Genomic DNA, 115,491 nt, shown 5'->3' on the forward strand with positions numbered 1-115,491 from the left:
TTCATTTAAGTATGGGCAAAATTAAATATTTATTTTATTTATAGAAGAAGTTAATTTAACTAGCTGTGATTGCTAACGGTGAAATGGTTAGGTGTGCTCTATTATAATATGGATTGGATGGAGTATGTGCTTTATTTATATATTCCCATGAATTAAATAAAGAGTGAATAAGTTTTGGAAAAATAATAGAAAAATTTCTTTAAAATATGTAAATAACAATAAAGTTTTGAGAAATATCATAATTCTTTTAAAGTCTCAAAGAACCTGTCTGACATTAATAATTTTTAAGTTTAAATGAAAGTAGTAATTACTTGTTCCAATGTAATCTTTACTAAAAGAAAAATAGTCATTATTTAAACTAAATTAGTCATGAATATATATATACACACACAAAATAACAATAAGGTTTTGAGAAATGTCATAATTCTTTTAAAGTCTCAAAGAACCTTTTTGACATTAATAATTTTTAAGTTTAAATGAAAGTAGTAATTGCTTGTTCTGATGTAGTCCTTACTAGAAGAAAAATGATCATTATTTAAACTAAATTAATCATAAATATATATATATACACAACACTTGAAATTTTAGTGAATTAAAAATTTGCGCATGAGAAGTTGTAATTGCTTATTTCATTCTAGTTATTGCTAGAAGAAAGGCAATTGTTGTTTAAACCAAAGTATTCATGAACATTTGTAATACTTAGACTTTTGTGAATAAAAAATCTACATAGGAAAAATTATAAAGATATTTAGAGACTTAAAAAGAATTATAATATTTATAAAATCTCGTTATTATTCATACATTTTAAGAGAATTTTTATATCATTTTCTCGTAAGTTTTGTTTTTAGGAGGGGTTGAGGGGGGACAGGAATACAGCGAGGGAGGGAGGGAGAGATGATAAAGGAATGATGAAGAGTGGGTGTAAAAGAAGAAATGATTGGGGTGATTAAACCTGGCAAGGATAAAAAGTCAAGAAGGGTTTAATTAGTAATTAAAAATCTCATGTGACGAGGAGATATGAATCAAGAAATGGTACACATATGTGTGTTTGTAAGCACACATTGCTGTTTTTCATCATAATTTTGTTGCTGCCCCTGCATGCACCTTTTTACTACACACACATACATACTCATTATCCTCATTTTGCTCTATTTTCTTCTCAGGCGTGGGGGCTTCGTTATCATTTCCCCCACTTCCTCATTCCCTTCTTTTTTTACCATTCTACCCTTCCTTCACCCCTACATACAACCTCAGGGAAAGAAGGACTAATAATGCATGAGACAGGTAATTAGTTTGCAAAAAGAGTGAACATATATACTCAATGAATCAAACAGTAGTTGGATGGAATTAATGGAAAGAGTAAAGAGAGAACAACATGTACATATGGTTGTCAAGTGCACGCTTTTTGACAATATTAGTTAATTGTTGCTGTATGTCTCTGATCACTGATGAGGTCCGAGTCCAACCGCGTTGATTATGCTAATGCAATCCAGATTGCTACCAGCTCAAGTAACGTAGCTCCCTTTCATCATACTCTCCCCACCAACCATTTCTCTCTCTCTCTCTCTCTCTTCCCCTATCACTCCCCCATAATTTTCAACTCTTCCTTGTTAATTCCCTTATTTTCCCTCCGGAATTCCCAAAACACGGTATTCATGAATGATGGGAAAAATAGGATTTAATTACGTAAAAATGGGGGTTTGGTGTGTATGGTTTGACCGATCGAGGAACAAGGATGCGGAGTGATTCCAATAATGTAGTGTGCCCCAGATCCTCATCAATAACTCGTGAAAGCTACGTTCCAGTCTACGTGAAATCTGAATCCCTCTCACACTCCCTCGCATGCCCTGCTTTCCTCATTCTCTCCAATTTCTCACTTCTATTTCACTCTTCTTATTCATTCACATCTTTTCAATCCCTCCATCGTCTTCTTCCCAACATTCTCTATACTTTCCCATATCTTTCTTTGTTTTTTTTTTAATTCATTTTTGCCACATCTCTCTATCCTTTCATGTATTCATGCAATCATCCTTCTATTTTGGAATCATTTGTCTCCACATCCCCAACCCCTACTCGCACTTTTTTTTGGGGGGGGGGGTTTTCATTTTTCAATGTTCAATTCAAACCCAAATCTTCACTCACATGCATGCGATAGCATGTGTGTGTATATATAAATATGTTAATATCACGTTCATCATATGAAATCCTCATAAATTAATGTTCCCAGATTCCATCAATCGTCATCAGCTTAAGAGTGGATGCGAGCTTCTTTGAATTAAAACAGTCCCCTGAGTGGTCCTCCTCCGCAATAATTTTTGCATCCATAAACAAGTGGATCCCCCGAACAAAAGCTCCCTCTTCTTTTATTTCTTCAGTGCCTTCGTCCATTGATCTTCAGGATAAGCTATATGCACCCACCACCACCAATTCAATAAAGGCACCAAAAAAGAAATAAAAAAACAACTTCTTCTTCTTTTTCTCATGCACACGATACAACGCGGAGATTTGATTTATCACCACACCACATAAATATTAAAATTCAAAAATAAAAAAAATCAATTTTGCAAAAAGATCTTTGCAAAGTGTAGATGGAAAATAATATATGAAAATCTGTGGATCATAATTAAATAATGTATATATATTCCTTGTTGGGCTAACCTTGTAGATAACACTTTCTAATTTATATTCGTTTCAAAAGAAATATGAAGCAGGCTATACTGTAGCATTAATTGGGTTGAATCCTGCTGGACGGAATAGTAGTCTTCCAAGGCATGGTCCGTGATTATCGCCCGCGTCGAATGTTTCTGCAGAATCCATTTAATAATGTAAAAAAATATACATATTGAAACATTTTTTCTTTATCCGTTTGATTTGACTCCGTGATGTCTGTTTTTCCGTTTTATTCTTATCCCTCCTTCGTATCGTCCGACACCCAACTCTACGGGAGACCTCGATCCGTGACGGGGATCTGACGTGGCCCCGTTACCGAGCCGCACAGTGGTAACAAACCGTTTTTGTTAGTTGGGCAATGAATGAATCATACAGTAAAAAAAAAAAAAGGTTGGGGGGGAGAAATTAAAGAGACACAGCGACGGCACGTGAGTGGCCGACCCGTTCCACATGCAAGAGAGAAGAAGTTGGGGAAGGTAGTTAAAAGCAGGTTATGGTTAAAATGGAGAGTGTTGGTTGGGGTAAATCTAACCAGAAGGGGGTTAAGATAACGACTTGGTTATTTGACGGCGTGAAAGAAGGGGGTACGGTACGAATACCACGGAAAGAAACGGGCGATGAGGGTGCAAACGGGATAAACGACTAGTTGTTTAACGGCGTTAAAGTTTGGCGTTTTTGTTTTGTCTTCTCTCGATCTATAAATGGGCCGTTAAGTGAAAGCTGTTCTGCGAGTCCACTCTTCTCTATTCCTTCTTCTTTCCTCAGCCTCAGCCTTTTCATCTGCTAATTGTCTCTCCCTTTTGCTTTTTCATATTTTGTTCTTTTTCCTTCTCGCCTTCCACACTCCTAAAAGTACGATTGACTCGGAGAAGGCGAAGCTTGGAGCGGCAATGGAGGATGCTCGGAAATATGTCAATGTCTGCTTGCTGGTGCTAGTAATGTTGTTCATTGGAGCCACGGCCAGAGTACAGATCTCTGAGCCAAGGTATTCTCCGCGTCTCTGCTTCTCTTCCCCTCTGTTTCTGCTTGTAACAGACCTAGAGCCGAAACCATTTTACATTTCTGGGCCTTAAAGACTTAGTGAGATTTTCTCAGTTTTTGGAATCAAACTACCTTGTTTCGTATTTCAAGGAAATTTAGGTGCCAATTGCTTCGGTAATAGCTTGTTGTATTGAATTTCTGGTTTTACTCTTAGCTGCTAGTAATGTAGATTAGGATTCCTTGAAGCTGATATACTGTGACTACTCACATTTAAAGCCTTTTCCGCCCTGCCCTTACTGGTTTTATTTTGTTCATTCTCTGGATCACTTTGATTATTACTTCAAAAATAACTGAGAGACAGAGGAATTAAGCTCTCTGCGCCAATGCTATGGCATCATTTCATTTTATATTCAAAGACAGAGAAAGCGAAACAAATAGAGATCGTAACATTCTCTTTACGTCGTTTTGACTATGTTTCTCCTCTCCCTCGTCTTCCTGCAGGAATGTTGGAGCACAGAAAATGGAGAGCTTAACCAACACGTCAATGGCGGCCAGGTTAGTAGCGTAACAAAACGACATCTCTTCCTCCCCCCAACGTTTGAAGAAGGCAAAAACGCACCGTTCGTAATTTTACCGACCCATCTCAGACGTTCATTGTAACTGTAACAAACAGGCGTAGCTGTTGAGATCCACATCCTTGGATCCAGCTCGTTTATTCCGTTATGGTGATTCTTCGGATTCCTTCTCTCTCCCCACCCAAGTTCCCCTCGTAAACAGAGGGGATGGGTGTATTTTGGTCATTTCAGCCCGACAAGATAAAATCCTGCCTTCCGGGTCCTTACCTTTTCAGTTTTTGCCACCGACGAGTCGCCTCGCTGTCTTCTCTCTCTACCTCTAAGCGACGCTCTTAAGTAACGGTTTTCGGTTTTTACCGGGGACAGTGACTTTCATCCTCCGCCTTGAGCGTTGCGCCCCCCCGCCTCCCTTTACTACCTCTGTCTCCACAGTGTACTTCATGTTTCCTTGTTACCCTCGTAATTCTCTTCCTGCCCAACGTGATTTGGGACACGTGTCCTTATTTCTTTTTTCCTCTGTCAGTAAAATTTATTTGTTCTAGAATTAATAATTAAAATCACGCTCATGTTCGTGCCTCGCGGGCATTAAATTAAACAACAGTAGTTGAGTGGCATTTTTGTTTCTGCCTTAAACTTAGTAGATCGAGTGGATATCCCATAACGATCTTGGCGTTGTGACTATTAATTGCAGAGCCAAACAGGCTGAGGAATTGAATGACCGGGCTGTGGCTGCTGACCCGGAGGATGTTGCTTCCCATACAGTAATGTGGGTTTCTATCTCTCCTGTGTGTGTTGTGTGCGTATTATTTTCACTTTCGCAATTCTTGATCTACATAACTACCGAGCAGCAATTACTTGAAGCAAAAAGGAAACTACATGCATCTGTCTATGTTTAACATTTATGCAGTGTACGGACCAAAAATAGTAGTCTGATTATGATTTAACCACTTGGCTAGTTGAATTCATAATGTAAGAAGTGGGGTGCCCTGGACTTGTGGGCCGCATTTATGTGGCTTTGTGATGCTAAACCTAACATGCCAGTTCTTGTGCCACGTTGCTTGCCGGTTTTGCTCTGCCTGTATGAATTGGAATTTATAACGATATGCCCCCTTTTTATATTTCTTCAAATTCTCTGTTCTGCCCTCCTCTGTCTTTCTGTTAGTCTTCTCACTTCACAGGGGAAAACTGTGGATTGGAGCCTGTTTTCCTTTACCTGTTCTTCTGCTGCATCTTTGACTACCCCCCACTTGGCCTGCTTTAGTCACGTGCCCATTCTGAAATCCGTGTCTCACGCCCCTTTCTCTTTTGCATGTCTTTACCCCTTTATCCCACTGATACCTGATAAGCAAGTGTGGCCATGAAGAAGGGGCCTTATTTAAAAAAGTTGTACATGCAGGCACTTTATGCATGCATTATTATTATTATTATTATTATTATTTTGGTAGAAGCATGCATTAATTTATTCCACGAGTTTTACTTGTTCAAGTGAATCTGTTCTTAATCTTGTCCAAAGAAGAACAGTGTACGTATTCGATTCTGTAGATTGCGACTGCAATAGCAGCCTGGCAGCTTCGTTGTAAAAAAAATGACAAAAAAGGAATATTTAAGTTATCTGCTATCCCTGAATAAGGTCAAGACTTTTAGCCGTTACACCGGAGAAAATCCTTTTTGTCTTCTCTTGTCAGCAAGATGCCTGGTGTCTCGTCATTATTTGTCTGCACATGCACTCCGCATGAGAGTGACCCACGGCATTTCAGCCTGCAGTTTCTTAGGTGTTATACTTCTTCGTGTATGATTTAACTTGGAACCGTGTCGAATATGAGAACCGATGAGCTTGTAACCAAAGAGATTCAGTGAAACTGACGGAAATTGGAAAACGATGCGTTTGAAATGGCAGGACCATCCGGAACAGCACTGAAAGGAGAAAGTTGGGATTTTTCTCCTGTGGAACTGGTAATCCTATTGATGATTGTTGGCGTTGCGACCCCAACTGGCAACGCAACCGGAAGCGCCTCGCAGATTGCGGCATTGGATTTGGTAGGAACGCCATTGGTGGTCGTGACGGTCGCTTCTATGTAGTCACTGACTCAGGAGACGATGACCCGGTCAACCCAAAGCCCGGCACTCTGCGGCACGCCGTGATCCAAGACAGGCCGCTCTGGATTGTATTCAAGCGCGACATGGTGATTCAATTGAAGCAGGAGCTCATTGTGAACAGCTTCAAGACAATTGACGGGCGAGGAGCGAACGTCCACATTGCTAACGGAGGCTGCATCACCATCCAGTATGTTACAAATGTCATAATCCACGGTCTTCACATCCATGACTGCAAACCCACAGGCAATGCCATGGTAAGAAGCTCCCCAACCCACTACGGTTGGAGGACCATGGCGGACGGTGATGCCATTTCCATATTCGGGTCCAGTCACATCTGGGTCGACCACAATTCCCTCTCTCACTGCGCTGACGGCCTCGTAGACGCTGTCATGGGTTCTACCGCCATTACAATCTCCAACAACCACTTCACCCACCATAATGAGGTGCGTTCACTGCACTCTCTCCCCTTTCCTCTAACAATCGCTTTTAAATCCAAAATTTTAATCCTTTCTGCGTTCTTTCGTTGGAATTCAGGTGATTCTGCTGGGCCACAGTGACTCTTACACGAGGGACAAGCAAATGCAAGTGACCATCGCTTACAACCATTTTGGAGAGGGACTCATCCAGAGGATGCCGAGGTAACATTTAATGCCACTTCCATATTGAAGCTTCTCTGCTTTCCATTTCTCTCCAATTTTCAGTTCATAAGTAGTGATCATTTGAAGGCTTTTTTTTTTTCAAAGAAAAAAAAAAGCTGGAAAGGGCTTGCTCTGTTTCTTACACAGTCAGCTGTCAAGTATGTGAAAATACGGAGGTCGAGTACGAATTAACCTCACAAGTTATTGTGACGGGTAATGCAGGTGCAGGCACGGATATTTCCACGTAGTGAACAACGATTACACCCACTGGGAGATGTATGCGATCGGCGGGAGTGCAAACCCCACCATCAACAGCCAGGGAAATAGATACAATGCTCCGCTTAACCCCTTTGCCAAGGAGGTACATAATACATTAAATACATGTGTTTGTCATTCACAATAAAGGACATCTCACATATGAGGGTGGTGTTGGGCAGGTGACAAAGCGAGTGGAGACGGCAGCGAGCCAGTGGAAGGGTTGGAATTGGAGATCGGAGGGAGATCTGATGCTGAACGGTGCTTATTTCACCCCTTCCGGCGCCGGAGCTTCAGCCAGCTATGCCAGAGCCTCCAGCTTAGGAGCCAAGTCCTCCACCATGGTTGGCACCATGACTTCCAATGCTGGTGCACTCGGTTGCAAAAGAAGCCGTCAGTGCTAGCACCATCAATATTTCAAACCAAACATTAGGGGTCTTTTTATTTTCCTTTTGTGTCTTCTTCTCGGCATTTTTACGATATCATATTATAGCAGGGAGCAAGTTATGTGCATTGTTTTTGTAACCTCACAGGGTCTTGTGTTATTGACAAGTGTACATTTATTACACGCGTCAACTTCTTGTCCTTGGTTTCACATTGTGTGTGTATCTAGTATTGTCAACCTCAGCGGCTCATCCTGCTCCAGCCCAAACAAACAATGCCATTGAAGGAGCAGGAGCAGAAGCGTGGTCCACTGTTTTTTCCTCCATCCTCACCCGCCATTTCCATTGAAGCAGCGTCAGCTCAGGATCGTTATATACTGTTAAAGTCTTTTTCATTTCTATAGGATTTGGAATGAATTCAGATTTTTCACCCCCCCCGGCCTTTTATCTCTGTTTCTATTCAATTATATACAACAAGCAAAAGCACGATTGTCAAACTTTGAGTTATGGAAATAACTTTATCAAGGACGATGATGATGAATGATCGAATAGCAAAAGCGGTAGCCTTTTTATTCCCTTTTTCACCTTTTTAACTTTCTGCTGTTTTTATATATCTTCATTGTCAATGGAAGTAATCTTTGCCTTTTGGTTGTGCAATTGTGGCTGTATATCATTAACCTCATCTGCCATGTTCGTTTCTCCACCAACAAAGAGTGATTCTTTCATGTGCCCCCCTGGACCCTCCCCCCACATGCATGCACTGTCGTTATCTTTCTAATGAACATGATTACCCATTTTTACTCGAAACAAAAGGTGTCCCGCTGGCTGATTACTTTGAGATTTGCCCCTCATCATCTCCAGCAAGAGTAAGATTTTTAATTGAAGTACGCTAACCTTTCGTAAAAGAGCAAATTAGCTTGTCCCTTTAAAGGCAGGTTAGGTATGGGGTATAAACAGAGCTGGTCAAGACAGTGATAATTGCCACAGGCTATGCCTAGCAACAGACCTGGCAGTCGCACAGGTCAATAAGGAATGGATTCGTAAATGGAAACCAAAAGACTGGTTTATTTGCAGTAGGAGAGTGGAGAGATATTTCTTGAAATGCTGCAATTACCAGGAACATACACAGAAATTCTCAAATAAAAAAGGGTATAAATATGTGGACATTGAATTTAACTTAAAGAGTGCGAAGTGTTGAAAAGTGTTACTATGAATTGGGGGAAATGACGGGTGCTGGTTGCAGGAAGGAAGTAAATGGGTGTATGCAAATTGGAGAGAGGAAAGGCAAAGGCACATGTTAGATCGTGAACATTGCAGAGTTGAGGCATGTGAGACAGGTCCCATTTGGCATGTGAGGAGTTTCACTTTCACTTCAAAACTCGTGAGAGACAGGTCCCTACCTACAGTATCCTCTCTGCTACTCTCCGTTTTCTACATTTCACTTTCTCTTATTTTTCTCATATGAGCTCCTCATCCAAATCCCCTTCAATCCACAACCAACCTCACCTCAGAACACTATCACTTACATGAAAGACTGGATAGCTTCAGAGTATCAAATACGTCCAAAATTCAATTCACTGCACAAGTTGCTGTCACTGAGAACATGCAAAGTGCACAACATGCTTTTCATTTTATTATATACCTTGGAAAGCAAATAACACTGATCTTCCGCGACCCAAATGAATAGACACGTTTTGTTTTTTTTCCGGGAGGTATTATATTCCTACATAAAAAGAAAATATTTGGAACAAATAGAATAAATTTCATGCATCTTCTTACCCTGTGTGTCAATTAATTTTCCTCTTTTTGAGAGACGTTTTAGCTTAAAAAAATGGAAGTTAAAAAGAAACGAAAAGAACAAGTAGAAATGGTTGCGGGTGAATTAAATGGTTTTGGTAGGGTATTAGGTTACAAGTAGAAATATCAATTGTGAACCTCACCGACAAAAATTGTGGTATGGTTTAGCAGGTACATTCGGGTGACCAAATCAATCAGAGAGGCAAAGAAGGCATGTGGTTATGTGATGAGTTGGTTCCACTCATTCTTAATTACATTCCATGATAAGCAAAGTTGAGTGAGTGGCCAATCGCATCCTCTCTTCCCAAAAAGACACAAGAAGCACCGACTTTGCAGGATTTCATTCCGCATTTTCAAGATGCTTCATTCATTACCTTCATCATAAATGACATGCCCTAATCATTAATTATTAGTATTACCTCTAATCCTAATGTGGCCACCTTCCTTCCCTTCATATTTGCATGCAAAGCAGTTGTATTGTTTGCTTTTGAACATGGTGCCAATTTCATCATGATTTAATTTAACCCAGGATACCAGTTGTAGAATTTTTTTTTTCCCCTTACTAGTACCATTCTCAACAGAGAAATAAATGTTGGATATTATAAATTTAATCATCTGTCTCATATAGATTAATCAATTTTTGAAATAGATGCATGACCTATTTAATTATCTTAACATGAGTGTTCATTATTATAAATCATGATTTGTTTATGTGTGGTTCCATGAGATAAATAAAATATTCAAAAGTGTGAATTATAATTTTGAGTATAGTAAATTCCCATTGTATAATATACATAGGTGTTGATTGAATTGTAAATTCATGTGTGAAAATCTACTAAAGTTAATCTATTTTTAGTGGTGATGAAAACTAATACAATGATAGGAATATAATAGAGTAAGAGTGAACTATTCTAAAATTGAAAGTTAAGTTGTGAAAAATCTTTTTAGCAATTATTATTTTGTTGTAAAACCAACAATTAGGTCACGTTTCGTTAATGAAATGAATGGAATCAAGAGGAATAGAAAGGAATGGAATGGTCATCATTATAAATTTATTTGGTAGAATACTTAGGTAGGTAGGAATGAAGTTTATTTATATTATTTGTTTAAATATAAATTAAAATAAAAAGATCACAACTATATTATTTCTTGCATTAATGCATTTGCCTTATTTTCTTTTCGTTCAAAAGTTTTTCAAAGGCCTTTAGCTTAAATTCATACCCACACGCATGACGTTCTTAAAAAAATTAAACTTTTTTAAATTTTAATTTTAATTTATAAGAGAAAAATATTAAAAAAGATATATAAAATACCATACACAAGGAATCAAATTTAAAATTTGACTAAATTCGAAAAATTCTTTTAAAAAATATTTTTTATAAGATTAAAAATATTCTAAATAGAAAATAATAAATACAATTAAAACTAAAAATATTAATAAATTTAATTTAAAGAAAAATCAACTTAAAAAATTGGAAAATTGACTATTGGCAAAAATGAAAAAAAAAACAATAGAGGAAAATAGGCTAGATATGAAAGGTTAACAAGGGCATTTTGATAAAAATATATTAAATTCAACGTGGGTGACATGATCCCTTTCATCTTTTAAAGGCTTGTCCATTTCTAAAAATATAGTAATCCATATTTTTGGAAAAGGTCATTCCACTTCTCCTATAAGCAGCCAAAATAAAATTACCATTTTATAAGTCAAAATTTTTGTAACCAAAGGTGACCTTAGTGTCAACGAGCATTCCCATAATACTAGCATGGTTAAAAAATGAAAATGGGATGGTTTTAATGCTTAATTTATATATGCATGTACAAACTTTAGATTACTATATTGATTAATGTTAATTACATAATACAGTTATGTTACAATTGTATTAAAAAGAAAAGTTTCATGTTGCTCAAGTGAATGGAGGCCTTAATTTATAAATATTAAGATGTGAATTTGGACTAGTTAATAGGTTTAGAGAAGAAATAGACTATTGCATGCAATTGCACATGAGTTAGATGTGGTATTGGGCAATTTTTTTAAATTTTAGAAACTATTTTTAGAGATAAGCAATTATATGTATAAGATAGTTTTTAAAAAAAAGTTCCTTCCTTTTGAAATATGTGGGCAATTGTTAGATATTATAAATATTTTTAAGTATTGCAAAATAAATTATTATAAATTAATAATATTAATTATTATTTAAGTTTATTTATTATTTTGTAACATATAATTTAAACAACATTATTATTTGCAATTATTTTCTTAATTGTGATTAAGGTGATTTGATTGCTCAACATTATAAGATTTGCCTATAAAAGACAATATTTGCCACAAGTTTTAGAGAGGCTTGGTACTCTTTACCTTTCTTTCCTTTTTTATCATATTGATTCATTATGTGGTTACCTGAGTTCATTTTGTAAATTTTTGTTATTCTATGTCCCTACTTTTAATATTAAGAGTCTTTTAATTTTGGAGAGCTGCTGCTCAATCAATCCAGTGACAAAATAGCTCTTAAAATAATATCTTAAATATGATTTAGGCTATAATTTTACCTGCCGCTGCCGATAATAATTTTTTTTTATCAATTCCAGTTTGATTTCTACAGAGAATAGGTGCGTCATCACGTATTGAACAGAATTTTAAAAAGTCCGATTACCTTTACGTCTTATTTTTTTTTCCTATTAAAATTCCAGCGTTTTGGAGGATACACAGAACTACAAAAGTAGCAAAAATAATGAAGGAAGGAAAGATCCGATCAGAATCCAACTCCTTTAAAGTGATAAAAGAAAAAAAAATCAAGTGTCATATGTTCCTGATAATAACATATAGAGAAGAACACACACACACACACACACACACACATCTTGGAGAAGAATAATGTCTGGCACTTGCAAAACGTGTGAAATGATAGTCCGTACGTAAATGGAGGCTCCGCTTAATTTATAACGTGTTTCTGTAATTTTTTTTTTTATTTTGGATTTTTCAACGTGCATGCGTCTTTATCATGAGCAAGAAGAAAACAAAATAAATCCAAACAATAGATAATTTTAATACAAATATAAGAGAAAACATATATTTTGATTCTTATAGTTTCATTAAATTTTTCTTTTAATCTTTGTATTTTTTTCAATATTTTTAATCCCTGTAGAGACTAAATTAAAAAAATAAAAATTATAAGAACTCAAAAAACAAAAGCTACCCAATCTTTCTAAGAACACTTAAAAAATTATAGAAACTAAAATCAAAACCTGATAAAATTATAAAAACTAAATATTATGTTTTTCCTAAATATAATATCACAAACAGTACAGCAAGTGATTGTAAAACAGAGAAGACCTGAGCTCCACATGACTCATCCCATCAATGTGATGCCAGCTGAGTAGGAAGCAATTGGAAGGGCATGTCTCTGCATTTTATCAAGCTTGATGTATTCTCTTTTCATTCCCACTTACTTGCCTAAATGTGCCTTTAATCTTCAAATGTTCTGATTGATTTTGACCCATGATTTTCTCCAAGGAGTTGATTTCCTATTTATTCTTAACAAAACAATAATTACCAGGCATGTTAGGGACTTTGAGTCTCAAATATAATGATAAGGTCCCTGAACTCCTTTAATCATAGTTTACCCTAAATGTGAAGATACAAAGAAATTGGAATAGGATCTATTTTTGAATTAATGGTGGAAATAAAAATACACAACTGCATTAATTGTAACTTGAAATTGAAAATGATTCTAAGACTCATTTGGAAATACAAGGTAAAATTGGAAAGTAACAAAGGTTTTATTTGAAGAGTATTCTTGATGATTTTAATGATGATGCCTCGCGGTTCTCTAATCCTTTTATGAGCCTTCAACTGAGACCGTTATTCTCACAAGATTCGAAGCCCGCTTGCAAAATATTAAGGATCACTTAGCATAGCCCTGAGTTTTGTGACATGTAAGATGATCATATCATATCCACTCAATAGTCCCTAACTTCTAGTTGTCTCGAGTCTTGAGAGTTATGTTGAGCTGGGGCATACTTCTTTCCTGAAAATGCTTTGAGCTATGCATCTTGGGCATGCAATCTTTGTATTAGCTCACTTTTCCTAATTTTGGACCAACGTTCCAACTTTAGACCCAAACACTTGTTGTAAATTTAGAACCATATGATGTGAATTTGTTTGAGCAGTTGTTAAATATTGATGGTTTGGAAGTTAAGCCATTGTATTCATTAGTGGAGAAGAAAAATCTTTGGCATCTCATTGCCAAAATGTCTTGGATATGCATGTTATAAATTTTTTCATTTAGTTGGCACTATTAACTAATAAAACAGTAACTTAGATTTGTCCATAGTTATTATGCTGCCTGCATCATAATTTTTTAGTGTGTTTGATAAATTATAGGTGTACATTATTGACTATGACCTTATATAAAAGTATCGAGATCTCAAAACACATGAGCACATACCACACAGTATCATGTTTGAGATTGATTTGGTTTGTTTAACTTGTAAATGAGAAGGTGTTGGTGTCTCATTTCTTCATTGTCTTATGTCCTTAATTAATTAATTGATTAATTAATTAATTTTTATACCACTAGCCTTGCAATAATGGAGGGGATTATTTTTTTGTTTGATTTTTTAATTGATAGTAGTTAGTTTGAAGTTTATTCAATGCATTTTTTACGTGATTGATCATTGTCATACACATTCATATATTCATTCCATGAATGATCATACTATTTTTACAAGGAAAATAAGAATCTCAATGTTACAGCTCAGCATGCAAGTGTTAACACTCACCTTGGTGTTGGTGAGCAGCTAAGGCAATCTATTAGAAGTTCTAATCATCATGCTTTAGAAACTTAACTTTTTCTTATTGAAAATGTATTTCCGTAGTAAAAACATGTTATCTATTCTGAGTATTCTTGCAGACCAAAGTAGAAGAGATGATCTAGAACTATTTGGATAATCCTTAGTAAAAACATGCTCATGTACATCTGGGGAGTAGGGGTGGTTGAATTATTCTTGCCAGATGTAATAATTCTCCAAGTATTTTCAACACAAATTATCATTTTTCTTTTCAATCTCCCATAGCAAAGCTTAAAGCTAGCACTTAAAAAGAGAAATGACAAGATTGCTATGCATAAATAAATTGTTGAGTCAGGACTTTGTTAGAGAATAGATTCTGTTCTGAAAACAAATTCTGTTATTTATATTGTGATGTAGATTTGACTTCCTGTGTGTATGTATTGAAAACCATAATTTATTAAAATTAGAATATATTATATTAATCGACTCCTTTGATATTCAATTTTATCTAACAAATATCCAAAAATATTTATAACTATTGTAATAAATTAAATGACCATATTTTTCCCTAAATAAAATTATAAAGTAATTTATACCTGTGCATTGCAAAGGGAGTACATGCACTGGTTTTAATATAAATATAATATCACAAATAGTACGGCAAGTGACTAGAAAACAGGGGCATGTTTTGCCAGCTTTGACTTATTTTAAAGCTACGCCTTGAAGGTTTATGTACCTCCACTCAATTCTCCCTCGTTTTGCAGAAGAGCTTTAAATGAAAATACTATTTTGCCATTGAAATAGAATATTTTTAAGTGTTAATTAAGGTTTAAATTTGCCATTGAAATATCGTGCAAGGGTGCTTAATATCATAAACTAACAAAGATAGCAATATTGCCCCCAATCTTTTAAAAATAAGGCAATATTGTTCAATTTTAACAGCACTAATAGTTAATTTAGTTAATCATAAAAAAGACTATTTTAACTTGATAAAGCTTAGCTGGCCAGCACATCAGCTAACACAGCATTTTTTTTCCTTTGGTTAAAATATAGATTTATAACATTGGGGGAAAAAAACCCTTCTTTCTTCAAGTGTGGCCGAACCATTACCCGAACATTCGAACCATTCAAAATCTTCAAACATAGATGTATGCATTCAAATCGCCAGCATCATTCGAACCAGTCCCGAGCAAGGTGGGCTTTGAGAAGATGTGCTTATAGATTTGTCTAATCCATGCACCATGGCGCGCCCCCAAAAGCTTCAATTGCACCGAAAAACCCCTTTCATCAATCAAAAGAAATTATTCAAGTGAGAAAAAAAAAATGCTTCCAATCTAGAGTTGCTCATCAAATCAATGACAATAGTTGGAATTCCGCCGTCACAATTGGAAAGATCCTCGCTATAAAGCAATAAAAAATCAAGGGGGGAAAAATAGAAAAGAAAAGAAACGCTCAAATCAAGCAATTTTAGAAAAGATCCACACTCAGTCATGGTACTGTCTCCATTCTCAACAGATGCACGTGGCTATAAAATACCGCTAGTGAAGGTTTCTAAAGCCTCACTTGCCATGCGCAACAACTCATCTTTGGATGCTCAGTATTTTGTTCTCCATTCTTGAGGTTGATAGCTCGTGATGGCTCAACTACCGTGGCGGCAATGCTCCTTGCTATGGGATTTATGGGTTTGATTTGATGAGGCGCTTGTTCTATAGTCCAGCCAACTAGACTAGATCGACGACTACATCCCAGATCCACCACAATAAAAACCCAGATCTAAGCAGCCATCAAGAAAAGCAACAACGCAAATCAGAAAACTAATGGTGATGGGAAATACTTTGGGTCTCCGATGGACTTGCCGACGTAGAGGGAGACAAAGAGGAGAACGGAGAAGATGAAGAGACCCGGAAACGAAAATATTGTGAAGGTCAAAATGGTGAACGCTGATGAGGATTTCCATTTCTGGGTTTTGGTGTTTTCAGGCGATGAAAAAAAAGTGATGCGGATGCCAGACAACAAAGCTTTACTAAATTAAAACATGTCATCTAAGCATCGTTTTAATAAGAAAGGTGAGATGGATGCCAAGCGGCATGCCACACAAGCAGAGTTAGATCAACTAACAGGCAACTGTTAGTGTCTGACAAAATTGCATGACATCGCCCTGTTTTTAACCTGTTTTTAAGAAACTGGGAGCAACACTGTCCTTTTCGTTAGTTTAAGATACTAGGCGTGCTTTATCCAATACTTTTAGAATAAACACGCACTTTAACCCTATTTTTAAACTTAGAAGAGGGTCAAATTTTTCATAAGAAAATATAGAATTGAAGATCATATTCTACATTCATAATCACCTGTGTAAAGACGACAAAATACAGAAGTTACATGACCTAACATCTTCAGCAATGCAATGATAGATCCAGTGATAACACAAACTATTCCAAGAATGTTCCACACCTCAAACGTCAGATTGTCTGAGCAAAATGCAATAATAGATTTTCTTTTTTGGCCAACAATGAAATAAAAAAATTTTAAATATCAATTTGAGGTGAAAGATAGTAATAAATTAGGTTATGAAATTTTTAAAAATGAAAGTATCTGCCCATGATTGAAAACCGGGCTTCCCTCCCAATCTCCCATTATTCTCCAGGGCAAAAATCAGTATTATGAGAAGGATGAGATTGAAACAGTTAACCTCCTGTTTCATCCTCTTAATCTCTAGAATTTCCAAACAAAAGATGAAAGCCAATTCATCATTTCCCTTTTCATTCCACTGATTTCCATTCATCCAAACACACTAAGTACCATCAAACTGTCAAAAAAGAAGCAATTCTCCTTTCACTAGCAGAAAGCTACTTAACAATGGAACCAACCAAGCTCATGAAATGTTGTACCTATAGAATCTACTCCATAGCAACAACAAAGGAAGCTCTTATACATTGTCAATCTGACAAGTAAATCCAGCTTCAGCAAAATGTGACTTCACCAAATCAAGAGCTCTAAAACGGTGAGAAATTTTGTTCTTTTCTTCCTTTGTCATCTCTGCATAACTATGCATAGGACAAAGCCAATCAGATTCCATTGATAATTATGAACTCAAGCATAATATAGTAGCAAATGTTAAGAGTTACGTTTGCTCATAGCCATCAGGTTGAAAAACTGGATCCCATCCAAAATCATTTGGTCCCCTTGCAGGAACAATCTTCCCCTAGCATTCCAACCAGAACAATGAGATTTAGTCCGTCATTTACATTAGCACCTTTCAGTAGATGTAAAGAATATATAAAGAAATACCATAGTTCACCAAAAAACACACACACACCCCATAGTTTTTCCAATAAAAAAGCATATATGAATCATTGACTTAAAGAAATACCATAGTTTTTCCAATAAAAGTTACAGGTTCACAACTAGGCCCGACAGCAAAGGAAATTGCACACAATGCATAAGCTGATTTATCGTCATAAGCCATCAACAAGTTGTTGAGACCTGGAAAATGAATTGAAGGAATGGTAAACCAGAACTTTTGAGACAGCCTTGCAAACAAGTCATAGAACTTGTAAATAAATGTACACATCATGCACTCAAGGCAAGACCTTCGTGACCAATCTTCTGCAGGAACCATTTGCTGCAACATTCATTAAACCAACCAATTGATAATCATCAGCCATTATATAAAAAAGATGATGCATCCTATTAATAATGAATTTAAATTATATGTTGCGTATAATCAATGGAAGGAAAACTCCATAAGAAAAGAAACTTTATTGGGAGAGTTGTTTGACCCTGTGAATAGAACAATCACTTTAATTTTCTACAACACAAATAACAAGTGAACAATGCAGTGTATTACTCTCTGAACTCTTCAAGCTGCATCCTAGTTTAAAAACTATTCACTAGGCACTAGCTTCTCTAACAAGCATGTCAAAGACATGTGAAGAAGACTGCATACAAATGGAAGACAAACAACACATAAAGATACGTGTTTTATAAACTGCAAAAGAATTTGGAATACAATAAATCCAACCAAGGAGAATCATGTATTGCACTGTACATTTGAAAATTATCAATCATGCTAGAGGCAATATTTAATCATGATTCGAACTTCAAGCCAACACCAAAGTACCAAGATGGATTGTTTTCAGCTGAAAGGTTCAGCCACTTTACTGTATATCTTGAGAAGCTGTGTAATAAATATCAAGTTCAGTTCCAACTTGAAGAGTAAGATCACTTATACCTCTTCCTTGGCTCCACAACATGATAAACTAGGACCACACAAAATCTTGTTCAAAAGGAACAAAAACAATATAATAGCACAGTCTCCTGGCTACTGTGGAGATCTTTATAGTGCTTAAAGCTTGCATTGATACCAGTCAAACTTCAATGAGCTATAAATTGAGTACGGTAGCATTTAAGATTTCCCCCACCACAACTTAGCTTTGTGATGAACAAAGTCAAATATCAGTGAATTTTGACCAGGAACAAATTTCTATTAACTTGATTTAGCCCCGAAAGGAACATAAACTTGCTTGAATTCAGACATAAAACAGTGACATTGTATTTAGTCTTGCTTCATTTTCTATTCTCAATCATGGTATTGCATGATGCACCTCATAAACTAAAATTTTAAAGGACTCACATTTAGGCCAGCACTCAATAAGAGCTTGAATTTAGAAAGAAAATAGTGTTTACCTGAAGAGTCACATTGAAAATTGAAACAGAACTTACATGTAAGGTCCTGCAACAATTACAGACATGTAAAAAGACCCAGAGTCAAGTTTTATACATTCAGACTATAATACATAATATGAAGAATAAGAATATGACGTCTACCTGGGAGGCCTTTTAAAGCATTGAAACAGAGGCAAGTGTCTTCTACTAGTACAGGTCCATTAACCTTGCCATGCATTAAAAAATATAAAAATTAAAAAGGAGAAAAAAATTGAACGGAAAAAAAGAAAGAAATGAAGCTTAAAATAAAACAAGTTCATGTATGCACAAGAGAACGGAGTAACTAAATACCTGAGCAGCAGCCAATCGAGCCTTCTCTTTCGAGATTTCTTCAGGCTCACCTTGCAACTCTGGCACTGCAAAATTAACCCATCAGAAAAATCAGGCATGCAGGAGCACCGTAAGTAAAAATTTAAGCATCGTCACAAAAATAACTAGCAAAAAACATTCATCGCTGAGCGGCGATCAAAACTGAGAAAGGAGAAAATGTCCCAATGAAGGCCAGTAGGGAAACAATAAGAAGGGAGCAGTAATCTTACAGTCAAGCTTGAGGGACTTAAAAGGAATAGACTGGCCCAAGATTGTGCGTACTTCTTCAAGCTTTTTGGCATTGCCAGTGACAAAAGTAACTGGCTGTGACAGTATTCGCCCTGAAGCATTGGCTGTTGCAGCAGCTGCCATTCCTCCAGGTGTCTGCTTTTGTCTTCTCTGGAAGGAGGCAGAATAACTGGAAAATGATGAAATCAGGGATCCCTCATACAAAGTAGTCTATATATATCGTTTTTGTAGGAGGCTGCTGATGCTCCAAGCCCATATGCGAATGGGATTTGCTCTCATGTAATTGCATTTAGTTGTATCTTTACTTTTATTCAAATTTCAAAATTAGGACCAGATCTGAGCATATCAGATCTTAGAATTAATTAGTTTTAATCATCCTTATTTTGTAATATCAGATCTGATCATATCCTATTCTCTTAGGAGATCTGATCATATCTGATTATTTGCCTAGCCCTATTTTCCTATAAGTATCTGCGCATACCCTGAATAAAAAACTCTGAAGCTGAGTTATTAATTGCTCAGCTGACTTCTTCATTTTTAAAGATCATTCAGACAAAATACCTGATCTTCCGCAAAACCTTAAGTTCCTAAACACCTTGGTTAAAATCAAGTTAATATATCCCAATCCCAACGCGAAAAAGTTGACAGGGAGTTTGGTTTTAGTTCAAAACTCAGTTCTTATTGAGCATCTCCAATAGACACTTCCCCCATTTTCTATGCTTCAAAATCAGATCTAAATGTACTGGGAAAACATCATTGTGACAAAGACTATGAATTTAAGTCTACTTAAAATGAGAGCCTGGGACACCGGCAGGCCAAAATCCAAGTACCAACAGAGACAAGACAAGCAGTCTCTAAATCCTTAGAGTCGAGAGATTCCCCATGAAGAGCACTATTGTCAAAACTCAAAACAACGTCCTCCAAATTTGATTATGGATAATCAGAAATCCACAAGCATTACATTGATAAAATGCAAGGTGATTCTTTAGAGGTTTCGAAAAAAAGGATCCGAAGTATAATAGTAGTACAAAGAACTAAACACTGAAAATGCAATAAGTCAAAAGGCAAGGGGTACTTCATATAAACTCCAATTGGGCGCTCTTCTATCTTGACAATAATACTCGGGCATCCTTGAGGGTTCAAGAAGAAAAATTTGCAGCAGCCTACCAGCTCTAGGTGCTCGAAAACCTAAAAGAAAATGCGTTTGTACAAATGTGGAGAAATACATAAAGAAACCAATACCTTCAACTAAAGCCGAATCAACTCGGTAAGTAAACATGATAAATGATTTTGGCATAACAATCAAAACGGAGTTCACAGAATATTAACCGAATTTCAAATATTGACGGGAACAAGGCGTTTTTTTTTTTTTTTTTAATATCCTCAGTATCTCTTTACCTCCCAAAATAAAAAGAAAAGAAAAGAATGAAGATGAGCCACAAACCGCAAACGTAAAAGGCTCAAGACACAAGCAGTTGCTGCTACGGTGGCCAGTGGAGAGTGACGGCGACGGCGAAGGGGCGGCACGGTTCTATGTGAAGTGTGAACACTCTGTAGTCTGTTCAGTCACTGAGTCGGAGCACAAGGAAACATTTTTTGATTTCCGTTTATCATTGTTTTTTTGTCTAGAAGAACTCATTATCTGGCCCGTATGTTAGATTGATCTGGGTATCTCAGATGGGCTTAAAATTGAAAAGACAAAGTTTTTGGATTTTGGGTCAACAAGCAAAATCCATAATACCTTGAAAAAAGTGTAACTTGAATATAATGTTTAAATTAATATAACAACTATCTATTCTATAATTCTAATTCTAATTAAGGAACTATAAATAATTATATGTAAAAATAATATATTTTTCATACTCCATGGTTATTAAATTTTGATAAAAAATTGATTATATATATATATTAGCTATATAGTTCTTAAAAAATATATAATGATTTTTTAAAAAATTTCTTTAGCAAAGCAAGTAGTACTATTTACTGAGTCTCTTCTTAACCAAAAGAGATGTGGCTGATTCAATTTGAGCGGTTACAGAAATTGTGGCAGCGAGTAGCCTAGTGCTAGTAAACTCCAGTTACATTTGACTAATGCTCCAAACTTCAAAAACTCATTCAACTTCTTACTTTCATTTTATTCATTATATTTTAAAATAATACTATTATTATTATATAAATAAATTGTTGAAACATTAATAGCATGTTGGAATATTGCATTATTTCAAAAATAGGGTCACACATAAACGGGAAGTTACATCGATAATTGTGAGAAAGATGCCAAAACTGAAACAAACTTTGTGGGAGTTTTTTCATAGTTTAATATATACCCCTGAAGCTGGCCTCACTTCGCTACCCTCTTCTAATTCTACCCACTTTGTAAGCGTTTTTTCAAAATACAGGTCTTATTTATTTGCTTTCCTACACACATTCAATATTTCAATAAAAAGTATGTTTTTATACGTTCCTTTTTTTAAAATATATATATATATATATATATACACCATTTTCTGTATTCACGCTGTTAGCGGTAAATCTGTATGCGTATTGAGAAGTTTTTCTTCTTGGCCAAAATACTTCCCTTTGCAATGAAACTCAATACATACGCATTGGGAAGAGTTAATTAAACTGTAACTCAAGCGCATGGAACTTCGAACCACCGAGTAAAAGAATGGATGACATTCTAGAGGTCAAGAGACTCTCTCTCTCTCTCTCTGGGCTCGTACGTTTACATGATATATACAATTATACATAATAATATATATTACTTTTTTTCCGTATGTGATAGAAAACGATCATCTCTTGCACTCCTTGCCTGTTTTACTGGAAGGAAAATCTCAAGTTATCAATCACTTGTTCATGCAGCCATGGACCACTTGGCATTTTCATGAGTCATATCAGAGGAGATTTGATGACGATGAGGTGTCAGTTCATGGTTTGCTTTGGATTCAGTAGGAGAAGGCTGCTACAAGTATTTTAGTACAGATTCACAGAAAAAGAAGCATCAAAATCCAATGATACGCTAATCCCAGAAGACACGAGTTTGGAAAATGAGGCAAATCTTCATGTTTTCCTTCTCTATCTCCTCCCTATTCAGTGCCTTTCTTTTCGTCGTCACTACTCTCTTGCACCACCTTGCCTTCTCTTATAACCATGAAGCTTATCTGCTTTATTCATGGCTTCACAGCTCACCCTCACCACCTCCTTCATATTTTCTCTAAATGGAACATTCGTGTGCAAACGCAAACCCATGCAATTCAAGACCTCCATTAACTTGTCCTCAAGGTTGGCTTGTCACCAAAGATTAATGTCGTTTCTGTCCCTCTTGGCTTGCCTCTACCTTCCAATCTCTCGTCCTTTCGCTTCCTTAGAAAACTTGTCATGTCAGATGCAAACCTCACAGGAAATATCACTTCTGATATCGGTGCTTGTTCTGCCCTTGCTGTCATTGATCTTAGCCATAATAGTCTCGCTGGCTCTATTCCTGCAAGTGTTGGGAATTTACAAAATCTCAAAACTCTGGCCTTAAACTCCAACTTCTTCAGTGGAGAAATCCCACATGAGCTTGGTAATTGCAGGTGTCAGTTTCATGGTTTGCTTTGGATTCAGTAGGAGAAGGCTGCTACAAGTATTTTAGTACAGATTCACAGAAAAAGAAGCATCAAAATCCAATGATACGCTAATCCCAGAAGACACGAGTTTGGAAATGAGGCAAATCTTCATGTTTTCCTTCTCTATCTCCTCCCTATTCAGTGCCTTTCTTTTCGTCGTCACTACTCTCTTGCACCACCTTGCCTCTCTTATAACCATGAAGCTTATCTGCTTTATTCATGGCTTCACAGCTCACCCTCACCACCTCCTTCATATTTCTCTAACTGGAACATTCGTGACGCAAACCCATGCATTGGACCTCCATAACTTGTTCTCCTCAAGGTTTTGTCACAAAGATTAATGTCGTTTCTGTCCCTCTTGGCTTGCCTCTACCTTCCAATCTCTCGTCCTTTCGCTTCCTTAGAAACTTGTCATGTCAGATGCAAACCTCACAGGAAATATCACTTCTGATATCGGTGCTTGTTCTGCCCTTGCTGTCATTGATCTTAGCCATAATAGTCTCGCTGGCTCTATTCCTGCAAGTGTTGGAATTTACAAAATCTCAAAACTCTGGCCTTAAACTCCAACTTCTTCAGTGGAGAAATCCCACATGAGCTTGGTAATTGCATTGGCCTGAATCACTTCATTTCTCAAACAATCAGCTGGGTGGGACCATCCCACCTTTTCTGGGAAAATTGTCAAAACTTCAGGTTTTTAGAGCAGGAAGGAACAACGGCATTACTGGGAGTATACCACATGAGCTGGGAAATTGCATCAATTTGATTTCTCTGGGGTTGACTGAAACCAGCATATCAGGTTTCTTTGCCAGCTTCATTGGTAGGCTTAGAAAGCTTCAAAAGCTGTCCGTTTGTGAAACGGTACTTTCTGGCGAGATTCCATCAGAGATAGGTAATTGTTCGGAGCTTGTTGAGTTGAGGCTATGCAAAAAAATCTGTCAGGTTCTATTCCTTCTGATCTGGGAAAGCTTCAAAAGCTGCAGATTTTGAATTTATGGGATAATTTTATTGCTGGGCCTATTCCTGAAGAGATTGGTAACTGTACAAGCTTGAAAACGCTTGAGCTTTCTATGAATTCTCTATCTGGACTATCCCTTTCTCTGTAGGTGGTCTTGTGAAGCTTGACAAGTTTTGGTTGCTCAAAACAATATCTCTGTGTTATACCTTCAACTCTTGCAAATTGCCACAAGTCTGCAACGATTGGAACTTTACATGAATCAAATATCAGGTTCGATCCCACCAGAGCTTGGGAGGTTGCAAAAGCTCACTCAGTTCTATGCTTGGCGCAACCAGCTTGAAGGAACCATCCCATCTACTTTGTCCAACCTCAGTAACCTCCAAAAGTTAGATCTGTCTAGCAATGTTTTTGTTGGAAGCATTCCAAAGGCCTCTTTCTGCTTCAGAACCTCACAGAGTTGGAGTTAATTTCACTGACATATCGGGCGCAATTCCACCTGAGATAGGAAGTTTGCAGCTCTCTTGAAAGGCTGAATCTCAAAACAATCGAATTTATGTGGGATTCCAAGACAATTGGTGGTCTGAAAAACTTGAATTTTTTTGATATCTCTGACAACCACTTGTACGGGCCATTGCCGGATGAGATTGGTGGTTGCTCAAAACTGGAAATGATAAACCTTAGCAACAATGACTTAGAAGGTCCATTGCCCTGAGTCATTGACAACACTACCAAATCTTTCGGTTTTCAATGCGTCTAATAACAAATTTGAAGGTCAAGTACCTCCAAGCTTAGGTCTTCTTTCTTCCCTAATTAATCTGATACTAAGGGAAACAAATTCTCTGGACCATTCCTCAATCACTTGGTCTGTGTTCTAAACTCCAAACGCTTGATCTTAGTAGCAATGAACTCATGGGAAGCATACCAAAAGAGTTAGGAGATATCAAAACTCTTGCAGTTGTTCTTAACCTGAGTCAAAACTCTCTTAATGGATCAATTCCTTCTGAAATCTCTAAATTAACAATGCTTTCGGCGATGGACATTTCACATAATATGTTGAAGGAGATTTGCAGCCACTGTCTCACCTTGCAAGTCTTGTTTCTCTCAATATTTCTCACAATAACTTCACTGGCTATCTTCCTGATACAGATTTTTAGACACTTATCACCCGAAGAATTAACGGGAAACAGTGGTCTTTGTTCTAGGATTCAGGATTCATGCTTTTTTAAAGATTCCACAGGGAACAAATGACTAAAAAAACATGAACTCAACAATTCTTAAACTGGCCATCGGAGTGCTGTAGTCTTGATAGTGATATCTATTGTTATAGGATCATTACAGTTATAAGACAAAACTATCAGAGACAACTTCACAGAGAAGGGAAACTTATGGACATGGCAATTCACTCCATTTCAGAAGTTAAATTTCTCAGTTGAGCAGGTACTTGGAAGCTTAAATGATGGAAAATATAATAGGAAAAGGAAGCTCAGGAGTTGTGCTCGTGTTGATATTGGCAATAATGAAGTCATAGCCGTGAAGAAATTGAGGCAAACTACAATGGCGACAAGTGATGGACCCTATGAAGACAAGAGAGGAGGAGCATGCGACTCGTTTCTCAAGAGAGCTGAAATTCCTTGGTTTAATCCGACATAGGAACATTGTGAGATTCCTAGATACTGTTGGAGTCACACACAAGATTGCTTATGTATGACTATATGCCAAATGGGAACTTAGGCGGTCTGCTTCATGAGAGGGATGAAAACTCTTGTTTGGAATGGGGAGTAAGGCACCAAATCTTGTTAGGTACTGCTCAAGGCCTTGAATATCTTCACCATGATTGTGACCCTCCAATAGTCCACAGAGACATCAAACCCAGTAACATCCTCATTGGCCCTGATTTGAAGCTTGCATTGCTGACTTTGGCTTGGCTGAGTTTGTTGACGATTGGGGATTTGGCAAGTCCTCCAGTATAGTCGCTGGTTCTTGGGATATATTGCTCCCCGGTCAGTATGCTTCACACTGCAATGCATTAATGTTTTTCCTTATCTTTTACCTCCTGCATTGAACTAAACTTTGCTTTCATTCAGCATAGTTTAATAATTGTTATCTACCACTTGGATACATGTGTGATATATTACTGATTAAGAAGCATTACATAACACCATTCTGGGTCATAAATTGTAGAGGTTCTGTTTTTTGTTAACTTCTATGAAGTTTGATTTGCATGCTTTCCGAGGCAGTTTAATTATCATACCAAATATAACAATGTTGAATCTGACTGGTGTATTTGTTTCAGAGTACGGCTACATGATGAAGATCACAGAGAAGAGTGATGTTATAGTTTTTGGTGTAGTGATGCTGGAAGTTCTGACAGGTAAGAACCGATTGATCCAAGCATACCAGACGGCTTACACATTGCTGAGTGGGTGAGACAAAGAGAGGTCAAGAAGAAGTCCTGGACGCTGCTTAAAATCTGCACCAGAATCAGATATAGAAGAAATGAAGGAAGCATTAGGCATTGCCCTACTGTGCTTAAGTTCTGCCCCAAAACCAGAGACCTACAATGAGGATGTGGCAACAATGATCAGGGAAATTAAAGAAGAAAATGAGGAATATGCGGATTTTGATACGCTTATAAGGGCTCTCCTACACACTTACTACTGGGGCTGATGTTGTAGAGTCCTCACAAGCAGCAGCAAGACCAGCTCGGACCAGAAAACATGGACAACCTCCTCTCCGTCCTCACCAAGACGTTCATCTTTTTCTATTGTGGAAGTGGGCTAGGTAATGAATCTGGGTGTTCTGTTGGCTTTTTCATTTCTTGCTCCAAATTTGTAGAATGAGTAAATGAAGCAGAAATATATGTTTGCAAGTAAAAGTATGAATAACATGGAGTCAACTGTTGCAACTACTATGCCTTTTCTCTAAGAGGATCAATAAATTGTTGCATGTTCTAACTTTGTTTTCTTAATTTTCAGTTACGCACTAAAACGTATGAAACAGCTCGTTCATGTTTTGATCAAAAGGCACTGTTTAATACTTGGTTTGGAGACGGAGAAAAAGAGACGAGATATTATTAAGATGAAAATAATCAAAAATGGTAAAAAAATTAAAATGCAAATGAGTTGATGATATATAATTATGATGGTCTTTTAAGTAAGTACATAACTAGCAACTTACCATTTGATTAATTGATCTGAAAGACAATTGAAGCCGCAGATCGGAGTGAATAATTTTGCTATTGATCAGATAAACTTCATTTTCAGCAGATAAAATGATAAAAGTATCACTACCAACAACCACCATCATCATTATCATGATGGTGTACTCTCTTCTTTTTCCCCCCGATTGAAACTCAAGATCTTGTTATACATTTTTCTTTGGCCAAATAAAATTATAAAAAAAAATTAGTAAAAATGACCTTGTTAGAATCAAAATTGGTTTCAGGGACTAAATGTACTTGAAGGACCAAATCTATTATTATATTCATAAAACAATTTTAATGTTGATTGAAATGCCCCTATGTGAAATCCTCTCTTCGCACACCCAAATCGGAGAACCATCGGAATGCCTTTGAAGTTTGCTGAGCTTGGAGATGACTGGCAACAATCCTCTCATTGGCTTTGTCTCCGCTTTGCCTACTAGAGTGATTGGAAACTCCTCCTTGGATAGCCTCCATGTCTATCGCCTAATATCCCATTCTAAATCCCACTGTTTGTAATGTCTTCACCTGTAGAGAATGTTGGCGAAATGAGCTGCATCGCGGGACAAGGCTTGAATGTGGCGGGGCATGGCCTAGCTATAGATTAAGAAAAAAGACTGATGTTTGTAAATCTCATATCTCAAATTCATATCTTTGGTAAAGAAAAATTGTAAAGGTGACATCACTTAAGTTGAGGAATTCCCATAAAGAAGGGTGAGCTTTTGTTCATTGGACAAAAAAAAAAAAGAATGACCTCTCACTGTGTAAAATCAAGAAGATTGAATCTCTCAACTATAGTAGGACCTCGTGCTATATTTCTCTTTTTTGGAATTTTTTTCACATTAAATCTCTAGTATCAGCTTTTATTTTGTTCTTTTTTATTTTCACATATTGATATTAGACATTTGCAATATAGGGAAAAATATTTAGAGAATCACAAAGACAGCTATATATATTTATAGGTACAGAATGGAAGTCTGCTTCAATTTTTTGACTCTTATATTTGACAATCATATAATATTGTCTAAACTTGACCTGCATACTACTCCTTATCAACAAAAACTTCAGATCAATATAATATAAATGCTTCTAGTGTGTTCATATTCTTTAGATTGTGTGAATTGAATGATAAAGATGATGCTTGAACAACAGTCGTTTAGAAAGTATTATCATTCATTGTAATATTAGCAAAACAACTATTATATAAAGATAAGAATGACTCTTTATTGTCTTTGTAAATTAGCTTTTGTAGCTCTCAATTCTACTAACATTTGAGGACAAACTTGACATTCTCAAAATTAGAGTCAATTTCACACCGATTATGTACATTCAAATTTGATCAAATCTCATGTCTTCACATTTTATCGGCCAGCTCATGTATTTCTACATAAAAACAAGGCTTGATATGTAATTAGAGAGTGTTAATTAGTCAAATGAAATAATAAAAGAGCTCTAGTTTAAACACACAACCTATAATTTTACTCCCCCTTTTCTTTTAGATAAAAGCCTTTATGGTATAAATTAGGTTTATAATATTATAAACCAATTGAGAACTCTTTCATCCATGCGATTCTTCCACCAAATCAATTTTTTGGTCAATTTCTATTTATATTTACCTTTCTATTGTAACAGGATACAGGGTATCTTAATTGTATATATGCCTGTACTAGTTTGTATTTTGAAATTTGGTCAATCCATACATTGATTTGATAAAAACTGCCCTGCTTTGTTATTCATTTGCACAGCAGTTATCTAGCCTTAGAATATGTATTAGGCGATCTGCTAACCTTGAAGGCTGATATATATAACTTGGAGTTCGTGTACTAGAAATAATTAATGGTAAAAGTAGTTCAAGGGAAACTTGGGGAGGAATTGAGAAAGTCCTCTTAGAATGGGTAAATTATGTCTCTTGCTTTTACAAGGTACTATGCAATATAATACGCATACATATAATGATGCCTTAATGCTTTTTCATTTTCACAAATTCCCATGTTTTCTTTTATTAGTTCAGTCGTGACCATAATTTCTCACTTGCTGCTCGTAGAAAACATATGATTGACTAATTAAACGAGAAAATTCTCGTGATCATTTCATTTTGGATAAACATTTTATATCTGAATGTAGCATGGCATGAATAACCCACTTGTGATGGTTACTAATTTTCATTACAGGCATAATGTTTTAGATACACTAAAACATAAGATTTTGTTTAAAGAGATGAGAAAAAATAAAGTTCAAGTCAAAAAGCTTTTGCAATTTTAACTCATGCATATCATAAATCAAGTAAGCTATAAGAAAATGCTGATCAAGGGATTTTCCTAAAAGATTGAATGAAATTGTGATTGTACTTTAAAGTGTACTTATGATCATCCCCTTATTTGCTTTTTTGTATAAAGTATGATGGTAGTTTAACATGGGTATAATATTATTCTTAACCCCCTATGGTATATTTTTTTAATGTATGGTATCTTATGGTCTTTGTTTATGATTTTGATTGTACTTGACAGAAATATAAATCAAACCTAATGGAATTAATGTTCTTTTCACTGAAATATCATTGTTTATTCTTGTTCTTCACATTTACTTATTTTTTAGGGACAATTCAGTTATCCTCTATGTTACATTGTTGAATCCACATCTTTAACAGTTTAACATGGCTTACTATATAATGTATAATACTTAAAAAGAGAGAGCTTATTATGAGTGTTCCTTTATTTATTTTTTGTATAAGGTAGGATGTAGTTTTAATATGGGCATGATGTTGTTCTTACTTCCCATATATATTTTTTTAATTTGCCGCACCAAAACTAAAGGGTAGAAGGATTTTAGTTTAAGGTGCAAGGGTTTTGGCTGGTACAAAAGGGATGGCTTAGGTACAAGGCTTCTAACTTAAAGTGCTTATGTTATGGCTTAGGTTGTAAGGCTCTGGTTTGAGTGTAAGGGTTCTGACTTGAGTGCAAAGGGACGGCTTGGGTATAAGGCTTCTGGTTTAAGGTACATGTGTTATGGCTTAGGGTGTAAAGCTTTTGACTTAGTAATTTTCATGTAATTCATAATTATTTTCATGTAATTTAAGGGCACTGATATTTATGTACTCTCTATATGTTAAATTTACAAGTGATCGGTTAGATATTACATGTAAATCATTCCTTAGTCATACTTGCAAGTTTCCTCATATATATATATATATATATTGATTTACATGTAATCCATAATTATTTTCATGTAATTTTGGAGGATTGACAAGGGTGTAACTTTCTGTGTATTTGATTTATATGTAATTCACAAGATATTACATGTAATTGTCTAAGCCAAAAGTCTTGCACCTTAAGTCAAAACACTTGCACCGTAAGCCAAATCCCTTGCACCAAAGTCAAAACCCATGTACCCAAGCCAAAAGCCTTGTACCTTAAGTCAGAAGCCTTGTACCTAAGCTAGATTCCTTGCACCTTAAGTCAAAAGCTTTGTACCCAAGTTAGAAGCCTTACACCCAAGTTATAACCCTTATACCTCAAGCTAGAAGTCTTACACCTAGGCTAAATCCTTGCACCCTAAGTCAAAATCCTTGCACCCTCTAGCTGTTAAGTTTGCATGTAGTCCTTGATGATTTACATGTAATTAAAGGGTGTTGATTTTTTTTTATGACACTTTACTTGCTAGTTGGAGCTTCGACAAGCACAATGTCACCTGTTAAAGCATCAATAATGAGACCTCTGGTGGTCGAATTTTGTGCCTTTTGAAAAAAAAATTAATTAACACATAGGCATCATAACATCCTAGAAATCTAAGCATGATTAATTAAGTTTAATAAGGATAAGTAGTAAATTGATGAGGTGTATGGTTGGAGGGGTCTAATAAGTGTATTTGGTTGTAATTCCAACCCAAGATGTAGGTTTCAAAATGAAGCTAGGCCATCCAGGTAAGAAAAGAAGAGGAAAATTTGATGAAGAGTCTTCTGTGCCATATACTGTGATGTGTGAATGACCCTCTATGGTGCATAGAGGCAAAACAACATGGGAATGACCTCTCTATGTCATGAGCTATGACAGAGGGCTGCATAGGCCGCAACACACAGCTAAAATTTTTTTTAAATTGATTTGTGTCTGTGTGCAAGAAAATAGAGAAGAAGGAAAGGAGAAAACAAAGGCATGCCCATTACTCTACTAGGGGCGCAATATTGGGGATTATTGGTGGTAATTTAGATATTTCTAACACCTAGGTAATAGTTTATGATGCCTTTTTTTTCCTTTCTCTACCATATTTATGAGGAGTAAACCTAGGATTTGAATTAAGAGATTGATTTTCAGTCCATAAGATTTATGAGTATGAATCCATTAGTTAAAATGAATTTATATGGAGATGTTGAAGGTATTCAAACCCTACATTAATGATTTTGTAAGTGTTTGGTTGGTAGAGGCAATTGATATATAAATTTTGCAATTGATGAGGTGGTTAAGAGTATTTATGGATCATTAATGGTGGTTTAAATAATCCTTAATCAAAATATGGGTCAATGAAAACCTAGTAAACCCATTGGATATGATTGGGTGTGATTATATGATTTTGATGAAAAGGAAAATGTGGAGTTTAGTATTAGTAAATTCTCAAGAATAAGATAATGATGGTATCATTGTAATGTAATTGTAGACTATTAATTTTTAGCACCATTTAACCTTGGAAAAAAGCTTTGAAAGTGGTTATTGTGAGGTGTAAATCTTAACCTTTCAAAGGTTTAAGGAACATGGAGAAACCTAGTTTATATAGTTGTATGTTAATTAGGTACTTATTAAATTAATGATTTGAAACTTGTTTGATATTTAGAAAGTTATTGATGCAATTTTGGCAATGTAATGTATAATACATTAAATTGCTTTGGAAAATGAGGATTTTATGCATGATGCATAAATGTGTTTAATAATGATTATTGACAATGCAATATGATAAAAATGTACCATATGTGATATATATGATGTAGAGTTTAATGGAGGTGAGTAATTGATGTGAATATGACATGGGATTGTGAAATCGGTCATATTTGCATAAATATGTGATATACGTGCATAGCATGATCATTGAAGAGAATTCGCTTAGGGAGAGGAGTAGTTGAAAAATCCATGTGGTATTGGCGACAGCCGTTGGAATCAAGAGTTTGCCCTGGCATAAATTATTGGAATCAAGAAGTAGCCTTATCTCAAGGTTAATTCGAGACTGTCCAACTAGTTCTATAAGAGACTTGAACCTAACTAATCTTCACCGATTCATAAGAAGGCTAGATTAGGGGCACACACCCTATAGTTGTTTAGTATTGAAAGAAACCATAGTACACAATTGAGTAAGTTGACCCTAGCTTGGTAACTCTTTATAAGTAGAAGGCTGGGTTAGTCTATGAAGAACGTAGCCACTTAATATTCACCGATTTCATATCAAAAGTAACAAGAGGGTACAATGTTGATCTTGGATCATGCATCTAAATCCAACCATGTGGTTGTTATTATTATGGTTCGGTATGTGTTAAGCGCACATGGTTGGTATTATTACGACTTCATGTTGTACATTATTGCCATAAATGATTATATGTGTTTTAGGCCCACTCACATGGTTGTTATTGTTGTGAACCATGGCTATGATTGTCATACATGTGTTATTTATGAAGCTATTGCCATTTGCATCTATTTTAATTGATATGCAACTGTATAGATTAGGTGAAACTTGATTACTGAATAGTTTGTACTTACTCCTCATTCTTCAATATTTTCATGCCATAACTCATCAGATCCAAATGTGGAGAAACATGCTGAGGCAAAGGATTATAATGTAAATCCTACCGATGCCTCCTTATGTTAATTTATGTGTAATTAATGTTGTCAATTTTTCCAACTAGGGCTCATTTATCCATTTTGGTGCTCTTGCATTACTATTGTGTAATCTTGTGTATTTTGTGTCTTGAGTTAGTAAGTTTTAGTTATAAATCTTATAAGGGTCAAAATATTGGTGCAAGTAATGTTATATATATTTTGAAATGACTTGAAATGAAAATGATTTGTCGGTGCAAAGTTTTTCTTCCCCCTGTGTCATATAAAAATTAAGGTTGAGTGGTGAAACTTCATTATGTGTGCACAATTTGGGTGATGGTGTGTTGCACGAATCTTTTAAGGTTCATTAAGTGTGATTGAGTGGTTGGTGCAGACTTTTAATACTTATATGTGAGTTTGGACATCATTGTTGTGAGTTTTTGTAAAAAAAAAAAGAGTAAAAATGAGTTTGGGTGTCCAACTCTTTGTAAAAAATGAATTTGAGTGTGAAACTTGTGCCATTAGCTAGAATTAGGAAAAAGCTCCGTGCAGAAACTAAAATCACCTCAATCGAATGTCGGACGGCGATTTGAAACGTGTCAAAAGTTCGCTTTCAGTGTATCATATGACAGTAAAAGTTTGTTGTTAAATATCTTGCAATGCGTCGCTGCGCATGGCACAGAGACATGCGCGCCATGGTGTATATGCAGTTGTCAACATTGTTTTACTATTTTGAGATTTTATGCCTTGATTTTTCTTATTTTCTATGCTTTCGCAACATTTTAAAACTCTAATTTGAGTCCCTTGAAAGTGTTGAGAATATTTTAATGTTGAAAGATTTGGGGATTCTATTATAAATGGTTTGAAATTTTTATTTCTCCTAATTGTAGATTTGAAAACTTGGTAATTCTTAATGGTTTTAGACCGTTGATTACTTTGATTTTGAAGTCAATTGTGATTATATAATGAGATGATTACGAGGACATTTGATCATTTGCTCAAATTATTTAATAAAAAAAATATTTGCGTGGTCCTTGGGACTAATTTCTCTTTCAGCAAGATCATTTCATCAACACCAATTTTTCCTAAAATGTAAGCTTCGCCATCATTAGTTCTTACTAAAAATCTTGTAGTCCATTGCATTTTTGAACAACAGTTCATATTTTTTTCTATGATATAGTTTCTCTAAACAAATTAAGTATTTATGAATTGAAATATCTTTTAAATGTTCTCAATATTATTTAAATAGCCGTTATAATATGGCCTTAAAAGAGTTACTTATTTCCTAAATATACTTCTTTGTATCAATACCTATTCATTTAATTTTACACGCATATTAATTTTAAATTATTTAATAAAATGAAATTGGTTTGCGAAAGTAATTAAAATCCACCGGAGACAAGCATGTAAGTTTTAAATATATTATTTAATCTTATGAAACAATATAAATTTGTATATATCCTCCTTACGGTAAATTTAAAATGTAGAAGAGCTAATTAAGTGGTATAGTTCCCTATCATTAATATTCATTATAACAGGGAGCATTAATTTTTCCACCACTACTTTCACTATATCTCATCAACACAAACTATAAATTAAACACAGCTAACACACACCACACACACGGGCTGGGCACGATGAGATATCTAATAACCCGGGTTCTCATTTGTCTTTAAAAAAAATGATTTGATTTTATTTAAAATGCAAGACATTTTAATATCTTATAATCGAGACAAGATAGTTTGCATTAGCTGTTTACTATTTAAAAAAATCAAAAACTGCACAATTTTCATTTTTTAAAATAATAAAATATACATTAAAATTGGCTAACTGGTCTGTCACTGTAACGTAATAAAATGTCTCTCTTTTCATAACAACAACAAACAACTAACAAGCCTTTATCCTACTAGGTGAGGTCGGCTATATGGATTGCAAAACGCATTGTGCTTTATATTTATTAAGCTTTTAGGAATATTATTAATTAAGAGATCGCGTTCAATAACTTCCAAGAGTGTTTCTTAGGCCTTCCTCTACCCCTCTCTTAATCGGACTCAAAGTTATATTTTTAACCTCTCCACTGGTGCCTCCCTGAGTCTTCTTTGTACATGCCCAATCATCTCAATCGATTTTCTAACCATTTTTTCCTCAATAGGTGCCACCCCTCACTTTTTTGCGTACGGCTCATTTCGAATTTTATCTTTACGTGTATGTTCGTACATCCATCGTAACATTCTCATTTCTGCTACTCCAATTTTATACTCTGCTGTCCCGTTAGAGCCCACATTCACTACTATATAACATCGCCGGTCTGATAGCATGCGATAAAACTTCCTTTAAATTTATATTGGGGACCTTACGGTCGCAAATAACTCCTTTACCTTTTCTCCAATTAAACCATCCAGCTTGAATTTTATGTGAAATATCTCCACTGATTTCGCCATCATTTTGAATAATGGCTCCCAATATATACTTTTTCCACTTGAGGTAATTTGATCTCCCAATTTCACTTTCAAATTATTGTCAAATAGTACTTTACCAAATTTACAATATAAAAATTCCGTCTTACTTCTACTCAGACGAAAACCTTTCGACTCCAATGTCCTCCTCTATAACTCAACTTGCAATTAACCTCTTCTTTTTTGTCTTTGCTATAAGAACTATATCATCGGTGAAGAGCATACATTTCAGAATTTTCTCTTGAATATGTTCCGTCAAAACATTTAAGATCAAGTTGAATAAATAAGGACTCAGAGATGATCCCTGATATAGTCCAATCTTTATAGGAAAATTCTTTGTTTGACCACTAGGCATTCTTATACTAGTTTTTACCCCCTCATACATTCTTGTATGGCTTTAATATAAGCAATCCGTACTCCTCTTTTTTCTAACGATTTCCAAAACACTTCTCTTGGTATACGGTCATAAGCTTTTTCAAATCAATAAAAACCATGTGTAAATCTTATCTTTACAACGATACTTTTTCATTAATCCTCTTAGTAGATAAATCGCCTCTGTAGTTGATCTACCTGACATAAAACTAAACTGATAAAATGTCTCTCTTTTCATATATAGAATAAAATGTAACAAAATATTTGAGAGCCTGGGAAGTTATAGCAATAATATGCGCGGCCAAGAGTAACTCGAACTCTTAAGAATTCAAACAATTAATTATGTTGCCGGGGACCAAAAAAAGTTGAAGCAATTAATTAATTAATTAATTGAGAAAGTTGGTGCACAAACCAAATGAGAGGAGGAGCATCATGGACCTGGCTTCTTTTTATTTTTTTCTCTCTTTATTTTCTTTTCTTTTCAATTATTGAATTCATTTTTAAATGGGTGATATTTGATATTATATAAAATTATTATTATATTTATTTTTTATAAAATATCATATTTTAATAATGATTGTATGAAATATTAAATTTTAATTATTTAAAAATAAATTTTAATGATTGAGATGAAAAAAAAAAATAAAAAGTAAAAAAAAAAATGCAAAGAAGTCAAGTCCGGAGCATCATGACCATGGCGGCAAGCAATTTGTTGCCATTTTAATTTGGCGAAGCAAATATTGAAGGTCTCTGTAGGAGCGGTATCTACGTATGGTGATTGTTTCTCAAGCTTGTGTGTGAATATATACACGCTAATGTGTGCATTTTTGTGAATATTCTCCTTTTGACAATTTTCTTGAAGTCGTCCAGATTTTCCTAGATACGCAATTAAATCACAGATTTTTTGTGTGTCTCTTTTTGTTTCACCAATAATTAATTTTTATACCATATTAGTCTTCCGCTTTTTATGATATATACTACCTCCCGCATGATTAATTAATCACTACACACTCTTTCATTAGATTTATCCCTGATAAATTAGCTAACTGGTTTTTAAAGTAATTCAAGAGATAATGAAATTAAAGGCATGACATATAACTCAAATCATTACTTTACTATTATAATATAATATGTTGTGGTATTAAAATTCAAAACTGCTGCATGCTTCTTAGTTAACCATATACACTTGGATGGAGAGATGAATGCATAGTTTATTATTATTGATTATTATAGAAGTTCAGATCCATGAGGAGAGAGGATCGCGAGAAGGTAGGAAATGAAGTTGTACATTAAATCAATCAGCAGTAGGTTCTGCACAGCAACAGAAGTAATTCTGAGGTGGAACGCATTGGCCATTTTATAGCCCTTTATTTTGCCTTAATCATCACACCTGTTAAATTGTTTACACGTTCCTGGGCAATATGGTTTGCTCATACCTGCATTATTTTTCCAATTATTACATATATATGTGTGTGTGTGTGTGTATCATCAACAACAAATATATTATAAACAGTTGTGCACGTACCAGATGAGAGCAGGAGCATGATGACCATGGCTGCAAGCACCAATTTATTGGCAATGGTTGGACAAATAATCAGGGCATGCCATTCTAATTTGCCAAGCTTCTTGCCTTCCTCAGATATTCAAAGATTTCTCAAGCTTGTGTGAATATTCTCCTTAAATTTGACAATTTTATTAAAGTCTAAGAGATCTAGATCTTGCGGGATACGCAATATGTTAGGAGATTTTTGGCCTTCATTATTAATGTAATTTCTATATCAGCGCACATACATGGATCTTGTTCGCTTTATCAATACGTGATGATTATTGTATGATATTAAGATGGGTGGTTAATTTTGTTAAGGCGATATTTTGGTGTCTTCTATATTAATTTAATTAAGTAGAGGAGCCTTCATGCCTTATATTAACATATCCAAAAAAAAAATATTCTGATCTATAAATTGTTCAAGTAAAAGTGCTTTGAAAAGTTTCACATCATTTGATTAATACTCTCTGCGTCTCGATTAATAAAATATTTTTATATAAATTTAATATTTTAAAATATAAAACACTTAATAAAAATAAATTTTCTTAACATGTTTTTTTATTATATTCTTTTATTTTAATGCTCTTTTATAAATGAAGTATTAAATAAAAGGTATTTTTTAAAATTTTTTTTTTATTTTAAAAAAATAAGATTGTAAATATGCATGATTTGTCTCTCATATATAAACTAGGACGAAGACGGTCACTAATATATAATATTAAAAGATCCACGAACTTGAGTTAACAACAAATAGGATATAGCGTGTTCTTCCACTACTTGTTGCCTAGTTTATTTTCTTGTTTAATTTTCAGATAGCAGCTCCCATCCAACAATTAGGCTGTGCAGAAAAAAACTCAAACCCGGTCTGTTTGGTCCGACCCGGTGTGACCCGGTCCAACCCGGTCTTGAAAAATTCAACCCGAACAAAAGACTGGACTGAACGGGTCAGACTGCACATACGGGTCAGACCAACTAGAGACTGCTCTTTCGGACCAATCAGTCCGGCCCGGTCCAGGTTATTTTTTAATATTAAATATTAAAAATTATATTATTTACAAAAAAAAAAGATCTTACTTAGTTGAGCCCAGTAACAGTACCCTCACACCTCACGTGCATGCTTCAGACTCGGTCTCTGAACTCTGAAGTCTGATAGCCTCATTTGTCATTTCTCCATTCTCCATATCGCATGAAAATATGATTATAGGGTAATTTAGACAAAAATAAAATACAAGAGACAAAAAAAATGGAAATCTTACATTTATAATTAACACAAATCTCTAACTAGCTCTTTGACACTTGCAAGAATAAAAAAAAACAGTAGTAATATTTATAGGTATTGAATAGTATGACACCTTTTTTGTACTTCATATAATACGCGAGAAAGATGATTATTTATACTCTAAAAAACTGAAAGAAACATAATTAATCTCATAACAAGGATCATGTGCAATTAAATAGTGCTTGCTTTGAAACTCAACGGTAGTAAGCTTATGATATTGATAACAGTGAATAGGAAAGGGGATATGAGGACTTTTTTTTTTGAAGAGAGTTGGATTCAAGAAATGGACTGGTCCAGTAACCCGTGGGACCAAGTCCAACCCGGTCAGGTCCGGGTCCAACAAGACTAGGACCAGTCTTTGGACTAAAAATTCTAAACCGGTCTCCATTCAGACTAGACTTCGGGTTGACATCCAACCCGGCCAGTCCGGTTGTATTGTGCAGCCCATAAACAATGTGTGTATTTTGCAAATAATGAAAATAACATGGAGCTAGCTTGTACAACCATGGCTTGGGAATAAGATATAAGATGTACCCCCCCAGTCCCCAACCCCTAAAGATGGATTTTTTTTCTGTCATGATTATAAGACACTATAAGACATGTCACTATTTTTTAATAATAATTTTTCTTTTTACACTCATTTACCGGTGTACCTTATTAAAAATTCTCTCGAGCTTCTCACTCATTCTTTTTATTTCATAAAATTGAAAACTTAATACTTTTTTAGATGGAATCAATGAATTTTGAGTTTTTTAGTTTTAAAAACTAGTGGAAAGCGATTCCTAAATAGAATGAAATATACTATTCACCGGGTTTTAAATTCTCCAGTAGGATTAGTTACATATTATCGCATGTTCTTACTTCTCTTAATTTTCTACTAATTAAAATACACTAAAACAAAACAAGTATGATGCAGACAACCCAATATAATTATATGAATTTGGTAGTAAAGTAAATACACTAATCAGGTATAGACTCAAGAAACTAGACATCTATCAATGTCCTGACTTTTGACTTTTAATCAAAGGGTGCTGAAAGTAAAGAAGGTTTATTAAGTGGAACTGTGGAAGCCTGGCCTTAGAGGTGCTTATGGATATAGGATGAGACAGGATCGACACATTTTTATATCGTGTGTCATTCTATTTCAAAAGTCATCTTATTTGATTAAAAATTGAGATGGAACTGGAATAAAATTGAGATGTTTCACTGTCCTGATAAAGTGGGCAATGTAATAAAAAAGGCTATATAATAACATTTATTAAAATTTCAAATCTCATGACTTATTAAGTTTAAAATCAAAATAACATGAGCACATAAATAACAATAATTTAAAGTGAATTATTGAATTATATCAATAACAACTATATGTGTATAACTTAAAATATATATACACACACACATATGACATAATATATTATGATAGCAATTACAACTGATCTCTAAACTATAAGAGCAACAATAATAAGCAAATCAGGCACAACATTAAGTTATTATTATTCTTCTTTAGTTGAGACATGTTAAGCTAGAAATACTTCTAAAAGTAAAATAAAAAATATGATATAAATAAATGTTATTAAATAGATAAATATAAAAATAAATTATATTAATGTAATTAATATATTGTAAAGAAAAATATTACCCTATACCGCTTACGTTGTGTCATTAAATTATTAATATAAAACTTATAGTTTTAAATAAGAATTGCACATATTGAAATTATAATTAATATAAGTATAAATTACATTAATATAATTAATACATTTAATGTATATTTTTAAAAAATTATATATATATATATATATATATGATATTCAAACATGACAGAATATTTTGAGAACAATCCCTTATCCCATCCTTTCTTGAATTCCTTTTTTATCTCAATTGTGAAATCATCCCAAAATGATTGAAATAAAATTGGGCCGATCAGAATGGGTATATGTAGACTCATGCATGCACATAAATACACGCAATAGTAGATTAGAATTAAAATCTCTTCCAAGTGAGAAAGGAAGTACTGTCACGAAGACATGCGGCCATTGACAATCATATTGTTATATTTTTTAAAAAATTATATACATACATACATACATAATATATATATGATATTCAGAATAGAATAGAGTATTTTAAGGACAATTCCTTGTCCCATCCTTTCTTGAATTCCTTTCTTATCCCAATTGTTTGGATGAAATCATCCCAAAATAATTGAAATGAAATTGGGCCGATCAGAATGGGTATATGTAGACTCATGCATGCACATAAATACGCGCAATAGTAGATTAGAATTAAAATCTCTTCCAAGTGAGAAAGGAAGTACTGTCACGAAGACATCCGGCCATTGACAATCATATTGTTATATTTTTTAAAAAATTATATACATACATACATACATATATATATATGATATTCAGAATAAAATAGAGTATTTTAAGGACAATTCCTTGTCCCATCCTTTCTTGAATTCCTTTCTTATCCCAATTGTTTGGATGAAATCATCCCAAAATAATTGAAATGAAATTGAGCCAATCGAAATAGGCATATGTAGACTCATGCATGCACATAAATACACGCAATGGTAGATTTGAATTAAAATCTCTTTCAAGTGAGAAAGGAAGTACTGTCACGAAGACATTCCAACCATTGACAATCATATTCTTATTACTTAAAAAAGATCCATAGTTATAGCTAGGATGATAAATTCTGTGGTATATTGACCGGATAAAATGTAAGCTTGGCAATTATATCTAAATAAAATTAATGTAATCGATTTTGTCTTTTGAATAACAGCTCATACTCCTTTCTAACATGTATTATTGTATTTTGACTATTTTCTCTAAACAAGTTATTTATGGATTGAAACAATATTTTCGATTTTGGTCTCTATATTATGTTTTTAAGGCCTTAAAATATTTAGTAATTTATGACCTAAATTTACTTCTTTCTATCAATATTTACCCAGTATAATACAATTATGCACTCGCTAATTAATTGCACACATTTTAAATTATATTGAAAAATAAACTAGATTTGCAAAGTAAAATCCACAGGAGGCAGGCATGCAAATTTTTTTATTTTATCATTAATTAACTCTTATGGTGAACTACCAATAATTATGTATATATATTTCGGATATGGATCATCTCCTCATCTTTTCTTTCATTTTATTTTCCTATTCTCTCATCTCATTCCTATGTTTAGATTAAAAATTCAACGTTTAAGATTTAATTTTAAATCATAATTTGTTTATTTTAATAATAGTTAAACTTTAATTAATCCATATTTTTGAACTCACAGAATCAAATTTTAACAGTTTATATTTTATTATAATATTTTTATAAAACATTAACTCAAATAACACAATAGAGACGGGTTGAGGAAAAGGACAGGACGAAGAGGGGATCCACATTCATGTATTACCTCTTTGTGATGACTTTAATTAAATGTGAACAGCACGGTAAACAGTACACACAGAGATATGAATAACAAGTGTGACTGGGCGTGTTTTTTTTTTTTTTTTTGGGTGTTCAGAGGAAGACAACAAGAGACATTAAGTGGTTGTCTTGTTTCTATAACAGACATATTATAATTGCACGTTTTTTATAATTTCACGGTTTGTGAATTCTTAGCTTGGACTAAAAGAATCTTCACCCTACGGCGCGTTGGTGATTATATTCCATGTCGTTGGAGCACCAATAAATTATATATGGATATAATCATTAACCCATAAAGACATATATAAGGGGACCTCGCCATTAATTCATCACTCAATATCATTGCTCTTAAGCATGCATGGCATATATGGAGAGATTATTAGCTAATTAAGAAGAAGATTAATACTTATAAATTTATTTATTGTATGTGAAATATATTTCAGCAATGTAATTATTTTGCACAGCAACAGAAGTGATTCTGAGGAGGGATGCATTGTCCTATTTTATAGCCAATCAGTTTGCAATAATCACTGCACACTGGAAATTGTTGACATGTTCCTGGGCAATATTGCACGCCCTCTCCTGCATTTTAATTTTCACCCCGCCAACAAACTATTAATTAAACATGCACACATACATACATATAAATATGGATTATCTCAAACTCTTGCATATTATATTAATTATAAACAGTTGTATGTACACATCATACCAGGTGAGAGCAGGAGCACCATCACTATGGTTGCAAGCATCATTTTGTTGAAAATGGTTGACAAATGAGGGTACGCCATTTTAGGTTGTGAATCGAACTTCTAATGCAAACACTCAATTGGTCTCTCTAGCTACTCTCTATTTATCTACCTACGTATATATAAATACTTCACGTATGCATTTTGTGAATATTCTACTACTTTAGTTAATGTCACAGATTTGGTAAGCTTTTTCTACCACTAATTAATTAATTTTCTATATCTGCACACAGATCTTTTTCACTTTATCAATATGCAATGGACATAGTTGAGATAAAGGGGTTATTTTCTAGAAAGAGCGGTTGAATATTAAGGTATCTTATAATATTTATATATATATTTCAAGATTTTTGTGTCTTTAATTTGTATTTATTTTATAGATTCACTTAATTAGATGGGCCCAAAAATAGCACAAGCCTTCCACTTTAAAATAAGACGTTGTGGATTCTATTTCTATCTCCCGTGAACCTAAAATGGGCGGGGATTAGATTAGATGGGTGTTGGGGTTAGTTAATTAGCAGTGCTGAATGTTGGGGTAGCGTGTTAAATATGTGTGGAACATCATTCCCTGTATGGAAGGGCTAAACTGGTTAGAAAAATTCCAAAAAAAAAAAAAAAAACGGGGTGGGCCTTCATGCATACCGATCTTGAGAGCGATTAGCTTATGACCCTTAAGAGTCGTGTCGTGTGATGATTGCTTTATGGCCCCACCGCACAATACAACAAATTACTTATTTGGCAAAAGTATCACCAGATCGTAAGAGTTGTGTGACATCTTATTTGTCCGTACTGGTCTAAAAATGTTTCGTGCTAAAAAGTTGGATATAATATAGTGTATTAAAAACATATGAAAAACTAAAGTAGAGGCTCAATAATGATCTTCTAGTTGAATGACATGCAAAGCTCTATTATAAATGAAAAATTAAGGATTTGATTCTGTTTGTAGTCCCACGATATTAGAGATTGTCTCTTTAAATCAATATATTACTAAAAACTAAAATACCTCTTATAAATAGTAATGGCTCAGTTTTGGGCTCCGTGAGTCACATTTCAACTAGTTGTACGTTTTATAGGCTTGAAACTTGAAAGGGACTAAAGGGCCTTTCTCTTTAAGTAAAGCCTGTTTAAAAAATTATGACAATGACATATGCTTCATCCTTCTTCTCTTCCCAAAAAAAAAAAAAAAAACTAAACACTCCTTTAACAGAGTTTTACATTAATTCGGCTCCAATCTTCTTCCTTCCTTACTTTCATGGTGTGCTTTCATTCGACTCCCTCCTTTCCCATTCATCTTCGTCTTATCTAGCCATCAAAACCTTTCTGCTTTGTTCAAAATCAGAATGGTCAAAGCCACCACCGGCTTTCACATTCGTGGTTACTTTATCTGTGAAAGCCATCACTGGCTTCTCTACCTAAATCTTTCCATCGTTCTTCCGCCTCAAAGCTTCGTAGATCTCTTCTCTTTGAAGCTTCGTCCTTCAATTTGTGTCCAGCGTTTGTAGATCTATGCATAAAGGATAATCCAAGAAGTTGAATGCCTCCTCAAGTCCAACCCTGTCAAGGATCTCACTTCCCTTACCTCCATGCTTGCTGACGTCATCTTAGCTGATGGTAGACCCAACGGTTACCCTCTCTTGAATATTGCCAACGGTCTCTGGTACGTTCAAACTCTTAATACTCAAGCCCTTTTTTTATTTTCTTAGTATCTCTTCCTCAATTCATGTGATTGTAAAGGGTTACAATCAATGGATTAGAGGGATTTAAGATTCTGATGTTGAAGATTATTTTTTGAACTGTCATAGGAAATGTTGTTGACTTGATTGTCATATAGAAACTTCTGAGGTATGTCTCTCTTGTAGCTGTGTTGTCTACCTCCTTACTTATTGTTGCTATTTCGTATCACGACATCCATCATCCAGTTTTCCCATCTAACTCAGAGCTATCATTGTGTATGGGTGTGAGTGTTCACTGTTTGGATTTTGGATTCTACTTTGTTGTTCAAGCTTTGTTTTGGCATGTCAAACTTCATATATGTGTTCTACTTATGAAAGTTTTTTTTTTTTTTTTTGCGTTTTATTGAATATGAGCTTTGTCTTTCTTCATTCAAGGTTGAATGGGGCTGAGAATAGCTTTACCATAAATTATTCTATTAAGGTTTGTAAATCATCAGTTTAACTTTTTGTTCTTTTGAATATGAAAATTTAATGGATTTACTTTTTAGTTTTAGTGTTGCCGACCCCTAAGGCTTGATGTACATTTCAGTTTTAGTGTAGGAATTGGTGGGCTACATATAACTACAAATGGATAATCAACAAATGACTCTTTTACCCAGTGAGAAATTCACATAGAGAAATGAAAACTTCTCTAGGTTGAACTTAGGCAAGTTTTACTTCAAGACTTTCATTATGGGCAATTATCCATGGTATTTCCCTTGGTTGGAATTTACCAAATACTTATCTCCTCTTTGAAATAAATAGCATTTGTGATTTTAATATGATTTTCTTTGGGCTAGCTATCAGGAGAATTCTTAAATATCCTAAAGGGAACAATGTGGATTGCTTGTCTTTATAAGAGTTGGATGGTTGGCTATGTACTATAAACGGCTAGCTGTCAGTAGAATTATTAATAACACTTGAAATTTTGGTCTGCTTTTATATATAATGTTCAAAGTTTTGCTGTTGATTTTGTACTTTTGCTATCAAGCAATCCTTTTCTTAAACGACTTTTATTGCTCCATGCAGGTGCAATGACAATTAAAGGAATGCTCTATAATGAACTCCTACTTTTCTTACAATTGCATTAAAAAGATGTCGGGTATGAGAAAGTTTGCAAAAACTTTATTCCTAATAGTTGCTTAATTGTTGATAAATTAGTAGCATTTGCTTACAGGGAGAAACTACTCCTACCTAATCCTTCTTAACTCATGTGACTTTAGCTGTATAAATTTAAATTATTAGCATTCCCATGGTTTGTTTTGATTGGTAACCTAACTAGGCAAATTGTTGGAATGCAAATCAACTTTTCTTTAATGAAAAGCTATATATATGAGGTTGGATTTGTTAAGAATGAATGATACTATGAGCGCTCTTTTAACTGAACACATACTTATGGTCTATTGCCATCTAATAGTCCAAGTTTTATTTAGTGTGATTATATACTTTCTACTGTCAATTAAACTGCTTCTCAATTATGTTAATATAGAATTAGACATATTGTGTAGGTAAATTTGAAATTGATAGAGTAATGATGATACAATTAGGTAACTCTTTTTCCACTGTTATTAGTGATAAATTAATAATGGACAGTGCATGTTTTTGAAATTGTTCAGGAGAGATAGGGAAAATATAGAGAATCAGGTTTGGATTAGTCTAATAAAATGATTTATTTCTGTATCTGATTTTCATATTTTCTTGTAAATCATAATTTAGGCTGAAAATAAATCTTTTCTAAACATTTTACCTTTAGGTTGAGTATTCTATTTTTTTTTGGTGTGATTATTAGTCCATTAAATTAAATAACATGATCTCATAATTTTGTTACTTAAAGTTATAAGAAAAGATTTAGTCTTTATTAAAGAACATGATCTCAAAATCGAAGGCTTTCATTCTTTTTTAAATACAGTGTAGTCTTTGTTCGAACTTATCTCTCCAGTTGGTACGAACATGACATGTTAAGATTTGAATCTAAAAGTAAAAAAAAATTACTGGAATTAAATAAATCTTAGCATTCGACACCGTCTTACCTATTAAAAAGAAATGGCTGGCAAATGTAAAGGGCCCCACCCTATGCTTACTTTTAACTATATTGCATTGAATGAAGTAGGCACTTTTTTTCTGAGCATTTTCAGAATAAGCTAAAAGGGTGGGCTCTGACTAGATTCAGAAGAAGCGAGAAAGCACCGAGCCTTTTATGTTGTATTTTTTTTTTTTGGGCATCCATAAAAGCTGATTGTAAAAGAGGAGAGCTTTAACTAGATTCAGATGAAAGAACCTAGATTTTCACATTGTATTTTCTTTGGCATTTGTGAACGTTGATTATAACTTCTGTTGTGTACTTTAGTCCTTACATTGTCTATTTCCCCTTATTTTTTCATGCAAGTCTATAAACTATTAGGTGAAAGAGTTTTGTATCATTTATACTGTAGATTGTCTATTTCCTGGGTCACTTTTTTCATATAATGACGTTTTGTCAACATAAGGGATCTCATGTATGAATTTTTATTAATAGCATTTTCGGTCATATGCCCTCTATACACGCACATCTTATTCTTTATATATGATAAAAGAGAGAAGTCTCTGTCACAGAATTCATATGCACTCATTAATACCGATGGGGGTGCTTAGTCTCAAGTCTCTAACATATCAGGGTATAGAGCAAAAGTGATTTGACAGCACATGAATTTTGAATTTACCTCTAATTGGCTGAAAAGGAAAAGACGTCATTGTGGATCTGGCTTGATCAAAAGCCACATTATACAGGTTCAAAAGTTGAAAATGGCAAGACTTCCTATAGTCTAGGCAGACAATCATATTTTACCATAAGAAGATCATAAGGACACATATGCATCAATCATATGACTTTTGCTCGCAATTGCTTTCACGTGATGCCTTTAGCCCTTCAAGTAAGAGGAAAAGGACAATGTTTATTTAGTTGATTGGCTAAGGTTGAGAAAAGGACAATGTTTATTTAGTTGATAGACTGAGGCTGGGAAAATGACAATGCATTAGTAAGGTAAAGAGAGACATCGATGGTTAATTGCAAGTTGGATTGTGTATACATAATAGAGGAAGTTAACTCTGTTTACCCACTGAACAAAGCAACAGGTTATTCAATCCATATGTGGTGAATGGTTGAGGAAAAAAACCTAAAATAAATTTATATAGTATAATTGACATTGAAATTAATTCTAATTTATTATCATTTGAATTTGATTGATGATAATATTTATAATAAATTATGATATTAAATGGAAGTAGGCACAGAAACAAATCTTGATAATACTATTTTTTTTAAAAAAAGAGATCAAACATAAAACCTTGTAGATAAATTTCTTCTGCAAGGGCTTAATTATATAGTTCATATTTCTTATTCTTGTTTACACGCAACCGCACAAAATGCCTACTTTTCTTCATGTTCATGGAAGTGTGGGTTGAAGTTAGATATATATCATGTTACCTTTGATTAACCCCCACTTTTTAGCACAAAAGTGGTGGATGATGATAGGAAGGTTTCCGAGAGACTTATATTAACTTGTAATCTGTGTATGATTTAGTACTATTTTTTCAGTAAAAAACAAAGGCAGATGTATATATATTTTCCCAACACACAAGGTTAAGTTGAAAAGGGTTAGTTTATACTTTATAGGCCCAGTGTGCGCATATACAAGTATAGTCCATCACTATACTTGTGATTTGTTTTTAGTATGGTGAGTTTTGAAAATATGTTAATATTTATACACCAAAGTGGAAGTGAATGTTAACCCTCGATTGTGTAAACTAGGAATGCCTCTTTTTTGACAGTAAACTTGCTAAATATAGAATCATCTCTTTTCTTAGATAAAACACTAACTATGATGTTTGTGGTATTTGTGTCAATATTAGGTGTATGTGCAGTTTCACTTTACGTTTAAATTCTTGCAAATGCGGCCCTAACCATAATGGTACGTTTACAATATCAATGAACATTTTAAACCCTATTCACTCCCCACAAAAAAAAAAAAAAATTCAATCCTCCATGAAGCTAAGTTGTTACTAGCAAATATAAAAAAGATCACATTTTTTCAGCACAAATAAAAAACTTCACATTAAAATCACTTTTCATTGTGGCATAAAATTGTGTAATTGGCTAGTAGTTCCTACTTTCTAATAAATTCTTTCTTACTGTTCTTAAAATAGGGTAAAGATGTGGTGGTTAATTTTTTTTTTCCTAATGTAACTTGTCCTTAATTGTAAAATTGGAAAATAACAATTTTTTTACAAATTTAAAGTATCAATTGTCACGTATTAAAAACACTTGAAATTAGTTAATGTTGTTACATGAGTATGATAAAAATAAAAGGTTCTTAAATTATAAAGTGAAGGCATTATATTTAAATTTAAAATATAAATCCAATATAGATGAAGACATTATATCTTAAATAAAAAAATTATAAACTATAATATCATAAAAAGATGCCTAACAATTTTAATTTATTTGCATGACAGATGAAAAAAAAAAGCAAATCCTTCAATCAATAAATTATTATAAAAATTAATCATTGTATTTGATCAATATTTATGCATAATGTTCCCATCCATTTCATGAGGAAGTAAAAGCATGATATGTGGCATTATCAAGGATAAAAAGCATAGACGGACTATAGATTTTGTTACATGATCATGAAAATATTGGTAGAATAATATAAAATGTGGTGTTTAATTCAATATAATTTTTGCTTCCCTTGTATCGCATAGGGTAATAAAAGCTAGTTAAAAAAAAAAAAAAAAGACAAGCAAAGACCAAATGAGCATTCTATATTTAGGGAGGAAAAACAAAAATGAAAACGACATCAACTCGTCACCTGACTGACATCAAAACTCAAACTATATCATAATCCCTGGTTAAGTGAAATACGCGAGCTAACGAGTTACTTGATTTTATCGCAAAACCTCAAGCATGAGCGAAACTTCCTAGTAATTTTCTTAATGGAAATACCTTTCTTGATGAAAAAAACTTTCTTAATGAATCCGAGCCTTCTAGAAGGAGCAAGACGCACTGGTTCAGTCACTGGTGGTCGGGTTGATGGTTTTGGTCCTGTCACGGGGCGGGAAGATGACGATGATGTGGAAGAACTTGTCACATGCGAGTCATGTCGGTGGAAGGAGCCCCTCCATTCATGGCCGTGACCATGCAAGGGATGAGGAAGATGATGATTAGGTCCATGGTAATTGCGAGGATTGTTCAGAAACAGGTGACTAAGGTTGTTGTTAGCATGCCAAGGGTTGTATCCACGTGAATGGTAATTATAAAGATCATCGGCATAATGATAATAAGGATCATAAAGAGGGCCCATTTTTGGAAGTGATGAAGCATGGGGAGGGTTATTATGATTATTATCATCTCCTTGAGAACCAAAAGTGATCCTCTTGAGGTCTGCATGTTTCCCACCTTTCTTTAGCTTCTTCAAAATTTGGTATCTATCTGTCTTGCCTTTCACGTAAGCATATCCCAACGTTGGATTTATGTCGAAGACAGGGTCTGCAAAAATTAAAATAAAAGCCTCACGAATTTTAGAGAGAATCTAAGCCGATCATTCAAGTCTGTGAATATTTTGCATTATATGCCCTCTTATTAACATATAAGGATCGAATATTTTTCAGATTCTTCCACCTATTTATGATACTGATCATAAAATTAAAATATCAGTTTACAGCACAAATACGAGGTCACATGAACACAAGTTAACTGCTCACCTATAATGGTGAGGACCAAAATGCATTAATAATATTGTCTATATAAAATGGATTTCGGAATGTTTGAAATACTCATGTCTGAATTAACGATCTGATTAACAAAAAAAATTATAGTCCAAAACTTTGATAAGTTAGGGACAAGAGGTGGATAGACGAGGAAATACCTTCAAAGCTGCTCAAAATCTTAGTCAGGGATTTTTCCCAGCCATCTCCAGTATTAATTTCAAAGAAACACTCCTGAAAAGAAAAAAGATGAATCAAAACACCGTGATTATAGCTTCATGAAATCAAACAGATGAAATCAAATCAAATCAATGCAGATCAAGAACACATAAAAACATTGTTGGTAAATTCAGAAAGAAAGAAAAAGAGTGGGAGGGCAAAGCTTAAGAAAGAAGACCGTAGTTTCAGAGGACATGGTTGGCGAAGAAGAGAAAAATTTTTGTCCGAGACGGTGTGAGTGTTTTAAAGCTTAAATTTAAACATGGCGATAGAATGGAGAAGAATATCAATCTTTTAATCAATCATTAATGCGCCCATTCTTTTGGCATATTTGTTGACTTTCCAAAACCACAGAAAAATTTTTATAATATGGAAATCCATAATCGATATCCGCTTGGGATCTTCAGATGATGTGCATTATCAATTTCTACGAACAGTAAATGACCAGTGCACTACCAAAAATGCCCCCGACTATTTCACTGACAGTGCTCTCCTGCTGCTTAGGCCTCTGATGCCGTCAGATGATCCCATTTTCTTCTTCTCCACGTCTTCACCGTCTTCAGCGTTCCCATTTGCTTTATCATTGTTTGATTCCCCAATCTTGGTCCTCGAGCTTCCGCGCTTAGTAAGTGCCCCGGCTGTCTAACCGCTCTTGGGTCCGTTCTCACTTCGTCTGCCGTTGTTTACTCATTCGGCTGTGCTTTAACTCGATGAGGCGCCGAGAGTGAGAGGAAGTCGTCACTAAGAGAATGGAGAGGGCGGACCATGGTGTGGGAGCTGATTGTTTCGATCTTGGTGGTGTCGAGTAGGTCAGAGAGCGAAACCGGAGGAAGAAAGGTGTGGGTGATATTTGTTTATTTCTTTTTTGCATTCTTATCTTTTGACTGCATCTGATTAGTATTGTGGATTTCACATCTTGTATTGAATATCCTTCAAACTCTCACTGCTTCTTTTCTTGTACCGGAAGAAGCTTCTTCCTCTTCTTTTTTTTTTTTTTTTCTCGTAAAATAACAACTGGTGGTGTTATATCCTTATGCATCTTTTTAGTTCATATTCAGTGTTTAAAATAAGTTGTTTTTCTTAACAATAGGAGGAAGTAAGATCAATTGGTCAGCTCCGTAACCAAATCGAAAACTTCACCCCTGTCACCGCCGCACGCCCCGACCTTGCTTATACGATGAAAAGTACCGCCAACATTTATCCTCGCCATGTTCTTTAGCCATGTAAATTTTTCTCCCCAAACTAATTTTTTTTTTTTTAAATCGTGGCCTTCTGCGTTGAGATATTGCATGCTCTATAATTTGTGTCCTTCGTATGCTTTGTAATATGCATGCCCCATTGGTGTCTGCTAAAATGCTTGTGAGAATTTTTTTGGTTTAGGTGGTTATATTTCCTGGGTATAAGTATTTAACCATGCTGTCTAATTTAAATTTGCATCCTGTAGGCAAAAATTTAAAATAAAAGCCTCATGAATTTTGGAGAGAATCTAAGCCGATAATTCAGATCTGCGAATATTTTACATTACATGCCCTCTTATTAACATATAAGGATTGGATATTTTCCACATTCTTCCATCTCTTTATGATATTGATCATAAAAATTAAAACATCATTTTATAGCATAAATATGAGGTCACAAGAACACAAGTTAACTGCTCACCTATAATAGTGATGGCCAAAATATATATGTTGTCTATATAAAATTGATTTCGAAATGTTTGAAATCCTCATGCTTGAATCAACGATCTAATTAACAAAGAAACTAAAGTTCAAAACTTTGATAGGTTAGGACAAGATAAGAGGTGGATAATAGAGGAAATACCTTAAAAGCCGCTCAAAATCTTAGTCAGAGATTTTTCCCAGCCATCTTTAATATTAATTTCAAAGAAATACTCCTAAAAAGAAAAAAAGATGAATCAAAACATAGTGATTTTAGCTTTATGAAATCAAACAGATTAAATGAAATCAAATCAATGTAGATCAAGAACACATAAAAATATTATTGGTAAATGTAGAAAGAAGGGAAAAAAGTGGAAGGGCAAAGTTTAAGAAAGAAGAACGCATGGTTGGCAAAGAAGAGAAAAATGTTTTTTTTTTTGGCAGTGCGAGGGTTTTAAAGCTTAAATTTAAATTTCAATCATTAATGCATCCATTCATCACTTTGCATATTTATTGACTTTTTAAACACGGGAAAATTTTTGTGATATAAAAATTAAATATTAAATTGTCTTTAATTATTTGATTAGTAGGGTTTATATATATAACAGCTATAGTCCCAACCCAAAATTTTCAATGGGCTTTATTTTTGATGGGCCCAATTCTCTCTCTCCATGTATATATAAATATTTATTTTCTAAGATGCATCTCCCAACATCCAGCACAACATTTTATGCCTATGGCAACAGGCATTGTTTCTTGTTGGGTGAAAAACCGTTGCCTATTTGTATAGGCAACGGTTTTCAACCATGATCCAAGTGGCTGCTACCTAAAATTTAAGGCAATAATCTTTTAGAACTTTAGGCAAAGAAGGAAAAACCATTGCCTATTGTTGGCATACAGGCAACAGTTTTGAAGTCTAGAAATAGGCAATAGTTAGTGCCTGTTGTTGCTTTATGGCAACGGTTTTCTCATGCTACCTTTAACTTCTATGGCAACATTTTCTAGCATATAACAGAGTTCTCAGACAAAAATTTGATTTCTCATAATTTCAATAATATTGATAATACTGACAACATCAACATACAATACAATAAAATCGTGTCCTCATAACAGTCTTAACCATAGTGTTCAAGTACTAATAAAAGATTAAACTTCCAAAATACATTACAACCAATAACATCAATCTATAAATCATAATAATATCCTCCTCTGGTTGTGAGAGCGAGAACCTGCTTGTTTTCAAATCAGGCCTTAGATAGTTTATCCATCTCAAGCTACAACTCTTTCCACACCTTTTAAATCCCTCAGCTAAGAGAATATTGAAATAAGAGAATAGGAAACCTAGTCCAGTAGCATGGCCTTGAGGTAAGAGGCCAAATGAGAGAATAAAGTAAATTATACATTAAGAGTTTCTAAAGAAGTTAATGGGAGAATTAGAACTTAGAACAATGCTTTCAGACCTCGTCAAAGAAAACATAGACAGTAAGGATCGGGCTTTGTGTTAACGAGCTATAAGGTAACTTTAATGAGTAGCAGCAAGATCAGATCATCCAAGCTTGCCAACACTGTAAGAAAGAAAAAGGCAGGGTAAACTTCAAAAGAGATGGGAAAGGAGGGTTCTACTAATAATAAGATAAAAAAGTTAGTCATAGCAATTATCAGATACCTATCTTACCATCCATATCATAGGCCATGGCTGACCCATATGCAATTGACACACTTAAAATAATTCTACTGTTTAAACTTACTTCCTGAAATATTTGCCAAAAACCCCAAGCAAATTCCCATTGCTTTGCAGAAATTGAGAACTATATATATATGGAAGGCCAAAATGAAAATTGCATTACTGCTTTAGCTTAAAATATATGGAGGACCAAAATAAATGCGTCCTAAATAGATTAGTTTTTGTTTTATAAAAAAACAAATACAACAAAAAGACAACTAATGCATTCTATGTGATGCAAAATTCAAGAAGAGGCCTTGATTTTTTCAATCACAGGTAGGAATCCTCTTGGACTTGATTAAAGTGGAAGAGTCCCGCACAGTCCAATTCTTTCACTTTTTGCTGATCAGGGAATTCAAAAGCAATGTTTATGGCTCTTTTGCAAATTGAAAACCTCTACTGTGCCCATGGATCTATCAAATCATGTTATCCTTCTACTAAACAAGACATAATATTTTGCAAATGGCCCTATTCATTTATTAATAACAAAAGTTTATGAGCATTACTCAAACCAATGAGGATGCTTTACCTTTACCGAAGAAGAATTTTGAAAATTTCAAAATTATTAATTTTGAGGTTAAAATCACATCCATAATTGAAATCTTACACTACAGTGCTGAACTAAAGCATAGAGAATAACAAAGTTTTGCATTTATTTTAAGCATAATCTTTGTTTTTATTCCGAAGACTTGATTTCTTGTCTAATTTCTCATTTTTATTAATAAAGTAACTTGTAAGATGTTACATAACTATATATATATATATTTAAAAGTTTTAAGATTAATTAATTACAAATTTCTTGAAAATATAAAACAACTTGATCTTAGCCTTTAAAAATTTTCAATCAACCCGCCAATCCACTTTACTGATAAATAGGTTGGATTGGAAGTTAAAACTTAAAAGGCAGTGGGAAGATTGGATACACATGTGAGTAAAGGAGATTTTAGTGAATAAAAAATGGTGGCAATATGCGTTGAGCGAAAAAGAAGCAGCATGTGATGAATTTGGAACTCTCTCACATCTCAATCCCACCCAGAAAAAATGTTTTATAATGGGATTGGTAGGGCTTCCCCATTATTTTACTCTCCTACTCACTCCAAATCCCACATGTTTTGTTTTATTCCCCTTTCCAACCCTCCTCACTGCTGTTGGTTCGGGCATTACTTTATCCATAGTATGTGCAAATTCCCATTAACCACCATAAATTCCAACCCAAACAAGCTTCTATCTCAGTTTAATGATTACTTAAAAGCTTCAAAACTAATGCCAGTTTTTAACATAAAATGAGGGATTGCTAAATATTAAAAAAAGATTAGGCAGTCAGATTAAAACAAAATGCAAGCTGTATGGAAAAATGATGATTTTTCATATCAATAGATTACATGGGAAGGGGAATTAGATGACCCTTTCAAGGCAACAAGTTCAATAGGTCATTTTCCACAATTCAGAAGCCAAAATAACAAGCTCATCAATATTAAGTAAAAGGATCAATAAATTTCACTTAATTGGTTACCTTGTTAAGTTGCTTTCACTAAGATGCTTCCTGAGGCATTACATGCCGTGAAGTTCACCAGTTACCCAATATTGAAGTGAGGAATCAGAGTTTCACTTGATTGGTTACCTTGTTAAGTTGCTTTCACTAAGATGCTTCCTGCGGCATTACATGCCGTGAAGTTCACCAGTTACCCAGAACTCCAACTAAAGTGAAACTCTGATTCCTCACTTCAATATTGGCCAAACAGAGAAGCTTATAGTCTTTGACTTAAACTTTGCTGGCGTATAGTGACTACAGAGTAAAGAATCACCGGACATCAAATTAAAGGCAATATACTCAACTAACATAAATGGAGATCGTCATGAATTTTACTAGAATGGATGGAGTGGTTCTTGAAAATGATTTCTCTTTTTCCCCCTAATCACGACTCAAATATACTTTAATATAAAAGCCTTCTTCTAAAAGTTTAATCATGTTTGATACATCCTTAATTAATTTAATCTATTCAAAACTATATTTTTTGTATAAAACAGCAAAAACTCATTGCAGTTTAAATGAACACACCAATACCCTGTAGCCAACATACTGGAATATTTAACTCCGCTTCTTCGAAGGACCTAAGATCGATAAGTTAACTGTTTAAAACAATTAAATAGATTATCAAGAATTTTCAGGATAAAGCCGTAATTTGAAATGCATCTCAATTTCTACCTTGTCTAGGCGGTTGCCCACAATAAATTGAACATCAATATCCAGCTGTAAATAAAAACTAAAGAAGAGACTGAAACTTACACGCACATGGGCATAGTGCTGACAAAGCAAAGGAAGGAGGAGAGGAGCTTAAAAACAGACACTGCAACCACAGCATTGTGAATGAAAAACATATATGCGAGCACGTACCGGCAACGAGCCAACAGAAGAACGAAGAATTGAGAGGGCACTAGCACCAACTCACGACAGAGAAAGATAGAAGGGGAAGAAGATATTTGGCAAAGGGAAAGCACTACGTAGTCGCGACTCGTGAGATTGAGAGACGTAAACGGGAGAGGGGAGAAGGGTAGGGTTGAGACTTAGAAGGGAAGGGGAAATGAATTGAGAATGGGAACACACGAACAAAAGGATTTAAGTAAACATATAAACAATAAAAACATTTTTTATTTGTTGGCAGACCAAAAATTTCATAGGCAAAATTTATCTTATGTTGTGTATTTAAAAATAGCTTGCAACAGGTATAAAAAAAATTATCAAATTAAAAATAACTTGTAAAAAGTATAAAAATGTTGCCTATTTCATAATACTTACAAAAGTGTTGCCTATTGTAAGAATAGGCAACAATTTTTTGTCCGTTGCTAAGTTAACTGTTGCCGTGGCCTTAAAATGTTGTATTGACTTTTTTTTTTCCTATAAAAAAGGAAGATACGCTTCTTTTAATCTTTACACACATACACTAATATATCACTTGCAATTTTAAGTAGGCAATGGAAGGGCTTGATGCCACTGTGCCATATAGGCATTATATAATCTCTCTCTATTTATATGTATAATAATTTATATGATTTTATAAAACTTGAGATTATTGAAAATGATGTGTGTGTGAGGCAACTACTTTCTGCTATTAAGTATTTTCTCCCTGGCTTTCTAGCCAAGCTATCTGCAATGTTCATTGCGTTCTTCCTCATTCTCTTCTAATTAGCCATGAAGTTTATTTTCTTAATCTCCTCCTAGCTTCACAGCATACGGACGTGAGCTCTCCTCATAGTTTTGTCACACAATAATTTACGTAGCTTATGTCCCCCTAGTATAGAAGAGAGGAAAAAGAACCCAAGACTACTTTCGGAGATACGTATTGAACGATCTCTTTGAATTTTTCCTTTGATTTAATAATAATTCATAGTTTCCTCATACTAGCTTCATTCATGATCATTCTCACCCAATGATTTTTTTTTAACCAACATCAATAACAATATTTCAGTATTCCATTACAAAATAATGGTTAACCAATTAGTTCCGTTTTGGTCTAAAAAAGTTCCATGCTCAAAATTTTTATACAATATAGCATATAAAAAACATATTAAAACCAAAGTAGAGATTCAATAATGATGTTATTAACTAGCATGCAAAGCTCTCTTATAAATGAAAAATTGAGGGTTTAATCCTTCTTGTAATCCCGGGATATTAAGGATTGTCTCTCTAGATTAAAAAGAAAAAAAGAAAAAGACAAGCAAAGACCAATTGATAAAAAAAAATATCATAATAAATTATAAAGTTCTATACAATAGCCAATAGCTAAATATTTTCCAAATGAGCATTTTATATTTGGCAAGGAAAAACAAAAATGAAAATTAACTGCATTATCTGAAAAATGAAGTTTATTATATGCCCTCTTATTAACATATAAGGATTGAAAATTTTTCAGATTCTTCCACCTATTTATGATATTGATCATAAAAATTAAAACATCAGTTTATAGCATAAATATGAGGTCACGGGAACACAGATTAACTGCTCACCTATAATAGCAAGGACTAAAGTATATTAATTATATTGTCTATATAAAATTGGTTTCGGAATGTTTGAAATCCTCATGTCTGAATTAACGATTTGATTAACTAAGAAAACTAAAGTTTGAAACTTTAATAGTTAGGACAAGACAAGAGGTGGATAGAAGAGAAAATACCTTCAAAGCTGTTCAAAATCTTAATCAGAGATTTTTCCCAGCCATCTCCAGTATTAATTTCAAAGAAATACTCCTAAAAAGAAAAAAGATGAATCAAAACACAGTGATTATAGCTTCATGAAATTAAACAGATTAAATCAAATCAAATCAATGCAGATCAAGAACACATAAAAACATTGTTGGTAAATTCAGAAAGAAGGAAAAAGAGCGGGAGGGCAAAGTTTAAGAAAGAAGACCGTATTTTCAGAAGACATGGTTGGCTAGGAAGAGAAAAATATTTGTCTGAGGCGGTGTGAGGATTTTAGAGCTTAAATTTAAATTTGACGACGGAATGGAGAAGAATCTCAATTTTTCAATCAATATTAAATTAAACATTACACATATTTATTGACTTTCCAAAAACACAAGCAATTTTTTGTGATATGGAATTTAAACATTAAATTATATTTAATTATTTGATTAGTAAGGTTTATATATATACCAGCTATAGCCCCAACCCAAAATATATATCAGTCATCAACAATTAACATATCATTTGCTGAAAGGAAATAATGCTCGCTCGATCTTCCAGATTTCCTTCTAGCTAGCTTCTTCTTCTTCTTTTTTTTTTTACCTAAAAAGAATCAGGTATTGGATCCCAATCTAAACAAATTAGTTAATTACGTATACACAGAGTCATTCCTTGCTTAAACTATCAACAGTAAATTATATATACATAAATATTATCTCCTACTTCTCATTCTAATCGATCAATAATTAGCTGATAGATAAATTTTCCCATATATTCAGTGCTTCCTAATTAAAAAAATCAGTCAGTCCTCAAAAGAATTGTAACTCGTTTTTTTCTAGGTAGAACTAGACGAGGAGTTAAAATTATAGCATCCTAATAACTGTAGGGATAAAACATGAACTAGGTCAATTAAAACACATTAATTTGCGAGTGGCAGTCAGATAAAATTAGAAGCACTAACTAAATAAAGCTCTACAGTGCTCGTGTATTTTTAAATCAAACGCTTTCTTTTTTAAAAAAAGAAATAAGACTGCGTTATACTGTGCACAGAAGCGGAAATGAGAACTCCCATGAATGAATGAATGAGATTGGCATTGACACATGACATCCTTAAATTTGGTCGTCTTGTCGCGATGCCAACCTAACTCACCCGCCTGGGGTGGTTATTAATCCCAAGAATTTGCCTTCTCGAGATCTACAGAGACCATTTACACTGTTATTTACTCCTCCCAACTGCCCCTCCACCCTCTTTTCAACTCCTCAGTTATATATAAGACACCAGAGACGATCCCTTTGCATGCAAATCACCCTTCAAATCTCTCTCAGTGAAAGTAGCGAAGGAGCTAGCTATCTCTGGAAATGGCAAAACGGTGTTCTTCCCTCCAAATTACGATCCTTCTTTTACCATTCATACTACATGCAAGTGCACGTAAGGTACCTGGCGATACGAGCCATGACAATGACACCAAGAATCATGGGAAAGAGCAGACTCTGGTGCATGCAAGTGCACCTGCGGCTGCTGAGTCCCCTATGGCCACTGGTGTTGCTGACAAGAAGCACTTCATCGTCGGCGGAGTCGGTGGATTCGCGGGGATGGGAGGTTTTGCTGGTGTCGGGGGAATCTTCCCCAAGTTTGGCGTCGGAGGTGGCCTCGGCAAGTTCGGTGGTATTGGTGGGTTCGCCGGAATTGGTGGCCACAAGGGTTTCGGTGGTGGTATAGGTGGCCTGGGTGGTGGTGCTGGAGGCCTTGGTGGACTTGGAGGCGGCGCCGGAGGCTTGGGTGGAGTTGGTGGCGGTGCCGGAGGCTTGGGTGGTGCTGGTGGAGGCGGTGCTGGAGGCTTAGGTGGAGCTGGTGGTGGTTGTGGAGGTGGAGGAGTTGGGGGTGTGGGTGGGGTCGGCGGTGCGGGTGCTGGTGGTGGCTTAGGTGGCGGCGGCTACCATCCTTATCACCCGATGCATCCTTAGTTAAGATGGTTTCCATATCTACATATTTTTACACCTTGGTGGTGGGTTTGTGGGGTTAGCATCTGAACTGTGGTTAATGGTTAGGGTTTTGGGTTTTACATTTGCCATGTGATCTTGTTATTTTCATCTCCGAGCATTGATGTGTCCGCTTTGGGGTCTGGTTAGCTTTGTTTTAACGTTTGAATGTCAGATTAAGTGAATGCACTAGCTATAGCTGGCTATATAGTAGTAATTTGAGTTGCCAAATTTCATGTTTCAGACTTTTAGTATAATGCAAGTCTCTGGTCGTTGCTTCAACTTGTTATCGTCAAATTTCAAGTTTCTTAAATAGTAGGTGAGTTGGATTTTGAATGTTCATCAGAATTAGAACATGCTATAGAATTTGAAAAGTAAGTACTTGTAAATTACCTGCCAGAGATGTTCTACTCACATTATAAGCTGAAATATTTAAATTATAACATTTTTAATTTACCAACTGAATTATTCAATTCTCTTCCACCTGTTTACGAACAAACCATTTGATGTGCGAATTAATTTGGATTCAAGGTCAGCACTACAACATATGTTTTATTGCACATATATAATTTCGAAAAAAAAGGTCAAAATAGTTTGAAATAAATAAAACGATATCAGGATGAGTTTCATGAAATCTCGTTTTTAACTTCATTATTAATTTATTCATATTTTTAAGTTTTTTTTTGTGAGCAAGAAAAGTAAAATTCATTGTCAGCACCTTCAAGACCGAGAGAAGAGAGTAATAAAAAAAATTTTCAACTAGATTGCTACATATTCTTTGAACTTTTCATTAAATATATCTATAATTTAATATCTTCTAAGATTTCAGGCAAAATATATATATATATATATATATATATCTTCTAAGATTAGTTTTTTCAATGTTTATTATAAGTATCAATCATCAATATATCTATAAAAAGTTATAAGTTGTTCAGCGCTTTAAACATATGGATGTGTACGTGTGGTTAATCTTGAATTTTGTGTAAATGCATTTGGGTGACTATTTTTTTTTTTTTTAGTTGAACATTATAAGGCATACACATATGATGTATCTTGTGGGCTTGGTGTTGTTATTATTTAATTTTTTATAAAATAAAAGTTTAGATGAGTTAAGTCATAATAAATCATATACCAACAAAATTTTCATGTCGACAGTGAGGTTTAATTCTAAAATTTTGTGAGTTATAAATTAAATCTTTATCAATTATACCAATCTTTGTTAGTGCTGTTATTATTTATTTATTTTAATATAAGGCCACGGTAATGTACAATTCTCAAAAGATTATCAAATAAGGTAATATCAAAATGCTTGTTTGAACCCTTGTAGGTTGAAAGATTTGTACAACAATTAATTTTTTTATAGACATGATTAAAAATAATCTCTCAATTTTTCACGGTGAGAATTCTAATATTTTTAATAATTGCTTGTAGTGGTGTTATTATTTATTTTAAATTTCAAATTGAGATAACAACATTCAGATCTTTTGTAGGGAAGCGGCAAAAGGAAAAGGTCTTTTTCGTGTAAGGGAATTATTAACACCTTAATCGTCCTCTTAAACTCACAAGTCTCTTGGTATTTATAACTACAATACTATAAATATCAACAACTTTTTTTATAGATACGGACCAAAAATTTAAATAAGTGTTACTTAACAATTTTTATATGGCCCACTAGTAAAATTATACAAGCTTATGTTCCCTCCGTCCAAGATAATTTTACAGAAACTAAGGCAGGGAATTAAAAGTAGATTTACTTTACTCATTTAATTTGTGAACAAAGAATTACATTTGTCTACTCTACTATCTCTCAGATGTGATTGCATGCCAGGGTAGATAAAAAAGACAAAAAACAATGCCCTTTGTATTATCGAATGGGGCTTAGAGGAAAGGATTTGTGCTTTGGATTAAAAGTTATATATATGTGTGTGCGGGCGCGCGCATAGAAAATCATAACGTAACCCACAAAATTGAATTAAACGGATTTTTCAAAAATTGGAGGGTGGGGTTAATGGAGGGAATATTCAGGCGGCTGCTAGGAGTTAGGTAAAACTGAAATGCATGCCTATTGCCTCCTGAGTGGGAGAGGCATTTCTATACCTTTTTTCCCCTTCTCTTTTCTCTAGTTTTCAATTACAACTTTTCATTAAATTTATGATTAAAATAATTTTTTAATAAAATAAATTCAATAATCATGATTGAAAAATTGAGAGAAAATGAAAAAAAAAATAATGTAAGAATACTCAAGAATACTCTTTTTTTTATTAAATATCTTATAAATAAGATCAGAATAATAATTCCCTTTCATTGTATATTATTGTAAGCACACAATTTTTCTAATGTCTAGGGCATGGCATGGGTAGAAATAAATGAAATCACTGAGTTGAATAGTTTTTTAACACCAAAAAAATAGTTTGTTTGTTTGTTTTTTTTTTTTCTTTCTTTCTTTCCTTTTTTTTTTTTTTAAGACCAAGACCTTTACTTCACTTGCGGGCTACTAACCTTTTTAACGGATGGGCTAGTTCACACTGCTGCTTTCATTAGAGGCTCAGCTTCTCTGTGTATTTTAAATTTGGATAATGGAAATATTTGATCCCTAAATTATAAATCTAAAAAAATACGTGACTTTAAATTTATTTTTAGTATAAGATTTTCTTTCATCTTTTAAAAATATTTTAATTTGATCCTATTATTAATGAAATTTAAATTTAAATTTAATTAATTGATGATAAAATGATAAAAACAGACATAAAAAATAACAGAACATGACAAAAAATTTACTGTAAGCAACCTAAAAATTACAGATAAATATGAAAGACTTTACATGAAATGACTAAGAAAATTTTATCAATTTTTTTATAATTTTTGAAGTTATAAATTATTATTTTTTAATCAATTAATAATCAGAATTAACTTTTGTCAACAATAAAAGCTAGATTGTACTGTTTGAAAAGTTGAAGGAAACTTTATACTAAAAATAAATTTAAGATCTTAGTCACTTTTAAATTTATAGTTTAATGACCAATTCATTATCTTACCTTCTAAATTTTCAAGTCACCGTTTCAGCATCCAGTCCTCTCAATTTCTGATTGTTGCCGGTGAATAATGGTTACACTAAATTTTAGAGAAGTGGCATTATATTGTCATTAGAAGAATGTGCGGCTCTCCTCCCCCTCCACCTCAAGTAAGACAAATTTTTGGTGAAAGGTGATTTTCACCTTTTTCACTTTATCTAAATAATTATTAAATATTTTAAATTTAATTATAAATCAATCATATTTTTTAATATTAAAAATTTTATCTCTCATCACAAAGCACCTAATATTTAATTATCATTAATAAGTTTTATCATTTTTTAATATTTATTATTATTATTTTATTAAGTTATGGGTCAATTTTTATTTCAAAACTTTTAGCCGAAGAATTAGCAGGGACCCTTGATTCAAATAATAATTCTTAACCTTATTTTCATCCTTCATCTACATTCTAAATTTTAACATGGATGGATTTTATTCTCAACGTTAATTTTTGTGTAGACTGTAGGGCTCATGATTTTACACACTTGGCAAGCCATGTATGCACCTGTCTCACTTTTAAATAATTTTTATAATAAAATATTATACCAGTGGCCCACTACCACTTTTTTGTCCCATTCCTTCTCTCTCCTCTATCTTCTACCCCCTCATCTCTTCCCTCTCTCTCCTCCATTTTCTCTCTCCGTCCCTTCACTCTCTTTCCACCCCACATTCTTCCACCCAAGCTTTCCTTTCCACTACTCCATTCACTCCCCTTCGTTCCATTCACGCCTTCAGATTCAAAACACCCAAATATTTTCCAAATTAACCATGCTCCACTCATGCCCTCAAAAGCACATTCAAGCGAGAGAGAGAGAGAGAGAGAGTGATGGCCGAGCAGTCCCCTACTGAGCCATATGGTTGAGGTTGGTTGGGTCCTTGAACTGATTGAGAGAGAGAGAGAGAGTGTGTGTGTGTGTGATGGCCGATCATGAAGGTCAAGGAGGAAGTGATGGCACAGCAGTCTCCTACTGAGCCATATGGTTGAGGTTGGCTGAGTCCTTGAACTGGTTGATAGAGAGAGAGAGAGAGAGAGAGAGAGAGAGAGTCAGGCGGATGATGGTTGACGACAAGAAAGCCAGAATCGTGACTTTCTCAAAGCGTCGTTCTGCACTGTTCAAGAAAGCCGGCGAGCTTTCTGCGATGTGTGATGCAGAGCTTGCCGTCCCTCCTCTACCCTCCCATCGTCCTTCACTACTGATGCTTGCGTCTGGTCTTCTGTCAAATCGTCTTGTCCTTCAACTTTATCCACTAGTTCCTCGTGGGTCTCAGAAGAAATTGACACTGGTTCACTAGAGAGACTCAGTTTAACTCTACTATGCCTGAAATGGAGCACGTTCTCGTCATAGTAAAAGTGGTGCTGTGGTGCCCCCAAGTTAAACGACATTGCAGCCTTCGGTCTTGCTTGAGATTCGCTGCAAGTGCTCCGCCACCTACGGCAAAAAGACGTTGTGTGTTGCCGAATAGAGAGAGTTGGGGAGGAGAGAGTGGGGGGAGACGGAGGTGGGGGGCTGATTTAAAAAAATATAATAAAAAATATAAAATGAATCCCACGTTACATTTTATTATTTAAAGAATATTAAAAAAAGCCAATTCAAAAAAAAAAGGGTCTACTAATGGAAAATTGATGGCAGGGGTACTGATCCTCAAAATTCTAAGGTTGAGTAAAAAAATTGATCACAGTTAAGTTTAGAATAATCAATGAATTTTAAAGGTTAAAAATAATTTTTAATATTTTTTTATAATAAAAAATATTAAAATAATATAGAAATTCACTAAAGATAAATCGACAATTAAAAAATGACAGCTTGATAAGTGATAATTTTTAATCTTAAAAAAAGAATTAATTATGGGCAAAAATAGGAAAATTTTTATTCAATTCTTATTATTTTTTAATATTGAACACTTATTATTTTATTAATTTGTCGATCTGTTAGCTGGCCAAAAAAAAAATTCGTTGATTTGTTTTTTTGGGCCAAAAAAATTATTAATCTGTTGATTCCACTTAATCTGTGATTCTCCCATTAATTTTAGACCTATACTAAATTCTTTCTAAAATTAATTATAAAATAACCCCGATAAAACCCTTCTCGAGAGTAGCAGTCTAGTTCTCTTCGCCGCCGAACAAGCATTCCACACTACGTCGGACGTCGTCCACCGTTGTCAGCCCTGCGTGGTTGTTCTGGGCAAGCAGTGAAGAAGGTTCGAAGCCTAGGGTCTTTTCTACTCCCAAAATCTGGTGAGATTGATTTGTTAATCTGGCTTTGAATCTAGATTTGAATTTGTTCCCCGCGTCATCTGTTCCCTCCGTGGCTGTTCTTGCTCTGTTTTAACATTTTCATTTTAATTTTGCTTTGAATCTGGTCGTGTAATCTTTGAATATTGACGCTTTTGAATTTGGGTATGTTTACATATCGAGTTTATTTTTTGTACTCGTTTTTGCTTGAATGGTGTGTAATTGGCTATTATACTTCTTCCCTCTTCATTCTGATTACTAGCGACTTGTATGATTCGGATTGTGTTGTTTTGCAATGTTGGATTTATTGTGCATTGGCTATTATACTTCTTCCCTCTTCATTTTGATCGTGCATTGGCCCCCACCAAGTGTAGCATAGGTCCGCGTTTGCGGGGAGGGAACGTTAGAGAGGGATCACAGGTGTGCGAATTTCTAAACAGGAAACTGTCCAAGTAATGGAATGAATGGCGTGAGACACCAGAGTACGAGAAACGAAAACTAGGGATATTTCTAGTTTTCCACAAAGTTTTTTTTTTTAAAAAAAAAAATCGTCTATCTGACTGTGAGAGTGCCATTGACGGTTGATCACACACCTCCCAGACAATTTGGCTCTTTTGTTTTTTAGATGGCTTCTGTGCTTATTTTCCGGATTAAGCTCACTTGCAAACATCAATTGTCATAGCTAGCATCAGGACTCAAAACATTAAAGCCCCAAATTGATATCATATGACTGATATCAATTTATGGGAGCTCCCTGTGATTCTTTAGAATGTCTATTGGACCAAAGGGTGTGCTTATCCTTCCAGTATAAGGATGTCCATTATTTCTAGCACCAATAGTTTTAATTCTCTCCTTTTTGCGATTGCTAGTAAGTTACTTCATGTGGTTCTCTGCTATGTCTGATTCACGAACAAACACGATATCTAAAACGTGCTGGAACACCATGGGATCCCACTCAGACATCAGCATGTTAGAAAGTTTTTAGCTTTGATTACCATAACATATACTTGTTATAATACAATGTTTCGCATATTTCTCAGGTGTTGTCAGATTTGGACAAAAACTTTGCGCTGACAGCAATTTGAGAAAGAGCTGCAGCCAACTATGCTTCTGGACAAGACTGCCCACAAAGAAACCCTTTATGATGTTCTTAGTGTGAAGGAAGATGCAAGCTATGAAGAGATTCGTGCCAGTTACCGCAGTGCTATACTCAATTTACATCCTGATAAATTATTGAAGACATCTGAGATGTCAAGCAGTCATCAAACATCAGGAGATAGATTCCTCACTGTACAGAAGGCATGGGAAATTCTCAGCAATTCAACCTCTCGCTCAGTATACGATAATGAGCTGCGTGGTTCAAGACAGGATGCATTGGCTGCAGATGTTGCAGAAGATGTAAGCTTACAGGATATGATCGCTGAAGAAGCTGGAGAGGCATTGGAGCTCTCTTACCAGTGCAGATGTGGTGATTACTTCACCATGGACTCTACAGAATTGGAGAAAATGGGGTATTCATTGTTGAGGGATGGAAGTGAGATTTCTCTGCACACTGTCGATGCTTTACCGGGGTCAGTAATTCTTCCTTGTGGATCTTGTTCTTTGAAAGCTCGTCTACTGATCAACATCGATGATAACAATTGAATTCATTTACATTGTGGTTTGTGTGATTCATGCCCACATTCTGTGTTTATTGCGGCATATATCTTATGGCATATTGAAAGATCTTCTACAGTAAATGCAGAATGAATTCAAGAGAAAGATATGCTGACCTAGTGAGAATCTAATTTGTTTTAGATCCATGGGCCTTCCTGTGTTTACCTCCTAAAATGGCCTTGTATATATATACTGACAAATTCAGGACCAGAGAAAATTCACAAAGAAAATCATTGTAATCTACCCCAGGCATTTGTGGTTGGGCTATGTTTTTATAATACTCCCTCCGTTTGCAAAAATATTTTTAAAGGAATTGAATGTTAAAAATATAAATTATTTTGTGTTTTGAGGTATAATTATTGTGTTTTTTTTTCCTAAAGTGTCAATAATTAATAAATTATTTTATATTTATTTTAAAGTAAAACGTCCTGTTAAATAGTGATAAATAGAAAAAGATTATGTTAATTTAAAAATAATTAATTATTTTATTAAGAGGTAGGATTTTATTAAAAATATTTTGTATTTTATAATGGGGAGAGTAAGCTCTTATCCTTGGCTCCCTGCACGATCCATACGGTCTAATGTTGGATCCAAATCAGAACAGATATTGTAGGCTCTTACTGGCATCTCAGAACGAAGTAGGAAATAAATTGCGATATGGAAATGCAACAACCCAAATATATCTTGAAAAGTTGAAAACAAAAAGGCAACAGCTCATTACCACCCAGTGATCAAAGGTATTCTGAAAATAAACAAAACTCTTTACCAGCATCACCGCTGAAAAATATTGCAGAGCACGATGATATGATGATTTTCAAAAAAGAATCAAAGTACGGTTTCACTTTAAGGAAGGAGAAAATAGGCTTCACACGTTGATTCAGAATCACTGTTACTCTGTTGGCTTTTTTTTTTTTTTTTGTGATGGTAATTATGAAGAAAAGAGACAAGGGGGATAGTTGTTCCTTTCTTTCTAGTCATAATAAAGAATTGGTCAAATAATCCTTGTAATAGCGTAACTAAGATAAGACAATGATTAGGTGGGTGTTTGTACTTTAGGGGCTAGAAAAGATTAGATATTCGCATGCCTGGGTTTAGATGGATTGTGGATTAGTGGATGTGAAAGGAAAGGACGCATGTGATTATAGGAAAGATTATCTATTTATTACTTTATTCCATTGAAAATGACCATCCAACACATTTTTATGAGATGTGCTGGAGGCACTTGATCCTCATCTTCAATACATTATTGTGTTTTTTTGGGAACAACAATTATATTTACATATCCATCTTCCAACCTCATCATTTCTAGACATGTTTGTCCCCTCACTGTGGGGGGTTTTTTTTTTTTTTTGGGTTACAGAGCACGTTTACATGGATAGAGAGGCTAAACTTGATCCCCATTAGTTTTTCAAATTTGGAATTATGCTTCTATTTGCTATATAGGCTATAGTCTATATCGGATGTGCTATGGAATAAATTAAGTGGTGAACTTTAGATCACTCGTCCTATTCAATTGTCATATCTCGGACTGGTCATTAAGAGGAAAATAAAAATGCCGGATAGAATGGATATGGATTACAAAGTTGTAACGACAATGTTTTACCATATTAAGAGTATCTGGTTATTCTTTCTTACCAAAAATTAAAAAATGAACAGTGAATTCAGATTTTATTATGTGAATGGATTAATAGAGCACTCGTTTATTATAAACTATTGATTGATAACAAATTAAATCTGAATTTTTACATGATGGCTATTACAAAATCGAATTTTTATGGTATTACATTCAAACCTGTTAATCAATAATAATATGAGATTTATAAATGAATTAAAGTGATTTGAACAAGTCCTTAATTTTGGCCAAAAAAATAAAAGAGGGTTGTGGATGTAAGCTGCTTTGATTTGGGTTATAATGGTAGTCATTCTGCCTTTTACAATGTTTAATTTGTGCTTTCATCTTAATCAGTTATTTTTTTCTCCCTTCAACTTTTTATCATATTTTGGTTTACTAGAGTTAGAATTTTAACCTGCATACCTTTTTTTCTTTTTTTTTGGGGATGAATTGAACCTGGATACATATGTTTTCCCTTTTAAGAAATGTTTGCAAGTGGATCTTCTTATTTTTGCTTGAATTCCTATTTCTTTGATAACAAAATAGAATAAATATTATATAGTAGAAAAAATCACTTTCTCTTACATAGACATGCATAATTAGTGCTAAATTTTGTTATTTAAATATGTATTACTGCAGTTAAATAACAAGCAGTCTTATCTTCTAAAATATTATAACGAGAGGGAAAAGGAACGAAGAATAAAAATGTGTATAAAGTATAAAATCAAAATCAAGCACATAATGGAATCACGATGGTAAAAGAAGAAACATGCATTGAGAAATGATGACAGAAAATCTCAAAAAGAGGTGCTTGAAAGCTTAGGGAGAAGCCAACGATGTTGTTTCCTTCACAATCGAGAATCCAGCAGGCACACGTATGGTTATGACAAAAATAGAAGAAAAATAGAAAAAAGGAATTATTAAGCGATTGGATCTAATAGGAATGGTTAGTTTTCTCTTACCAATTTCAGACAATCACTCCACATTTCTCGTACTAGCTAAAATTGAACCATGCAGGCTAATTTAATATGTAACAAACAACTTCGGTTTTAAGTGATCAAGAACAATTGTTTCTTCTTTCTTTTTTCATAACACGAAAACAATTGTTTCTAATGATGAATCAATAAATATAGAAATATTTAATTTAGATTCTAAATTATAGGTTCATAAACAATTTGAATATTAAACTCGTATTTCATAGATTCGTAATCCTAAACAATTAAATTTAAAATAATTTTACTTTTATTATTAAATTAAAGCAAACGTTCATTACTTTTAAAAAAAATGGGGGGTTTGATGTACAATTTTACTTAAATTTCACTTCCCCCTCTCACCTTGCACCGGAGGAAATTGCACACTAGGTCCCTTTTTTAAAAAACAATAATAGATTTTTAATTGAATTTAATGATAAGGTGAAATTATCTCAGATATAATTGTTTAAGGTTTAGAATGTATCAATTATAAGTTAAAAATTTAAATCAACTCTAAACTTATGATTTAATGTTTAAATTGCATATTAATCCATAAATATATGAAGGATTTTGGCAAAGTATATGTTGACTCATGTTGCCAAAACAAAAGAGAGGGAGAGAAGAAAAGTACATGCAAAACATTAAAATGAGTACATTATATAAGGGGAAAAAAAGGAAAAATATATGGACTATTAATGCCAAAATCTTATACAATAAATGAGTCTATAATCAACTCATAATTACAAGATTCTAACATAATACATATACACTACAAAGTATATTTTGGAACGGTCAAGTATACATCATCATTTTTTTTTTTTGGTGGATAGAAATATATGGTCAATTTTTACTGATTGAGAAATATTATGGTAACTTATCTTGGAAATATAACCTTCTCCGAGTAGCCTAGAAGGGAGGAAGATTCAAATGTTACCCTAACCTCAAAGGCCTCTATATCATTTCTTCATGAAAACAATATTTTTATATTAATTATCTCCATTGTTCTTTTTTTAAAAGTTGTAAATCACTAAATCTTGTATATGCAAGAGAATCACTTTTTCACCAGAAAGAAGATACCGTAATCAATAATGACGGACGTCTCTGTTTTTTTAATCGTAATAATGAGGGACATCATACATGCATATTTTATATGACTTTCTAAAAATAATGATGTATTTCTAAAATAACGAATTCAGGAAAGAAAACAACACAATATGAGCGAAATGTTTGTCGTTAGATATTGAACAGAAAAGGGAATAAAATGGCGTATAAAAAGTGGCTCGCACAGAGGTTGTAGCAGAGCAGAGAATTACCAGAAGCAGAGACGATGAAGATGAGACTAGGAAGCAGAATATGGCTAGTGGTCGGGCTAGCCACATTCATAACAGTGATGATGGCGACAGTCGAACCATCAGAGTACCTGTTCGGGACAGAGTACGAGGTTCGAGTGATCAACGGTTTCAGGAACAACTCGTCGCTGCCACTAGTGATATGGTGTTCCAACGACGAAGCCGATCTCGGAGGCAGAGCCCTTCAGGAACACGACGACTTCAGCTGGAAGATGAAGACCCACTTCTGGAGCAACAACCTCATGAAGTGTACCATGAAATGGGACAAAACCAGAAAGAAGTTCGACGCTTTTAAGGCTTCCCGAGACGCCCATCGCTGTGGCCCTTTCAAGATGTGCTCTTGGCTCGTCACCGAACATGGCTTCTACTTCAGCAACGATCAGGTCAACTGGTACAAGGACTTCGAATGGTGATCACGATCCTTCGCCTTCACCTTCACTTCCTCCATAAAATGTGTTATATATCTTATGTTTTATACTATACTAAGCCAGGAATAAATTATAAGGTTTTGTTTTGGCGAGTCTTCAGTTTCTTTCTTTGTTTTCTGCAACTTCCTGTGACAGTTTTTGCATTGAGGGAATGAATGTTAAGGTTTTGACTTTCTATGATCCGTCGTACAAAAAATGTCTGGTTTGAAGCTTGCTCTGTTATCTCTAACCTACCTCTCAACGAAGGAAAATCAAATTGCTATAGATTCAAGCGCACTTAATCATTCCTTATAAGTTTATTGCATTTCCACGCCGTTTTGCACTTTTTATTTCATACAAATCCCCCTGTCAAAAAAATCCACGAAGTCTTCCTTCCACATCACAGAATTACTGGTTCAGAATCAGGCATCAAGTGTTTTCAAAAAAAAAAAAAAAACAAGAAGAAGAAGAATTAACCATCAATAATATAATGTCCAAATAATGAAACAATTAAACTAAGGATTTAGCAAATAAAAGAGGCGGTCAGAATTTGTGTGTATGGTGAAAGTGGAATGGGAATACATACAAGACACAAATGACGGTTTTATCCCTATCCATCCATATTAATTGAGACTGCACAGTATTAAATCATTCTTACCAATGCCGTTTTCATGTACATATCAAATCATTTTTGCCAATGACGGTTTTACGTTTATATCAAGAATGCCTTCACACATTCTCATTTAACATAGCTACTCATCTCACAACTCGAACCCAGAAAACATGAGGGTATTATTATCATCTCGCCCATACTAATTCACACCACTCTGTGTGAAATCATTCTTACCAACAATGATCTCACTTACACATCATCAACCATGTCTATCTTTAATATTTTTATTTAACACAATTATATATTTCAAGATTCAAATTTAAAATTTAAAATTTCAGAATAAGTTGATTTAATTTTTTTGGCCAGTCAAACCAAGTGCGACTTAATCACACGCCTAATCATTCGACAGAATGCCCACTGTTCAAAACCCACGCAAAAGCACATAATATTAAATAATATTATTTAAGAATAAACAAGTGGCTCTCACAAGTTGCCTAGCACAACAGTAGAATATATCACAATGCGGATACATGGGGTACAAAAACCCCACACACACACACACACGGACATCAAATCTTTTGTTTCTCTATGTATAAATTGTAGAATGCATGTTGAGATACGCGAGCACATAGAAATGTCTGTCAGGCTCAAAATGATGAGGAAGACAGAAAATTTGTTAATTATTAATTAACAAATGGGTGTTGTGGTATTTATTTATTTGGTTAGGGAGAAGGCTGGAAGTGGAAATCTTGAAGGGGCATATCAAGGAATCGTTTGAAAGGTACAATGCCACACAAAGTAAGCTTCATAATTTGGTGGGATATGATATGATGGACTCCTTCTTGTTATCTCTTATATTTTATTTACACAAATTACTTCCCTTTTGAACTACCACTGTTCGTGGTCTTAGTGTCCTTGGCTTTCAATATATAATGTGTTACTTGACACTATCATGATTCAAAATTGCGTGAACTAGCAGCTAGCTGCTGGATCCAGCGCTAGCTGTTTTGGATTCTAAAACTAGCTGAAGTAATCACCTTTTAAATATGTAAGTCTAAATCTTGCTAATCTTGACACGGAACTGAACTTGCTTAAACTTTTTGTTTGCAAGAGAAGATAGGTAATAGAGGTTAATTCAGTTAAAAACAAATTAGCGTACGTACAAGACTGAAACTTTTGGACGTGCAATATTATAGAGAGGTTTATCATTTATGGATGGAAATATGAAGAGGGAGAAATTAGAAATGGTATGGACTGTGGAGAAGACCTGTTACTCTAGGACGAAGCATTATTTGAAATATGATGATTGGTCTCATATTGGGGGGCTCTTTATAAATCAATTGTGGGATATGTACAGTTTGATCATTGTTCGAACAGTACGTACTTAGTGGAGACTTGAGACTTGTTATTTCGTTCCCGCACACTTTGACACAACATAAAACAAACGACTTTGGCCATACAAGAATGCACATCCTCTTCAACCAATTCAGGAACAGTGAAACCTACTTTAGTATTTGTTTTTTTCATATAGGACAATGTTTTCGCATAACTAGGTGTCCTTCTTTGTTATTTTCCTTTCGCACTTGTCCATATTTATTGCAAAGAATCTAATCTACCTTCACAGATCTAGTGATGTGAAAGTACATTGATCATCAACATAGAATTTGTACAAAGAGGATTGTTTATCAGGTTATAAATAGATGAGTTTTATATATATATATATATATATATATTTTGGTACAGTTGTAATAGCAGGAAGGAGGTTAACATGATGGGAAAAAAGAGACTCAGGAGTGGAGTCTCGAGTCTCAAGTGGAAGGAAGAGAATGTGGGCCCGACAGTATCATGAGGAGTGGTGGAGTCATGCATCAATTAAAAATGGATTACAGGGCGAAGCGATTTGGCGATATAAGATTATATAATAGACAAGGATGTAGAAGAAAGGGACAGAGCAGGAGCAACAGGGGGAGGGATGGAGACGAATGAGGGCTGGCCGCTTCATCTATGGCCTCCTTTCCTCTTTCTCTTTCTCTCGCCACTCTCTTCTCCGCATCCTCATCACCACATTATCTCTTCTCCCCCTAATTAAGATGCAGTGACGTGGAAGGAGTGATAATGGCCCAGTCATGCATCACGTGGGCTTTCTCTGGCCCAATTATTATTTTGGATTTGGAAGATTCTGCCCAATTGACAAATGCAAGGCGTGCTTCTTGCTTGGAATTGCGATTTCACTGGGCACATTTACTTTCCTTTTCCCCGCCGATTCCATACATCATTACTATTTAATTGCATTGAACGAAGTTAAGTATCAAAAGAGGCCGATTGCTTCCCATATCATACAAATCAAAATGTACAGGCACGTTGATTTGGTTTCCTAATCTCTCACGTAACAAGACCCCGGGGCGAGCAATAAAAATCAAAATGTTCCTTTGAAATTTATACCAGGCTCCTTCAATGTTGTAGTCGCAAACTTTGATTTGTCTAAAACCGTGAGCAAAAAAGAAGAGAAATGCAATTAATGCACAATAGAATCAATAATGGGATTCACGGAACATGAATATATTAACTGTGAGATTCATGAATTCATCATAAATAGGTACATGAAGGCCGTCAAATGAGTATGATAAGCGCAAAAATGAGGATGACATTAGGAGGGAGGGGTGGATTGTGGTTGATGTGTGTGGTTGTGGCTGGCATGAGGAGCTTGAGAGAAAGCGCATCATTTGAGATCGACATAGTGAGCGAGCTGCCCAGAGAGAGCAGTGAGGCGCTGGGGGTCCGGTGCGGGGACGAAGCCATGTCAAGCCTGAAAGCAGGAGAGCACCACAAGGTGAGGGTCCTCCATTCTGACAAGGTCGTCACTTGCACTGCCCTGTGGATGCAATATTTCACGCAGTGGTGGGAACTTTATAATCACACCAGAGACGCTCCTCATCGCTCCATGTTTTGGTCCGTCCGACAGGATGGCTTCTGTCGAACCTGGCATGCTTCCTCTCCCTCGCAAAAGCTCCATGTCTGGTTTACTGATTAACTCCTATGTCTCTCTTCCCAATTATCATTATCATTATTCATATAATTATGTGTTTTACATGCATTCTCTCTCATTTACCACCTTCCTTCGACCTTCGCTTCTGCATTTTTGATCCAGCCGCGCAACTAGCTTGTTATCGATCGGTAATATATATTTTATTACTTCACCAGCCAATCTTGCCGTGTTCAAGTATACACCTATGCTCCCTTTAATTAGTATCATCCTTTGTCCACTGATCATTATTCGGTGGTTACTGCCCTGTGAATTTTTTCATTATTTTTTAATACTTTTATTAGAAGGAGAAATTAAAACTTGAATCGACCTGCCAATATCAACGTCCGTATCTCATGACGATCACGAGATCTTCGTCTTCCAACGTAACGCTTTTTTATTTCCATATCTTGGTTTGGTTTATAGCAACAAGTTAAACAAAATAATTAATAAGTAAATGAGAGTTAATAAATAAAGTAGAAAATTTTTTATATTAATTTTTTAAAAATAATTTTATTATTTCTTTTAAAAATTTAATGTCAAATCAGTGTTTTTAAATTATTTTAAAAATTTAAAGGTTTTGAAATATAAATAAATTTGATCAAGAGTATTTTGTTAAAATTCTTCCAAACAAAAAAGAAGAGGTGACTAAAATTTTTGGGGAGCGCTTAGTTAAGTCATGTGATAAAACGTACCAAACTGTGAGTAATTACAAGAAAGCCCGCATGTGACGACTCTTAAATGCTATAATTAAGAAATGACATCCACTGACGCCAATTGCAACTTCAACGTCAACGTCAAAATAAAAATAAAAATAATATTAACAGGGCTCAATTTCAAGAATACTAAAGCTGCTTGTTTTGTAACTAGGAGCACTTAGATTAATTAATGAAAGTTGTTTCAGTTTAATTAAAAATTTTAAATTTGAGTTTTAAAAATGCAGCAGTGTAAGTGATAAAAAACACCTACCTTTATGATGCTTGTCAGGCCTGAATTTAAATTAATTTGAGCCTCTTTAAGTTCTCATGACTCAAGTGAGGCAAGCTCCAGATGCGGAATGCTCACACAAACCCGAAAAAAGCCACATGTTTTGTTCTTTTGTTTTGTTATTTAAATAAAATAATGCAGTACCCCAAAGACACTGCATGCCTAGGATTTAGCAATTAGCATGTCATATCAAAAATGAAGCATGTCGTATAATTTGGTTGCAGACATGGTGAGAGGGACATTGATTTGTTAGGGGTTAGGGAGGCTCCGCTTTCCTCAACAGTCTCTTCTCCATTCTCATATAGTCACGAGTCACTGAAACACCACTCAATTACGTTACTTGCTCTGCTTATCTTTTATACACACACACACACACACACCTTCTCTTTCTCAAATAAAATTAGTCGCAATATGATTCTGCAATCATTATTTTTTAAAAAAGAAAAAGATAATACAACTATGTATCAGACTGATTTTCTGATCACTTTTCAACACTACTCATCTACGCTATGTCCTTCGCTCAGGCACAGTCCATAATTCACCAGTATATTCTGTGTCCCCAGAGCCTCAGAAAGATATTTCGGTATATATTTTGTTTCGTTCATCGGTATTCATTCAATGTTTAATATTTTATCCTTAAAAAGAAAGTTCGCAGATTTGAACAGGTGTACTGATAAGCACTCCGATGTTACTTCTCAAGGAAAACGACCCGTCCAATCACCAATTGCAACACTCTTTAACGGCTAATTAATTACATTATCTCTCCTCCATTCATTGAACAATTCCATCTCCGTTAACATTGCACATTAGTCAAACTCATTAATGTTCCAAAATATTTTATACATTTCAATCTTGTTACCTTTATACTGCTTTTTTTTCCACTGGTAATGGTGTTTCTCTCTGCTGCTCAACTGGCCACTGCAGGCATGTTCACATTCCAAGCAATGGAGAACGTGCACAGATGAATAAGGAATGCTAACAAACAAAAGAAGAAACTATTTGAAAAGGGAAACTTGAGCCTTTTGCATGCATTGTATATATTGCAGATATACTCATTGAATGTGTTAACGGTAATGCCAAGAGAGGTTTTCTTTCGACACACAGATATTGCAAGTCCATAAGTAAAAAACTTCCCTATAATTAATTACCAGCAGAGAAATTGAATGGGAATCTGATGAGGACCAGGGATTATCCAGGGGCTTACGTTTTCATCCAACAGAGTGACATGTGGTTGGAGAGGAAGAAAGGAAGTGAAATGAAAAGTTACAGAGAAGCGTCCCCACATGTGATTGACTTGTCTGATTGTCCACCAGACCACCACCTGCTTGGCTACAGTCTTTTACATTCTGTTGTCAAACGTAATAATATGGTGATGATCACTTTATCATTTCAAATAAACCCCCCCTTCTCTCTCCGTGACCATACTTGTGAGCATATCCCTCATTCACTCTCATTCTTGCATGATTCCCATCTCTCTGACTCTCTCCTTGGTTCATGCATGGTGAGCATATGCAACATCAGCATCATCACAGTATACCTGTACTTCTTTTAGGTATGCGTTCCAATGGAGTTTCTTGATTAATTAATCGATCATTTGTTCGAGTCAACTATATCAAAATTAAATAGTTCCTCTATTGTACACTCATTCTTTCTTGTTTATCTATCTCAAACATCTTGTCTTGACTTGGTTTTATTCTCTATTTTTCTGTCTTAACCTTCAATAATTTGTCATTATATATTTTTCTCTGTCAACCCTCTGCACTCCTCTCTCTCTATATATATGTGCCTCCCTAACAAGGATCCACTAAAGCAGTACTCCTCCGCAACAATTGCTGGATATACAGATAATTAACCAGAGAGTGTGTGTGTGAGAGAGATGAGTCGTGGAGGTTCATCAAGATGGTGCCCAACCCAGGAACAGCTTGTGATTCTTGAGGCGATGTACAGAAGTGGGATCAGAACTCCAAATTCCTCCCAGATTCAGCATATCACAGCTCAACTTTCTTTCTATGGGAAGATAGAGGGCAAGAATGTTTTCTATTGGTTTCAGAACCACAAGGCCAGGGACAGACAGAAACTTCGCCGGAGATTGAACAAGCAACTTCAGCTTCTGCAGCAGCAGCATCACCAGCTGTGTAACTATTACCTTCAGCTTCATCTGAATCATCACAACTATAATAATCTCCACTTTCACTGCCCTATGGAGTCTGTTGGTGCTGCGTCATCTTCTCAACAATATTCCTCTTACAACTCCCTTGCTTCGTTTTCATCAGAGGTTACGTACCCATACATCTCTACTTTTTTTTTTAATCCATTTTATCAACTTTGGCTAGCTAGTTATATTAATGACAGCTTCTGATGATAATATGTGCGTGTAAGAATAGGGAATATTTTCCCCCTTTTAATCTCTGGTATAAATATGTTATTATAACTCAAAAGTGTGAGGGGAGGGAGGGAGTTCGGTACTCAAACTTACGTTGGCTTTGTTTGAAAGTTAAAACTGCATGTATTAATATCACTTGGACTAAAAGTCAAAAAAGTCTGTGAGTAGCTTAAATGGTTCTACCCTGATTAAGAGAGTTTTCGTTGATGATTTTTCATAATATATACTTTATTATATACTCCTTTTCAAACAGGGAGGAGCTGGAGAAGCATCAAAACAAGGCATAAATTGCAAATGGAAAATTGAAAATGCAGAAGGAGTGATGGAGAAGACGTCACTGAAGCAAGAATGGAGGAGGAAGATGGAAGTAAGCGGTCCAGGTGCTTCATATTGGCCTACAAGAACCCTCAAGACCCTTGAACTTTTCCCAATCAGGGAGAGGCTCAAACAAGTGTGATCCGTATCCACACATGAAAAATCTCGTGACTCTCTTTAACTAGGATCTGTTCCCTTCTGATGGCCTGCATGAAACATGCCATCACTTTGTCCTGAAAATATTTTGTCTTTGACTATTGCGTCTTAGTTTTTGTTCTGTCTGGTCTGGTTTATGCAGTATTCTGTATATGACTGTGTGAGGAAGATCTCAATTGTTGAATGAGCAGCTTACAGTATTTGCTTTTGTCCTTTTTAGTCCCAAGTTCCTGTTTGTACCTTTTTGTTTCAAAAGTCTATCCTGTTGGGATTTTTCGTCTTTGTTTCTTCCAGTGTGCACGCACAGCACAAGGCAACGCAGACACGCGAATGTTGAAACAAATTTATTTAATTTTTCCTAAAAGGGAACAAAATAACGAAACCGCCCACCGTGGGGTTCGAACCCACGACCACAAGGTTAAGAGCCTTGCGCTCTACCGACTGAGCTAGACGGGCTTTGAATTTAATTGTGAGCATAAAATTATTTGGAGTATTTTTCTGAAAGACAATTTCTATTCTTCAATTTCAATCTGGACCATTTTGTCTTGACGATTTGGACGACCTTCATTTTATCTTCTGGGAATTACTTTTCATTTCTTTTGAGAGAAGAAACCTTTGCATTGGAAACTATTTTTCCTTAAATTTAATTAAATGATAGGGCAGTAACTTTTTTTTTGGGCCAATGCAGAGAAGTACTTTTACATTAAATTGAAATACATTAACAATTTTTTTTTTGTATATTTTGTCTTAATCATGTAGTCAAAGTTTTAGAGGCCATCCTGACCCCTAAAGGCTAACTTGGTAGTCATAGGTTTTGTTTTGTTCTAGTTGAATCATGATATTTATATTCTTTTAACTTATAAAAGTGAAAAAAAAAAAAGTAAGCTATCTTTTTTAGAAGTTTAACAATATAATAAATTTTTATTGAGATATGTGAGATAATTATAGTTAGAATAAATGTACATTTTTATTTTTGATGTATTTTTTAAAGAACATTCAGCACTCTAATATTTTTATTAAAATAATTTTATCTTTAAAAGTATTAAAACTATTATTTTTATCAATTTTTTTATATTAACTGGGTACTCTTCAAAAAATATCTTAACAATAAAAATAAACTTTAATCCTTATTAATTACCTTATATTTGGGATCCGAAAAGTATCTACGGCCAACTATACAATATGACTGGCATGAAGTCAAAATGCAGCGCCCCCAACGTGTTTTATATGTATATAGTTACTCTGCATATTATAATGCATTTAATTTGAACGTCCAATATGCATTTAAGTGTAAGCGTTTAATTTTCCATGAACATTAATTAACATTCAAGAAATAAATGATAACATTTATTTATATAGTACTCCTTCCGCGTTAAGTTATAAAATATTTTTATACAAAATCTCATATATCAATAAATTTCATTAAATATGTTTAAAAACTTTATTTTTTTAAAATAAAAATATAAACTTTCAAAACATTCTTCATTAAATACATTGAAAAGAAAAGAGAATAGAAATTAAATAGAGAAAAAAGATTAACATTATAATAAGTCTATTTAATAAAATTTTAACAATTTTCTTAAAAATTTTTATATTTTAAGACATCAAATTTTTTTAAAAATATTTTATAATTTAAAACAAAGGGAGTACAAATATACAATTGCTTCATATAATCATGTGTCGCAAGAAACCCTCCTTCCTTATTAATTATGAGAGATAATGTATTACAAATTTTAAAAAAAATTATTTAAATATAAATAAAATTGAAAATTCATTTTATCTACAAACAAAATTAATAACTTAACTGTCTTTCTTTATTCTGAGAAGGTGGTTGAAAGTACATGCCTTATAATAGAAATAAGAAGAAGTACATCATCTTCAGGGACGAACGTAGAAACCAACACATGGGGGTAAAAATGAAAGCTATTTAAAATATGAGGGGCCTAAGACAAATTTTCACATTTTTTTGCAACTAAAATAAAAAATGTCCCAAAATTTTTCAAAGCACCAATTATACTGCGGAGGGCAAGGATCTCCCGCCCCTTACAGCCTGATCATTTTAAGTTAATTAATTATTTTTAAAATTATATATTTTTTATGTTTATTTTATTTAATATGATATCTCAATTAAAAAATTTTATTAATTACACCAACTAAATTAAGATTTTTTAAAAATATTTTATTAATTTTACCTTAAAAAGTTTAAAATGCCTATATCTTTCAACATTTTTTTCAAAAAAATGCTGTCTACTCCCTCAATCCTAAATTATAAAATACTTTTAAGAGAGATTTAATATTTTAAAATATAAAATATTTTGATAAAAATAAAATTTTATTAATAATAATTTTTTAATATTATTTTTCTCATTATATTCTCTCTTTTAATTTTTTTATAAATGAAATATTAAATAAAGATTATTTTTAAAAGCTTGTTTTTTTTTGAAAAAAATAAAGCTGTAAAGTATACTCAGGGAATTTTATTAATGTGTATAATTTTATTTAAAGGTATCTTATAATTTTGGGTAGAGAAAGTATTTCTTAAGGGAAGCAATAGATACATATATACTCCCTCTAAACCAAAGTATAGAACACTAGTAACTAATTCATGATCTTTAAAAAAAAATTAGTTGAAACCTTAACTTTAAAAAAATTATATTTTTTTAATTTTACCCTAATTAAATAATGCATCATTTTTTTAAAAAATAGTAATTAATGAAGTAAGGGTATTGTTGAAAAAATAATTATAAAAGCTACCTAATGATCTATATTTTGAACAAATTTAAAATTATAGAAGATACTTTATATGAGGCGAAAATATATAAAGCCCTCCTAAACTTTAAAATAGTTATATGTAACCTCACTAATATTTAAAAGTTTAAAATTAACCCTCATGATTTTTAATTTTTTTTTAAAAATATTTTATTGTTAATTATGTTATTTTTTTATGAGTGTTAAAATATCATTCAATTGAAAAATGCTATTAAACAAAAATATTATATTATATAACTATTTATAATAATTTTTTTATATTTTTTGAATGGTTGAGGCATTAATAATAGCCAAAATAAATGTTATTATTACCATAAAAATTTTAAATATTTACTTTTGTATTACTTTTTTCTCTTTTTTTGTTATCATTGGTGCATGGTTTTCTAGCATTAAAAGATAAATTAATCTAATATGTTGATATTTAAAATTTTAAATATTTTAGCAATGTGAATTTCACTAATCTAACATGAAAATATAAATAAAAATTTATATTTTAAAATAATAAAATCATGTACCATTGATAATAAAAAAATATGGATAAAACTTATATAAGCATAAATATTTAAAATTTTATATAGTGATAATAACTTTTTTTCGTTATCATTGCCTCAACTATTTAAAAAATATAAAAAATTTATTATAAATAATTATACAATATAATATTTTTTAGTTAAATTATATTTTAACCCTCTTGAAAAAAATAACATAATTAATAATAAAAAGTTTTAAAAAATAAAATTAAAAGTTAGGAGATTAATTTTAAACTTTTAAATATAAAGAGATTATATACAACTGTCTTAAAATTAAGAAAAATTTTATACATTTTAGCTTTCATATTATAGTCTAAAAGAGGTAATGCATTTAATTTTAACGTCCAATATACAATATACATTTAAGTGTAGGTGTTTAATTTTCCATGAATATTAATTAATAGACAAAAAATAAATGATAACATTTGTATGTATTCCCTCTACTTCTTTTTATAAGACATTTTAAATATATTTTATCAAAATAAAAAATTTTAAAACTTATTAATTTTATTTAAAAATTTAATAAATTATTAATTTTGCTCCTTTTAAAATACTCCCTTTTATCAAAAATATAAATATTTTTCTTTCGTAAAATTCAATTCAAAATATAAGTAGTCTAACATATATAAAAAATATTTTTTAATTTGCTCCTTATATTTACCAACCTAAATATTTATATAAATATTTTTTTTGGCCTGAATATATAAATATATATATTGCTTATCATGAAGTGTACTTATAATTGAAACTAGAAGTAAAAAAAAAAAAAAATACATATATATATATATATATATATATATTATAAAGAGGACCGAAGTAGAGTTCAAAAGTATAATTGCTTCAATCATACGCTGCATCATCAAATTAACATCCACAAGGATCAACATCATGTGTGTGTGGGGGATCTTCCCCAGAGGTGTGACGCCGATCCTGTGTATGGCGGTGATCATACTGATGGTAGTAGGAGCAGCCCCCCGCGGTGAAGCAGCTTTTAAGATTCCAAGAAGAACAGTGAACATGGCCAACGATCTGGGACGCGGTTTAGATCTCACCGTTCATTGCAAGCAGAAGGGTGAAGATCTGGGAGAGCATCTTCTTCATCCTAATGAAACCTACGAGTTCACTTTCAGGCCCAACTTCTGGGGCACCACCCTTTACTTCTGCCGCTTCTATTGGACCGGCGCTTCTAACTGGCTCGTCGTTTTCTCTATGCAGAGGGATCATGACAAGTGCCCCGTTGGCTGCTTCTGGAAAATCAGGCAAGACAAGGCCTCCAGGCTTAGCATCAAAAGCCATGCCTTCGACGATTGCTTTGACTGGACACCAGCTACCTTTATCCCTCATCTTTCTTAATTACTTCTGCACTGCAACTTCATACCTAATTCCCATTACTTCAATTTTAATACATCAAAATCTCCTCCCCCAATCCTTGATTTTTTCACATTTCCGTCCACTTTTCTTTTTCTTTTTAATATACATACACATATAATAATTTGTTGATTGGAATTAATTGAACGATCCAAGACTCACTAACGGAGAGCATAATCCGAGACACAGGTCCAACAATGATGGTATTGCCAACTGTACAGTAATTCAATGTTACTATACTGAATTTCCATAAGAAAATTACATGACCTGAAATTAAGCAATTATAATAATGGCCGCTACAGAGTAACACCGGACTAGGCTTGGCAACCTGCCATTATATATACTCTAATGAAAGAATGTACAAGAATCACATCTATTTTCTCGGGTTTTGACGACAACAATGAGCTGGTCAGCAGAAAAAAAGAATGATCTTTCGTTTATAAAGTTGAGACAAAAAGTTCCCGTTACCTCACGTACTCTCTTGCTCGTCGTCTTCTTTGGAAGCAAGATTCTCAAACTGAGATGGAGAAGTGGCCAGGTTTCCTTCTCGCTCGTTGGATTCTATAAGCATCAACACGACCTGGCGCATCGATGGCCGATCAGTAGGGTTCATGTTTGTGCAGAGCAAAGCAATTTTTAGAACGGTGAGCATGTGGTTCACGGTGGTTTGATCTTGGAGATTGAGACGATTGTCGAGCACACCAGACGACAGCTTGTTGTTATGGCTCCGAATGTAGTTTTTGACCCATGTCACCAGATCGCCTCCTTGCTCTAGCGGCTGAACCGGAGTTCTTCCTGTAAGCAGCTCCAGCAGCACAACTCCATAGCTATAGATATCACACTTCTCAGTGACCTTCATGGTGTATGCATATTCTGCCACACGGCATCATAGAGACATCAATACACAACAATTGACAGACAGGTAAGAAGTTGTCAGCTTCCAAATTTGAAACGCAAGATATCAAGGATTGCTGCAACTCAAAAATCTAAACAAGTGAATTAAGACCCATCAATAGATTTGTTTTCATATTTGACACTTACTCTCGAGTAAACATAACATTCAATTTTCAAGTGCAAGCAACGCAATTGTTTAGTTTATCCTGAGCTGAATTACAAAGAATAGAGGCAGAAAAGAACGAAGTCCACACTTAGCTAACAAATTTCTTCTAATTATTTGAGAAACTTGACTCGATCTTCATAGGAGTGAAACAAAGGCCTCATTTGATATATCTAATGGAAAAGGATAAGGAATTCATTACACGAAAATAATGATATGTAGTGGGCCCTAAGGTTCGCGGTGACATGTTTTAGAATTCTATCCAAATATTTCCACTCATTCCACTGACAGAGTAAGAGAAAGTCTACTATTATTAGAACAAGTCCTTTTAAAATCTAATCTCGGAATATCACATGCATGACGTGCGGTTATGTGTTGGTACATCGCAAGGTAATGCGTCAATTATCTTTTGCCAACACATTTGATAGGAGAGATTTAAACATAGAAGGTGAATTTCATAAGCCCGAAGTGGAGCTGTATCATATCCATATATAAGTTAACAGAGATATATAGCATCATAAATTAGTGCCCAACAAGACCTTCTTTTCCACCATTTTTCGGATACACCAGGGCAATTCATCTATGCCAAATAAATGGTGGAGTGATCAAATATGTTCTCTCATCAATGCCAGAGAAAGCTATTTCTGAGTTAGAAATTTTAAATTTTACTGAGCAAAATTCAAGATATGGATATTATAATGTAACTAACTAGGCAAAACAAATATAACGAGAAATAAAGACAAGATAGGAGCTTACCAGGAGCAATATAACCATATGATCCAGCAACTGCTGACATTGATTTTGATTGAGGCATGTCAATAACTTTCGCCAAACCAAAGTCACCCACGTGGGCCTCAAAGTTTTCATCAAGTAGAATGTTATTCGATTTTATATCGCGGTGAATGATCTTTGGTTTGCAGTCATGATGCAAGTAGGCAAGACCCTCAGCAGCTCCAAGAGCAATCATGAACCGAGTTGGCCATTCCAAAGTACATGCATATCCATGAAGTTGCTCCCCTAGGCTACCCATTGCCATGTACTCGTATAGTAGGAGATTGCTACCTTGGTGATAGCAAAACCCATACAACTTCACTATATTTCGGTGCCTTATCTTTCCAAGAGTTAATATTTCAGCCCGGAAGCTATTCTCGATGTTGTTCCCTTCCCTGTTGGATGCTAACTTCTTAACAGCAATAGTCTTTCCGGATGATGGCATCACTGCCTTATAAACTGTTCCGCAAGCCCCTCTTCCAATGACATAACTGTCATGAAAGTTGTTGGTAGCTTCAAGTAGATCATGGAAGGTGAAGCCATCTTTTGGAGGAAAATAGATATCTGAATCTGGGGTCGGAATCTCAGAATCCCTCAGCGAAGAAATAGGCTCAGGAGGACGTCTCATAAAATATAAAATGATTACTATTAGAACGAGAGCAACGCCACCAACAACTGTTGCAACAATAGTGATCATCTTGGTGCGAGAAGCATTAACATTTTGCATAGGAGGATCAGAAAGAGAAGATGGATTAGTGTTGCAGCCAAGCAGAGGAGCACCGCAGAGGCCATTGTTACCAACAAAGCTGCTAATTTCCATATTTCCAAATAGTGGAATGGAAGGTATAGGTCCAGAGAGATTGTTGTATGAGAAATTACACCCCATCAAACTTGAAAGGTTTTCAAATGTGCTGGGAATTTCACCACTCAGATTATTATTATTGAGAAGGAGAAACTCAAGCATATAGAGATTGCCCAGCTTATCAGGTATACTTCCAATGAGATTATTGTAACTGAGATTCAATGCAATCTGTAAGCTTGTGAGATTACCCAAATCAGGAGGTATTTCTCCAGAAAGTAAATTGCCACCCATCTGCAATGCAGTCAGACGACGCAGATTACCTAATGTTGGAGGGATATGCCCTGTAAGCTTATTATCTGAAAGCTTGAGAAGCTCCAACTGAGAGAGTGTTCCAAGCTCATCTGGCAGGGGACCAGCAAAGCTGTTGCGGCTGAGATCAAGTCGCTGAAGCTTCTTGCATCTAACAATTTCATGCGGGATAGGTCCAATGAAAGAATTGGATGAAACATTGAAGGTCACCAATTGAGAAAGGTTTCCTATTTCTATAGGCAACTCTAATGTGAAGTAGTTGTTAGCAATATGAAGCCTCTGCAACTTCTGGCACCTCCCGACCTCAGGAGAAATAGGACCACTGAACCTGTTCTGGTTCAGCTCAACGGCAGTAAGGTTCACTAGTTTGCACAGCTGTGAAGGGAAGCCACCAGTAAGACTATTTCCAACCAGCAGTAGCAGTGCCAACGTTTCACAATTCAGGATGCCAGTTGGTATATTTCCATAAAGTCGATTAGAAGCCAGATTCAACAACATCAAGTTCGAATTTCGACATAGATGGGGAGGTATCGTTCCTGTCAAGTGATTGTTAGAAAAATCAACCACCCAAAGAGGACTATAAAGTCCAAGGCTCTGGGGAATATTTCCAGTTAGAGAGTTGTCATTAAGTTGCAACTGAGACATTCGAGTCAAGTACTGGAACCCCCACGGAACTGGACCGGTGAGATTATTAATGGACAGGTCCAGCCTTGTCAGGTTCCTTAAGCTACTAAACTCGTTGGGTATAACACCGGATAGCTCGTTTTCAAAGAGAAAGAGCAAGTGGAGACCACTTATTTTGCTGATCTCAGGAGGAATATCTCCCACCAAAGAGTTTTCTGAGAAATCAACTTCTAATGCCAGAGAAAGATTCCCAATCGTCCTTGGAATGGTGCCATTCAATTTATTTCTGTAAAGGTACAACCTCCCCAGAGACTTGAGATTCCCAATCTCCTCAGGTATAGGTCCAACAAGAGCATTTCCATAGAAAGCAAGGGTTTCAAGGCTGGTACAATTCCCAAGCTCTTTAGGAATAAGCCCTGATAACTGGTTATTCCACAAAACCAGTTCTCTTAAGTTCTGAAGCATCCCAATCTCTGTCGGCAGTTCTCCTCCTATCTGATTTTGAGCAAGGCCAAGAAATTCCATGCTCCTACATCCACCGATCTCACTTGGCAAGCTACCTGACAATCTATTCCCCCCGGCTCTCAAAGTAGTGAGACTCTTGAGATTTCCAATAGAACGAGGCAGGGGACCGGACAGATTATTTGTGTAGGCCACAAGCTCAACCAGCGAAGACAGGTTTCCCAATTCTTCTGGCAGAGAACCTGAGACTATGTTGTTGCAAATATTCAAACGCCTCAGAAGGGAAAGCTTCCCCAATTCAGCAGGAACTTGTCCCCTGAATCGATTATTGTTCAAGAAAAGAAATTCCAAGCTCGAGCAATTTCCAATTTCATTGGGTATATTTCCCATCAGCCCATTGTCGGCAAGATTGAGATAAGTTAGATGCGTCAGACCTCCAATGCTAGGATTTAGTGTTCCGGAAAGATTCATTGAGCTCAAATCAAGGGACCAGACCACTGGATTATAGTCAGAAGTGCAATTTACGCCCGTCCACCCACAAGGTGTTTCATCAGTAGACTTCCAATTCGCCAAATGATTAGATTCGTCATGAAGACTGCTCTTCAGCTCGAGCAGGTGCTGGCCTTCTGTGTTCAATCCTTCTGTGATACAAAGAAGTAAAGTGAATAGCAGTAGAGTTGCCAACGCTCCCCTTTTTTTGAAATTCCCAGACATCATAATTTTTAATAGACCTGCAGATTGATAAACGAGCATTCAAATCCATGACACGGCCCAAAAGCTTTCATATTGCAATTAAAGGAAAGAAATAAACCAGAAACCGTGTAAATCACACACGCAGGCGATTCGTGATTCATTTTGCCTAACCCCCAATTCCATATGTGTCTGTGTGTGTAAAAGAGCCCTTGTAATTTTTTGAAAAATGATTAAATTAGTGAACAACTATTGGTAGTGAATATTAATCAAGGAAGCAATAGCTCAGAATTCAGAGTTGACAGAGACGACAAATCAGGAAGCCATTTCCACATCCAGAGAATCTTAATCAGCATGTCCATTCATTTGAAAGGGAAAGAAAGGAGATGAAGTGAAAGAAAGCCCTGACATACCTATCAAAGTCCACCATAATACCGTTACTCATCAAATAAAAGATAATAAAAGAAGCATCTCCAACACTTGGGATCAACTTTTTGAGAGGGAAACGCCGAGGCCTTGGAATTCATGAATCTGCAGACAAAAATAGAATATACCCAGATTGCCTTTTGGCACAGAAAGTAGGGGATCTCAGACGAGTCAGCCAAGATATTCTGGACAAGAATCCAAACCGCTTTACCGGAGGTCAGAGAAAGTAGAAATTTATTCAGCTCTGGAAATTAAAGGAAAAGGATCGGACGAAGAAGAAGGAGAGGAAAAGGAACGTGGCGTGAAAAAGTAAGAGGAAGTCGTGAAGAGAATGATGAGGAGTGGAAAGGATGTTTAGGGGGGTGAAAGGGGCAGGCAGAGAGGTCCGGGGTGAAGCTGAAATGGCCGACAAAGCATGCTTTAGATTATTTAGAGTTACTTGTGGTGCTGGAAAACTGTCACGCAGGCAGTGAAGAAGGAAATGGGAAAAAATCAACAATGGGAAGGTGTGGAGGAGTAGAGAAAATTGATGGGGACGGCTTGGCTGAAATACGAGCAGGTGGACTGGTGAGCTTGAACGCGTAAGTAGGAATGGCCCTCCGCTTCTTCTGGCCACGTGATCTTTGGAGTGAATCACTCCACATTTATCAATCCCTCCCTCCCTCTCGCTCTCTCCATTCTTCCCTGAGTTCCCTCAGCGCGCAATGATCCGTCAAACCTCCAAAACGCCGTCAAACCTCCAAAACGGGGGCCTCTCATCTAAAATGCACCTTTAAACTCAGCAGTGTTCTTAGTTTTCAGCAATGTATCAACCTCCTCTCATGAACCACAATTGTCATTCAGTTTTAAATAATAGCATGACTTGTTTGTTAGCATAAAAAGAAATTATGTTACTCGTGCTGTGTGTATTAATTCATTCATTATAATAATACCGGAGAAATTACTGGAAAATAAGTAAAGTTAATAACTTTAAAAGGTTGGCAAAAAAACAACTACGAGAAAGACGGCGTAGCGAGTTTACGTGGATCGCACAGAATTAGCTTCAAAACCATGTGCCATGGCGCCATTGATTTCCACTTTGTTTTCAAAAGGCCATTCACTCTTAGTTAAGCTCGATCATGTCTTCACACAAAAATAAACTGAGAGTTATACTCAAATCTTTCGCAACTGGGATTGAATCGCAGGAGGTCTATTCACAACGTAGTACAGTAAAATGAAAATGATTAGTTATTTTACTATGACCTTGACCATGCATGCTTTCAGTTCTTAACCTGCAACAAGAGAATAGATAAGTACTTCGTGTCCTGTTTATAAAATTTAGATTTAGATTTAATATTAGTTAATCATGACGGAGGTCCATGCCGTCTTCATTTTATTGATGTAATTAAATCCTACTTAAAGCTAAAAGGTCTAATTAATTAATATACGTCCATACATACATACATGTATGATCAGATCCAGAGTTGGGAAATCAGCATCCACCAACCCATCATGATGGGGGCGTTGAAAGGTGAGAAGAAGTTGGAGCTCATGTGAATGTGAATGTGAATGTGATGTGGCGTGCTTTTTCTGTGTTGGGCTCACTTTCTTACATCTTCAACACATTTTAATGTGCTTCGTTGAATCAATCCCCATTTTCTCTTTTGCTCTGCTTCTCTTTGTTTTCCCGTTCATTAATTATCTTCACCTATCCATGTCTGATAATTAACTTTCACCTAACATGGGATTCATCTACTAATTATTATCAGAGTCCGTGATCATGAATTTGATTTTTAATTATAAATCACAATTTGCAATAAAAGTCAGAAAAATGAGGACCGCTGTTAAGGACTGTGCCCAAAATCCAGTCCTCACAATATACAGTATTGGATTTGTAAATGAGATCATATCGAAACTTGACTTTTAACTGACACGATCTCGAGCTTTTGGATTATTTTCAAAATTCGTGCCTGAAAATAAAATATCAGTTTCATTAAGATCTGAGCTCATCTCAACGAAACCCTATTAGCTTTTCATTGTATCAAAATCGATTCAAGTGGGTCACTTTTTAACTAGCGTGCTCATCATGCTTACTCTGCATTTTCAATCTTACATCCGGATTTTCAAAACAATTAATTAACTATGTGTACCCACATCTCATAATTTCCGGTTGATTTCCTGGGAAAAGCAATCAAAGATCTGAACCGAATTTTCGGGATATGAGCTCCATACTAAAACAAATCTGAATGAATATCGTACCTACAGTATCTTGTACATTCCAAGCCTCCTGGATTTATCGCTTGGACCCTATTATAATTATTATTTTATTCTAATTCTGCACTGCAAAAAACGCATTTATGTATTAATATCAAATAATCCCCTCCCCACTTCAGCTTAGTTTGAATTTAGTAGGCATGTCAACAAGCCGTATTCTTCTTAAAGTACATCCTGCATTCTTAACAAGCCGCATTGTTCTTAAAGTATAGCATCGTTAGGCTTATTCTTTGATTGATGAATTAATTAACCGGGTAAAGATTGCTGCATAACATAAAGGGTTAAATAACAAAATTATCCATAAACTATAGAAAGAGGAGCATATAACATTATGAACTTATTTTTTATATAATGTTATCACCTTGATCATTTTAAAATGATTAAATTTGAGTGTCAGTTAACAAAAAATTACCAAAAGAGATCTCAAAAATTACAAGAAAGCACTAAGCACTTCTTGGTACTTTCCCCGTAATTTTTTTTTTGTCTTGCATGTAATTTCTAATTCCTTTCTATAATTTTTATGGTATTTTCTTATATTTTCTGATCAATTAATGGTTGAAATCAATTTCTATTAATAGCAAGGGTGGCATTGCATTATTTTAAAAAATTAAAAAAAAAACATTGTGTTAAAAATGAATTGAGGGTTTTAAACGGTTCTCTAAACTTATAATTTAAAGATAAAATTATCCTTCAATCTTATAATAAATGAGGATGAAAGATCATATAAAGTACTTTTCAAATTTTGCTGATCCGATATACATCAATAAATTATTGCATTTGTTATATATATATATATATATATATATCAAGATTCTTAATTAGAATTTTGCTGTGAATTTCACCGCTTCAGTCGATAATTTTTGCTATCTTAGAGAATAAAAAAAATAATAAAGAGAATAGTGGAAGGCCCGTTGGATATATGTGTGTACAGATGGTGGTGGAGACAGGGGACTAGCGAAGTTATCCTCTAACTTTTTAATTCTTTTAAAATAAAATATAATGATTATATATTTTCTGTCCCCTTAAAATATTATATGTATTACTTAATTCATCAATTTATTACAAATAGCTCTTTTTGCTATAAGTAAAGAAGTAATTGATATAACTTCATTTTTTTTCAAAACTTGAGCATGATTGTTAATATTATGTGTTTTTTTTTGTAAGCATAATAATAAATTACAAAATATTTTTGTGTCTTAAATTACCAATTTAGTTGAACATAAAATTCATACAAAAAAAGACTAAGTTGGCATATTACAGTGATTTAGAGACACTAGATGATGTTCTCATTTTAATTTAATATATAATTTTTTATGCATGTATAGTGTAATTGCTTCAATTCTAAAATATATAATTGTGACACGTCTTATTTGGTCTCAACGAAATGATGTTGCATATGCTTGTAAACCATTAATATTATTTGATTTTTGCTTTCCTTCTACATTTTGAAGAAATCAACTACAAGAATTATTAACAAACTTTATTAATTATTGCAACAAAAATTTCAAGATATCTCGAATGCTATATATTTAATATTTATCACAAAACTACTCATTCAAAAGTTAAAAGATTACAAATATGAAGGTTTTATAGAAAAAAAATTACTTATTTTTATAATTAATAATGAAGTTAGTGAAATCACTTATATAAAATGTTTTGCTTTGTAATCTCAATCCCTTAATTAAAATTTATGGCTCCACTCTCATATATAGATAAAAGTATGTGTAAGTTCCTTGCCAAAGAAGTTACAAATGTGGAGTGAAGCTATAAGAGTATAAGTTGCTCTAAGCCGCGTCCCTGTTTTTCTAATTCAATTTTTCTTAGGTTAATCGAAATATAATATACATGCGTATTAATATTTAAAAGCGAACAAAAACTAATTATATGCATGCATATGGACATATATATGATAATGAAGACGTGTATAGGCACAAAGCAAATTGGAATAAAATAATAATCGTGGTGTCTAAAAAAACTAAATATAATAATTTCTATATATAAAATATAACATTAAATCATTTCTTTCTTACCTAAAACTGACTAGGATTCCATAAACCAAACAAAAGGGTCTGGGATAATAGACCATGCTTGAAATTCGAGTACGTTTATTATATATTAATTTCAAGGTGTTTAAACTTTAAAAACTAACTACTCAAAAAAAAAAAAACACACACACACACACAATTTACATTGTTCGATTATGCAAAAGTCAGCAGTAAACTTTAACTTATCATGCCTTGAAATATTGTTAGTTCATTTTAAAAAATACATACATATATATAGTATCATTTTAACTTGCTGTCGGCTAGTTTACTAGTACATTATGTGCAGTTTGCATGTTTAAGTTATAAATAGGGAAAAGACAAAATATTTTAAAAAAAATTAAATTTGCAACGATAGTTATTAATTTAAAAACAATGTTAAATTTTCTCAATATATAGAAAATAGATGCAGTTATTTAAAATAATCAATATAAAAAGTTAACTTTTTACTTTAATATTTTTTATTTCTTTTGATAACCCATATAAAAAGTTTAGAATAATTGATGTAAAAAGTTTTTCATATGATAGTGACTTCTAGCTAAACTTTTTCAGAACTAGACTTCTTATTTATTTTATTTTTTTCTCTTACCTTTGATGGGCAACATGGCAGGCAAATATATTATACGCTTAAAGATAGAGTAATGAAGTTAACAACATCTTCCTTATCCCTTTTTCATTTTGTTTTTTTTTATTATCACCTTGGCCACCCCATGCGTGCATCTCTTTCCATACCATAAAGTCACGGCGTCTAGGGTTTTGCTACGTTTCTAAGCATTGTCTTTTTAATTTATCCCATCCCTTTCTTCACCTGCAATATTTGTTATGGTCAATCTTATCAATCTCTCCAAACAAAATAATGACCGATCCATGGATTTAGATCTCCCAGAATTGACTTCAAGGTCAACACGCCAGCTTATTCTGGGGTGAAAGATTCGGTCTAGATTAATTAATTCACGTTGAAATTAATTTTGATATATCCTACTATATGGTTGTTGTTGATGATGAGATACATATGAATTAGCTTAATTAGTGAACATTATACCCCCAAACATGTGTGGAAGGTTCAGCTTAATTTGCTAGAAACAATAATATAAACAAATATGAGGGCAGGCCATGTGAATAACTGCAAGAGCCGATGGAAAGGCACCGACTTCAAGCAAGTTGCCAGCAAATCTGTGAAATCACACAGACACAGTATCCAATGATACTCGTACTAGCAGTTGGCGTAATGTATGACCTGAATTTTGATAGCCACCAGTTTCAGCTTGGACCATTTCTTTCTTCCGCCTTGCGTATACATTTTTATTTATAAATCATTATTAACATATTTTATCCAGTTAAAAATTATTTCAAATTTTATTAATTCTTTCAAAAAAAATCTAACAAGATTTTAGCTTTATCTTTTATGAATATATATATATATATATATTTATTTATTTATTTTAAAAAAATTAAAATACTTTGGCTAATATTTAATAACATTTTTCGCATTTAATAAAGACAGATGTAATGATTATTTCTTTTGGCCAGGACAAAGATGTAATAATTATTTAAGAGCTCAGGATTTTAAAACAACAACTACCTCACATAAATCAAGAAGAAATGTATATATATTATTTTTTATATTTAAGGCATGGGAGAATATATAAAATGCAACGGATATATGAATATGATCTCATCCTAATTACAGGACAGACTCTCAAAACTCTTTGAAATTGTTAATGTTATAAGGAAAAATAGCATTCAAGGATCATTGTATAAAATTTTTATCATATAAGGACTCAATTATTTTATACTTGCTCTACAATCTTCTAGTCTTTCTTTCATATTAATTTTATAAGTGAAATGATGAAATTGCATCTCAAATTAAAAAACTAAAAAAAAAAAAGAAATCCTTTCCCTTGTTGGCTGTCAAACCACCGTCAATGACAAGGTTGCCAAAGCTTCTGTTGCTTGCAGGGTCACCAGTGGCCAGTCACCATAGCTCTAACATTGGTGACATTTTATTTTAAAGATAATTGATTTAGGTGGCTAAGGGAATGTTTGATCCTATAATCTTTGGTCACATAAAAAGCTTAGTGGCCTAGTATCACCAAGCCCTTTAATAACATATAGCAAGAAAATATATAAGTAGTAAACCAACTTTTAACCACTTTCATATAATAATATAACGGTGTATTGTTAATTTTTGAACAAAACTTGTTATTTTGCAAATATTACTTGTTATTACACTATTATGAAAATGTTACTTGATTTGTAAATATTACTTGTTCATGTCAGATTAACAAATAACATTTGTAAAATAACAAATTTCGTTCAAAAATTAACAACATACAATTATATTATTATATGAAAGTGCTAGAAGCTTGGTTTACTATTAATATTTTCTTTTGCCATGTGTTATTAAAGGACTTGGTAGTCTAATGGCACTAAATTTTTTATGTAGCCAAAGATTATGGGATCAAACCCTTTGACCACCTAAACTAATTATCTTTGAAGTAAAATGTAGTCAACATCGAAGCTTTAGCATGCGACCATAGACAACCTCACCATCAATGATAGTTTGATGACTGGGTGGGGGTTTCTTTATTTTTTCTTTTTAACTTGAGGGACAATTGTGTCATTTTACTTATGAAATTAATACGAAAGAATGACCAAAGAGCCACAGAGTGGATATGAAATCATTTGATCTTTATGCGATATAAATTTTACACAGTAATTCTTGAACATTATTTTCCCATGTTATGAAAGCAAAGTGAGGATAGTTAATTTTTTTTTCAATATTATCTATTTATTGAGGGTTTCACTATTTTTATGGAAACGAGGTGTCTTTATTGACACTTGTTAAAAAATTGTTCGTGCATTTTGAATATCTAAAACAATAACTTACTATGATCATTACTTTAATTTAAAAGAAAGATAAAATTTAAAAGTTACATATTTTCGACAAGTTTAAACATACAACTACCGTTTTGTTGATAACGGCAAAATTAGGTAAGTTTAATAACTAGATCTATTCCCTGTGCATCATGTTTTAAAAATAAGATAAAAAATGATTTATTTTTGTGTACTCAAAATATCATATTTTTTTAATTTATGTAAATTAAAAATTAAAAAAATTAATCTTTTAGTCCTTCAACTTTTAAGTCACTTATAACTCAGTCCCTCAACTATGACTCACTGTGACTCGGTCCCTCAATTTTTGAATCACTTACAAATTAGTCCTTAACTTTTATTAATTTTTTTATATTAACTTATATCTCACATCAATGAGTAAGAGGAGGGTATTTTAAAATAATATATGAGCTTTTTTTTATTCCTTTTATTTGATAATAATTTTTTAAAAAATTAAAAAATAAGGACCAAGTTATAGGTAAATTAAAAGTTGAGAAATTAAGTCATAACGAGTTAGAGTTGAAGGACTGAGTTACAAGTAACTTAAAAGTTGAAGGATTAAAAGATTAATTTTTTTAAAAAAATTTAATAATGATTTGCTCTATAGTTAAAAAAAAATTCCCGTACATATTAGAGATAAACATAATTACTTATTTTATCTTATAGTATGTTATTCCCATGAGATATTTGTACTTTTTCTTTGATTAATATGTGAGAAAATTTTGAAATCAAGTTAAAAAATATACTTCTTATTACGTCCCTCCATAACTAATTTGAAATCAAGTTAAAAAAATATACTTCTTATTAAGTCCCTTCATAATTAATCAAAGAAAAAAATTTCCCCCAAGAAACATTCCAAAATATATTATTGGTTGTCTAACATAAATTAAAATCTGAGTAACAGTTTTTATTTTGCAGTACCGTTATCACAGGGGTAACTTTTTGATATATATTAGAGCATTTTGTATATTAAAAAAAAAAAGTATTTTTTTTAGTTTCTCACCTCCTACAAATTAAAATATAATTAACTGTGCATCATCTTAAGAAGAATAAAATTTATGTTATAATAAATTCTATACTATAACTTATGTCAAAATAGTATTTATAAATTATAATTATAGCCAAAAGTAAACAAATAAATAAAAATAAGTATATATTAAACAATGATTTTATGTTAAACAAACAGCATAGCGAACACCTTGTCTTATTTTAAAATTTTCTTTCCTATGTATATATTGAAAACGTGAATAGCATACCCCACACGTATTGAAAAATTATATATAAAAACTTTATTATTATATTATAAATTGTTATTCTTCTTTAAATTTTATTCTACCACCAGAGTTCTCCCCCGGATGATACATGAGAAAGATTTTATTATATATGATATAAAACATTGCAATTTTGAAAACATTAGCCTATTACATATTTTTAAAAAAAAATTTAATCCTTTAATTTTTAATTTATTTATAATTTAATTTTTTAATTATAATTTACTGTGACTCAGTCCTTTGACTATAACTCACCGTGACTCAGTCCCTCAATTTTTGATTCACTTATAATTCAGTTCTTATTTTTAAATTTTTTCTAAAATTTCCTTATCAAATAAGAGGGATAAAAGAAATACTCATATATTATTCTAAAATACCCTCCTCTTGCTCTATAATGTGAGATGTAAACTAATATAGAAAAAGAAAATTAACAAAAGTTGAGAGGTTGAATTATAAATGAGTTAAAAGTTGAAAGATTGAATCATAAACGAGCATAGTTGAAGAATTAAGTCGCAATGACTCATAGTTAAAGAAGTGAGTTATGAGTGAATTAAAGGCTGGATAACTAAAAATTAATTTTCCTTACATATTAATATAGAGACTTTTTGAGTTTGTTAAACAGAATCTTTAACATATACTACTTTCTTATTTACCTAGTATTAATTACTTATTATATATTATTTTATTATTTTAGGATGATTATAACATTTAAAGCACACAAGCAATTACACAATAACTTTGTAAATTCTAGTGTATAAGAGAATATATGAAAACATATATCTCTCTTTTAATGAATTAAAAGAAATCATGGATAAAATTTTTAAGGGAGCGAAAATAAAGCCAATGCTCACACATTATGTGTATTTATAAGTCGTTAAAAAGTTAATAACTAACTTTATTCATATATAAATTTAAAAAATAAAAAAGAATTTATAACACATTTACAAATAAAAAAACAAAATACAAATTAAATATTATTTGAAAAATTGTGGTTTAAAAATTTTTTTATTATTAATTTTTTGAAAGATACTGTTTTAAAAATATTAATTTTAAAAATAGTACAATGGTTGTTGCTGTAGAGCTACTGAAAATATTTTTTCACTGTACATATACAGTAACAACCATTCTACTTTACTATATAAGCAGATTATATCCGAAGGCAGCATGTAAACCATCACTAACAAAAATGCAATTAACGTTGGATAAGCAAAATTTATCATTAATTTTCATCACAAATATTATGTTGTTAATTTAATGATCTAAACAATCTTGTCAATAATTTAATGACAAAAAATATCTGTCACTGATTAATAAACTTCTGCCACTAATTTATTTCATGATAAAATGTGCATTTTTATCTTTAAAATATTCTCCGATAATCATTCATCACTTAAACTATTTATTGAAACAATTTTATCCTTAAAATAATTAAAATAGAAGATTTTTTCTCTTTTGTTTAAATTTTTTAACAGTTAACGCTGGAATTTCTATTAATATTTCTAACTTTGAATATTAGAAATTTAATGATAAGAGCAAAAATGCTATATTTAAATTAATTTAAAGGCAATATTACTCCAACAAATAGTTTAAAGTGTTGGGTGCTATTCAAAAAATATTTAAAAAAAATGCACATTTACACTTTATTTTATAATTAAATTTTTTTATATATCTAACTAGTGTCATGTCACCTCTCATACCACTTCACAATACACATTACCCACTACATACATGGAGTATCATCACCACCATATTAACACATCTAGTTTATTTCTCTTTAAATGTGATGTTGCCTCATTTCAAATTTAAGACATCTTTCTTTTTATATGTGCATTTTGCCGGTTAAACTAAGATGTTTTAATTCTTAATATGCAAAATTTAATATGCATTAGTTAATCAAACACATATTTAATGTAAATGTATTTTTTATATATTTATTATATTATTATTTAAATGTGTTGATAATATATATCATCATACACACACTAACACATATAAATATATAATTCAATATTTATTAGTATTTAATAAATATATTATGTAATATCAATTAATATATAATATGAAAATAATTTTTTTGTACCATATCATTTTTTATTATTTATGTTATAATTAAAATATTTTCATATGATAAAAATGTTATTTTATATTTAAATTTGCCTAATGAAAGGAAAAAATTATTTTTTATTCTTATATAATTTTATATTATATATTCTACTTATAATAAGAAAAAATTATTTGTGCAATTATTTAAGTTGGTCATTTTGAATATTCTTTTCATGCGAACCTTTCTGTATATATTGTAAGTTTTTATTTTTATAAAATATTTAAGCATATTTTACTAATTTTTTTAATTATAAATATTTGTAACTAATAGAAAAATTTAGTGATGAATTTAAATCGGTCATCAAATTTATAAAATTTAATTAAAATGTGATGATATTCTATATTCATCACTAATATATCACTAATTATATATATATCACTAATTTATATAATTAGTGATATATTAGTGATATGTTTTAGTCTGTTATAAAATTGTTATCACTAATACATATAATTAATGATGAATTTAAAACTCATCATTAATTTTAATTTTTTTAGTAATATAACTTGGCAATTGAGTACAGTACATAAAGTTCGAACGGTACATATAATAATGCCTGGCGTGCTAGTCGACACAGTGAACCAGATAGAGAGTTCTAGCGTAGGGCGGGCTATAGAACATTTTGTGGCAACAGCTGGTTTTGTTAAATATCTAGCGGGATTTTTTTATTAGCAGATAAAAGTAGAAAATTAATGGATAAGGGATTAAAGAGAAGTGTGAGTGGAGAAATCCTTACATAAATTCAATACACCATATCATTTATATTTTATTTAATAAAAACATAACATATAAATTAATTATAAATATAAAATTATAAATTAATTCTACCATCAATAATAATAATAATAATAATAATAATAATAAAAGAAGCACTCTATAAAACAAAGTCAAAAAATTAACAATACATAATACTGTTTTGAATTGATGTAAAGTGTTACTCTTTCTGGTTAAAAAGTATAAGATATTTTTAATTGAATCTCACCTCTCAATAAAATAATTATTTTTAAATTAACTGTATCTTTTTATATTCATCCCTATTAAACACCCTACAATATATATAAAGTCATTATCAATAGAGATACTTTTAAAAAGTAATAATTATATTTTAAAAAATTAAAAATATTTTATATTTTTTAATATCTAATTTTAAAAATATATATTTTATTTTTAAATGAAAAGAATATATTTTTATTGATAGAGCATGAATGGTATGTTGTAGCAGATCAACGCAAGAATTTCCCATGTCGGCTACGGTAGGGTATTGAGCAATAGGGAAGTGGACATCATCATCTAAATTTAATGAAGCAATCAAAAAGTCACCACACAGTGGCTTTTAAGTTTGAATTGATTAGTGAATAGAAATATGAACTTCTATGTAAAAATTATTCTAAATTTTAAACTTTTAAAATAGATAAGATAAATTTTAAATTTTTAAATTTATAATAAAATAAACTTTAATCATTAACTTTTTTAATACTATTACTGTTTAAGTAGATACTGTAATAATTAAAGTTAAATTTATAAAAAAATAAACTTTAAATAGTACTGACATGGATAATAATGATATTAAAAAGTTAGCGATTATGATATATTTTGTTATGAATTTAAAAATATAAAATTTATTTTATATATTTTAAAAGTTTAAGATTCAATATAATTTTTAAATAATAATTTAAAGTTTTATTTATTCATTCACCCTTCAAATTCCTCAGCCGCTCTGGCATTAATAATAATGATGATGATAAATCCCTCCACTTTCAAATGGCTAGAAGCAGCATCTACTCTACCCACACAGAGTCGCTCTATCCTTGCATACAATTATAAGGCGTTTTTAAAAGATGCTTTTGGCCTAAATTATGTGGTGGGTTTACATGAAAATATCTAGCAGTTTTTTTTTTTTCTGCCCTTGAAATTTTAATAGTGATGTTATAAATTGTAAGTGAAGGTTTTGATAATAATGAATTTGATTGGTAACCTGTTTGAAAAAATAATTTTTTATTCTTTAAAATAAAAAAATAAAAAATTTATTTGATGATATATTTTAAAAAATAATTTAAAAAAATATTATTCTAGAGAATAGAAAAACAAAACATCTTTTATGTATTTTGGGATTATTGTTTTAAAAAATAAAGGATAGTATAAAAATAGTATAAAAATACTTATTTTTATTATTTTTATTTTCAAAACATATTTTATAAAATATTAATTATTAAAATAATAAAATAAAAAGAGTTTTAAACATGGTCAATATTTGCTGCACCTAAAGAGTAAATATGTAATTTTTATATGTCAGAGAAATTTAATCATATAATAAGGTTGTTTTTTTTTTTAAGAAGAACGGAAAATGAGAAGAGGTTTTTTTTTGGGGGGGGGGGATCGTAAATAAATAATGAAATAAAAAAAGGCTCTTTCCCACCGGCCTTCATCGCTTTTATTTGCACAGGGACACGGCCAAGGATTCCTTCGTCATTCACGACGTCATCCCACATGCCATTGCGTGCACGTTATCTAAAGATAGATTATTAGGGGGACAACTTCATTCAAGTTTTTTTGAATGTAATGTAACTTTTATCGGATCTGAAACAATTTTAAAATCTTATTGTAGGCCCAAAATATTATAATAAAATAATTTTTTTACTTAAGTGATCAAAATATCTTTTAATTATAATTAACATTATTAATATAATAAGTTATTTTATAATTTTTACACGTAACATTAATAAAATAACAAGTTAAGTTATAAGTTTTACAAGTAACATTGATAAAATAAATGTAATTTTTTATTATTCTTGTAATATTACTCATAAAAATAATAACTTACTTTATTATTATAATAATATTATTTGTAAAAATTATAACTTGTTTTTTTATTTTACTAATATTATTTATAAAAATTATAATTTGTCTTGTTACTATGATAATATTATTTATAAAAACTGTAACTTAACTTGTTATTATAATAATATTAACTGTAAAATCATAAATTGACATGTTATTTTAGTAATATGAATTATAATTGAAGGACATCCTAAATATTTAAGTAAGAGAATTTATTTCATTGCAGTACTTTGGACCTATAGTTAAATTTCATAATTTTTTGAGGTCAAATTAAAATTATGTTACCTCCAAGTGACTTTAATGAAATTCTTCCATTATTAATTAGTGTTTATAAATTTTATCTTTTTATGAATTTCTATGGGTAAATTAAAATAAACTTTTGCATATATAACTCATATTATAAGAACAAATTAAACAAATAGTTTAATATTTATTATATTTTATATTATGACAAGTTTATGATATTTGTCAATGATATATCACTGTATATTATTGACAAACTCCATGTAAATTTTTAATAATAAATTTTTTATATATCAATGTAAATTGATTACATTTTTAAATTTTCAAAAATTTGACCCATATTTTTAGGGTACAAGATTTTTTTTTAGCCAATGAGTTAATTTGTCAAAATTAAAATGTTACATATAATTAAAAATACAAGACATTTTAGATGAAGTAAGATGTTCAAAATTATAAAGAATTTTAAATCTTTCGAGGTATAAATAATGAGATTTTTTTGAAAAAATTCAATTAGGGCATAATTAATAAGTTTTCTAATTAAAATATCTTATTAAATAGGAATAAATATAAAAAAGTTGTATAATTTAAAGGATAATTTAATTAATTCATTGAAAAATGATTTAATTAAAAATGCCTCATAGAGGAGGTGAAGAGTGGGGGAGAAAATTTGAGCAATTGTCCCCTATTTTACCAAAAAAAAAGGGTGACAGAAAGTGTTGATAAATTAAGAAATTTATATTTTTTGGGACAACCTTCCTTTAATTTGAATGGAGTGGTAAAGAATAACTTAGGAGAAGTAAAACAGAGGGGGCAGTATGTTGTTATTGACGTGCGTGTGAGGATGTGTGTGAATTTTCTTTTTTTTGGTCAAAAGGATGTGTGTGTATATATTTTTTTTTAGTGTAATGAGATATTCAATAGCAATGAGAGAAAAACTGTACAAGGTTCATGAGAGAAATACTAAAGCAAAACTTAAAAAATTACATCAAACACGTATAAGTGGAAAAGCATCTTAAAGTGTGATTAACAATAGCACCAATCTGGGAGAGGATACTTGTAGGGATAAAAACTTCATCAGTGAAAATGCGTCTGTTCCTTATATTCCAAAGTTTCCAACAAGTAATACTTAGCCCAATCTTCCAAGAAATATCTAGTTGAGAATTATGCAGGCACTCTATGAACTAAGATCGTAAATCTTTCCTAAAAAAATCAGTGCAAATGTCGGTCGGAAGTATTTTTCTCCAGACAGATGTAGCAAAAGGGCAATCTTTGAGAGCATGATTGATATTTTCAACATTAGAATTGCATAAAGAGCAACTTTGAGTCAGGGTCATTGTTCTTCAGTGTCGTTCTGAATTAGTAAGGAGTCTATCCTTTAGCATTAACTAAATAAAAGCACGAACCCTCTGAGCCATTAGTAGCTTCCACACTTTAGACCAGGTCTTGTCAGTTGGATTCCAATCATTGAGTTGAGTTGTAGTATAGGCTGATTTGATAGTAAATTTGCCAGTATCAGTAAGATTCCAAGAGCACGAAGGAGGGCCTGCATCAGTTAAATTGACAGAGGTGCTAGCAATCTGAGTAAGAATATTGCATGGCAATAAATGTTCAAAGATACTCCATCTCCACTGACCTTGGGCATCAATAAACTCTGAGATTGGCTTCATAAGATCATCTTTTTTAATTTCAACAAAAGAGAGAAATCTCAAAGGTCCACAATCCCCTACCCAGAAGTCCGACCAGAACTTAATGTGGTTTTTATTACCCGGGTTCCATTTAATATGCATTCCAGTGTCCTGCCAAACTTTTGAAATGTTCTTCCAAAAAAAAGAGCAATGTGTCTTACTTATGTCTTGGGTGGTGATGACTTTAATTTGGTATTTACCTTTGAGTACATGCACCCAAAGCAGATCAGGTTCTGAAACAAGCTTATAAACCAGCTCAGACAAGAAGGCTTTGTTCTGGGCTTCTAAATTGATAAGACCACAGCCACCATGCTCGATCGACTGACAAAGATCCTTCCAGTTGATCAAACTAATACCACGATGATCCTCAGAGTATCCCCAAATAAACTTTTGAATGAGCTTCTCAATTGTTTTACAACATCCAAAAGGAAGTGTAGTACTCTGCATAACATATAAAGGAACAGATGACAGAACAGATTTAACTAGTGTAATGCGACCAGCTAAAGAAATGGATTTTGATTTCCAACCAGCCAATTTCTTATGTTGTCTATCAACAATGTATCTATAAGTACTAGTAGTAACTCGACCAGTAATTAGTGACACACCAAGGTAGTGACCAAGTGATTTTGATCTTTGGAAGCTTAGGCTTTGGCAAATAGTAGCACTATTGGAAACAGAGACATTTTTAGAAAACTATACCTGAGTTTTGGATTGGCTTATAGTCTGCCCAGATGAATGGCAGAAGTCTTGTAACACTCGCTTGACAACTTCAATATGAGAAGTGGAGGTGTCTCTAAATAAAATCAGATCATCCGCAAAAAATAAGTGAGATAGTGGAATGCCATTATGCCCTATTTTGATAGTATGCCAATTACCCTTTATGACTTCAGCAGTGATCGCTTGAGACAGCCGTTCCATACATAAGACAAATATATATGGTGATAAAAGGTCTCCCTGTCTAATACCCCTCATAGGGGAAAATGAAGACGATGGTTTCCCATTCCACAAGACCTGCATTGAAGAGGTAGTAAGGCAATGCATTATGAGTCGTATCATGTTTGGAGGGAGGCCAAGGATGTGTGTATATTTAAATGCTCAACGAGCTTCATGTGATACGTGTATTGTCGGTTAAAAAAAGAATTATAAATAATAAATTTATTAGTGGTTTATAAACAATATCATAAATTTTATATTTTATGTGACAAACTATATTTTTATTAATCTACAGGGTGAGCAAAACCGAACGAAATTAAATTAAGTTTAATTTATTTGGTTCAGTTTATTCAATTTAAATGGTCAGTTTAGTTTAAAAAAAATTGATTTATGATTCGGTTTGAGGATTGCAAAACTGAATAGACAAAGTTAACCAAAATTAATTATATATATATATATATATATTTATAAATATTCTAATTGATTTATATTATTAAGGATTGTTTTATTTTTATTAATATTTTTTAGAAATACTAGTATTGTATTTGATGAAAGAGGGTGGGGGAAATGGAGATAACAAATTAGAAGCCTGCTAGCCCAACCCATTACAATTAACTTAGATCTAGTAAAAAGAAAAAAAAAACCTCACCTCACTCTCTTAGTCACTCTGTTGCAGTCGTAGCCTACACTTAGTCTCATTTAGTCACTTTTTTCTACTCCTCTCTTTCAGTCTCTCGACTTTTTTCTCTTTCGATCTCCATGATTCTACTAAGGCATGAACCCTAATGGTTCCTTCTCTGTCTGTTCTCCACTGTCTACTTAGGCTCTCTCTACGATTTACTCTCTCAGCTCTCTTCTCATTTAATCTCCATGATTTCATAAAGGCACAAACCCTTTTCTCTGTCTGTTCTCCACTACATCTCAAGCTCAACTCAGGCTTTGTCTCCCTTCATTTGCTCAGCTTCTCTCTATCTTAGCTCAAGCTTTGTCTCCTTTCATTCACTTAGCTTCACTCCATCTTAGCTCAGGCTTCATCTTTCTTCTCAAATCTGGCAACTTGTAAGGTATGTCTTTAACTCTATATTTTTAACTTGCAACTCTCTTTGCCTCAAGCTCTCTTTTTCCTTCTTTATTGTGTTTGTGCCTTTGAACTCTTAGGAAGTACGTGTTAGGAATTGTGTTCTATTATGCATATATGTTTTACTCATCTTTAGATAGAAGTATGGTTAAATGTTGAAATTGATTTCTGGTTAGGATGAATAATTGCTTCAAGAAAACTAAGTTGTAAGCTCTCTTTACATTTTTACATTTGTGTACTTTCATTTGGTGGGTAAAATTTTTACCTTATCAATTTGATCATGAGTTGAGTTTTTTTTAATGCATATTTCAAAGACCAATGACTAGGTCTCACTGCTTTGATTATTAAAACTTTATATAGAGCTACCCTTTGAGATAAGAGCTTGGCACTATTTGATGAACATATATATGGTCCCGTGAAAGTTTTGGTTTTGCTTTGGATTGCAAAACATGGCCTTAGTTTATTCTCCTTAAGAGTCAAAATATATATCTTTAGTCCTTAAGGGTCAAAATTGCTTAAAAAAGATAGTTTTAAACTCTTTTTCTATTTTTAGGATTTCAAAAATTAAGAAAATAATTGAAATTAAATTATATTTTTGCAAATTGAGACACCCACATCCAAGTTTCAAAAAATTATTTTATTTGGAAAATAATAAGTTATTTTTCAATCAATTCCTCTTAAAAAATAAATAAAACGCTCACAAACAAAATTCCAACCTCGAACTATGTGGGCTTTGATCGCTACAGTAAGGTACATAAGCCTCAGGCTCTCATCCTAAGTCAAGTTTGCCTTGTAAATAAATAATATTTTTCCTTTCATATTTAAATTAAATTAAATTAAATTTTTTCCTTTTTAGATTTATTTTATTTTAGTAGGCAAATAATAAAAGAGTAGTTAAGATAATTTTAAAAGGTCATACTAATTGTGCAATTAACTGGGGTAATTGTTTCATGGAATGAGTATTGTGGGGCACGCAAAACATTCCCCACCCACAATTGACTCTCAAGCCTATCTTTGGTTATAAAAACCATCCTTATTACCTTCAATTGATTTTTCAAGATTTTTTTTCTTAAAATCTCTATGGTGACTCTTTCTTTTGGGATCGACTCTCGCTCATTGAAAGCCAACTCCCTTCTCTTTTCCTTTATGACAAACAGGTGATTGTGTCGCATGTTGGGTGCGATAGTTGGGATCCTCTCTCTCATCATATTTGCATTTCTCAGCATGTTGTCTTTTGGGAAATATTAAGTTTTTATCTCTAATTGATCTCTCGTCATTCTCCTCTTCTTTACCACATATTTTTACAGATATTTCTACCAACCTTTTCCCTTACTGACTTACGTACATACTTTTCTATCGATCTCATTTCCATGATCGACACCACAACTACTCTAAATGTGCCTACTATTATGCCTATTTATCCTCTATTACAAGCCATGCCTACTGAGTCCACCTCATCCATAAACTTTCAACCTAACCATGTAAGTAATCCTCCCTCTTATCTCAATTATTACCATTTTTTTCACCATTCTTCAATTTCAGGAATCCAAATCTTTTAAGAAAGCCTTTTGTGATCCCCTTTAGCAACAAGCTATGAATGAGGAATTGAAAGCTTGAAGAAAATATATACTTAGAATCTTATTGATCTACTTCCTAATAAAACTCTGGTTGGGTGTCGATTAGTTTACAAGAATAAAGACTCATTTTGATAGTTCTTTGAAGTAACGTAAGGCCTACTTGGCGATCTAAATTTTCACTCAAGAGTATGATATTAATTATAAGGAAACTTTTGTACCTATTACTTGTATAACTTTTGTTCGCAGCCTTCTAGCTATTGCTATTGTTAAACACTGGCTTCTTCATTAGATGAATGTTAAAAATGCTTTTCTAAATGGAGATCTAAAAGAAGAAGTGTATATGATGCCTCCACCTGAGTGTTAATATTTGAAAGACAAGGTCTGTTGCCTTTGTTGAGCTCTATATGGGCTTAACAGGCTTTTCGTGCATGGTTTACTAAGTTTTATAACATTATGAATTAACCGGATTTCACTTGTAGTCCTCACGACTCAGCTCTTTTTGCTCGCTTCATTGCTCATGGTATTATTTTGTTTGCCATCGTTATTGATGATATGATTATCATAAGCAGTCATGATATAAGAGTTTAGGAGCTTAAGACATACTTAGGCCAGTAATTTGAAATGAAAGATCTTAGTAGATTGAATTACTTTTTTGGGCTTTAGGTCCACTATAGGAGTAATGGCATATAGATCTCTCAAGTCAAGTCTGCAATTAATTTGATATCCTAATTTTACATTTCTGATGAGGAGGTTGAAACTACTCCTACTGAATTGAATGTTTACTGTACTTTCACTAATGGTATCTTATTAGATAATCTCACCTATTACCGTCAGCTAGTAGAGGGCCTCATCTATCTTATTGTCACCTATCTTAACATTGCTTATGTAATCTACATTGTCAACTAATTTACGTCAAAGCCTCACACATCATGTTACCAAGTAAAGTGACAGTCAATCTTAATGAAGTAAAGTGACAGTCAATCTTAATGAGTTTGGTTCGCTCATGAAACACATTACCATGACAATCTTGATTACAGCTTTACTATCACAATAAATGTCTGTGGAGGAGCTTTAAGATGCTTCCAACCCATTAAGTAACCAATGGAGCTAAAGTACCTCAGCAGTAGTATCTGCTAGTACACGATATTTTGATTCAACACTGAAGAGAGGCTGACGTCTACTTCTCACTTCTTTAAGAGATAAGGGAATGATTGAGAAAGTTACAAAAACTAGTCATAGATCGTCGATCATCACGATCACCACCCCAATCAGCATCAGAGTAAGCCTATAGCACAAGAGAGAAGCTAACAAAGAAGTGAAGCTAATGATATAGAGTGATTTTAATATATCTAATGGTTCAAAGAACTACTGCATAATGAGTTGTGCGAGGTTCTGACATAAACTAGCTAACAATTTGTTATGATATTTTGACATAAGATGGCTAACATTCAAGCTCCTCCACAAACATTTATTGTGATAGTCAACCTGCAATTAAAAATATTCACAATGATGTGTTTTATGAGTAAACCTAACATATTGAGATTAACTATTGCTTTACTCAGCAACATGTTATTTGAGACACCATTCAACTTGTTCCAATTTTGAATTAAGTATCAATTGGTAGACTTATTTATGAAGTCTTTTCATTTCGGCCGCTTTCAGTTTCTAGTGGATAAACTAAAGTTGCTCTTTGTTAAGCTATCTTGAGTTTAAAGGGAGATGTTATAAGGTCTCTCTTACTAATTCATATTTATCTCTGTAACTCTAGCTAAACAAAGGATTAACTCAAAAGAATTATCAAATTAAAAAAATTATACAATAGGATCCTAAGTTTTTAAACTTATAAAATATTCCCATACACTTTCATTAATTCAAAACTCAGAGCGAAAAAAATGGTTGTGAAATCATGTGATTCCAAATGACTTAAAGTATTTGCGATGATAAAGTAAAAAAAATAAAAAGTAGTATAGCAGTAATCAGAGGTGTGTAGTGGCTTATTATACATGCACTGTGAGACATTTGCCTTTGCTATGAGCCAGGTGTATTGCACATTTTTTGTAGCAATTGGGATAGATTTTTTATGCTTCCTATTTCTCCATTCGATATCCAATTGAAGCAATTTAAGTATTCATAGAGAGCCTTCACCTAACTCTAACTAATGGCACTAATTTCATAATCAAATTATTTCTCAATCAAAAATTGAAGACTTGTTTCTTAACTCACTCATTTGCACAATTTAAACACAACTTGGGTGTCCTAGTATCATTTCAAGTGCCAAAAGCCCAAACTATATTTTAGACCACACTCAATAGACTAAAGTGGACCTATGCAATACACTACATCATACAATTAATGTATCTAACATATTTTCAATAGTCAACCCCTTCATCATGAAAATAAGAGGGGAAACCTCGAATTCATAATCATCATAATCATTCAACATCCATTACCTTTTACTTACTTCTTACTTGTATTATTATTTTGACCCTTTCTATATTTTCACAATTTGGTACATGGACAACCTAGGAACTAACATACACAATTTAGTTTCACAATAATATTGTGCAGGTAAACAAAAATTATCTTAGTTGACAATATCAAAATGAATTATACATATAATACTCAAAACAAATAAGGCCCACTATTTTTGGATAGAAATCCAGATTGTTTCACTTGATCATGTTTTGACAAGCAAGCTCCTATAATATTAAAGAGAGATGGGTGAGTACAAACATTTACTAACTAAGATGTGTCTAACTTATATTAATGTATATCATTTAATTTAGATGCAAGTGGCAATCCATTATCATACTCATATCATTTTAGCATGTTCAAAACATGTATTTGTAATGTACTAATGCTCATCATTAATAACATAATTTCATGCAATAACAACACGATAGCCAATTTTTCAGATTAATAGAAGGCCAATCATATGTTTTCATTACAAGGGTCACAATATAGATAACCATATGTCTTTTTATCATAATATATACGATTATACCTTCTTTATATTCTCTTTATGCCTCCAACATGAAACTGCGAGTGATAAATAGCAATTTTATATATTTTTATCATTTTAATTTAGACTTTTAAATATTTATTAAAACTAATTGAGTTTAATTAGATATTACTTGATTTTATTAGTCAATACTCAATTTTGAGATTTTAATTATATAAATCTTAAATTTTAAAATATAAATAATATCTTTAATATTTTTACATATTTGCTATTTAATTTTATTGTTATTTGTGTAGATTCTTTGGATCTAATTTAGAAGATATTAATAGAGACTGTTTTGGATGGAAGAATATAGACATATTTAAAGATCAAGTCTAGAATCAAATCTTAAAAACTTTATTTATATTTATTTTAGGTATTTTAATATAGTTTTCAATTAAGGTTATTAAGAATAATTTTGTCATTTTATTAAACTATTAGGTTTTTCTTTAATGTTGAGAAGCACATGCGGAGCAGAGGCATCACTTTTTAATTGAGGACGCTGAAATGAATAAAAAGGAAAGAAGCAGAGGTGCTAGCGGTCTCTATTCTTCGGCTTTTTTTTTTTTCTTTTTTTCAACTTCTTTAGGTGATGCTTCTTTTGTCCTTATTTTTCACTTGTTCTTGTGCAATTTTTAGTTCTAAAAAAAAACTAATTTTCTTCATATAATCAATTACAAATCATAATCTTAAATTTTAATCAGAGTCTTTAATATTCAAGAAATATTTTATTTTAACTTTATTTCAATTTATTTTTCTTTTCTCTACCTCTAAATTTTACGTATCAATTGCTATTGCTGATTAGAGTAGCTTTATTACATAATTTTTGAATTATATATTTTATTTGAGGTTTTGCTTGCTCTAATCGATTGATATAGTATTATAGGAGTAATTTGACTTAGCTTATATGAGTATTCATACTTTATTTTTGGTGTGGTTACTATAGAAGTAGTTGTTAAATTGTAGATTAAGAAAAATTTCAATTATTTCATAACTTAATTTCTTGTTTAATTTTTAATTAATAATTTGAAAAATATATAATAAAATCAAAATAATAAAGTTAATTCAATTCAATTTATTTTGTGGATAAAACTAAGTTTAGGTGATTGGGTTGGGATTGATTGTACTGTTTGTGCTTGGTAATTTTCTCAACTAAATTTTCTTTATTTATTTAATTTTAATTTAATTTTTTAAAAATTAATTTAGTCATAAAAATTCTCCCCATTATTTTGCTTTTTATACTCCTAATTCAAGCAATTAATCCATTGAATTTTAGATAGACAATTTAGGTTGCGCTTCACTATAACATCTAGTTTTTATTAATTTTGGTGCCATTCGACAGTAGTGTTAGCGGGCTATTTCACAATGGATTTGTCCATGTGATAACATTACCCGAGTCATTTATGCATGAGAAGCTACATGATGCTTAACTTACTTGTGGGTCATGATTTTTCTTAAATCCCATACTATGGGTTATCGTTCTTCCTAAACTAACTTACTCGTTGAACAAGGAAAAATTAGAGTAGGTTCAAGTCCCTTATTACATAATGAAATAGTCTCTAATTGAGCAAGTAAGACAATATATATATATATATATATAAAATATTTAGGAAAACTATTGAGCTTCAATGATAGTCTTATCACATGAAATTTTAACTTATTATTTCTCTTTTTAAGCGAACTCTTATCATAAATGATTATGTAATGCATTAAAATGCAATATTTCTTAACATGCAAAATTACTTAATATTCATGCATGCTTAATATCATTATCATACTCACACTATATATATATATATATATATATTAATACTTAAAACACATAACATGTCATTGAACTCCACATCACATTACATCAATAAACTCCTAACCATATTCATTATTGAACTTCACAAAACATCAGATCATTGAATTTCACATTACACACATTTTATTAAATTTCACAAAATATCATATCATTGAACTCCATATTACAAATTTTTATTTCAAAACTTCCTCTTGTTATTAGAGGGAGGTTACAATTTCATATGTTGCACTTGTATTTTAAATAATTTCACACATTTCAAAATAGTGTCTAAATCAAGAGATCGACTAACACATAAAAGCACAAGAGAGATTACTTTTAATTACTTCAAAGTTTTGAGAGGTCAAAGATTTACTCCTTAAATACATGCTTTGAAAGTTAATCCAAACTTAAATGGTGCCAAATAATAATCACTCTACATTTAATCACAACATTAATCATCAATACCCTTTTTTAGGATAATTTTTAATATCTAAATTAACATTTTTAACTCTTAAAACTCAGTCTCTTCATATACAAGAATACCCGTAGGATTTATTAGCTTCTTTTAACTCACAACCAATCATCAATGACATCTTCAACTCCTCCAGTAACTTCCATTAATGTCATTTATGGATATTAATGACACCCACAACTAAAAAATGAGTAGATTTATAAATGTTAGGTTTAAATATCCTAAATGATTTTCATTAACTCTATATAAGTTAGTGGATTCGAACTTATAGCCTTTAAGGATTAAAAATTATCTTTTTTAAATAAACTCTAACTCTCAACTTCAAGAAAATGTAAGAGGAAGAGAGGAAAAGAGGTTAGAAACCTTACCTTTAATGATTGGTAGCTTCGAATTGCTCCTAACTCTTCAACTTGCAAGCCCTGGCAAAGGAAATTTCAAGCCCTTCAATTTTATCCTTCTTTTTCTTTCTTTTAGTATGTTTTGCGCCCTTATTTATGTAGAAACACAGCCAAGCACTGTAGCGTATGCATTGCATGCTATAACATGTGGTATAAAGAAGGAATCTTCATGCACTGATGACTGGTGCGTTGTGGCATATAGCACAAAGCTATTTTCTTTTGTTTTTCTCACTTTTTGATGTTTGAGTGGCTTAAATTTGCTTCGAACTCAATCCCAGAACTAAAATCACAACCTATAACATTCACTTGCTCTCTGTAACCATACACTACATTAATTTGATTAACTAACTTATTTATTCAATTAATTAAGGGTTAAAATTTTTAGAATGTTATAGATGTTATTGAAAATATTCTAAATATTAATATTTATTATGCTATTATTGAGAGATATTATTTGCCATTATTGGTACATATTATTTGATAAGTTATTGTTGTAAATAATTATTATTAGGTTATTTCTTTTTCGTTATGTATATTATACTCATCATAATAGTAATACACATGATATTTTTTAATTTTCTTAATCTCTCTCTTATCTCTTATAGCTTTCAGTAATCTTTATCAAGAGTACTCCCTCCGGTCCTATTTATAAGTCATTTCTACCAACCTCATCAATACCAATACAATAAAAGTACAAGGAATAAAAGTAAGTAAAATTCCAAACATGCCCCTATATAACAAATCTAAAAAGTAATGTCCTGTTACTTTTTCTCTCTCATGAAGGGTAATTTTGGAAATACCTCTCAAATATTACCTAAAAAGACGCACCTGACTTATAAATGGGACCAAATACACCTTCTAAAATTGAACTTATAAATGGGACCGGAGAGAGTATATAAATTTGTAAATGCATCGAAGTCTGTGTAGGTGCTGGCCTTTAGTTTAGTGTACATCACGATAAAAGACGCAAAAATTCTTAAACTAATGTACCGAACATTGCTGCATGCATGACAACTCGGGTGGCCTCTCAACGTATATGTACTCTATATGTACTTTATTTTGTTTTCTTTCCTTTTATTTATTCATTGCAATCAACAAATATTGAATGAATTATTGAATATCTGCAATTAATTCACTCGATTGGTTGGACGTTCAGATGTCCTATTGATTACACATACGTGGAAACAAAAAACAACTTGTACGTTCAACTTGGAATCATACAAAATGTCCCGTGAAATAATTAATTCATTGGCATTACATTTTTCCCCATATCTCCATCTCTTGCACATGCATGTGTTTGGGATTCTTGTACCGAATAATTATATTCAATTATCCATACAATAATATCCACACACACATCACATATAGAATGTACTGTCAAGAGGCTAGCAAGAAAAATGAAATATATAAATTTAAAGAGTTCTCTTGTCAAACTCATTTACTTTTTCGGATGATTTATTCTTTTAAACATGTGTTTTTAATAGTAGTTTTCATTAAAAGTCAATATCAACATAAAGTTTTAATTGAGAAAAGACTAAATGAAGTGTCGTAGAACGAAACCGCTAAAGATGTTAACTCAATAAATTGCATTGTTATATATGAGTATAGCACCAAGAAACATCACAAGGAAAAAAAAAATTATAAGGTTAGTGAACTTTCTCACCAACATGCCAGTTTTTTAAAATAAACTTTAACCAATGAGTAAGCTTTTCCTTTAGACTTATGTTACTAACATTGAAATGTCTATATAAATTATAAACAATATTCCTTTCATCTCAAATTATAAGATATTTTTAAAAAAAAATTATTGTTTTCAAATATAAAACACTTTGAACAGATTAAAGTTTCATTAAATAAGCTTATTCTAGTATTATCCTTTCTCTTTCTAGTTAATACTAATTAAGTGTAGATTTAATATTATTAAATGACGGGTATTTTTAAAAATTTATATTTTTATTTTAAAAAAATAATATTGTTAAGTGTATTTAATGAGATCTATTAGTATGTAAAATTTTATCTAAAAATGACTTATAATTTGAAATGGAGGGAATATAATTTATTTCATGCCCATAATCTATTTGTAGAAATTAGATTTAAAATGGATACATGACACTTGATTTGAACAAGAACCACACCATTCACAATTTGTTAATAGCGTGGAGCCCTTAATTTAATATTCCAAAAATATTTAATTTTTATTTCAAATAATAATACCCACCGTGTATTGACAAATATGTAATATTTTTTATTTCA

General features: G+C 33.0%; 9 protein-coding genes, 1 long non-coding RNA gene, 1 other non-coding gene and 1 pseudogene across 16 annotated transcripts; 8 read left to right on the forward strand and 4 right to left on the reverse strand.

Moving 5' to 3' along the window:
- Window positions 1–3,403: 3,403 nt before the first annotated feature.
- LOC129309224 (probable pectate lyase 8) lies at window positions 3,404–8,096 on the forward strand. The gene is made up of 7 exons (XM_054950671.1): window positions 3,404–3,655; window positions 4,153–4,206; window positions 4,918–4,992; window positions 6,124–6,766; window positions 6,858–6,961; window positions 7,184–7,322; window positions 7,399–8,096. The coding sequence occupies exons 1-7, from the start codon at window positions 3,561–3,563 to the stop codon at window positions 7,618–7,620; spliced, it is 1,332 nt and encodes a 443-aa protein (XP_054806646.1). The 5' UTR covers window positions 3,404–3,560; the 3' UTR covers window positions 7,621–8,096.
- An 8,809-nt stretch (window positions 8,097–16,905) lies between these two features.
- On the reverse strand, window positions 16,906–21,076 carry LOC129309386 (inosine triphosphate pyrophosphatase). Of its 4 annotated transcripts, none has more exons than XM_054950952.1 (10): window positions 20,915–21,076; window positions 20,546–20,658; window positions 19,452–19,620; window positions 19,204–19,268; window positions 19,015–19,078; window positions 18,910–18,919; window positions 17,778–17,809; window positions 17,558–17,670; window positions 17,313–17,389; window positions 16,906–17,231 (listed from the first exon to the last, which is right to left on the reverse strand). In XM_054950952.1, the coding sequence occupies exons 2-10, from the start codon at window positions 20,597–20,599 to the stop codon at window positions 17,114–17,116; spliced, it is 702 nt and encodes a 233-aa protein (XP_054806927.1). In that variant the 5' UTR covers window positions 20,600–20,658; window positions 20,915–21,076; the 3' UTR covers window positions 16,906–17,113. The 4 variants fall into 4 exon arrangements, with proteins under 4 accessions (XP_054806927.1, XP_054806928.1, XP_054806930.1 ...); XM_054950953.1 differs by having other exon boundaries at window positions 19,452–19,639; window positions 20,915–21,075; XM_054950955.1 differs by lacking the exon at window positions 20,546–20,658.
- Window positions 21,077–22,848: 1,772 nt separating this feature from the next.
- LOC129308361 (LRR receptor-like serine/threonine-protein kinase RGI1) lies at window positions 22,849–26,700 on the forward strand (annotated as a pseudogene).
- A 17,368-nt stretch (window positions 26,701–44,068) lies between these two features.
- LOC129308311 (uncharacterized) lies at window positions 44,069–47,109 on the forward strand. Of its 2 annotated transcripts, XR_008592584.1 has the most exons (3): window positions 44,069–44,514; window positions 44,660–44,699; window positions 45,599–47,109. It is a non-coding gene; the product is annotated as an uncharacterized LOC129308311 (long non-coding RNA). The 2 variants fall into 2 exon arrangements; XR_008592583.1 differs by lacking the exon at window positions 44,660–44,699.
- A 2,259-nt stretch (window positions 47,110–49,368) lies between these two features.
- LOC129308362 (uncharacterized) lies at window positions 49,369–50,726 on the reverse strand. The gene is made up of 3 exons (XM_054949443.1): window positions 50,709–50,726; window positions 50,473–50,545; window positions 49,369–50,093 (listed from the first exon to the last, which is right to left on the reverse strand). Exons 1-3 carry the CDS (start codon window positions 50,724–50,726, stop codon window positions 49,483–49,485), a joined length of 702 nt encoding a protein of 233 aa, XP_054805418.1. The 3' UTR covers window positions 49,369–49,482.
- Window positions 50,727–59,424: 8,698 nt separating this feature from the next.
- On the forward strand, window positions 59,425–60,265 carry LOC129308079 (glycine-rich protein 5). The gene has a single exon (XM_054949074.1). The coding sequence runs from the start codon at window positions 59,453–59,455 to the stop codon at window positions 60,056–60,058; it is 606 nt and encodes a 201-aa protein (XP_054805049.1). The 5' UTR covers window positions 59,425–59,452; the 3' UTR covers window positions 60,059–60,265.
- A 4,954-nt stretch (window positions 60,266–65,219) lies between these two features.
- On the forward strand, window positions 65,220–67,282 carry LOC129309519 (uncharacterized). The gene is made up of 2 exons (XM_054951125.1): window positions 65,220–65,386; window positions 66,424–67,282. The coding sequence occupies exon 2, from the start codon at window positions 66,488–66,490 to the stop codon at window positions 67,025–67,027; it is 540 nt and encodes a 179-aa protein (XP_054807100.1). The 5' UTR covers window positions 65,220–65,386; window positions 66,424–66,487; the 3' UTR covers window positions 67,028–67,282.
- Window positions 67,283–70,860: 3,578 nt separating this feature from the next.
- On the forward strand, window positions 70,861–71,491 carry LOC129307809 (S-protein homolog 5). Its single transcript, XM_054948717.1, has one exon. The coding sequence runs from the start codon at window positions 70,950–70,952 to the stop codon at window positions 71,382–71,384; it is 435 nt and encodes a 144-aa protein (XP_054804692.1). The 5' UTR covers window positions 70,861–70,949; the 3' UTR covers window positions 71,385–71,491.
- Window positions 71,492–77,876: 6,385 nt separating this feature from the next.
- LOC129308364 (WUSCHEL-related homeobox 3) lies at window positions 77,877–78,947 on the forward strand. Its single transcript, XM_054949444.1, has 2 exons — window positions 77,877–78,275; window positions 78,637–78,947. The coding sequence occupies exons 1-2, from the start codon at window positions 77,877–77,879 to the stop codon at window positions 78,838–78,840; spliced, it is 603 nt and encodes a 200-aa protein (XP_054805419.1). The 3' UTR covers window positions 78,841–78,947.
- A 290-nt stretch (window positions 78,948–79,237) lies between these two features.
- Window positions 79,238–79,310, reverse strand: TRNAK-CUU (transfer RNA lysine (anticodon CUU)). Its single transcript has one exon. It is a non-coding gene; the product is annotated as a tRNA-Lys (tRNA).
- A 3,682-nt stretch (window positions 79,311–82,992) lies between these two features.
- On the forward strand, window positions 82,993–83,595 carry LOC129308634 (S-protein homolog 2-like). The gene has a single exon (XM_054949899.1). The coding sequence runs from the start codon at window positions 83,042–83,044 to the stop codon at window positions 83,504–83,506; it is 465 nt and encodes a 154-aa protein (XP_054805874.1). The 5' UTR covers window positions 82,993–83,041; the 3' UTR covers window positions 83,507–83,595.
- A 93-nt stretch (window positions 83,596–83,688) lies between these two features.
- Window positions 83,689–89,342, reverse strand: LOC129308633 (probable leucine-rich repeat receptor-like protein kinase At2g33170). 2 transcript variants are annotated; one of them, XM_054949897.1, is made up of 3 exons: window positions 88,650–89,342; window positions 85,335–88,277; window positions 83,689–84,394 (listed from the first exon to the last, which is right to left on the reverse strand). In XM_054949897.1, the coding sequence occupies exons 2-3, from the start codon at window positions 88,261–88,263 to the stop codon at window positions 83,991–83,993; spliced, it is 3,333 nt and encodes a 1,110-aa protein (XP_054805872.1). In that variant the 5' UTR covers window positions 88,264–88,277; window positions 88,650–89,342; the 3' UTR covers window positions 83,689–83,990. The 2 variants fall into 2 exon arrangements, with proteins under 2 accessions (XP_054805872.1, XP_054805873.1); XM_054949898.1 differs by having other exon boundaries at window positions 85,335–88,187; window positions 88,650–89,341.
- Window positions 89,343–115,491: the final 26,149 nt, after the last annotated feature.

This window comes from Prosopis cineraria, unplaced genomic scaffold, assembly GCF_029017545.1.
Source record: "Prosopis cineraria cultivar Desert tree isolate PC_DT_omini unplaced genomic scaffold, ASM2901754v1 PC4, whole genome shotgun sequence".
Classification (NCBI taxonomy): domain Eukaryota; kingdom Viridiplantae; phylum Streptophyta; class Magnoliopsida; order Fabales; family Fabaceae; genus Prosopis; species Prosopis cineraria.

What these genes read in the sequence shown, in the direction of transcription:
- LOC129309224 (XM_054950671.1), top strand. Translation starts at nt 3,561, where the DNA reads ATGGAGGATGCTCGGAAATATGTCAATGTCTGCTTGCTGGTGCTAGTA. An exon ending in GTACAGATCTCTGAGCCAAG is followed by an intron (nt 3,656 to 4,152) that starts GTATTCTCCGCG and finishes GTCTTCCTGCAG; the next exon opens with GAATGTTGGAGCACAGAAAA. An exon ending in CTCATCCAGAGGATGCCGAG is followed by an intron (nt 6,962 to 7,183) that starts GTAACATTTAAT and finishes CGGGTAATGCAG; the next exon opens with GTGCAGGCACGGATATTTCC.
- LOC129309386 (XM_054950952.1), bottom strand. Translation starts at nt 20,599, where the DNA reads ATGCCCGAGTATTATTGTCAAGATAGAAGAGCGCCCAATTGGAGTTTA. An exon ending in CTCGATTGGCTGCTGCTCAG is followed by an intron (nt 19,079 to 19,203) that starts GTATTTAGTTAC and finishes ATGCATGGCAAG; the next exon opens with GTTAATGGACCTGTACTAGT. An exon ending in CTTTTATTGGAAAAACTATG is followed by an intron (nt 17,390 to 17,557) that starts GTATTTCTTTAA and finishes TTGGAATGCTAG; the next exon opens with GGGAAGATTGTTCCTGCAAG.
- LOC129308362 (XM_054949443.1), bottom strand. An exon ending in GATTTTGAGCAGCTTTGAAG is followed by an intron (nt 50,094 to 50,472) that starts GTATTTCCTCGT and finishes TAATTTTTGCAG; the next exon opens with ACCCTGTCTTCGACATAAAT.
- LOC129308079 (XM_054949074.1), top strand. Translation starts at nt 59,453, where the DNA reads ATGGCAAAACGGTGTTCTTCCCTCCAAATTACGATCCTTCTTTTACCA.
- LOC129309519 (XM_054951125.1), top strand. Translation starts at nt 66,488, where the DNA reads ATGCTTCTGGACAAGACTGCCCACAAAGAAACCCTTTATGATGTTCTT.
- LOC129307809 (XM_054948717.1), top strand. Translation starts at nt 70,950, where the DNA reads ATGAAGATGAGACTAGGAAGCAGAATATGGCTAGTGGTCGGGCTAGCC.
- LOC129308364 (XM_054949444.1), top strand. Translation starts at nt 77,877, where the DNA reads ATGAGTCGTGGAGGTTCATCAAGATGGTGCCCAACCCAGGAACAGCTT. An exon ending in TTGCTTCGTTTTCATCAGAG is followed by an intron (nt 78,276 to 78,636) that starts GTTACGTACCCA and finishes CTTTTCAAACAG; the next exon opens with GGAGGAGCTGGAGAAGCATC.
- LOC129308634 (XM_054949899.1), top strand. Translation starts at nt 83,042, where the DNA reads ATGTGTGTGTGGGGGATCTTCCCCAGAGGTGTGACGCCGATCCTGTGT.
- LOC129308633 (XM_054949897.1), bottom strand. Translation starts at nt 88,263, where the DNA reads ATGATGTCTGGGAATTTCAAAAAAAGGGGAGCGTTGGCAACTCTACTG. An exon ending in ATATGGTTATATTGCTCCTG is followed by an intron (nt 84,395 to 85,334) that starts GTAAGCTCCTAT and finishes GCCGTGTGGCAG; the next exon opens with AATATGCATACACCATGAAG.